At 36.5% G+C, this 144,179-nt stretch overlaps 1 protein-coding gene across 3 annotated transcripts; it reads right to left on the bottom strand.

Moving 5' to 3' along the window:
* Positions 1 to 37,290: 37,290 nt before the first annotated feature.
* LOC131075049 (enhancer of rudimentary homolog) lies at positions 37,291 to 98,848 on the bottom strand. Of its 3 annotated transcripts, XM_058011837.2 has the most exons (5): positions 98,552 to 98,844; positions 79,873 to 80,028; positions 78,448 to 78,541; positions 37,912 to 38,032; positions 37,291 to 37,804 (listed from the first exon to the last, which is right to left on the bottom strand). In XM_058011837.2, the coding sequence occupies exons 3-5, from the start codon at positions 78,515 to 78,517 to the stop codon at positions 37,672 to 37,674; spliced, it is 324 nt and encodes a 107-aa protein (XP_057867820.1). In that variant the 5' UTR covers positions 78,518 to 78,541; positions 79,873 to 80,028; positions 98,552 to 98,844; the 3' UTR covers positions 37,291 to 37,671. The 3 variants fall into 3 exon arrangements, with proteins under 3 accessions (XP_057867820.1, XP_057867821.1, XP_057867819.1); XM_058011838.2 differs by lacking the exon at positions 78,448 to 78,541 and having other exon boundaries at positions 98,552 to 98,848; XM_058011836.2 differs by lacking the exon at positions 79,873 to 80,028 and having other exon boundaries at positions 98,552 to 98,842.
* Between the last annotated feature and the right edge of the window lie 45,331 nt (positions 98,849 to 144,179).

Below are 144,179 nucleotides of genomic sequence, written 5' to 3'. Positions count from 1 at the left end.
TCTTTAACAATTCGAAGTGGTAAACATGATACCATGTTTCAACTCACTAAAATTAGCAAGCCGAAACTGGGGGGGGCATATAGCTACCCTCAAATTTTCATCACCTTCCTTAGTAAGCATTAGGCGATTTTGTGATCTAACATGTGGTTTTGTAGGTTGTGGTTCCTAACTGAGTACTGCAGATACCGCTGGGGGCTTCGTTCGAAAAACTTATGGATATATCCTTTTTCAAATAATGTTTACTTTTCTGTACTTTAGCTTGCATATGCACGTAGTGTTCATATGACCGCTAAAGTGGGGGCTAAATGTAGCATCGTAAATTGTACGCACTTGCTAGGGTGGTACAATTTCACACCTAGTTTAGCACCCGCCTTGGCGCATTTTGCATTTTGCATTGCATTTCCCCTTTAGCACTTAATTAATTAAATTAATTAGGTCTAAGGTTCTATTTAATCATCTTCCACATCATAAAGTTGGGCCCTTTCATTAAAGTGTGCCCCTTTCATTTTATTCTTCCAATACATCATTTAATCTAAAACCCTAATTAGGTCCTATTTTGAACTTGGGGGCTTGATTTCAGGAGTCAAAACATCTCGAAATCACTTTTAACTTCGGGATTCTCTCTAAAATCATCATATCCGACGGCCCTAAAAATTTGGTGAAAATTTGTCGGGACGATGGCGCCCGGAGTGCACATGGTCCCAGACAAATTTCCCAAAATTTTAGGAGCACGATCCAATCATAAAATAAATCTTAACCCCAAGAAATTGGTGGGAGATTCAATCTCTAGGTCGGCCAAAAGTTGAAATTAAGACCTAGGGTTTCATATATAAGAGCTCTCTTTCTTCATTTGACAGCATAGGAGAATTTTTGGTTTCAAGGACTTTCTATGCAGCGAAAGAGCAAATCTTTGAAGACTTCAATAACATTCAACATCCATCCATCAAGCATTCATCAATTTCATTCATCCATTTAGGGCTTTGAAGGCATTGAAGAGCAATAAGGGATCACCGACTGAAGATTGGCTTGTACCCCTCCCTTGGGGTTGGGTATGATTTCATGTTGTTTTCATGACTTTGCATAAGCCTCATTATATCATTTGTATTCATGCTTTAGATCACTTTGCATCTTGATTTGGAGCATTTACATTATCATTTACAAGCAATTAGGGTTTACTTTCTAGGTTGCTCTAGTTTGCTTACTTGCATTTTAGGATCTTTCACACACACTACTTTTACAATACAACTTGGCTATTCGTGGAGGTGGAAATCACCAAAGCGGGGGTTTGACTAAGGCAAAACCCTATATAGCCGCCCACCATACCTTTTCAGATATAAGTGCAGATTTCTGAATTTGAAGGATGCCGCAAGTTGCAAATCCGACGAAAGCAGACCGAGACAGAACTTCACACCAAGTTTCAGAGCAAAAGACCAGGACAAGGGCGTGGGGTGCCCTGGTCCTACCAAGACAGGGGCACCGGGTGCCCTGGTCCCTGGGACAGTGGCGTTGGGCGCCCTGGTCCCTCTATCAGACAGCAAGTTTTTGACAACTCTTCAGGTTGCAAAACAGCAGTTTCCGGAGCAGTTTCAGGGGCAGAATCAGGACAGTGGCACCCGCGCCCCCGTCCCGAACATTTTCACTCAGATTTTAACTTGGGTACGCATCTGCATTCTTGTCTTGTCCTTGTGTTTATAGCTTTCCATTGTTTAATCTCAATTCTGCAATCTTGTTATTAGTTCATACTTGCACTTTAGGGTTAATAGTTGAACTTGCATCATTCTATCTATCATTTGCGGCAAAGGAATAGAATCCTAATAGGTAGCCCGTGGCTCTCTCTTCCACAAAAAGAAGTAGCCAATTGTGTGATACCTCTAGGCTCTTTCGTATTCCACAAGTGTGTAAGTGAAAGTGAGATTAGGGCATGTTTGCTTAGTGTCACTTTTTCTCCCACACACTTTCAATTTATCATTGTCAAAGAACCCATCAAACTCATTTCGAATGAACTTATCTCCAAGTTCTTCGAGCTTGCAATGAATTTAGGAGTGAATATATTCTACCAAAAATACACCAGAGGGCACAGATGATAAAGCACTGGTCTTGTTGATTTCACTGACTTTCATCGGGTGCAGCTTGAACTTGGGTTGGGGTTCCTTGATAGCTTCAACCAACACAGGAGTCGATATCGGTGCTGCCATGATGACCTTCAAACAATATTTTCTTAGACGTGGTTGAAAACCCTTTCCTAAGGAATACCAAACACCACTATCGCGCTGCTTGAATTTTCCGCACAAACAAAGCTTGGCAAATTTCAAATCGCCTTTGATCGCATAGGAGCTCAAGAAATTTCACAAGTAATTGGTGTAAATTAAAATGTGCTAACATTTCCTTATTTACCTATGGAGATTTACCGATGCTAGTATCCAACGGTTAGATTTGAAACTCACAACTTAATGTACACCGATTTGACTTTACCGGTTATTTGTTGTCGATACCGGTACACAAATAAATAACTCATAGGACAAACTTCAATTAAGAACTTTTAGACCAGCTTTTATGCATCAAATTATGCAGATAAACACATCCTTATATTTGTCGAGGACATTCAAGAATAATTTTTCCAGATTTGCTCCCCCCTAGGCATCGATATGCCTAGTTAGAAGAGGAACTATCATCACCAATGGATGATGATTTTGTTTCAGAATGTCCTTGTCCTTCTTTTCCTTCATCCTTCTTGATCCATGACTTTTTAATTTCATTTCTTATTTCTTCAGTTGTCTTCTTTCCTTTCAGGTCATTTTGCTCTTTCTTCTTGCTAAACTAGTTCTTGTCTATAAACCGATTGTAGGATCAGCTCCTGCATTCTCTGGCTAAGTGGTCAATCTTATGGTAGTTAAAGAATGTCATACCAGTTGTCCTCCATGGTCCTGAATTATTTCTCTGACCCATTCTCATTTTGCAGTTTCCTACAACATGACCAAGATTACCACACGTGAAACAAGTGGCATTCAATTGATTACACCTTTTGTTAGGACTAACCGGTTTGAATGATGATCTTGATACATTTGTCTTGAACCTGCATTCTTTAGATCTGTGTCCAAATTTATTGCATGTGAAGCAATGTCCAATAAATCTTCTTCCATTTGACATACTGTTAGATTGAGATCTACAATCATAAGCAGTGTGGCCATACTTATGACAATTGTGGCAATAACCATCAAAGGTGAAAGTCTTCTTTTGACTAACCGGTTTGTTTCTATAGTCATTGGTCTTATGACCCGACTTACCACAATGATTACAAGAGAATTTGGAAGACTTCATACCTTTTGCTTCTAGATGGTTTCTTTTATCATCCTTCATCTTTTTGGATTTAGATGATTCTCCAGTTCCATAGGACCTGAACCGGGATAACCAAGGCCAGTTGTATCCTTTGTTCTTCTTTAAGCTTTCAACTGTTTATCTACCTTTTCAGAGCTTTCATTGAACTTTCTTAGCTTCTCATTTCTCTTATTCTCAGTTTTCAACTCACTCTTGAGTTGTTCAATCTCTTTCATCAACTTCTCCTTTTCTTTTGCATTTCCATATAGATGTTTGTGTATACATTCATTCTCTTGAGTTAGAACTCAGATTTCTTCATCTTTCTCAATCATGATTGCATCATTTTCTCTCAGGACATCTTCAACAAACCTTCTGGCTCTTTCAGCTTTTGACAGTTATTCTTCTGCCTCCCTTTTTCTTTCATCAACACTTTTGTTGGCTTCCAGTATCTCAATCATTCTTAGGTCCTGACCTTCTTGTTCTCTTTTTAGATGAGTAATTTCTTCGGTCAACTTCTTGTTCTTTTCCATAAGTTTTGAGACTACTTCTTCAACTTCTTCAAATCCACTCTGTTAAGAGAGTTGATCTATGATATCCTGACTCTCATTTAGCTATTGAGCTAATTCCATCCTTTTTGCAAGAGATTTTCTCAGTCTCTCTTTCAGTTGAGCAATGATTTCATTGGCTTCATCAATCTGCTTCTAATACCGGTACTCTTCCACGATCTTTATCCTCAATTCGTCAAGCTTGAATTCAGAGGAATTGGGCTCTGATACCAATTGTTAGTCCCAACCGGTACTAAGAGGGGAGGGGTGAATCATTACATTACCATTTTTAACCAATTGAAACTTTTACTTTAAGTTTGAACTAATTTACCATTCACCAATGTAAACATTTACTACAGAAGATTAAGCATACATGAAAAGATATACAAAGACACAGATTTATCTCATGGAAACCTAATAGGGAGAAAACCACGGTGTGAGTAGGAACTCACAAAATTTGTACTCTTCTGGAGTACGCTCGATTAAGAGCCATCCCTATAAGGAGATTACAAAGACATCGTTAGGTTCCACCCAGTTAAGGGATTTTGAACAAGGTCGATTAGTGCCTTTACCTTGTTAAAGGTAGCCTGGTTAAAGACTTAGAACATCAAACAAGATGTCACCCGATTAAGGGATTTTTACAATGGGACCTGTTAAAGTAAACCCAGTTAAGGGATTTAAGTTGCAGTTGTTAAAAAGCAACAAATGGATGATCTGCTAAAATTGCTACTCATTAGCCTGGTCAGATCACACTAGATCTACATCAGTTGTGTCTATTCTACACAACTTTGATCTCCTGGATGCACTATCAACTCTGCCTTGTGCCGATTTGTTGATCCTTGAATATCACACTGTCGGTCCTATGTCACTTGAGTTACCACTCTTTAAAACACCACTCTACCAGTCTTCTGTCATTCAGCTCTGCAGTCTCTTAAACTCCCCCTATGTCCACTTTCACATTATCTTCATTCACCTTGACAACAACCATCTCAAGAATGAGATACGTGTATTTATAGACCTTTTAGTCTATCGCCAACTTTCCCTCCAAAACATACCTTTCAAAATTTCGTTGACAGACCTTAAATTACACCTCTAAAATCATGCAGGAATTTTTGTCAATATAGTTGAATATACCGACAAGTTCGTTGGTTGACTGGAGAAGACTCCTGATTTAGCTAGTTGTAACTGAACGTTACCAGTCTGTCGGTTACCGCCTCTTCCGGTGTATTGATCAAAACCTGTCTAGCCGATTTCCTCTTGTATACCGGTATGTTCTTTGCTTAGCCTGTGAACCTCTTCTGTGCCGATCTACTCACCGCTACCTGTTCTTCTTACTATTAACTGGTCTACTCACTGTCGATGAACTGTGAAGACTAAGGAGATGATGTTGCCAACAATGACAACCATACCATTTACCGGTCATAAAAAATAGTATCAGAATGCCAACAACATAGCCTTGTATTCTGCTTGGTTCCTTTTGTCATCTGAAATAATCTATAACTTTGCACAAACTTTTTAATATCTTGCAACAATTGTGACAAATAATAATGCTCACTGACAAGAACAATGGTCTTATCTATTAGGACTCGGAGGCAACTAAGAGGGGGGGGTGAATCAGTTGTCTATTAATTTCAACCCAAATATAACTTAATCAAACTTAATGCATAATACCGGTAAAGCAAATTTAATGTCGGTTGATAGTTTAATAGTTAACAACAGTACCAGTAAAGTTTAATGCATGAAACAAAAAGACAAATAACATCCACAACACATACACATATATTTGTATGTGGAAACCCTGTAAGGGGAAAAACCACGGTGGGAAACCTTACCCACAATCAGATGATACTGCTGCAAATAGTATGTGTGTACAAATGGGGTCTGCACATGCAGAAAGGCCAATTGCCTAGAGCTCACTGCTCAATCACAAAATGGGAGTCACACTGACTACACTTGGATGGTTAAATCCAATGATAATGTACTACTCAAAATAGCATCTTCATATGCTAGATTCAGTACCGGTTAAGCTCTGATTATCTTCTTCATACCTTCCTTGAACCTTCAAATGATGTATGCATGTATAGATCTGCTTATATTCGCATATACCGAATATCACAACCTTGTAATACCTATTGCATTCCCTATCTCATTCCTTAATCTCACAAATGAGATCTTACATATATACCAAAACCTACGACCAAATGTGTAGGTCGGCTCACTAAGAATATTACAATTAAATTAATCAATATGTGATGCATCATGTTGACTTAATGCATTTACAATAATAACCAATCAATAAATCATCTCCATAACTTGTCGTGTTGATTTGGAATAGATAACGCTTGTCGGTCTATAACCTAGACCAATTTGCCGGTAACAACAAATATGCAAACTCAATTAGACCAATAGCCAAATCACCAAAACCAAGTGTCCAAACCATGTCTTCGACATAACCAAGTAATCTCCAGATGATAACAAGTCATCCTCAGTGCCGGTGAACAATATAACTTATCGGTGAACCAAATACCGGTGAGTGTGCATAAGTCACTGAACATGCCAGTGCTGATAAGTGTTGACATCAATGACAAAACCAATGCAATGCATCCATAATACCAACAATCTCCCCCTTTGGCATTGATGTCAACACAATATGGAAAAACCATCTAAGTGCCAAAGCAGAAATGCCAAAAACCAAAAACCAATAATCTCCGAGAATAAAAATACATAATATCTCTCCTCCAATGAATAATCTCTCCCCAAAAGATAATGTATTTTTTCATAGATATCACTCCCCCTTTGACATCAAATTCCAAAGCAATACAAAAACTAGATACAACCAGTTCATAGAACTAATTACAAATACCAATTGTTATAACCAACTACTCCCCTTGAGAAGTAGCTCTCCTTCATCAAAGCCGGAAAAAGATTTCTCTGTTAATTCTTGTCTGTTTGATGCCATGCTCCAACTATCTAAGTCTCTACCAGTGAGGGTATAACCCCAAGCTACTCTTTGAGATATTCAAAAGTTTACTTAGGCAAAGGCTTAGTAAAGATATCTGCAATTTGCTCTTTAGTATTCACATAAACCAATTTCACTTCTTTTTCTTCAACATTCTCTTTCAGAAAATTGAATTTGATAGAAAAATGTTTAGTTTTAGAGTGAAATACTAGATTCTTGGATATATCTATTGCTTCCATATTATCATAGTAAATGATTATAGGTTCTTTGCATTTTACCTTTATGTCCTTCAACATTTGCCTAATCCATAATACTTGAGTACAATTAGTTGTTGCTGCAACATATTCTAATTTTGTTGTTGATAATGATGTACAACTTTGTTTCTTGCTCAACCATAAAATCAATCTGCTACCAAGAAAGAATGCTCCATCGGTGGTGCTCTTTCTGTCATCTACATCTCCTACCCAATTTGCATCTGTGTATGCACATAAATCAAAATTTTCATCTTTAGGATACCATAAACCAAGATTTTTTGTGCCTTATAGATACCGGAAAAACCTTTTCACTCCTGATTCATGATTTTCCTTAGGATTACTCTGAAATCGTGAAACAATACATACTGCATTCATATTATCAGGTCTTGTTTGTGTCAAATACAGTAAACCTCCAATCATAGATTTATATCTTGTCGAATTAACAGGTGTTGATTCATCCTTCAATGATAGTTTATCAATTGTAGTCATAGGAGTACTTATCGGTTTAGAGTTTTCCATACCAAATTTCTTTAGTAATTCCTTCAAGTACTTAGATTGACATATGAATATACCTTTATCAGTTTGTGAAATCTGCAATCCTAAAAAGAATTTTATCTCCCCAATCATAGCCATTTCAAATTCTTCCTGCATCTTATCAGAAAAGTCTTACACAATCCATCTTCTCCTCCAAAAATTATATCATCAACAAAAACTTCAATAACCAAGATGTCATCATTAGTCACTTTGAAATATAAGTTGTTGTCAACATTACCTTTAGTGTAACCAAGCTTCAAAAGATATTTGTCCAATCTAGCATACCAAGCTCTAGGAGCTTACTTTAATCCATATAAAGCTTTCCTTAACCTGCAAACCATATCTTTGTTATTTGTCAAAGAAAATCCATTAGGTTGTTCAATGTAAACTTCCTCTTCAAGATCACCATTCAGAAATGCACATTATCCATTTGATATACTTTATAGTTCTTGTGTGCTGCAAATGCTAGAAATAGTATGACTGCCTCAATTCTAGCTACCGGTGCAAAGGTTTCATTGTAATCAATTCCCTCTTTCTGTGAATATCCCTTACACACTAATCTTGCTTTGTTTCTGATTACCTTACCATCTTCATTAAGTTTATTTCTGAATACCCATTTAGTTCCAATTACATTTTTGTTTTTAGGTCGGGGAACCAGTGTCCATGTGTTAGTCTTTTCAATTTGTTTTAATTCATCTTCCATAGCTTTAATCCAATGTTTATCTTCACATGCCTCATTAACTTATGCTAGTTCAATTTGAGAAGTTAGACATACCTCTTCATTTGCCATTCTTCCTCTAGTCATTACACCTTGATACTTATTCCCAATTATCTGACTTTCAGAGTGATTCAATCTTACATAACTGGGTGTATTCACTTGTTGTTGTTCTTCAGTCACTGTGGAATTCTCAGATGATGCCGATGTGACTGGATCAACATTCTGTACTGGTGCATTCTATATAGGTTCATTTGTGATTATCTCAACTGTCGGTTCAGAGTCCATAGACCTTGAATTACCTCTAAACTGTTCATCAATCTTCACATTTGCACTCTCAATGATTTTCTGCAATCTTTTATTAAAACATCTATATGCCTTTATGTTAGATGAATAACCAAGAAATATTCCTTCATCACTTTTAGGATCAAATTTACCAATATAATCCTCTCTCCTAATATAACATTTGCTTCCAAATATTCTAAAATATTTAAGAGTAGGAGTATTACCAAATCATAGTTCATGAGGGGTCTTACCAGTTTCACCTTTGATGTGAACTTTGTTGAATGTGTAAACCATTGTATTTACTGCTTCTCTCCAATATACATGAGGTAGGTTTGCTTCTGATATCATGCTTCTAGCTACATCCAAAATAGTTTTGTTCTTCCTTTCCACAACCCCATTCTGCTAGGGTGTCTGAGGTGCCGATAACTGTCTTCTGATTACATTTACTTCACAGAATGTATTAAATTCCTTAGATGCGAATTTACCTCCTTGATCTGATCTTAAACATTTGATTTTCTTACCGGTTTCATTCTCTACCATTGCCTTGAATAGTTTGAATTTCCCAAAATCTTTTGATTTCTCCCTGAGAAAAGTAACCCGACACATTCTAGAATAATCATCAATGATTAGCATAAAATATCTCTCCTTGTAAACTTCTAGTTCTTGTCGGACCACATAAATCAGTATGAATTAAATCAAGAACATTATTGGATTTTTCTGGAATACTCTTAAAAGTTTCTCTAATTTGCTTTCCAAATTGACATTCCTTACATACTAGATTGTGAGGTTTTACAATCTTAGGTAAATCCCTTTCTGCCTTAGTTGTCCTGATCTTCACAATGCAATCAAAATTTACATGACAAAGTCTATTATGTCATAACCAACTTTCATCAATATGTGCAATTAAGCATGTCTTCTCATTGTTATTCAAGTGAAATATATTACCTCTAGTCTGATTACCGGTTGCTTTCCAAACCAGTTCTATTCATGACTTTGCATTTACCATTCTTGAATTGTAACTGAAATCCCTTTTCAACTAATTGACCAACACTTAAAAGATTATACTTCAAACCTTCAACATAATAAATGTTGTCAGTATTGTGCTTAGAATCAAAAGATATAGTGCCTTTTCCTCTGATCAAACAAGCTTTATCATCCCCAAATCTTACTAGACCTCCATTGTATTCCTGAAAGGTTAAGAATTTACTTCTATCACTAGTCATATGATGTGAACATCTGGAATCAATGATCCATTCATCTTTTTCTTCAATTTTAGCTGCCAAGGCTTGTTCTACCGATTGTATAGTAGGTGTCAGTTGATCTTCTGTTATTGCAACAAAATCCCATCCATTGTCTGTCAGTTCCTCATCAGAATCATCAGTAATTCCTTCATCAGCATAGTAACATGATTTGTCTCTATTCTTCATAAATCTTTATCTCTGATATTCAGGGTTAGGCTTGTATGTTCTTTTAACTTCTTTCAATCTTGCATGTCTATTAGGACACCTAGATGCCATATGACCAATTTTATTGCAATTAAAACATTTAAACGGTGCTTTACCTTCATACTTACTTCCAACTAGACCTTTAGGCATTTTCCTTGCAAATAGTGCTTCAAGCTCTTCCAATTCTTCATTCTCTCTCTTGATGCCTTCAAGTTCTCTTGCATAAAGTGCTTTCCAATCAGATTTCCCAGATGATGATGATGATGTTGCAGATGATGATGCTTTGAAGGCTAAATCTATTTTAATTGTAGCAACAGGACCAAATTCCTCAAGTTCAAAGGCTGGAAGTTTTCCAACCAAGGTATCTTTAGATATTGATGTATTAGGCATTGTTCTTAATTCATTAATAGCAGTTACTTTCATTTTGTATGTCAGTGGCAATTCTCTTAAAACTTTAGATACAATTTCATCTTCACTTAAGGATCCTCCACAACATTGTATACCCAAAACAATTTCTTTAACTCTTTCCATAAAAGCAAAAATCCTTTCATCTTCTTCCATTTTCAGATTTTCATACCCAACCCAGAAGCATTCCAATTTTGCAATTTTGATAGTGGTATCACCTTCATTCAATGTCTCCAATTTGTCCCAAATAGCTTTAGCAGTAGATCTGTCTGATAATCCCATGATTTGTTGATCTGACAATGCGCTCAAAAGTGCTTCTCTTGCTTTGCAATCATTCTCCTGATCTTTAGCCAAGTTTGGTGGATTAGGTTTACTTTGTGTAGGACCAATATAGCCATTCTTTGTAACAACCCATATGTCTCTTCTAATGCAATTCAGATGTGTCTCCATTTTGATCTTCCATATACCATAGTTAGTTGCATCAAGCTTCAGATTGTCCTTCCTGAAATAGTTAGTTGCCATGGAATCTCCTCAAGCTATTAAACTTCTGCAAAAAGAAGACCTGGCTTTGATACCAATTGTTAGGACCTGGAGGCAACTGAGGGGGGGTGTGAATAACTTAATCAAACTTAATACATAATACCGATAAAGCAAACTTAATGTCGGTTGACAGTTTAACAATTAACAACAGTATCGGTAAAGTTTAATGCATGAAACAAAAAGACAAATAACATCCACAACACATACACAGATATTTGTACGTGGAAACCTTGTAAGGGGAAAAACCACTGTGGGAAACCTTATCCACAATCAAATGATACTACTGCAGATAGTATGTGTGTACAAATGGGGTCTGCACATGTAGAAAGGCCAACTACCTAGAGCTCACCGCTCAATCACAAAATGGGTCACACTGACTACAATTGGATGGTTAAATCCAATGATAATGTACTGCTCAAAATAGAATCTTCATATGCTGGATTCAGTACCAGTTAAGCTCTGATTATCTTCTTCATACCTTCCTTGAACCTTCAAATGATGTCTATGTGTATAGTTATGCTTATATTCGCATATATCAAATATCACAACCTTGTAATACCTATTATATTCCCTATCTCATTCCTTGCTTAATCTCACAAATGAGATCTTACATATATACCAAAACCTAAGACCAAATGTGTAGGTCGGCTCACTAAGAATATTACAATTAAATCAATCAATATGTGATGCATCATGTCGGCTTAATGCATTTACAATAATAACCAATCAATAAATCATCTCCATAATGTGTCATGCTGATCTGGAATAGGTAACGCTTGCTGGTCCATAACCTACACCAATTTGTCGATAATAGCAAATATGCAAAATCGATTAGACCAATAACCAAGTCACCAAAACCAAGTGTCCAAACCATGTCTTCGACATAACCAAGTAATCTCCAGATGATAACGGGTCATCCTCAATGTCAGTGAATAATATAACCTATCGGTGAACCAAATATCGGTGAGTGTGCATAAGTCATTGAACAAGTCGGTGAACATAACCAAAGATATCCAGTGTTGACAAGTGTTGACATCAATGATAAAACCAATGCAACACATTCATAATACCAACATTATCTCAACCAATGTGTCTAGAAAACCCTCCAATATGCTTCTCCTTATTCAGGTTCTCCCCCATGGAACTCTTTGGAATCCAGAAATGGCTTCCTCTTAATAACATCTCACCTTGGATTAAAAAATCCAACCACTTGGTCCTATCTAAAGTAGCAAGCTCCATGCAATCTCTCCAAGCCTCTCCAAAATTAGGATCCTTTAGATACAAACTCTTGAGTTTATGGAACCAAACAACTTTGACTTGCATCTATATCAACAAATTTTCCCTTCTACTCAAGGCATCTGCAACTCTGTTAGAATTTCCTCTCCTATGCTTCAAAACAAAGGTGTAACTTTTCAAAAACTCAACCCATTTTAAATGCGTTTGATTCAAATTTCCTTGACTATTCAAACACTATAAAGCTTGATGATCAGTATACAAAACAAACTCTTTTGGCAATAGATAATGTCTTCACTTATTCAATGCCTAAAATATAGCATAAAACTCCTAATCATAAACAAAATATTTTCTCTTGGCATCATTCAAATTTTCACTAAATTAAGCAATCAGTTTACCTTCTTGACTCAAAATGGCTCCAATGGCATTGCCACTAGCTTCACAATCTACTTGAAATACTTTATTAAAATCAAGATGTGCCAAAATGGGTTGCTTTGTAACTATTAATTTCAAAAAATCAAAACTCTTTGATGCTCCTATAGTCTACTTAATCTCTTTTTCATCCCCTCTCTCATTGTTTCAATCATGGGTCCAAAAATACTATTGCAATTCTCAATAAAATTTCTGTAAAAAATAGCCAAATCATAAAATATCTCACCTCAGTAACACTCCTTGGAGTATGCCATTCAATGATAGCTTTTACTTTCTTTGGGTCCATTTTAAGACCATCTACTGAGGCAACAAATCTCAGGCACACTAACTCTTCTTCACAAAATTGCACTTCTACGGGTTAATCTATAACCTTTCTTCTGTTAACTTCTCAAAGACCTTGTGAATATGCATTATATGATCCTTCAATGTTTTACTAAATAATAGAATATCATCTAATTAAACAATAACAAACTTACCCAAATACTCTTTTAATACCTAATTCATGAGCTGCATAAATGTGCTCGGTGCATTTGTTATCCCAAAAGGCATGACTAATCACTCATACAAGCCCTGCTTTGTTTTGAATGTTATTTTCCATTCATCTCCTTCTCTAATTCAGATTTGGTAATATCCACTCTTGAAATCTATCTTTGTGAAGTACTTAGCGCAACTCAAACAATCCATAATGTCATCCATCCTCGACAAGGGAAATCTATACTTGATAGTAATCTTATTGATAGCTCTGGACTTTGTACACATCCTCCATTATCCATTTTTCTTCAGTGCTAGTAGTGTAGGTACCACACATGGACTTAAACACTCTTGAATCAACCCTTTCTGCAACAACTCTTTCACTTGTCTATCCAACTATTTACTCTATGTTGGACTCATTTTATGGACCACATTACTTGGCAAACTGGCTATAGGAATTAGGTCCATTTGATGACAAATCTTTCTCATTGGCGTAAGTTGTTGTAAAGCGGAAAATCGAACCCTAGTTGTTCTCCCCTCCCCAACTCCAAGGAGAGGGAAAGGAGGTCACTAGGGTTGACGGTTTTCACTTAGGGAAGACTTTACATTCAAAAGAGGGGTTGAAACCCACAAGATCCAATCCCACACAATGCAAGATTGGATTCTAAATGAGTTTCAAGGGTTAAGACAGCAAAGTTACCCTCTTTTGTAAAGAATGTAGATAGAAGGATTAAGCTAAGAATGCATGAAAAGTGAGAAAGATTCGCTTATAAACAGAGATAGGAATATAGGATGAAGCTGCGGACCTGGAATTAGCAGTAAAATGTCGAGACGGAGCTGTCCTGCAAATTTGAGCAAAAGTTGACGGGACGATGGCGCCTGGCGTGCACACGGTCCTCCGAAAAATCCGCGAAACGAAGGGGGATCTGTTCGTCTCTGCACAAGGATTCCAGATCTTCAATTACAGGCATGTACCTGCAACCTACACATAGAAAAGTGAAGACAATTGGGGGGTTAGGGATTAGGGGTTTGCCCTTAGGTCAAACCCCGGTTTTGGAATTAACCAAGAAATGAGAAATTGTTGTAAATGTGAATGATTGTAATGTAAAACAAGTACTAATACCTTGTTGTAAGAATGTTTGTATTCTTACATGCGAAGGTGTAGATGTTGTTGTATGTTGTATGTTGTATGTGATCTCCTCTTCAATGGTTAAATCCTTGTCTTGAATGCAACACTTAGCCTTGAATGGAGACTTAGAATGATCAATTGCTTGAAGGAATGCTTGAATGCTTGAATGCTTGAATTCTTGAGTATCGCTTCCGCGTCTTGTACACATATGTCCTTCCTTTTTCCATCTACCAAAATGGGAGAGGAAAAGTAGTTTATATACTTGCCAATTAGGGTTGATAGACTGATTTTCCCGACCTTAGGCCGACCAGGAAAGGTTATTTTCCAATTTACAAACATAAAGACCCGAGACCCAAAAGAGACCGGGCCCAAAAATAGGGCCAGGGACTAGGGCGCTGGGCGCCATGGTCCTGGGGGACCAGGGTGCTGGGTGAGCTAGTCCTGGAGGACCAGGGCGCTAGGCGCCATGGTCCCACCTCCAGGGACAGTGGGGTGCAAGGAGGATCAGGCCAAGGTGCTGAAAAAATGCAGTTTTTGGTGTCATGAACAAGTTTCGGGGTCTCCATTCAGGTTCCGTGTTGCATCGCCATCGTGAAGACCCAAATGCAGTCGAAATTGCAAGTGTCACAATTTTAGGACGCTACATTTAGCCCCCACTTTAGCGGGAGTATAAGCATACACTCATACTTCCGGTAAAGTACAAGGAAACAATATTGAAAGACTTTCACCACGTCAAGGAGGCAAGATACACCAAGCCCCCAGTGGACTAAGGATCTTACGACTTCGATTGACAAAGTAAAAGGGAAGATCACGAGGGAGAACCATGACTGTCAGTAGTAAGGTTCCCTCACTATGAGTCATGCAAGAGAAATACCAAAAAATTTCAAGGCAAAGCTAAGTTCGCCAAGAAATTTTCAAGTATCCTGAAGGGATAGACGGGGTGTATGCCCCCCTACGTTAAAGCAATCGCACATGCCTCAACGGGGGTGATTGCTTTAAGGTAGTGATACACATAAGAAATGAGAAGGGAAAGGAGCAGGTTATCACAAAGATTTAGCCCCCAAGTGTGAGATAAACCCAAGGATAATAGACACAAAACACAAAGCACAAGGTGACTTCGCTTTCCTCGGGGTCAGTATGCTGTATGATAATTCATGTATATCATATGTATGTATGCATAATTGTTCTTCATTCCCCAATCAAGGAAGGTCACCTAGAAGAAGGGAACACATGTGTCTTTTGAGTCAACATGAGAGAGACCAAAAGAGATCTCAATGCTTTGCATCGTCCTCAAGTAGACAACGCTAAGGACAACAAATAGAAGAATGAGAATAACACATGGAAGAAGCAACAAAAGAGAGGAGGAGAGAATCTTCTATGCTAATGAAACTAGTCTAGCACGTCATCTACCCCCCAATCTTGCTGATCAATGTTTCGGGAAGGTAGGGAGCACGCTAGAGGAGGAACATCCAACACAGCAGATGGAGCTATCACAAGATCCAAACAAGGGCTATGTTCATGTTCCAAGCCACGTTGTTCTTGTCTAGGAGCTAGGATAAGTGCTTTAGAAAATTCGTTACATAAATGGTTATCAACATCAACATATTCATATTCACTATTAGAAGCAAGAGAAGTAACATTTTCATCATGAATAACATTTTCATCTATATCATCATCAAGATTTATAAAAATAGGATCTTTAACTCGCATAGGATCAAGACCATCATGCATCTTATGTTTAGGAGATTTTGGAGAAAATGGAATAATGCTCGTTGAAGGTGTTTTTGGGGATTGCAAAGTTTGAGAAGCAGCTGCTTGAGCTCTAAGACGACGCTTTCGTCGACGTTCACGCGCAAAACGATTTCATCTAGTCTTAGTAGGAAGTGGAGAAGATTGAGGAGGAGGAATGTTCTCATCCTTATCACTTGGGTGTTTAGGTTGTGCTCTCTTAGGCTGGATAATAGGAGAAGAGGAAGGTCTCTTCTCTCCATAAGAGGAAGGAGGAGGAACTGCTCCATATAAAGGAGGAATATTTGGTTTAGGAAAGAGACCAAGTCCATCATGACGAGGAGGTATAGGTCTACTTTTAGGAAGTTTATTAGGCATAGACATAGTCACATCCATAGGAATGGGTTGGGAATCTTCTTGAGGAAAGACATTAGTTTTATCTTTCAAAGGAAGAACTTCCTTCTCAAGAATGATAGGAATATCAAGTTTGGGTGTTCTAGGTTCACTTAGAGATAGGATCATATCTGTTTTCCACTTTTGATAAGATTTGAAAAGATGATCACTTCGCGGTGGAAGAGATTGGAATTGTTTATGCCAAAAATAATCAATAGGAACACTAGAAGTTCTTTCAGCTGGTTTAAAGAGACTATGATTGACAGTAACAACTTCACCATTATGGGGAAATTTCAAACATTTGTGAATAGGAGAAGCAATAGCTTTCATGGAAGATAGCCAAGGATAGCCAAGCTTCACACGAAATTGTTCGAAAGATGGAATAATAGCAAAGTTCACATCAAGGGATTTGTTACGGACCTCAATAGGTAATGTAATAGAACCAATTGCAAGAGAAGAAAATGCATCAAATAATTTCACAACCACATCTATTTTGTCATAGATCACTTGATTCAATTGCAAAGTAAAAAGAAATTCTTCAGTAATAACATTAACCATGCACGAAGGATCAATAAGCACTCCACGGCAAGGTGTATTGTTGACTTTTGCAACTATGTATAAAGGACCATCAGGTGCCTTGATAGTTTCACTAGAATCAAATGTGACGGAAGGTTCTTTAGGGTTTTCTTGCTGCTCTAATAAGTTAATCACATTCGGAGTCATAGACACAAGACCATCAGATGAGAAAGAGGAATCATTAGTCTCAATCACATTAGAGGTGTGAGAAGGTAATGGATCGGTGAAAATCTGAAGATTTTGGTTAGGAGGAGATACAGATGTGTTGCCTTTATCATTCACTCCTGAAACAGAGATAGTATTAGTATCAATCAGATCTTGAATTTTACCCTTTAAAGAAAAACATTTTTCAGTATCATGCCCAGGTTGACGATGAAATTGACAAAAAGATTTGTTATCAAAATAGGGTGAATTAATCTTTGCAGGATCTATTTGCTTTACAGGAGGGAGAGTAAGCACATTTTGTTCCAATAACTTATTCATAATACTATGCAATGATTCATTCAAAGGAGTAAACTTTCTTTCTTTCTTGAAAAACTTAGAAATAGGAGGCACACCTGATGTTGCATTCACATTGTTGTTGATGATGTTTTCATTGAATTTAACGGGCTCTCTATTCGGTTTAAACTTTCCAAATGGTTGTTGACTACTATCACCCTTATCACTCGGAGCCATAGGACTTGCTTGTTCCATTTGACTCACAGTCAGTTGATAATTGTGAAGAGTTGCACACAACTGTTGGAAAGAAGTAAACTCAGAAAACAGAAGTTTATCTCGAATATCTTTTTGTAAATTAGAAATAAAGATTCTTTGAATATCATTGTTAGGCACTGGAAAAGAAATTTGAGCATACAAATGCTTATATCTACCAATGAAATCAGTCACTTTTTCTTTAACACCTTGTTTACAATGCATTAAATCAATCAAAGTAACTTTAGGACTTATATTGTTTTGAAATTGTTGAATGAAAGCATTTGCAAGTTGTTTGAAAGAAGTAATAGAATAAGAAGGCAACGAGCAATACCATTGTAGGGCTTTATCTCTTAATGTTCTAGTAAACAGTTTTGCAAGCAACCTTTGGTCATAAGAAAAATCAGTACATATTGTTTGAAAAGTCTTAACATGTGTTAGAGGATCACCTTTACCATTATAAAGCTCCAAATGTAGAATTTCAACGTGCTTAGGAGGGATAACTCGAACAATGTCAAGAGAAAGTGGGCTCGCAACATCAAATGTGGGCACACTAAACTTAGATTGATTCATAGAGGCAATTTGTTGCTGTAAAGAAGAGACAGTTTGTGCAAGATTATTAATGGTCGCTTCAGTCGAAGAATTCATATTAGATGTGTTAGATTGTGATGGAGGTATTATGTTATTGAAAGAAGGTATTGATTGAGAGTAAGGTGGCGGGACACTATGATAGGTAGTCATAGGAGAGGATTGGAAAAGAGGAGCACTACAAGGAGGAATGGAATGGTTAAATGAATTGCCCCCTTGCGTCATGTTCATTTGTGGAGATGTAATAGGGACACTCATTGAAGGAATGAATGAAGAAGTCGGATTGAATAAAGGAAGAGGGTTAATTGAAGAGGAAGGATTGCCCCCATGACTAGTGATCATAGGCGGAATATCTTGTATAGAAGTAGCCATTATGTTTGATGTAAAAGTAGGTATGCTAGCAATAGGAGTTGTCAAAGGAATAGAATGATTAACTTGAGTGGGAGGTTGTGTATAACCTAAAGTTTCAGCACAACTCTTCATAGGCATCACATTCGAATCCACAATGTGTGCAATACCACACAAAATATCAATTCCATTCTTATCGCTTTGAACCATACGTTTTAGACCCTCAATTAATGAAAGAGCTTGACTATTAGGATACTCTTGAGACATCCATTGCTGAAAATCATCAAATTGGTTATCCAATTTCGAAAGTTGTTCCACAGAAACCTCATGGAGAGCTTCTTCATCATTAGGAGGATTAGAGGAATTACCCGTGTCCTCGTTAAAAAGGCTATTCAAATTAGGTTCCATTTCCTCGGTAATTAAACCTCAGAAAGACTTAATTCTAAGGCTTCGTCTAACGGGAATAGTGTAAGTAGGGCTTATTGTTGTAAAACTCATGCACTAGAGAGAGAAAGAAGATTTTGAATTTAGAGGTAGCAAACTTCAGTAAAGTCAGCCAATCTCCTAGATTTAAGCTGTTAAATGCAGTCACGACAATCTCCCGAAATTTCAGAAAAAATGTCAGGGACCGTGGCACTCGGGGTGCACACGGTCCTCGCAACTTTTTTCGAAATTTTCAGAGATGAAAGTTATGATGATTTTAAAGCTAATCTGAAAAAAATTGAGTGATTTTATGATCTGTAGATAGGCCAAATTAAAGTTGCAATCTCAAAATTGAACCCTACCAAGATTGTTGAAAAATGCAAAATTTGAATTTTGAAAAAGAGAGGGAAACTAAAATTTTGAATTTTATGATTTTAGAGGGAATACTAAGAGCAATGCAAATTTTGAATTTTAAAAGTTGACTCAATTTCACGCAAAATTCAATTTTGAAAGCAGAAATCAAAGTTGTTGTAATTAAGCACTTAATTTCAAAAGTCACAAATTGCAAGAATTTGAATAAAGCACTGAAATTTCGAATGAATGCCGACACACTTTTTAGATTTAGGATAGTAAGAACACAATTTTGACACAAAATTTCAATTTCACCAATTTTTGAATGATTAGAAGCCTTAATCCAAGCAATCACTAGACCAACTTTGACCTTAATTTTGAAAGTGTTGTAATTGATAAAATCAGCCAAAATTCTGGATTTTAGCAGAAAAATACAATAAGATCTAGCTCCCGAAATTTTGGAAAAAATGTCGGGGACGATGGCGCTCGAAGTGCACACGGTCCTCACAACTTTTTTCCAAATTTTCAGGGATGAAAGATATTACGATTTTGTTGCGGAATCCAAAGTTACAGCTGATTTGGAGATGTTTTGATCAGTGAATTTATCAGTCAAAGGTTGAATCAAGAGGGCTTTAAAAATTAGGGTTTTGACAATTAACCACTTAATTTTCAGAATTAAAGCACAAATATGAATTGACAATTTGCAATAGAAGGGTAGATCTGAAACAAGCATTAACCATTAAACATTTCACAAGCTCAATTAAAAAAGAAAATTTTAGGGTTTTTATGCAATTAACCTCTAAAATTTGTAAAAGATCAAACATGGAAATGTAATTAAGGAAGCAAATTTTCAGATTTAACCATGAATAATCAAAAAGATGTTCATGTCGGGTTCACCAAAATGTAAAGCGGAAAATCAAACCCTAGTTGTTCTCCCCTCCCCAACTCCAAGGAGAGGGAAAGGAGGTCACTAGGGTTGACAGTTTTCACTTAGGGGAGACTTTACATTCAAAAGAGGGGTTGAAACCCACAAGATCCAATCCCACACAATGCAAGATTGGATTCTAAATGAGTTTCAAGGGTTAAGACAGCAAAGTTACCCTCTTTTGTAAAGAATGTAGATAGAAGGATTAAGCTAGGAATGCATGAAAAGTGAGAAAGATTCGCTTATAAACAGAGATAGGAATATAGGATGAAGCTACGGACCTGGAATTAGCAGTAAAATGTCGAGACGGAGCTGTCCTGCAAATTTGAGCAAAATTTGATGGGACGATGGCGCCCGGCGTGCACACGGTCCTCCGAAAAATCCGCGAAACAAAGGGGGATCTGTTCGTCTCTGCACAAGGATTCCAGATCTTCAATTACAGCCGCATACCTGCAACCTACACACAGAAAAGCGAAGACGATTGGGGGGTTAGGGATTAGGGGTTTTCCCTTAGGTCAAACCCCGGTTTGGAATTAACCAAGAAATGAGAAATTGTTGTAAATGTGAATGATTGTAATGTAAAACAAGTACTAGTACCTTGTTGTAAGAATGTTTGTATTCTTACATGCGAAGGTGTAGATGTTGTTGTATGTGATCTCCTCTTCAATGGTTGAATCCTTGTCTTGAATGCAACACTTAGCCTTGAATGGAGACTTAGAATGATCAATTGCTTGAAGGAATGCTTGAATGCTTGAATGCTTGAGTATCGCTTCCACGTCTTGTACACATATGTCCTTCCTTTTTCCATCTACCAAAATGGGAGAGGAAAAGTAGTTTATATACTTGCCAATTAGGGTTGATAGACTGATTTTCCCGACCTTAGGCCGACCAGGAAAGGTTATTTTCCAATTTAAAAACATAAAGACCCGAGACCCAAAAGAGATCGGGCCCAAAAATAGGGCCAGGGACCAGGGCGCTGGGTGCCATGGTCCCACCTCCAGGGACAGTGGGGTGCAAGGAGGATCAGGCCAGGGTGCTGAAAAAATGCAGTTTTTGGTGTCATGAACAAGTTTCGGGGTCTCCATTCAGGTTCCGTGTTGCATCACCATCGTGAAGACCCAAATGCAGTCGAAATTGCAAGTGTCGCAATTTTAGGATGCTACAGTTGTCAAGTACATTATCATATGTAATATCCTGAAACTCATCCAACAAATTTGTGAATTCCACATGTATATCTTCTACTTCTTCTTTGTTAGCTTTAGGAATTAAAGAAAAACACAAATTCTCATGCTTCATACCATATAGAAATCTTATTCCATCAACTAATCATATTCTTACATTACTCCATACCTTTTCTTTTGTCTCCTTCAATGGCTTCAACTTGTGTCGAACTCCACCCTTTGTCAAAGAATAGGTGTTTGCATATCCATCATGTACCACATGACAATCAAATTTCCATGGTCTCCCTAACAACATATGACAAACATCCATGGGCATAATATCACATAATACCCCATCATGATAGTTTCCAAGAATAAATCACCTAAATCCCTTTCAAATTTCTTGGTTGCAAAAGGACCATGTTCCTAACAATCAAATGGACAAAACAATTTGATAAGGATTTGGGTGCCTGGTTCTTTCTAACTTCAATTTACTAACCATTTTCTCTAAAACAAGGTTATTAGTACTACCACTGTCTATAATAACATTGCAAACTTTTCCATTACACTTACATCTTGTGTGAAACAAATTCTTCCTAAGAGTTGGTTCTTTCTCATCATTCCGCAAGGCTCTTCTAGTAACAAGAACCTCCCCTCTCTCTACATCTTCAAAATGTGAATACTCGGCATCTTCATCTATGAGAGAAACCCGTGCATTGCCCTCAAGCCTTCTATTTGTCCTCCCTTGATTTTGGAAACACTCATAGGCTATATGTCCTTCATATTGGAAACATGTTCCATGAAAGTCTCCTCTTCTTAGTCCTTGTCCTCTTCCTCTTCCTCTTTGATCTCCATTATTTTGATTACGGGGATGGTAGAAATTATTTCCTTTCTAATTCTAACTACTGGTATATTCTTCATTCTTCTTCTAGTCTTCGTTTCAATCTCCATAAGACCATCCACTAGTCTTCCCACCATGACCTCTTCCATTTTTCTCTCTCAAATCTTCTATTTAACTTCTCTTCTACCTTCAAAGCAAATTGATATGCATTTTCAATGGTATAAATTCAATAATTGGCTTAAACCCATTTATTTAATGGGAAACTTTCTCCTTTTTTGCCTCATAATGGCATGTTATAATCAGGACTCGATGGAACTCTTCTATATACTCTTTAACAGATTTTCTTACTTGCTTCAACCCTTGCATCTTTTTCAACAAATCAAGCTCATAGTCAACAAGCTTGAATTGTCTCTTCAATTTGTCCACCATGTGATCCCATCTTGTTATTTTCTCTTTTCATCTTCTATATCTCTTTAACTAAACTTCTTTCCACCAAATACTTCCATGTCCCTTTAGCTCAGTCTTCACAAACTTGACCCTTTTAGGATCACCCACTTCTTCATTTTGAAAATATTCTTCCATAACATTGATCCAATCAATCAACTCTTCTAGATAAAGATTTACAAAAAAATGTGAAAACTTCAATCTTTGATATTTTTTTCAATACTGGAAATGTCCCTTAAAAACCTAGCCTCATTGGGATCTTTGGCTACTTCATTTTCTTCTTCAAATTCTTCCTCACTTTCATCTCTTGCCCTAATATCAACTCCTTTATGCAGCTCATCTTTCAATGCTTGAACTTGTCTTTAGAGGGCTCTAAAATCATCTTTTGTCACACTAGCATTTCTTCCAACATGGTTTCTTCGCGGAGGCATTTTTCTCACTTTTTCCATAGACCCACGACCACAGACTTGGTGCAAACTACCTTGCGTTCGACGATCTATTTACACACTTAGGAACTTCTACTCTAATACCACTTGATGAAGGGTACTCTCCTTACAAGATCAAACACACAACAAAAACAAAGAAATGAATAGGAAATGCAAGAAAGGAAACACTTGCTTTCTAATAACTTAATAACCACATGGGCTTTGTCATTGCAATGATCTACAAGCCAAAGCGACAATCTGCAATTCTAGAACTATCTTTTTTTCCCCCCATTCACCTTCTTTATATGGAATGTATAACTGTCATAGAAATTTTTAGATGGGATCCCCTATTTTTGGATGTCAAAACCCTAATAGACCAACTTTCAACTTAAGTAAATATTTCATTAAATTTTTAGTACATGAAGCTCTAGAGGGCATAACTTCCAAATCGATTGTCAAATCTTCAATCATCATAAATCATTGGAAAGCTTGTGAGAAGACCTACAGTAGTGCAGTGTGCGTCAACACATTTTGGTCAACTTTTGAGCCTATCTGGAGCCTTTCAAACCCTCAAAACTGCATCTAAAATTTTATTGGAGAAATTTCCTAAAAAAGTTGAGTATCTCTAGAAGGCCACAAGATATTGGGATAATTCCTTCACCATTGGCTTCATATCACCATTAGGAAGTCTATGTAAGATTTAATGCAAAATTGACAACTTACTAAAAATAGTAACCCTGTCATTATTAGCCCTTATTGAAAAAATAAACAATATTTTTGGGTGATGTAAGATTGGTCTTACACCCTGGATACCCTTGCATCAAGTTTTCTTCACTATCATTGAAAACCATTTATAAATCTATGCCCAAATGGTCAACAACATTTTCTAGGAAGGAAAAACATTTTTAGGTGGTCATTACATCAAATTAGATCTTAAATGACATTTTGTATATGAAAGGGGGGTAGGTGGGACTATATAGAGAACAATGTGGGAGTTTCATACTATCAAAGGTTATAGATCGAGAATACCTTGTAACTCATATTAGTCAAAAAGTCAAAGTATTAGAGATTGAGGGTGATGAGAAAGTCATGCAAATGGAGGGAAGTCTAAACAAATAGTATTAGTAGGATGAGAGTGTCAGAACTTTGGGGATAAGGGTTCAAAGATGACTTATACCTAGTACCACTTTGAAAGAAAACCTACATCTCTAACTCTAATAGAAAAATAACAAAAGTTGTTGGGCAGTGAAGTTTCAAAGATGCGTGAGGAGGATTATCGAGGTAAAGGGACAGGTGAAAATCTAACTCTAACAATTTGTTGTGATGGGAAACAAGTACCTGGATAGAGATAATGCTACAACTTTGACCCCAATAGAGTACTAGGCATAAAAAATTAAGGATTTGTGGATTTAGAAAGGTTCATGTGAGGTACCTAGATTAGGGACAGTATGAAACTTTCAAAAAAAATCTAATGGAAAAAGACTAGGAGTTTGAGGTTGGGGATGACATGTGAAGTATAATTAATTAGAGAAATAAAAATTTAACAGTCTATTAGGAAAAGAGTGAAAGGCATGATAAGATATGAGACATAAAAGTCTAAAAGTTTAGAGCAAATGGAAGATTTTAGTGCAAAATTCTGGGGATCAAAGTTTGAGGATGCCAATAAAATGGTATATAGAGAAGCACAAGTCCAAAACTCTAGTGCTCAAAATTCTCTAAGGCATCAGGTTAGGATTTCAAAGCTTGGGGGTTTCAAGGAAATGATACTCTAGTATAGGGATGTCCAAAACTCTGACATTGAAAGGAACTCAATTTAAAGGATCAAGTTTACAAGGTTTAGGTTAAAAGTATGCAGATAAGGGGGAGGCCAATAGTCTGACAATTATAGAGAAATGCTACAAGTCTAGGGACCAAATTATCTAACCTAGGTGGAAAGTTATGCTAGGAGGAGTAATTCTAACCCAATAAGGACAAATGGAAGGTGAAGATTGATGGGATGGTATATCGAGATAGACAACCTCAAAATTTTAAAACTGACAACTTCCAAAAACTTGAGTAAATGACCCAAACAGAGCCAACACTTAAAACCTTTTTGATTTTTTGTAGACTTCAAACATAATGAGCACACAAGGTGCAACACAAGGAAAACTTTAAGCAACATTTTGACTATGGAAAATCCATTTATAGTATATTTAGATCAGTTATAAAAGGTGGGATAACACAAACCAATAACATATGGGAAAATATAGTCTAAACTACAAATTGAGTCCTACAAAGTTGGGCTCTAACCTCTTCATCAAGATGTGTAATGCACACTACAAGAAATTTTGGTTGCTCACCTTATTGAAATTTTCTCCAAGCAATTCCTAGCATGTACTTTCCATTAGCAATTCATATACTCACATCATACATCTATTTTATATTATATCATCTTAACAACATGATTAACTATTGATCCATCACCAATGTTTGTCATCAAAAAACCATGTGTCAAAATAATCAATGCATACACATAAGAATCTAATCATAACATAAACAACCATAAACATCCATAAGGAATCCATTACAAATAGTAGATAATGTGTTGCACTAACAAATGGGTCTCCATATATATAAACATCAAAATGTATGTGCGTTGTGTCTCAAAAATACATCAAAATACAAATGGCACATAGCCTAATCATAAATCCATTGTGATCAATCCACCAAAAAACCATCCACCTTTCCATCCCTGTCGCAACTATGGATCCATGTCCCCTACTAATCTTTATGGTGGTGATGGTGGCCTCCTCATAGGTGGTTCACTGCTACTAACTTGGAAGTTGAACCTAGCATCCAAGAGTTGGTCTGGTCTAAGTACACCTTTTCCCTATGCTCCACTAGTATGTCATACTCATAAAGAATCATTTACTATTACACCTCTCAAAATTCCCTCATGGCTCTCTACAAATTAGAAAAATCCTCCCTCATCCCCTATGGCCCCAATAGAGATCTAATTGTGTGAAGGATGAAAATGTGAATCAATATAAAATAAGAACAATGCAATGCAAATATCAAATTCACATCCACACTCACTCAATAAAGCCTAAAATCTATGGATAAAACAAGATAATAATCAATAATTATACCATAGAAAAGACCTTAGATTGCTCCATTGTTTCTTTGATATTTTCGTGAATGCTTGGAATGTGAGTTGCTCTTCAAAGTGGCATAACCATGATGGCACAATGATAGGATGATAGATTGATACTTGATAGATGTTCAAAGATAGTAGATAGATATGGAAGCTTGCTTACTTGTGTAGATGGGTAGCTAGACAATTATACTCTTACTTGTAGATAATTATTGATAATAATGCTAGCTCTAGGGGAAAAGAGTTGATGGGGGGTTTTATTTCTATGCTTCACTTTGACATTTGATCAATGATGGAAATAAATTAGAAATATCAATGAATGAGAAAAATTGAGATAGGGTAGGAGCTAAATTTAGATCATTGATTAATGAGGTGGCTTAACTTGAAGAATTAAATAAATGAAATAATTATTTAATTCACAAGCATAGTTTTTTTTTTTTTGAATAAAAGGGTAAAAAATTTATTGAAAATCAAACACAAGAATTACAAAGAGAACCTGAGCCCTGAGGCCCCAAAAAAGAACCACCAAACCAACCCTAGATCATCCGGCTTCATAACCATCCATGTCCTCAGCAAAAATATTCTGCAAGTCTTGACAGTAATCCGCGGAGAGATGCTCCCAACCTTCAACTTTCCAATCACTACCATGTTCCGAGGCCCAGTTGGCCAAACAATCAGCTGCTCTATTCCATTCACGAGGGTTGTGGATGAAAGACACCTGCTCCATTAAATAACTAATTTGGAGAATCTGTTGAACAATCCCTGCCAACTGCCACTGAATCCCACTTACCTTTTGCTTAGTCAACAAGTTAACAACAATTTGTGAATCCAATTCACAAATTACCTTCCTTCATCCCAACTCCCAAGCACGCTCTAGGGCATAGAGAATTGCAAATCCCTCCATAAAATTATTAGACTTCCACCCTTTATGCACCGAAAAGAGGAAAACTACCTCCCCCGTGCTATTCCTGCCAACACCACCAACTCCGATAGGGCCTAGGTTACCCCTAGATGAGCCATCGGTGTTAATCTTGATAAACTCATCCTAAGGGGGTATCCACCTTCCCACCCTTTGCACCTTCTTCATAGCATGTCTACCTCTCCTGACACAAGTTGAGGCATGAGACAACTCCTGCAGACCAAACCTACTCATAATATCTACCTCATCTCTACCCAGAGGAAAATTCACCTCACAATTAGCTTCCACTGTCTCCCGGATCATAGCAATGATCCTATTCCAAACTTGTTGAACAGACAATCTGACCTCATGAAAGATCCTCTTGTTCCTCTCAGGCCAGATCTGCCACAGAATGAAGATGGGCCTAGTATACCAAATAGTCTGGAGGAAGGAGGACAATATAGGAGGTCTGCCCAAACTGCTCCAGAACTCTACCAGAGAATCCACGTGGACGCAAGGATGCTTCCATGCCCCCCACCAATAATGCCAAATAAGCATAGAGAAGGGGCATCTAAAGAACAGGTGTGAGGAATCTTCCTCCCCATTACCACACAAAACACAGATAGAAGGCCCCAAGAATCCCCACTTGCGGATATTGTCCCAAGTTAGGCATCTATTCAAAGCCAAAGTCCAAGCAAAGCAATTACACTTCGGCCAAGAAACATTATTCCACACCTGTTTCCACCAGTTCACCTCTCTTCCCTCAAGTCTTCGGTTCAACAGTTCCTGGTATCCACTAGCCACAGTAAAAACGCCCTTAGGATTTGGAGACCGAGCAAGCCCATCCCTACCTTTGAGGAAATTTGAGGTAAATAATGGTTTGAACCAAGGATGTAAGCACTACAGGCAAGAAGCCCCACTATTTCTCCAAGGTTCTCCCTAAGGTAAGGGTACTCCATTTTTAACATGGTGGAGATGAACCCATGGGGGTTTGAACCTAGGTTGTAGGCACTACAGGCAAGAAGCCCCACCATTTCACCAAAGGGTTATCCCCTAACTTTATGGTTTGAACCAAGGATGTAAGCACTACAGGCAAGAAGCCCGACTATTTCTCCAAGGTTCTCCCCAAGGTAAACATGCTCCATTGTTAACACGGTAGAGATGAACCTGTGGGGTTTGAACCTAGGTTGTAGGCACTACAAGCAAGAAGCCCCACCATTTCACCAAAGGGTCATCCCCATTCACAAGCATAGTTGAAGAATAAATAAAATATTAATTTTATTTATTTTGGAGGGAAAGAGACAATTAACTAAATTATTTCAAATTGATTTAAATGTGAGAGGAGTGTTAGCTAATTAAATAATTTAAAAAATAATAATAATTATAATGGACCAAAAGATGAATTAATTAAATAATAAAATTATTTAATTACTAATGAAAAAATTAATTATTTAATTAATATAAATATAAAGAAAATTAGGATCATTAAATACTTTAATTTTTTTAATTATTATAGATGACCAAAGAAAAATATTAGCTTAATTAAATTTTTTAATGTGGATAGAAGAATTAATGAGATCATGATGAAACGAAAAGATGAAAATGCATTAGTCATTTTTAGGTGTCTACAAGTTGTATCCCTCTCTTGTCTCAACGTCCACACATCTACCTATGCTCTTTCCAACTACACCTATAACCCATTTCTCTCACCCTACAATATCACCAACTATGCCTACAGACATCACTCTATGTGGAACCCCTCTCTTGTTATATATTGTCCCAAGTTGGATGTGGAGATTGTCATGCTCTACCTAGAATCTATCCATATCCATGTGTACCTATGATATCGCAATATCTTTGGCAGTTATCTCCCACCCAAGGCTTTCAATGACTTCCCTTCTACCCAATGACCACACATGCAATGCTCGAGCCACTCATGTATTGTGTTGACCTCTTGAACATTCATCTCCCCTATCTCCGCTACTGCCACATTTCCCTCGATATTCACCAACTTTCTTCTCTTCCCAGTACTATCATTGTTGGCACTATTGTCACTGCTACAACTATCCTCACTCAAAGAATCCTCCTCATTGGCATTATTAGTTATGTTGGCCTCAACCAATCCTACCACACCTCATACACATCTACCACTTCTACCTCCACCATATCTTCTCAATACCAATAGGCTGCTAATAACAACCATGTCCAACTCACCATTGTTATCCTCTAATCCACATATGGCCCCACTATCTAATATCTCAATACACATGGGTAAACACATGAAGCCCCATTGGAATCATCTAATGGATCCTGAACTACCTTAGGGCACTATCAAACACATATAGCAACCAAAGATTTTTGGTTTTTCATCACCCCTATTTAAGAACTTGAATCTTCTCTTTGTCATGCCTTGCTTAGAATTTTTCTAAAGTACATAATTTTTCCCCTTCATCCTCTTGTTTGTATAATCCACAAAAATCTATAAGCTAAAACCAAATCATTATATTCAACTTTACACACCATTCATTTCAAGTCACCTATTTCATATGCTTCTACTACTTTTTAAGAATCAAAATGAACTTTGCCACTCTTTATATACCTTTGGCTTGTGATTTTTTGTGGGGTTTCCTGTAAAATTTATCTTTTGAACTAAAGGGTTGTAATTTAATTGATTGAGCACAACTGATAAGGTTGCACCAATGTTCAAGAGGTGTAATAATAAAAGATTAGGTTGGGATCATGCCTTGAGCAACTTTGATAGAATCGATATATCTCAATGCTTGGCTCTCAACTAAATCGATTCTCCAAATTTACTCAAATGTATGGCTTCGTACCATTTTCGTGCTTCCCCTTATATTGTACCTATGGGTGGATCATTAGATGTGGATTGTACATAGGTAGACTAACCAACAACCTCCAAGATATTTTTTGATCCTAGAAGGTTTTTTCACACCCTAATGGCAGTCTTTCTTCTAGTTGAAGGACTCCTAAGACAGTGGTCTCATAATGGATTGCTTCTCCTATCATGGATTATTATGATCTAGAGGTTTCCTTTACCTTTTCACCCCCTAAATTGTTGTGTGATGCTTTTATGGAAATTAACAAAATCTCCATTGAAAGAATGATAGATTGGTGATGGAAGTGTTGTAAATTCAAAGATCTAGAAAGGAGGCTTGATTGCAAAAAAAATTAAAAAAATAGAATGAGTTCTTATATTAATTTCTAATCAAGGTAAAGAAACAAATTTGTGGGGAAAAAGAACACTAAAGTAGCATACTTTAACAAGAAGATTCGAAAAAATTTGGCCTTTCCTAGGCAATTTACACAATTTGATTTCACAACTTAGTAAACCTTTGGTGAAGGAAAGTAATGATAACTTTGTTGGCATTTGCATGAAGATTGCATTAATGATATGTTATGTTGTCATTGATGTCAATTGAACCGGTAATGATGTTGTTGATATTGTTGCTATTGTTGATATTGTCTTGTAACCGGTAGGAAGAGCTTTGTGAAGGTTATTGTAAACCGGTGTGTAAGTTTGTGAGTTGAACCGGTAGTCGGAGTAAAAGGTTGAACCCTTTCTATGTTATGTAACAGGTAAACCCTACCAGTTGTTTTTGTTAAACCCTAACCGATTAAGGTTGTTGAATTGGTTATGTTGGTTGAGCGGTAATGATGGTGACACGTAAGGTCATTGTATGAAGACAAGTTCAAAATGTTTTGGTGTGTTTGTTTGTCTAGGGAATGAGAAAAATGTATTGCATCTAATGCAAAACATGTGATGAGTTACTGAGCTCGATGAAGCCGTAATCAAGGAAAGTTTGAGGTTTTCTTGATTGATGTGTAGAGATTGCTATGAAATCCAACGGTCATGCTTATACCGACTTGTTTGTAATCTCGATGAGAGGATTAGAATATTTTTGTGTTACCGACCTAATTGATTTGTATTTAAGGTCGATGAAGTTGTTTTGTTTAGTGTTGGCAAGAGTTGGCAGAAATCAGTTGAGTGTGTGATCACCAAACCGGAGAATGAGTCTACAGTTTGAGTAAAGGAAGATAGAAGCGTAAATGGATCTAATCAAGCAAATGTAGTGCTATTCAGACATATCAAGAAACTCTTGTTGTTTTCTAACAATTACAGCATAATTGAAATCCCCTAACCGGGTAAGCTCTAACAAGCTTGGTTACTTATTAAATCCTCTTACAAGGTGGTCCATTAGATTGGATTTTTAAATCCTCTACTAAGGTTACTTCTTACAGGGTATTTGCTTCTAACAAGGCATTCGTAGTCAATCCCTTAACCGGGTGATTCCTAACAGGATCAATTCTTAATATGACTTTTGTAAAAGCTTTAACAGGCTTGGCTCCTAACAAGGAAAACTTCAAAAGAGTTAAGATATTAATTTGTGAGTCTCATCTCACCATGGTTTTTACCTATTTGGGTTTTCCACGTATAAATACTTGTGTCATGTGGTGAATATTTTTGTGGTTATGATCTTATGATTGGTTTGATTAACTATTTCTGATAAGGCATGATAACCAGAAGCATTGAGAAGTGAAGTATTGACTTATGATAAAGCATTTTGATGATTACAAGTTAAATGATGTTTATTGTTAAGTTGTTGTAACAGTCAACCGGTATTCTTATGAGTATTGATCTTGACAGGGGTATTTCATTGATAAGATTACTTTGCATGTTTGAGTTTGGGAAGTTTGTATCAGTTTTTCTAGTTACTGATTCACCCCCCCCCTCTCGGTAATCTACCGGATACTTATTTTGTCATCATACCATCAAACTTTGCATGTACTCAAGAGTTCTTTATTGTGGAATTTATCTTCTAATGGCAAGAAGGCTATTCTTAATTATAGGCCATGCTTGTTGGAGGTATACATCAAAAGCCTTAAATCATAGTCCTCATGTCCGTCTCCTATCATTTCTATCATCTTCTAAATGATATGTTCTCCTTTGTACCTATTTGAGTGTGCTTGTCTTATTTGCCATTACAATATTGATTTCCTTAATTATAAAGCTATCCAAAACTCTTTTGCAAATATTTAAATGTTGCCCAATTGTACTTAAATAAAAGGTTGCCTAAAGAAATTAGTATAAAAAATGGTGATAAAAATTAGAATATGTTAATAATTGTTTCCATTCCCATTTCTAATATGAGCATGTTCATTTGGCTTCTCGTTGACCAAAGAAGATTTCTAATTCTCTTGAGACTTGAAGTTCTCCTCTTCCTACATCATGGAAGGGAGCTAAATCTTATCATCTCATTACATTTCCAAGGCAAGAGAATAAGCTATTTGGGTTGAAAAGCAAAATTTAGATTGGCAAGAGATTCTAGTAGCCTTTTCAAATAAGGAGATGCATAGTGAGACACCTGTGTTATCAATAAGTTTTAGTTCTAAGAGTTGTGTAACAAAATAATAGTATTGTATGCAGAATGAGGAGACCATTAACCACCTGCTCTTTCATTGTCCCTTCTCTGCTGATATCTGGGGAAGATGTCTAGATCACTTTAATATCAGTTGGAGTTTCCCAGAATCAGTTCAAGAGGTTTTTAATTCTTGGCAGCACCCCTCAAGGAATAAGTCTACAATTATGTTATGGAAATTGGCCTTACCCCATATATGTTGGGGAATATGGAAAGAGAGAAATGAAAGAGTGTTCAAAGAGAAGGTGTCTAAGGCTCAAATTGTGTTTGAGAAAATAAAATGAAACATATTGGAAAATATTAATATCATAGGTGGTATTGCTAACCCTCAAGACAAGGATGATCAAATTATCTTCAAGAATTGGAGATTAAAAGGACGAGATTACTTTCAGACTAATCCTAGAGAGGGTGTGAAATGGGAATGTCCTCCCAATGGTTGGATGAAAAACAAATTTGATGGCGCTTCTAAGGGTAACCCTAGTAATGCGGGATGTGGTGTGGTCCTAAGGGACGAATGGGGAAAATGCAAAATCATTAAATGCATACCTATAAGAAATCAAACTAATCATGTTGTTGAGGCTATGACAGCATATCATGGGATGGTCCTAGCAAAGGAAGCCAACTGCACCAAAGTCTGCTGTGAAGGAGACTCTTTGAATATAATAAACTGTTTGAACAAGGAGTTCCCACCATCTTGGTCAATAAACAATGCAATTAAAGCAGCAAAGAAAATAAGTGACACATTTGATATGTGTGTTTTCACACGTGTACAGGGAAGCTAATTCGTGTGCTAACTGGGCCGCCAGCTTGGCCTGTCGAACGGAGGAAATCATTACTATTAATGGTGAGAGTGAACTTGCATGTGAAGCGAAATCCTTGTTCGATTTGGACCGTATCCAAATGAGGCAACGTGGCATCATCAACAATAATTTCTAAATGCTTCTTCCACTTATTTCAATGAAGGCTTACAACGGCGGTGATGATCATTTATTTAAGTGTCTTATCATAATAACTTGGCACGGATTCAGGGCTGTATTTCAAGGCAACAATAGAAACCAGAGAAGAAGAATCAGAGCCGAGAGCAAGAAATTCAGTGATTGCGAAGGAAAAATGGGAGGGAACAAAAAAAGGTTTGAACCAACCTCTTGTTCAGAATGGAAGAAGAACAGAGAGGTTTGGGATATTCTACAGGAGGGAGGTTTAAGTGTGTTTATGAAGAGGCTTAATGGGAAAGATCCAATGGTCACTAAGCACTTTATCAAGAATTGGAAGAATGGCAGAGTTTTGGTGGGGACACAGATGATGACTGTGGATGAGGAGATTATTGCAGAAGCTACGGGGATGGTGACAAAGGGCATGAAATTCTATAGAGATCGTAGTATCTCTGATAAGGTAGCGGACAAATTTCCTGTCACAGATGGTGAGAAGAAGAAAATGGTGAAGGTCGACAACTCCTATCACTCCCCAAAACGTATATGCAGGCCATGGAGGTTTGTTTTGTTTGCTACAATTACCTATATAACGTTGGACGGTAGATTTACGAGAGCTTACAGGCACCATTTTGTGTTGCTAAACCATTTCTGCCATGGTGAGAAGGTAAGCCTGCCATATTATCTTGCATGTTCCATGGACCATACAATCAAAGAGATACAGGAAGACCCCAAGGACGACCATGCTCTTCATCAGGGTCTTATGGCTCTTGTGTATAAATTGCTGAAAGGGAAATGCATTGATAAACCAATTAGAGGTAAAAATGCAAGGGATGAGGACACAGAGTGAGGTTAGTGGTTTTAACTTTGACTCGAAAATTGAAGGCGAGTCGGAGGAGCTAAGCAAAAAGGGGAGGAACAAGGGAAAGAGGAAGAGGTAAGTGGTGGATTCTGATATCTCGGAGTCTAAGGATGAGTCCTTCAAAGGTAAATTCATCAAAAGCAAGAAAGGTAAAGGTACCGGAAAGCAAACCCAGAGGAAGAAGAACATTAGCAAGGGAGGTAACAAAGATATCAATCAAAATTTGATTGATTCTGATGAGGAGGCAGAGGAGGATAAAAATGATAATGGACAGGTAAGGAGGGGGATGATATCCCGGTTGTGGGAAGCAATGAGGATTTGAATACTCAAGGTCTATAGAAAGAGGACCAAGAGGACAAAAGGGGTAAAACTGGTGATTGTGTTGGAGGTAACGAGAGTATTAAGGGTTTATGTGATACCGTTAGCATAATGGTGAAAGACATAGGTAGCTTGAAAAAGGATATGAATGTTGTCAAAAAGAGTCACGATAGGCAACAAACCTCTGTCTGAAAATGTCAAAGAATTGGCGGTGGCAATTAATAATGTTGAAGCCATTGAAAACATGGTGGGTAAAATATTTGAAACTGAAAAGAACGTTAAGGAGATGGAAGGAAATAAAGATGTGAAAGGGATGGAAATTGCTATGAATAATCTGGGCAACAGAGTTGACAGGATGGAACTTACAGTGAAGAAGATAGCAGAACAGAACTTTTAGATTCTCAAAGCCTCGATGGACAATATGAACATTTTGATTAACAGATAACATCAAAGATAAAGGCGGCGACAAGGATCAGTTGGATAACAAAGGTCATGAGAAGAGGACTAGAGCCAACACTAGGAATAAAGGCAACATCAAGGGTCGAGAGCTGGATGATTTAAAGACCTCTGCGAACAACATGAAGCAGATGGTGGTCCATGCTGAGGATATTATGAAAAATATCTAACTCTTTGTCTCGGTCTTTGTCTCTATCTTAGTCTTTGTGCTGTCCTTTTGCTTTCCTTTAGTTGTCTTTTTATGGTTCTTTATGATATGTGTGTTGAGATCCCTTTTTGTTCAGATGGGATCAGTTTTTGTTGTTGGAGTGATCAGGCACGACTCTTTCAAGCTCTAATGCTCCCCTGATTTGTAAAAAGTTTGAGTTCCTTTCAAAAACCTGTTTTTACTTAATCAAAACAAAATAATAGTAGATACAAATGCATATTCAATAATAGAGGTTTTAAAGGGTACAATTATCCATACTACAAATTTTGATCTAGATGTTGAAATACAAGTTGCTCACTCCCCTCAGCATTAATAAACAATGTTTTACTAAACAATGAAGAAACACTAGCTAGGAAAGAACAACCATCAAATGATTCTTAAACCTTCCAAGAATTTTAGTAGGAATTCACTAAGGCTTGAAGGCCCTTAAGGCAATATGGTTTGTTTTTTTGGGAAGATAATATAGCTTTTCTAAGATTCAAATGAATCATATAGTCATTTGAATCTAAGACTACATATCATCTTTTGTAGGCTATGAGCCCCTTATCCAAGTTATTATTAGATAAAAAAATAAAAATAAAGGAGAGAGAAAGAAAGAAAGAGAGAGAGTATGTCACATGTATTAATTAAGGATTCTACCAAATTGTTGAATTATGTAACAAAATAATACTCAATTTTTGGTGTGTCGTATATGCATGCAAAACTAGTCAATTTGGCTGGCTATAAGCTATAAGGTTCCATATGTCATTTGTAATCAAAGCATGCACAACTTATGAGAATGACACTTTCATGTATGGTATTTGAGAATTTTGCCTATCTTGCAATTTTAAACTCCAACGTTATTTTCATCTTAAATAAGTTTGAAAGGTTCATATATCACTAATGATCCACATTGTCTCTTATGATTCCATCATCCATTTGTACAATTAGAGTTCATAAGCTAATAAATCAAATTTATCATACATTTGATCCATTAAAATTCAAAATGTTATATATGAATTTTTCGAAATTACATATTTTCCAGCATATTCCATTTATTGTGATTTGGTTTGGTTCATTGTTCTATATTATGGCTCCATGCTGTAAGCTTTTCGAGGGTGCTTAGATCAACTCTTCTTCAATATCGAAAAAACTTATAATAAAAAGAAGAAAGAAAAGAAACATATAAAGAAAAAAAAAATGACATCAAAAAATCGACTTCACAAAATGTGTGTTTTTGTTATCGTTCATTCCCCATCAACGACCGATAAACTTAATTCCATCCTGGAGAATTAGACTCTAGCACCTTAATTATAATTTTTGCCTGGAACTTGGAACGAACAAAAACCCATGACCATATTTATGCCCAATGACAATACAAAAGAAGGAAGTCACAATGTAAGTGAAACACATTAAAATCAAAATAAATTGTCATTACTTGCCCAATCATGTGAAAAGGTGGCGAATGCATTTAACCTAACGTTAAATGATGCAACTTTTATCAAGAAACCAAAGTTTTATTTTTTATAGCTCATACTCAAAAAGTTTCATATCTTTTACGAGTCAATGCAAGTATTACTTATATTTCAGTAAATAGAAAGGAACAAGATATATCAATTTTGTTGTGCTTTAGAAGCAGTGACACTGACAACTATTAAAGTCACTAAGACAAAAAAAAAACTACTCACGACACTTCTTAAAAATCAAACTCACAATGCTTTTGCTCTATTACCTCTTACAAAGAAAAAAGGAAAAAAATCCAAAATCCAAAATCCATTCTCAATACATTTCAGATCAATTTTTTTGTACCATTAAATTGAGAAAGATAATGTGAATGGGTACAGAGACACAAACCATCGACATCTTCTTCACAGTTTCATAAACCCTTTAACTCCTCCACTATCGAAGTATAATGTTAACAAATTTTGGAGAGCCTACCTTTGTATTTACTCGTGATTATGTTGTTTTTCAAATGTTTGAATATATAATTTCAATGTTCCATCACATTAAGGATTTGGTTCAGCTCAAATAGCTAATTATTAGTTTACATACAGAGGCACACTAGCTATCACGTCAAGCATACACACTAACTACAGAGCCTGCAATTTTGATACTGAAGAATACCTAGCAAAATCTGAACACATCTCGGAACACTGCCGAAATAAGGCTAGAGTTGAAGGATGTGAAACTCTAGTGTAAATGAATTTCATGACACTCCCCCAATAAGATTACAATTAACTAGATACTAACTCAACTCTCTTAGTCATATGGAACCTTATCTTTGTACATATTCAATTTACCACTTATTCCAGTCGTTGACTCTACTGCTATTCCAATCACTGACAGCAAGTTTCTTCAAGTGCTTCAAAAGCTGCTGTTTTATCCACTTTCGATCATTTGGCAGATAAGCATGTAGTGAGTGATCCAACCTATAAAGCCAATGGTTTTCCATGTATAAGAACCATATTAAATTCAGGAATATACTTGTAACATATAAAAGTTTCAACATGTAACTCTGATATATTATATAACATACACAAGTGCACTCAGATCTGCTAAACCATCGATGAAGCTGTAGATATCTTCGATATCATATGTAATGTTCTGTATAGCAGGGTTCAATTCCTTCAATTTCCGTTCATATAATCCACATATACCTACACAATTCAGAGATAATGAGACATTATATACTACCTAAAAAGTCATCATTGATCTGATGCACTGTGGTGCTTTTCTGCATGTTCAAACACTTCCATTATAAAATACAAAAGAACAAGCACCTCCGAAAATGATCTGACACATCAACTTTATTGTAACTTCAATTTGTGAAACTGTGGATGGAATGGAGCAGTACGAAATAAAAATGCTATTTCAATATTCAAACATATATTTTTCTCAATTTAAAGACTAAACAGGACGCACTGGGACCTGGACTAAGCAGAACTCTTATCTAATGATCAGACAAAAAAAGTTTTGTCTCCGTCCAATTTGTTTTTACTTATTTTGCATGAAACTGTATTTGATTTTACATCTACACAAGCCAGTTGCAATTTAACTCATGCAAAGAAAAGACAGATAGTTCCTTGCAAAGACAAACAAAGATTCGTTTACTTGTTAAGTTTGTCAATGTCATACATAGCACTCTGCTGTCAGAAATTTGTTTGCATAAATTCACAGAGCTCACAATCACGTGAAAAAAAGAGCTCATAAATTCACACAGCTCACAATCACATGAAAAAAAAGAGCTTTCAAACATTTGACGTTCATGCAATTGTTATCATTTGAAATTTTTTATAGCACAAATGCTTCTCTATCAAGTTTCCTTCTCTGTTACAATACAGGAATCGGAAATGGAATTTGCTCATCCTCAACGGATCAGCCAGAGATGCAAATAAATAATATCTATTCTATTATTGTGGCATCCACGACTTCTTCAAGATCCCAAACCATCCAGAGATCCTTGAGATCTACATTGTAAATTTTCTGGTTTACACTAAGAGAGAATCACTTGTATAGTTTTGCAAACAGGTTCTCCGGAATGTTGGCAATCCTTAAATAACAAAATATTTAGGCTTCAATGGCTACAATCACACTGCTGTTAATATTGGTCAACTGTATGAAATGATAATTTGATTTTGTTATTAATTAAGGAGAGGAATACTCCTTATAAAAGAAAATTACAAAACGATATTTCCATAATGGAAACAATCGAGAATAGAAAACGAAAGACAGAAAGGAAACTTCCTAAAACTAACTTAAAATGAAAGACATAAATGGAAGTATCTAAATACTAACTAAATGACTGAGATGACCATTATATCAATATTACAATATTATTTTAATACCCCCTCTTAATAGTCATTCTACTAACTACCCTGCAGAAGATGTGACACAATCTACAGGTCATTTGGCCATGAATGCAAAGAAGGCTGCCCCCTTCTCCTCAGAACGCTCTGTAATATTAACCATCTGCTAAGACCCTCCCTGGTTCTACATAACTTTTGGATATGACCAAGTTTACCATAATCCTTATACCACAATCCTTCCAACATGATGTTGGGTAACAAAGCCGTCCCTCCCTTTATCCAGAGACACCAAGATCAGCTTCTCAAAAAACCCATCATGATCTTTTTTGGGAAAAAATCAAAAAACCCAAAAAGCAACAACCTTTATGATTTTTTGTGGAAAAAATCTGAAAACCTTCCAACAGAGAAAGAACCCATGATTTTTGTGTGAAAAAATAGTGCAAAAAAACAAATAAAGAAATCACGATTTTTCAAGAGAAAATAGTACAAAACCCTCTGATTTTTTGTGGAGAAAAATCAAAAAACCCATCCACGATTTTTGAGGAGAAAATCGTACAAAACCCCTCAATCTATTCAAAATCTTCACTCGCGGCCATCATGAGTAGTAAACAAAAATAAAAAACTCCCTGATTTTTATGGAAAAATTCAAGCAAAATCCTTCGATGATTTTTTGTGGAAAAAAATCAGAAAACCCATGAATTTTTTACTAAAAGAATTCGCTAAAAAAGAACCTAAGCTTTGATACCATGAAATGATTCAATGTTGTTATTAATTAAGAAAAGGAATACTCCTTATATAGAAAATCACAGGACAATATTTCCATAACGGAAACAATCGAGAATAGAAACACGAAAGACAGAAAGGAAACTTCCTAAAACTAACTAAAGACGAAAGATATAAATGAAGTTTCTAAATACTATCAAAATGACTAAAATGACCATTATATCAATATTACAATATTATTTTAATACTGTAAAGTCATCTACTACCATGACACGCACAAATGATTACTTATTTCCAATAGTTTAGAGATCAGAATCTGCATCTCTGATTCTTACATGCAAACATTCCAAATAAGGCACTAGTTTTGTGTTCCGGAGGCACTGAACCATTCAAGCTGGCTGGTTAAATATTTTTGGCTTCCTAAAACACACTCTGCAAAATTCCATCCAAACCATTTTTCACTTCTACTGCCTTCTTACAACTCAATTCTTCATCCACTTGCCATTTCATTGGATGTGTCAAAATTTCAATAACCATATTCAACAATTAATTGTGGTGTTTTGATCAAAATCGTAATATTTGCCTAACCCATAGTATTTTACAATTAGTCAATTCTTTAAATGTGAAATTTCCTTTAAAAGATGCAAGTGTGGAGACACCTATGAAACTCATCTTTCTATCTAAAGGATTGTAATTGCTTTGTCTCTGATTCATATTGTTGGGGACATTTGCCAGCTTTCTTCCTCACAGTTTAAGTATCATTACAAACCAACTATGCGAAACAAAGATAAGAGTCTAAAAACATCCTTAACAAAAAGTAAAGAAAAAGTAACAACGTAAATATAAGAGATGTCTAATAAGAAAGGTAAGCCTAGAAACCCTAATAATCATGAAACTGCAACATAAAATTTAGGCAAGAACTACCTAGACGATTTGCTCACAATAATAGTCATGAGTGTAATAGGAATTGTATCTCAACAGAACGCACGAGAGTTGACATTTGTCCATTTTGTCCAAAGACCCTAATAACCAAGAAATTACAAAATAAAATCTAGGCAAGAAGAGCCTAGAGGATTCACACATAATACTAGTCATGACTGTTTGCAGCAGCATGAGAGTCTATTGTTATCATCAACCACTGAAATGTTTCCAGTACAGAGTACTAGAATATCATCAAGGGCAAACCCATAATTTGATATAAAACTCAATAGAACTCAATAGGATGAACAAGAGTAAGCAGTTGTCCATTCTGCTCAGCTGTTTCTCAATGTTGAGAATTCTGATTTGTTGAACCAGAAATTTGAGGAGATCTTCAACTCAAAGTGCAGCAAGAAAATCCTTGGTTTGTAGTAAAAATTTTCACTTGATGAGAGAACATTGTTTCTCTGTGACTGAAGATTGTCCATACACTTATTTAAATCCTTCAATTCCCAAAAATTCCTGTCCATTAAGATACGCCATATAAGTTGCCTGATGATGCAGACAAGTATCAACACTTCATTCATCTGTCATCGTGTCAAATCTCCGAGTGATACATATACCACAAAAGGTTCATGAGAACTGGAGGGCTTCATTGCTCCTCTTAACACTATGATTCAGAGAGAGAGAGAGTGCAGAGCAAAAATTGTATTTGGTTTGTTGTTGTTTCACATTAGCAAGAATATCCACTTGCTAAAACAAACCAGACAACTGCAAAAAACTGAAAAGGCGGCAAACTTGGCAAGAAATGGACACTATAAATGCAAAAATGCAACTCAGCAAAAATAGCTGAAAATTTGCAACTGAAGCCACTGAAACTGAATTTCTACTCACACGACTGTGAAGAGTGTGGAAATATATGAAATTTAAAAAAAAAATTGTAAATAAAGAAGTCCGCACAAATCATGACCTATGCAAGTTTGGTCTCCAAGTAGATCTTTGGAAAGCAAAATAAGCTGTTGGATCTATTCAGATGATTTGGAATCTCCAGCAGTTTTCAATCATATGACCACTAGCAAAATAAAGTGGGGTTCACTTTAAAAGGAATAAATAATGATTTAATAAAAAACAGGAAAGGGAAGATTTTGTCTGGGAAGGTAGTTTTAATAAAACATTTGTTGAAATATCATAATGCTACACTTTGGGATTTCTATTACTACATTTTATGGCTGGGCTTCTTTGCAACACCTTCCTCAGCCAACCAAAGCATCCTGAAAAAACTTAGGAATGGAATATGCAAAGATCTCTGCAAAATACTGCCACCCTCCATAGCCAAGTCCTCCTGTCCCTGACTCCCATGCAGCCCTGCACCTCAAACCTTGCTCGCTGCCTGCAAATCAGCAATATCACCACCTGAGCATTTGCAACTTCAAACACAACCCAAACACTTGACTTGCAAAACAAAATAAAAAAAATCCACTGCTTCCACAGGGCTTCAAACTCAAATGTGCAGTTCCAATAGCAAAAACTCTGCAAACAAAACTTCACGATGGCCCAAACCTCAAACAACCTGCACACTATTTGAAGAATATTTGAATTTTTTTAAAGTTGCACTGCTGGCCTTCCAAGCACACCTCTACACCAGGTGCCCTCAAGCTCCCATCACATGCCACGCAAACCTTTCATGGGCCCTCAAAAAATTGGATTTACATGATGTCTCCCTTAAAGACAAACATGTTGCTGGTTTCAAATCTTTTCCACATGTACCATATCACTATCACATGCATTCTGGAAGCAACAAATCCTCACAAGTCATACACCTCTGAAAATGCAAAAAATGCAAAAAAACATGCAGATCAGAGCCTAGGCAACTGTAGATCTGAAATAAAAGGTGTAGATCCACTCTATGCAAACAGCTGTAACAAATCTGAAAACTCACAATAAAGTGCAGATATTCCATCTTTTGCTTCCCTTTTGAGGAGTATTTTTTTAGAACTTTCAAACCAGAAACTCCATGCAGTGAAAAAGGGAATCACACTCCCCTGCCGTGATTCAATTTTCTTTACTTCTTGCATATTATTTTGCCACCGATGTTTGCCAAGATCTTGTAATAATATTACCTAACTCATTTATTTGAGATGACCAGGCAGTTGACTAACTTAAGATCATTCTCTCAAAAGAATGAAATATGTTAAAATAAATTACACGTGGAGGTCACAAAAACACTATGACTAATGCACCAGTCAAGTTGCTATCTGCTTATTGTCTAGTTCTGCTCTTAAATTCTAGCAGTCATGAGTAATAATTGCATTCAAGCATCTGCTTTATCATTTATGGCATAAAGGACTTGAGCTAAGCAAAGAATGCAACATACAGCTAGCAGTATTAGTGTGAAAGACACCGAACTAGAATAAACCTTTGGCAGCAATGGGAGCTCCTTCAGGCATTTCAACACAAGCAAGATGATGGAAAATACCGTAGATGAAAAACTCTGCAGGTTTTTCACAGACTCATGAGTAGTCGTGAGCCCTAGTTGGCTGCAAGTCACTCACAGGTAAACTCGGCAACGAGTTTTTAAAAAACACAGTGATTTAAAGCCTAAAAAATCACCAAAAAATCACTGCAAATTGCAGAAAAACTCAGCAGTAAAAAAAAAGTTTTAATTCGTCGGAAACCTTCATTTTTACGTATTTTGTCTTTTGCCGCCGCGACGAGGTGTATTTGCGACACCAGCGACGCGAATAGGGCGCGATAACAGGAAGAAAAAGCCTGACACACAAAGTTTTCAGGTTTTAATCGATTTTCAGTATATTTCAAACAAAAATTTATTAATACAGTTTACAATGATGACCGATTTTCAGTATATTTCAAACAAAATTTTATTAATACAGTTATAAAACAAGTTTAATGCCCAGAAACATTGCGATATCAAATATAGTTATACAACAATGAACAATATATATTCTTTTTAATAATAGTGAGCAATGTAAAAAAAATTAATATATTGGTGTATTTTACATTTATATATAAAGAACAATCTATTGAAAAGAATTGAGATTAAATGAAAAGAGCAATTTATATTAAAAAATATGTAAATTAAATTAAATATATATGTTGTAAAAATAATAAAAATTTATGATAATCCTGATTTCTAATAATGTGCGTTTTTGAAGAATTTTTTTTTTTAAATGTATTTTCAAATGTTCGATAAAGTTGCTGAGTTATTGCCAAGTTTTTCCCCGAGTTTTCGCGAGTCCCAAATTTTTTAAAAATTTTGGGCTTGCTGAGTCATTGCCGAGTCCGAGTTTTTCAACTATGGAAAATACAACTATGCTATGATCTGTCTTTGTGTTGACATCTCTAAACCCTTGCACCATTCTATGAGCATTTTTCCAGCAGAAAAGTACTAACATGATTTTCCTTTTTGAAGTTAAAATTAGATTTTGGAAGAGGATAATTCGCTGTTTCAGGACATTAGGGAGGAAGAGACGGACCAATTAATTTGCACATAATTTTAAAAAGTTCTCAGAGAGCCATAAATTCAAAGCAAATTATGGGCCCAAAGGAAAGCATGGGCATAAGTCTGGATTGGAGAGAATGGAAAGAAAAATTTTGCTGGAAGAGGTTGCAAACAATTTGTCAAGGGATGCCTGTATGAAGGTGGATACGAGGACAACAGCTCATACATTATGCAAATTGTGAAGGTAAAAGTCTCCTGCCTAAATGCTTCCTTCAACTTAGGATTTGTATGTTTGTGTAGGGAGTTCTCCTCTAGAGATTCAAGAGACCATCACCACCGTGTCAGTGGTAAAGAAGCAAAGAGCAATAAATTCTGAATCAGGAAGGCTGAGGTTGGAAGCTTGAGAGTCAAATGGTGATGGATTACAGTGGACTATGGAGGCTCTTTTGGGAAGAAGGTTGATTGCAACAAGAGGTTAATCCAGCTCCTTGATGCAGAGCAAAGCTAATCAACTTCTAACTAACCCAAACAAGCCTTCAAAGTAGGATTTGATGCAGAGCAAGGTGGTTGTCTTCTAACCAACTCAAACAACACTTTGCCAAAATCTTAACACTTATTTGAAGTGATTTTCTTCACAATTTGACACTAGGCCTTGTAAGATAGCAAACAATGTTTTTCAGGCATAATTTCCCAATCAAGTCTCAAATCCAGAATCTGATCACCATTTAGGATACCCTTTTTGGCATTTGACAACATATCTTGAAATAGATAGGGGTTACTTTGGAGAGAAGGGCTAAAACATTGACTGTCCTATTTCTCCACTAGGCCTAATTAGGACAGCAAAATGGGTTTTTCGGCCATAATTTTCAGTGCAGGCACGACATAAAAAATGTAAACATAGTTTCAGACACCCATTTGGACCTTATACAACTTATCTCAGAACCAAGGTAGGTTACTTTGTACGGAATGCTTCAAAACTTGACTGTTCCACTTCTTGATTAGACTTAATTAGACAAATATGCATGCAATAGAAAAGAACAGTTACCTATAGCTTTCACAAATCAAAGAATTAGGCGAATCACTCCGGTGAGACTGAAAGGGACCTTATTACAGACCTTTCCTCAAATTCTTATCAAAATCCAACGGTGGAAATAAGAGTTATGCCTTTTTTTCCCAAACTGGTAACCCTAGGTAGAATTCCAGGCAGTCTGCACTAAAATTGCCATAACTTTATCCAAACTTAATGAAATTCAACCAAACCAAAACCAAATGAAAGACAACTCATTTATCTTTCCAACCATACCACATTCAGGTCGTACAAATTCCATACATATCTGTACCCATCAAGCAAAGAAACATTCAGAAAGTGCAGGAAAATAGAATTTAATTGCTTCCAATCTTTACAAAACATCAAAAAAACCCTGTTTTCGACCATACAAGACCTTTTTAAACCTTTCTCAACAGATCCTCAACAGTCACTAACTACCTTTCAAATTACCACCATTCAATTTCCCACATTTACAACTTATGACTCTTCATATTCCATGTTTTGCAATTTTACAACATTTGCAACATTGACACTTTTAATAACAACTAGACACTTCCACTCACCTAATGACCTAACTTAGACTCCTACACAGATAACATGGTTTTAAATGACCTTATTACATGGAAGAACATCAAACAAAACCAACATGCTAATTTCGAACCTACTAAACCTAGGGTGCTCCTGCACCACTCCTCCCTCTCTTGGAGGGCTAGTGGAATTATTTTTGGGAAAGCTTTTGTCTCTCTTGTATGTTTTATTTGTTTTTAAAACAGTGTTGTCTCTTGGGCATTAAGTCTCCATATCTCTTTCATACAAGATTGGTTGAACTACAACATTATTTTGCTACTTTGTCTTCTTAGTTATATCAAAGTCTTTTTTGTCATATGGGTGAGGACCCCAATAGACTCTCACTCTTTACCTATCAAAAAATAAATATATGTAAACAAATATTAAAAATATTAATACTATAGTATTATTAACTATAATAAAAATTAAAATATTTATTATTATCATGTATATAATACATTGGTAATATTAAATATTATATATTAAAAATTTAAAACTTAAATATTATATTATAATTATGTTTACCCTATGCCTAGAGATTAGATGGGAATTGAACCCGAAATTCCTTCTATGAAGGAGGTAACCAGCTAATCTACCAATACCTAATCTTGCTTTTTCTGGAATCTGCTTGTTTGAGTTGGATGGGTGCACTTATGAAATTGAGGAAGCAACTATGCACAAAAAAATGAACCTATGCAGCAAGACCAAATAAACCCCTTCTAAAGGGAGTATTGAATAGACCGAGGTAATTATCTCTCCTCCCAACCAACTCCCTAATCCAATCCTACCTTCTACCTAACCCTGAAATCGAGATAGAATCATCCTTTCCCAACTCCCTGACTCAATCCTATGGCCAATTGAGAATAGTTAGATGCATACCTATCTTTAGACGAATATAGGTGAAGTACGCTAGCAATGTCATATTGTTCATTAATTCACTTTAAAAAATATTATATTAATATATTTCTATTAAATTATTGACCAAAGCAAAAAATCTATTAAGACTACATTATCATATTATCATATCATTATATTTTTATTTTATATTCATTCTTATCCTTATCGTTGAGAAAAAAGTAGACTTTATGTAGGGACACTTTCAATCCCTCATTAATTAATAATAGTATTTCTAATCTATTATTATACTACTATTTTATTGAATATCTGATGTCAATCAATGGTGAAGATTTGATGAGAAGATTCGATGAGATAAATTGATTGAGATAATTACGAAGTTAACTAAATTCATGATGGAGATAGACAAAATTGATTAATTAGTTAAACTCAAAGTGAGTGGGAGTTGAAAAGTAAAAGTGAAAATAAAATAATATAAAATTAAAATAACAATATTTTTTTATAAAAATTTTCATGCATTTAAGTGTCACAAACATGTTAAATTAAATGCTTCTAGTTTTTATTGCTAGACGTCTTTGCATCATGTTGACGTGTATTTTGTACACAATCATACACAGAATAAAATACCCAAGGGTACCTTATCCTCTCTTGAATAAAGCCTCTGATTGCTGAAGATGTCGCAAAAAAGGATCAATCAGGGTGACTCCAATGTTCTTTTATGTAGGGTCTCTACGTGTGGATAAGCACCAGTGGTCGTTGTGAATGCTGTTTCATCAAGGGGCCTTACGTCATCCGAACTGCAAGAACAAGATTTCTCTAAACTAACAAGTTCTCAAAAAAGATCAAAAGGTAGAGTTTGCAAGAGATAAATTCTAATCTAATCCTAAGAATGACTAAATGTAGGCTAGACTTGGTAAGATTCTACCAATTTCAATATTGCCATGAAATAACAACTCAACTGAAATTGATGCGCTCTTCTAAGGTAACAAATGATCTTTCAATTCATCAAGGATCATAGACACTACCACAAAGGCACATATCCAAAGTTCAATGACGATTGAAGGTTTAAGTAATTCAAGTCTCTCCAGTTGACCACACAAGGCGTTCCTACAATCAGTAAGAAGCTAGTGGTTTGGAACGTGAATCTCACCAAAGATCAAGCCCAACACTTAGTCCTTCAAACTTAAATACTACTTCGACTGAGAATGATTCAAGAAAGTAAACAACCATGAAGATAGCCACGAGAATTGCAATAAAACACCATAACTTCAATATTTTATTGATCTCAAAGCCAAAATAGACAACAATTGCTTGAAATTCTTTCTTCAAAGCTCAATCTTGCTACAAAATAACTTTCTTCTCTCCAAAAGCTCTAGACTTCTAACTATTTCTTATTGCTAACTGTTTCTAATGACAAAATGAAAATGAGTGAGGGTATTGTTGTAATGTTTTCACACATCGCCCCATTGCAAATGGGGACCCTTGCTTTTTTGCTTTTTAGGGTTTGTTTTTTAGGTTTTTTAGGGTTTTGTCAGTTAGCCTTTGCATTTTGAGTGTCGCCCGAGGGATCACATGGATAAGCAAGTCCGGCTTGAGTGAGGTCCTGATCCTGAAATTTGGCTAAGTCTGGAATGTCCTGAAATTTGGCTAAGTCTAGAATGTCCTGAAATTTGGCTAAGTCTGAAGTCCTGATCCTGAAATTTGGCTAAGTCTGGAATGTCCTGATCCTGAAATTTGACTAAGTCTGGAAACTGAAAAACCTCAAAAAACTAGATTTTGCAATATAACTCCTGGAGGTCTGAAACCACTCTCAAACATCCTGAAAGTATATATGGAATATAACTTAAAGTATAAGCACTTATACTTAAATGTTATATTCCATAAAAATTAACCTGATAGAGGGTTCAAAAAGTCAAATTTCGCTCCTGTCCTTCACTGAGGATCCAGAGTGAATTTCGCTCCTGTCCCTCTCCAAGGGACCAAGGCAAAGCGCTCCTGTCCCTCACCAAGGGACCAGGGCGAAAATACTTATTTGAGCCATTCCTGGCCTTGTTTGGTTAAATTGAGACATCAAAAGCATGGTGAAGGACGAAATGAGCATGATAGAGCATCCAGACTTGATCAAAAACAATGAAATGATGAAGTTTTTGCCTAGAAGGTCAAATTCGCTCCTGTCCCTCACTGAAGGACCAGAGCGCTTTTCTTTATATGCACAATTTTAAACCTTTTTTGGACATTAACTTTTATTCATAGCATGAAGTAAGATGATATCTTCCTTAGCCAAGACATTTTTTGATGAAAATTGTAACGATTTGGCCTAGAGAGCAAAATTCGCTCCTGTCCCTCACTGAAGGACCGAAGCTTGAATCTCAAATTTGCATTATCCTCACAAGACTTAAATAATTTTGCGATTGGAAGAGGCCAAGGGGAGTGTGCTCTGTCCGTTGAATATAATTTAAGTGGGCCACAAAGGAGAAAACCAACCTAAATGACAAGTTCGCTCCTGTCCCTCACCCAGGGACCAGGGCTATTTTCAAAGGGCGCTCTTGTCCCTCTCCAAGGGACCAGAGCGATTTTCCCTCAAGGCAAGTTTTTGGCAAAAGGAAAGCAAGTTTCGCGTTTGAGGTGGGTGGAGGAAGACACAATCGATCCGTTGAAGATAATTTTCGAAGCTAGCAAAGGACGAATTGGCTTGTAATTGCAAAAGTGCTCCCGTCCCTCACTGAAGGACCGGAGCTTGAATTTCAAATTTGCACTGTTCTTGCAGGATCAAGACAATTTTATGATTTGAAGAGACCAAGGAAAACATGATTTATCCATTGAATATAATTTGGAAGGCTAACAAAGGACGGATAAGCTTGGATTTGCAAAATAGCTCCTGTCCCTCTCCAAGGGACCAGGGCGAAAAACCTAATATCCAGTCCTTCTCGCCAAGTTTGGACGAATCTAGGCCAAAGCACAAGTTTGGAATGATACTTAAAGTGCTTCGGGGTGGAATGGAGTTGCAAGGACCACAAATTTCGATGACAATTGGCAAAAGCGCTCCTGTCCCTCTCCAAGGGACCAGAGCGAAGTTATCAACATTCGTTATTTTTTGCCTTATTTTAGCAAATCGCATTAGATGCCAAATTCGTTAAAAACTTCAAAATATTTTTAAAAATTTCAATTAAATTGGCATTTAATAAAGGCGCATGGCATTTAATAAATTAATGTTTGAACCTTAAAATCGAAATTTTTAATTATAAAGGCATTTAAAATTAATTTTTATTAAATTAAAATTAAAAGATGAAGCGCTTGAGGTATTATTTTTATTCATTTTATCAAGTCGGCCTCTTCCTTTTTTAATTTTATTTATTTTTTGCCTTTACTTGCAAGGTCGGCCTCATGGGTAAGTGGAAGGTGAGCGCTCTATATATTGGAGGTGTTTTTTTTTTCACAATTCAAATCATTCTTGCATTATCTCTCATGCGAACTTGAAGAGCAATTTAAGGAAGGCGAAATTCACCTTGAAGGCTATTGGAGAGGTGTATTTCTTGCTAGATTGGAGGATAAATTCTAGATGTTTTGAAGGTATTTGAAGGCGAATTTCCAGATTTTTGAAGAGGAAGGTGGAGTTCTTTTCCAAGCTAAAGGAGGTGCATTGTATCCAAGGGAGAGCTTTGATCTACACTTTGCCTAGCAAAATTCATCTATTTTTACATCATTTCTTAGAGTTAATTCTCAAGAAGAGGTATGGCAAAATCATTTTGACACCCTTATTCAAGGTTTGATTTTTTTAGACATTTTTTAGAAAAGTCTAAGTATTGCATGGTTAATTAGGAAATGATAACTCAAGATTTATCATGAAGTTTCCTAATTAAAATCTTGAATCTTCCTTTTAAAGTTTAATTTTTAGATTTCAAGATATATTACTAATTTTGAAATGTTGTGTAGGTATCAAGATGGCGACTCCCAAGCTCGAAGGATCTACAAGTCGGAAGGTTCTCCTCAAGGAAAATCAAGCCAGATCAAGGACGGTCTCCTCAAGGATGATCAAGAAAGGACAAGGGTGGCCTCCTCCAGTCTAGCATTCCAAGGCGAGGTACATCATCATCCTGCAAATCAAGGACACAAGAAGTCAGAGCAAGGGTTCGTTGAAGAAGCAGATAGTTCCAGAAGAATTAATTAAAGCTAGCTTCTCAACAACATCAAGTTGAATATTTACCAAGTTACAAGTGTCAAACGAGGTGGCATCCTAGTCATCACTTCTCCAGTTAGTGTGGTCCACCTCAACATGTCCAGATTCAATGTACCTAACTCATGCAAGGTGGCACAAACTCCGATGTACCTACCCCGGCTATCCATTGGTCGATTTTTCTAGAGAGGACATGTGTCCAAGCAATACAATTTTATCATTGGTCAAGCATTAAATGTTATGTAATGGTTGTAACAAACCCTAATTAGGGTTTTCATTGTTGAATCTTGGCCATTGATCTCGAATTGATCTAAGCCATCGAATTGTATTGAGGGCACTATATAAGCCCTGGCATTTCATTTTGTAAAGGCAGTTAGAAAGGAGTTGGAAAGCGGTTAGAAGACAAATAGAGAGTAGTTAGCTAGTTGATAGAATAGTAATTAGAGTAGAGTAGAGAGAGAAGGCAAAGATTGTTGCCAAGATGTTGTTGTAAAAGACTTGTAACTTCATTGAAGAAATGGTGAAATTTATGGGTCGATTCGACAATTTGCATGGTCTTTATACTTCTCATATTTGATTTCATGTTATTAGATGAGTGGAAGAAATATGCTTGATTGATGGTGAAATTCGCATATCCATACTACTAGCAGTTTGTTGATTGCAAACTTGCCTTGTGTAGTCAACTGGAATCGTTCAGCTTAAGCTTAACTTCAATTGTCGCTTCTTCATTGATATGCATCAACCTGATGGTGTCTATGCCTGCAGTGATGATTTGAACATCATAAAGCTTCCCTTCGAAGATCGCACTAGCCTTGTGGAGATGGTCCTGCGATGTCAAAACAAGACCTAGTTAGAGTTTCATCAAAGATCAATCATTGCTCCTACATTCTTAGTATTAGGATTAGATCCTCTCTTCGCCCTCATCTTTTTTCCATTTTTCAAATCTAAGGCAGTAAGATCCTATGTTCCAGCAATATTCAAAGGCAAATCAGAAGTTCAATCATCAAATGTAAGTCCCCTTGTGATTCCAGCAAATCACATCATACCACAGAGAGCTTATCCACACGTAGAGATCCTATATACAAGAACCTTGAAGTTTCTCCGATTGATCCTTTTCGCGATATCTTCAGCATTCGAAAACTTTATTCAAGAGAGGATAAGGTACCCTTGGGTATTTTATTCTGTGTTAGGCTGTGTACAAAATACACGTCAACAGGTATATATAGCATCCTCAATTACAATGAACGGCCCAAATCAAAAGAAGATCAACGGTTGAGATTCTGACACCTAAACCCTAATTAGGGTTTTATTACAAAAGTTCCCCTTTTTATTGAACAATATTAAATGCATAGCCAAATATTTAATTGGCACAAAAATCTAGGAAACATAGACCAATGATAATTAAGGTGCCATGTCATCTATAACAACCTCTCTTCTAGAACCTTATTCCCTTTCCAATGCTCTTTCTTAGCATATGCAATGAATCTAGACACGATTCCTTCAATCTCAACAATTGGAATCTCGAGAAGATTCCTCATTCGTTCCTCCAAGTGGATGACCTGATCGAAAGCCTTGAGAAGAGCCGCATCCCATCCAGGTTCAAGTTCTTTGATCTTCTCAATCAAGAGCATGGTAGCAAACATTTGATCCCGTTGCTCATCTGTGATAACATTCTCATCTTTGCAAAAGATGACCTTGACTCTTTCTTCTAATTCTTGAAGATCCACATCTGTCTCAACCTCGATCCTCCTGCCGAGAATAGTACACAACACTTCAAACACCTTATCCTGGATAGGATGGACGATCTCCTCAACTTGATTGCATTTGTTACTGATGTCCTCAAAAAGAACTTCCTTCATCTGGAGTAAAGTTGACCATTGGAGTAAACTATGGGATCCTCCATCCATTATCTTCTCTTGTGCTAGGATCTTCCTTGATGTTTGTCTGATTACTTGCAGGACAGGAATGATAACATCTCTAGTATGAGCAAAAGCAGCTACAGTTATCATTAGGTTGTGGATGATCTCAAGAACCTGGATAGCTCGGTGGATGGTCTGCATCATTCTTGTTGCAAATTCAACAGCAGCTGTATGGGATTTGTCAATCCAAGAGCTCATAAGCTGGACCAAACTCTTGACTCTTTCTGCCTCACCAACTGATTCAATGGGAAGTGCCTGCACAGGAGATATTGCTGGATCCTGACGCCCCAAAGGCTGATTGAGATGGCTAAAGTAGCCTCTCCATGCACTGACCTCTCTCTCAAGCTTTCTATTTTTCTCCATTTCTTCCCTAAGCTTATCTTTTAGTGCTTCAAACAAATCGGTTGCCTCATCCAACGTTTGCTCAGCAGTGAGTGGACCAAGCTCAAATGTTTCTACATCATATTCTTCTGCGAGGATTTCACCTTCATACTTGTCCACCGCTGGTGTAGCTATCTACAACTTCCTGGATCCTGTCTCATCTCTAATCATTTTGGACATCTTAGTGGCCTTCCTCTTTTCTGTCACTTCCTGAGAATTTCCAACAAGGCTTTCTAAATCAATCACATTATCTTCGTCCTCAATCACAATCACCCTTGTTAGTCTCTCCTTCAACCAATCTGGAATGGCAGACCTCGTCTCCCTAACTTGTATTTCTTTAGGCAATGTCTCTTCTTCTCGGAGGGGAGATGTCACTTCGTCATCATTCTTGTCTTCATGTAGCTCATTGACTTGGAGAGATCGACTTGATGAACGTTGAGGTGCCTGTCCTTCTTCATGTTTGTCGTTCTGTACCATTGATTCCATAGATTCCTCGACTTCAAGTGTCCTCTTCTCTTGTCGAGAAGATGTGCCGGATGAACGATCTCGATTGGCTTCTTGCTTCTTCTTGGAGGATTCTCTTTTCTCAGGTCTCTCTTTCCTCTTTGAGTCTCTAGGATGGGGATTACCTTCACTTGTGCTTCGAAGGTTACCTTCACTTGTGTTTCTGGGATGAGGATTGCCTTCACTTACACTGGTTCCTCCTTCCCCTGGCCTTTCTTCCAAAGTAAAAGTCATAGATATGTTCTGTTCTCTCAACTTTTGATGTTGCACATCAACCCATCTACGAGTACAAGACAAAACTGGAGCCATCAAAGCATCTAGATCCAAAACCTCAGGTTCGTTCCAATCTATCCTCACTGCTTTGTTTTCTAGGTCATAAGATGATTGGAGATGTCTGCCACTGTCCTGAGCTTGATCGGCCACTCTGTAAATTTTGCATTTCCTGATGAAATCTAAAGGCAATCTGGAATGCATCTTTCTTTTTACTTCAAAATCATTTGAGAGATTCATCCAAAAATCTTCTACCTGAGATTCATGTTTGTATTTTCTACCGACTGTCTCCTCTATATACCCATAAGGATCAAAACTCTCTCTTAAGGCAAAGAATGAAAATGAATATAAGGCCAACTCCCTCTCTGCATCATCCATGGCTAGAACATTAGGACATACCTCAACTGAATTTCCTAGTATGATAGGCACAGGAATTCCATTTCCATGCCGGTGTCTGAATGCCTTCGCATAAGCTGCCAATTGTCTAGTCACCTCAAGTAACACTATTCTGTCTGTCGGATATCTCGGCAACATGTAGGGAGGTGAAGGACATCCATGAACTCTAATGTATGTAAATTTCTGAAATTGGATGAACCAAGCACCATACCTCTTTACAAACTCTTGTGCGTCTTGAGATAGCCGATTGTGAATCCCGCCTTGCAATGTCCTGGTGATGTTCATCATGAAGGTATCATTGACTAACTTGTAGTCACTTCCCGGTGGATGATGCAAATGAACATAGGAATCACAAACTCTGACTTCCTCGGGCCCTCTTCCAATCACTCCTCTGTGAGGTAGTCCTGCATATTCAAAACTCCTGATCAAGGCATATATGATGTATGAACTCATGTGGAAGGACTTGGTAGCCTTCAATCTTCTTAATTGCACGTCCAAGCAATGGCTAATCATTCTAGCCCAATGAATTGTTCCTTTTCCCTGAACTATTACTTGGATGAAGTAGAACATCCACTTCTCAAAATAGAAGGCTTGAGGAGCTCCTGTGACTCGGTTGAGCAAGGTTATCAAATCTCTATACTCCTCCTGGAAGTCGATCCTATGTGGTGTGTTTGGAATCTTGCTCAGGCGAGGACGACTCTTGAGTAACCAATTCTTGTTGATGATGCTCAAGCAAGTGTCTGGATCATCTTCGTACATGGACCTGGCTCCTTCTAAGCTTTTGTAAATCATATCTCTGTGCTCCGGAAGATGGAGAGCCTCACTTATAGCCTCCTCTGAAAGGTAAGCCAAAGTGTTTCCCTCCTTGGACACAATCGATCTTGACTGTGGGTCGTAATGGCGGGCACACTCGATCATCAGCTCATGGCACTGGATTGCTGGAGGGAAGCCGACCGCCTTGATAATGCCACTTTCAATTATTCTCCTTGCGACAGGTGATGGCTTTCCAATGTAAGGGACCTCTCGAAACTTCTTCACACTGAAGTTTCCCAAGTTGGTATCTCCAATGTTGCTCCACTTCGACACGATCTTGGTCTCCAATTCTTCATTCTTCTGATCTTCCTTCATAAGGGCTGGACGACTGGTGGATGCTCCTGTCTTTGGGGTAGCCATCGTGACACCTACACAACATTTCATAATGAGCAATAGATTTTGTAATTTAAATATTTAGGAAACTTCATGATAAATCTTTGAATTATCATTTCCTAAATGTAGCTATGCAATTTGGAATTCAAAATTCATAATTTGGACAAGGGAGATCTCGCCATACCTCTCTTTGAGAACTAGTTTTAAGAAATGATGCAAAAATTAAGAAATTTGCTAGGCAAAAATGAAGATCGAAGTCCTCTAGCAAATGCGCCTCCTTCATCAACTTCACCACCCTTTGGGGTCTTCAACGCCTTGAGGAAAACTCGCTCCACCTCTAACCTAGTTCGCACTCCTTCTTGGATCAAAATTCGCACTTCTCCTTGGATGAGATTTCGCTCCTTTATTACTTCTGCAAAATCGCATTTGAACAAATGATTGAATGATGGATTAACATGCTCAACACACCTCCACTATATAGGCGCTCATCTTGGCAATTGCCCATAGGCCAACTTGGAAAATAGGCCAAAAAATAGACAAAAATTAAATAAAAGGAGAGGCCGACTTTGCAAAAAACATTAAATAATACCCCAAGCGCACCTTTTTTAAATTTAATTTAATAATAATTAATTTAAATGCCTTTGTAATTAAAAACTTCGATTTTTTAAAGGCTTAAATTAATTATTAAATGCCCATGCGTTCTTATTAAATGCCAACTTAATTAAATATTTCAAATTTTTAGCGATTTTGGCATTTAATGTAATTTGAAGGATATTTGGCGCCCAATCATGAAAAAATAATGGCAATTAACAATATCGCTCTGGTCCCTGGGAGAGGGATGGGAGCGCCCCTTCATTTTGGCCTTATATTTCTCGCTTCTCACGTTCAAAGTCTCATCTTGGACATCCAAAATAGCATTCTTGCTTGGCATTTGGAGTTTAATTTATTTCATCTTTGGAAGGAACTTGTTTTAAAGCAATTTCGCCCTAGTCCTTGACTGAAGGACAGGAGCGATTTTATCATTTTGTCCTTGTTCTTCGTTTTCCAAATTGTCAATTTATGATGTGAGGCAATCAATGATCTCTATTGTTCGCTCAATGCATGTTCAATTCGCCCTCTCAAGACAAAACGAGCCCTTCTAAGGATTTTCGCCCTGGTCCTCCAGTGAAGGACAGGAGCGATTTTTGCATTTTAGCCAAAAATTGTTGAGTCTTGGGGTCAATTCCTTGTTTATCATCTTCGAAAGGCATTCCTCACTTTGCACAATTCTTGCCTAGACATGGTTTTAAAAGGAAATGACCGCTTTAGTGAATATCGCCTTGGTCCTTGACTGAAGGACAGGAGCGATTTTTAGTTTTTTGCACAATCCTCCAACCACATTGACACCTAATTTCTTTCAAGGCGTAAAACATTGTTCCTTATTCCATCTTGAGTCTTGCAAACGGGAGTAGCACTCCAAAATGTTAGGCAATCAGGCAAATTTGAAGATTTCGCTCTGGTCCCTTGGTGAGGGACAGGAGCGCCTTAGCCATTTACATCAAGTTTTTGTGGTTTTTGCAACCTCGTTCTTCTTAGAGGCATTCAAAATATCATTTTGACCTTGTGTCTTGACTTAGACTCGTCCAAATTTGGAAGGGAAGACTTGATAATGCATTTTTCGCCCTGGTCCCTGGGTGAGGGACAGGAGCGCCTTGGCCAATATAGGCTTCACTTGTGTTTCGCCAACTTTCAAAATTATCTTCAACGGGGTGATCAAGCCTTCCTTCCTTTATCTCAAACTTAAAACTCGCTTTTCCTTTGCCAAAAACTTGTCTCTTGAGAAAATCGCTCTGGTCCCTTGGAGAGGGACAGGAGCTTCATTTGAAAATCGCCCTAGTCCCTTGGTGAGGGACAAGAGCGAACTTGTATCTTGGGTCGATTTTCTCCTTCGTGGTCCATTCAAGTTATATTCAACGAGCAAAACATACTTTCCTTGTCTTCCTCAAATCGCGAAATCATTCAAATCTTGTGAGGACAATGCAAATTTGGAATTCAAGCTCTGGTCCTTCAATGAGGGACAGGAGCAATTTTGCAAACCCAAGCTTATCCGTCCTTTGTCAGCCTTCCAAATTATATTCAATGGATAAATCATGCTTTCCTTGGTCTCTTCAAATCATAAAATCGTCTTGATCTTGCAAGGACAGTGCAATTTTGAAGATCAAGCTCCGGTCCTTCAGTGAGGGACAGGAGCGATTTTTTTTTTTTCTCAAGGTCAAATCTCCACAATTTTCATCTCAAATTTCCTTTGCTAGGGAAGATACCATCATTTTGCAAGCTATGAACAAAAGTCAAAATCCAAAAAATGTCCAAGAAGGTGTGTTTGAAGGAAATCGCTTTGGTCCCTGGGTGAGGGACAGGAGCGAACTTGTCTTGCTAGGCCAAAAGTTCAACCTTTCATTGCCAACGACTAAGTCTGGATACTCCATTATGCTCGTTTCATCCTTCATTGCGTCCTTGATGCTTCAGTTTGATCAACTAAGGCCAAAAATGATCTAGGTAAGCTATTTCGCCCTGGTCCTTCAGTGAAGGACAGGAGCGATTTGGTCTTAATCCTTAAAAACTTGCCATTTTTGAGTCTTCAAAATCTTCAAAACCTTCAATTTACGTCTAATTGCATCCCTTGGCGACCCTGCACAAAACAATTAAAACAAGTCAATAACCAAAAATGCATCAAAAATCACTTTCGCCCTAGTCCCTGAGAGAGGGACAGGAGCGATTTTGCCCTTATAAGCCAAAATATCAAAAATTTAGGTCTCCAGATCACTTCATCATGCGGGGTTAGGTCGCCTTCAAGTCCAGGAATCAGTTACCTTTCTTCAAAATTTAAAGTTAAAGTTTGCCGAGACAAAACGTATAATTTAATCACTGAAATGCTAACACTTAGACCTAACTTGAATTTACCCTCGAAACCTTAACTGGACCCATCCTGAGACACACTTGACTTCCTGGCAGGCTCATCTTATTTCAAAATTGCAACCTTCGGGAGGAGGCTTAATATTCTTTCAAAATTTGACTGGACTTCAGCTTGAAAATATCAAAAGGAAAATCCTAAGGCTTAACCCTAGTCCAGACAACTCACTCACTTACTCAAAACCCTAAAAGCAGATAGAAGAACAGGCAAAACAAAAGCAAAAAAAAAGGGGGTCCCCATTCTAATGGGGCGATGTGTGAAATGGTCACAACACATCTATATGTGAATATAATATGCCTTTGGCGTAATTAAAGTTTAATTTCTTTTACTATTATTTATAATTAACTTTTTAGATATTATAATTATATGTTACATGTTTCGCTATCCCCCAAAACCTGTCCTTGTATCCCCTTATCCCACCGTTCCAAACTATGTGGAACATAGAAAAAAAGGAAGTTCAAACCCTCCTTATACATGATCTAGGAGTTTGATCCTAGTGCACCATCTAATTACCTCATCAAACTTCATGTACCATACATCATTGATTCATCATGTTTTCAACTACCAATAATTAAAACTAGATGACCTAGTCCTCAAGATGACACACCACCATAAAAATCAAAAAGGTAAAATTTGGAAGATAACTGACAATGATGAAAAGTTGCTCTTCTTGCAACCATTTAGCTTCATCCTCTTCTACTACTATTGTAAAAATGTGGCATAGATATTCATTAAGGAGGCTTCTAGTTTTGGAATCTGTTCCAATTTTGTTTGCAAAAAAACATGTAACCTTAGATTTGATACAAAGCTTGTCAATTTATTTTAGACAGCAAGAATTGGGTAGCCCCTCTATAAATTGCAATGTGTCGGGTAAACTTTTTTAACATGACCAATGACGCTAGTGGAACACGCCCCTTGATACCATGTGGGTTGGGGGGAGACTAGACTTCGTGACCTTGCATCTTCCACAGGAAGCTCTCGCCAATCAAGCTAGGCCCAAGCCCATAAAGCTTGTTGATTTATGAATTAATACAATCTGTCATTATAATTTTAATATCTTGTTTGGTGGTTTCCTTGTATGTTTGTTCTATTTGTCATGGTAAAATAATAACCATTTTAGAAGAAGTCAACGAAATTGTTTCTGCTTGTATGACCACTCATTTTGTGTGTTGTTCCTTGAGTACCCCATGAGCTCTCAATCACCTCCCATCCTGTACATAGATTTGAATGGAGTTTGATCTGAATATGGAGCATTTATATGACAATCTACTCAAATATATAAACAAGGTCTATAAAGACAATAACATAACCCAATAAACTTTCAGATGAAAAATGAGTAGAGAATATGGCCATGTAGACACCTCTTCCCCTAAAAACTTAAAGTCCCAAAAAGAAAATTGGAAGAATTTAAGACCCAACAAAACAAAAAGCAAGACGAAATTTGGATGAAAAATAATAGATCCTTTTAAATCAAAAATAGAAAAGAACGAATGCATTGGAACCAACAAGAGAAGATATTTCCCATGCTACCTATCTGAAAAGAAGCTTACACAAGATGATGTTAAACTAGAAACGATCTGAAAGTTGAATCAAATTGTAAAACTGTCATAATTGTTCAGAAGAAGTTAAAAATTGTTTCTATTTGCCATCAATTCTCATTTGGTGTGTTGTCCCTTGCATCCCCCTATGAGCTTCAAATCACCTCCCAGTCTCTGCATAGATTTAAATGGAGTTTGATTTGAATTTCGACTATTTATATGACAATCCACTCAAAATATACAAACAAGGCCTAGAAAGACACCAAATATGCAAATACAATTTTCTAAAGAAAAATGAATAGAGAATTAGGCCACACAAATATCTCTTCCCTAAAAATCGAAATCGCAAAGAGAAAAGAGGAAATATTTAAGACCCAACAAAACAAAAGCAAGACCAACCTTGCATAAAAATGATAGATCCTTTCAAGTCAAAAACAAGAAAAAGAACAAATGTGTTCAACCAACCCAAGAAGAGGTTGTCAATGCCACCTACATGAAAAGAAACTTATACTGATTTATTGAATATGGTTTTTACTAAGTTGCAGGGTTAAACTAGAAGCATACAGAAAGTTGAATGAAGTTGTTAAACGTGTATGTTCTAGTACAATTCTGCTTCAATGATTCCATAAAAGAGATTAAAGTTGGCAATAGAACCATCAATGAGGAACCTATTGGAGTTAAATGTTTATCTTGGATTAAGGATACAAGTACATCTCAAGACCAAGAATTCTTTTGACGTAAGCTACTCACCAAAAAATCTTAGTATAAGCATGAAGCCACATTTGTAAGAGAAGTAAAAACAAAATATGAGAGATGATGATGAGGTTAATGTAATACAGTGGTCAGAATAAAAGGATAATAGAGATAATATTCAAATGATTGAGAGAATTTTTTTTAGCTACTTGCATTGTTAAGAATGAGATTTAAGTTTATTTTAGGAAATTTGAGTAAACAAAGCCATGCAAAGGGTATAGATAGATTTGTTATGGGATTTTTTAGACTGTTTTGTGATCGAGCAAACATTATTTATTTGTACTCTCTTTTTGATAGAGCAAAACTTGGTTAGTTCAAAATTGATTCCTAAAGAAGCAAAGGCTATTTGTCTATCAATATGGCAAGAAATATTGTATAGGGATCGTTATTGGGAACAAAATTACGCAATTTCCAGCTTAATCAAAGAATGGTTATTTTCAATATTGGGAGTGACTCTCCTCTAAGCTTGAGCAGGTATGATTAATGGATGTAATCAGATCAGAGTTTTCTTGCTTAGTTCCATAAAAAGGTGCTTTTTAATTTTGGTTCTTTTCACATCTCAACTATTAAATATTTCAGAAATTTTATAGTCAGGTTTTTCTTCCAAAATTTTAGGCTTTCAGTTTAAATTTCCAAAACATCAAGTTTTAGAATGTATCTAGACTAAAGAGTTAAATTTGAAGCATATTGATAGTTGAAATAGAAATTTATACTAATTTCTTTAGTAGACTCTAATAATAAGGTCAAACTACGAGCTAACATGTTCAGTAATTCTGCCTAAATTATTCAGTAGAGGAAATTATAGTTAGACTATGTAACCACCCATGAGGTCCAATGGACTTGAATATTTAGCTTGGGTCAAAGATAAAAGTAGATCTCAAGACCATGAAATATTTCTAAGAAAAGCTAATCAACCAATAAAATATCTTTATATGCGTAGTAGCCATTTTTGTTAAAAAAGTAAAAGCAGACAAGAGGTGAAAAGAATCACTCTTGTAAATTAAAATGATAATAATTTTTGTAAATATCAATATCATTGTCAATATCTCACATGCATGCTTCTCCCCGGTCACTAGAGTTCCCTAACTGCATCTCAATTAGACTAAGAGAGGTGTCCATGCACATGAAAGGTGTTAGAGTTATCTTGTATTAGCTAATAATTATTTATTTAATTATTAGTCTATTAAACTCTACGCTTAAGCTAAACTTAGGCATTTAATAAATATTGTAGGTATTTAATAATTATTCTAATTATTAAATACACATTATCCCTTTAGGGTTTATTTAGGGTTGCACACCTTTAGGGTTGCTATTATCCTTTTATAAGGATTGTATTGTACTTTTTCATCAATTGATTCCCTTTCTGAATGATAATCTTCTTCTTCAGAGCATTTATGCTTTTTTGCTTTATGTGCCTCCATTCTTCTCTTGTGATAGGTATTTGCATGCAGGTGTTCTTGGGATCTCAGAAGTTGTATTTCCTCAACTTCTTCAAAAGGTTCACTAACTGCACATAGTTAGCAATGTGTGTTCAGTGTTGTCATTGATGCCAACCTAATATGTGTGGATTGTTGCCTAGTAGGTAAAGGTCTGGAAATGAGTATTCAAATGTTGTTATGCTGCTTGGTGGTGATATTGACTATGTGGTGTTTCCAAAAGGTTACAGTAGTGGAAGCTGAAACATGCAAGAAAGAGTATTTCAAGTCTTTATGGGAGAGTGCTCTACATTCCTCCACTTTTGCAGATGATGGCTTGATGTTCTAGATTTATTGTCTATGTTTTGTGGATGTTGCACTATTATGTTTTCCGGTCCTCAACAGTTCAGGTGTTAAACTCAGTTGTTGCAATTTGCTAACAGTGAGGTTGTCTGTTAGGACTGGTCCGAAGAATGCTCCACATTGTTGTTTCATGTGTTGCAGCTTGGAGGATACGTTCATGCAGTGTCCCTATTTAGAATTCAAGTATTGGTTTGCTCCACAAGTAAAGTTATGTTGCTTTATTGTTCGGCGTTATCATTTGTGTTGGTTTCTAGCCGACTCAGTTGATTCATCGTATTTGGATCATATTCTTTTGGTCCAGATATGCATTGGAGGTTGAGTTAAAGTGTTGTTATGGGTCTTACACAGCATGAGAAGATCTGCATTAAGTAATTTGCATTGGATAATGTTTTTGAGCCCTATAATTAATGTCCCCTTGTTTATCTACACTTTTCATTTGATGTCGACTTTGGAGGATGTGTTGTTGTGTGCAATTCGTTGGAATTGACTTAGAAAGACATCTTGTGACGTATTTGGGTCCTTATCTCCTGGAGTGGACCGTATTTAGTGCACTTGCTCATGGTGGCCGACTTGGTGTAATTTATGTTTATTTTGTTTGTGGCTGACCTAGTTGATAGTTTTGGTGAATAAGGTGATATAAATAGATGTGCGTATTCAAGGAGAGTGTTGTGGAGGCATATGTGGGAAGCAAAGTGCGAATATCAGTTTGTGACGAGCTTTTATTATCATATCTTTCAGCATGAGAGAATTTTGAGGCAGTGAATGTGTGGGTTGTATTTGCCATGATATTGGTCGCTTGAATTGGAGGTTTAAGGATAGTTTCATGATCAAGAGATCTTGTTCATTTCAAATCATCATTCCTCTGTACCCACTGGAAGACAGTGGATCCTTTTCGCAGTTTGGGCAGATTTGTATCTTGCCCCAAGATCGTGTGTCTCAACTTGCAAGTCTATTGTATCTTAACCTAAAGTTGTGTGCCTTAGCTTGCAATTCCAAATCAGGAGCAGTGAGCTTCCTTGGCCTTGTGCCTAAAATATTGTATTCAATTATTCATATAGACAGTTTAATTCTCATCGTGGTTTTCAATGTAAAATTTCGGTGTTCATGTGTTTGGTGTTTGTTGTTTCATTGTTCATTGGTGTTTAGTTGGTTAAAGATAATTGATAAGTGTTTGTGATTGGAAAAGCTTAAGGATTTGCTCAAGACTATTCGCACCCCCCCCCTCTCAGTCTTGTAGTGTGTTCAACAATGGACTATTTGAGGTTAAAAATAAATGCTCAATTCAAAGGCAATTTACATCCCTTAAAGTGTTTCTGAGTTTCAGGGGATGAGGCACACAAGCACAGCTACTTGTTTTCCACATTTTAAATACAGTAGGAGACGGCTACAGAATAATATATAAGAATTACCATTTGAATTTTTAAAATACAAATAAATTACAAATGTCCAATAGTAACATAGACAAACTAAAAGAGGCTGAAATTTTAGAGACATGAACATTCAAATATATCTACCAAAAATATAAACATAAGCCCACACAATGTCAGTCTGAAACAGATTCAATTAGAACATTGGTGAATTTAACTAACTCGGTGTCAGTTTGTCTAGTCTCGAAGGCACATAGAAGACACTTTTTAACAAACTATCAAGTTTGAATGGTTCAATGTACATTGCATTTTCTCTTGATAGCAGAAGATAAGCATCTCTTCTTGTGGGCAGCATCCCATGCTTTGATAGTTTAACAGTCACTCAACCTCCATTTAGAACAAGGCTGTTAGCTGGCAATCATATAAAACCTTTGGCCACCACCAATAAGGTGAGATCATTAGTATGCTTTCCACGGAACAGGTCCCCAACTTTTATTAATAGCTATGTGATTTATGATGCATTCCTTGCTTCCAACCAGCCATGCCTGAGTTGCTGTTAATCATATTGTTTGTGACTGCATTTTGGTTCAGCTTGAACTTGTCAAAGGAACATGTCTTTCTAGTTCCCATGAGAATGGACTGGACTAAAATGTGACAAATTCCAGCAGGTGAGTGCTACCACTTTAGCTTTGCTAAATCAGGAAGGCTACCTAGAATCCTCACTCTGCTCTCTACTTGATCTCAGTTACAACAAGCTCAAGGGAACCCTTCCACATTTTTTTTCTGTTAAAAAAGGTGCAGGCATCGGAAGAAGCCTTTACATCCCCAAGATGCCAAGTAATCCCCACATTTAAGAAAAAATATGGGGATGTCTCTCAGGCATCCCTATTTTTAGGGGACATCCCATTTTCATTTAAAGATTTTAGAAGGCAAATGTGAACACCCATCCCTGTCCATCTGTCCCCAACAGTTGTCTAGACCCCAGGGATGCTGAATTAAACTCATCATTGTAAATCTATCTAGTGAAGAGAGTAGATGAACAGTTCTATGCAGCTATCACTTCAATTCTCTGCTATCTTATGTACATCCTCATTAGTTTTTGCTGCCATTTATTTACAGCAATTTGTTATATGAATATTAATTGATATCAAGCCTAGTGTAAATTTACACTAGAAGGTAGATCTAAGCATGTAGATCATTCTGCTTGCCACTGCAAAACCAAATTCCACCTCTATACAATTTTTTTTACAACCTTGGGAGACATCAAAACCAAATTGTCTACTTTACAATTTTACCAATAGGAAGAACCCACTACAAATTTATCTTTCTCTTTAATAGGATGTTCAGACTATGCTTCCATATGAATCTTTTTTCTAGTCTCGTAATGTTGTGATGTATTCACACATCGCCCCATTGCAAATGGGGACCCCTGCCTTTTTTTTGCTTTCTAGGGTTTGCTTTCTAGGTCTTTTAGGGTTTTGTCTGTTAGCCTTTGCAGGATGAGTGTTGTCGAGGGGATCGTTGGATTGCAAGCTTTGCTTGAGCCAAGGTGAATCCACCATGCTCTAGAATTAGGGTTTCTTTGAGAGTCTTCCTTAGGGCCTAGTTTCGCTCTTGTTGCTAATTGTGTCTTGCTTGGTGAGTATCATTCTTGAAGGTCCAAGAAAGGTCAAGTTGGTGAGTGATGAAGTCTGGAATGTCCTGATCCTGAAATTTGGCTGAGTCTGGAATGTCCTGATCCTGAAATTTGACTAAGTCTGGAAAACTGATGAATCCTCCAAAAACTAGATTTTGCAATATAACTCCTGGAGGTCCGAAACCACTCTCACACATCCTAGAAGTATATATGGAATATAACTTAAAGTATAAGAAAGAAGAAAGATATAAGGAAATGGAAATGTGAATACTTAAATGTTATATTCCATAAAATGATCTTGACGGAGAGTTCAAAAAGTCAAATTTCGCTCCTGACCCTTCCAAAGGGTCCAGAGCGAAATTCTTGAAAGCTCTCATTTTTCCTTTAGCAAGAATCAGGACCAAGGTGGAGATGCATGAGGAAGGATCTTTGTTTGCTTCTCAAGGAGATTTGGAGTTCAAAAGGTCAAGAATTAAGCTCAAAACTTGATTTTCGCTCCTGAACCTTCCAAAGTGTCCAGAGCGAAAATCTTTGTAGACCACATTCCCTTCCCAATTTTGGCTAAGTTTTGGAATGTTTGAGGATGAATTGATATGTTCTTGCCTGGAGATGGAGAAATGTGAAAATGAAGTTAGGATTTTGGCCAAGATTAGGAATTTCGCTCCTGACCCTTCCAAAGGATCCAGAGCGAAATTCATCATAAACTTCATTTGCTACCTTGTTTGACCTTGAAATCTTGTTCCTAACCTGGAAAATGACCTAACTTTGCCTTGTGAGGTGGTTTGAAACTTGAAAGCTGAGCAATTTAGCCAGGAATGAGATTTTCGCTCCTGACCCTTCCAAAGGGTCCAAAGCAAAAATCTTCCCAAAGCACATTTCATCTTAAGTTTGGCTAATTTGTGATTTGCAGGGTACCTTGGAAGGAAGCTTGGACATTCTTATTGCCTTTGAAAGCTTGAAAAGCATTGAAAATGAAGGATTTTGGACCAAAAAGGGAAATTTCGCTCCTGACCCTTCCAAAGGGTCTAGAGCGAAATTCCTAAATGCTCTTAATTTTGCAGTAAAGGAAATCAAGTTTTGATTTGTTATGGCATGGATGGAAAGAAAATGACTTACTTTTGCCTCTTGAGGTTGTTTTGGAAAGTGGAAATGAAAGATTTAGCCCAAGAAGGGATTTTCGCTCCTGACCCTTCCAAAGGGTCCAGAGCGAAAATCTCTCTAAGACACGCTTCTTGCCTTATTTGGCCAAAATTTGATGTCCAAGGCATGATGAGATGAAGTATGAACATGTTGAAATCCTTGGAGATGATTAGAAGAATGTGGAAATGAAGAATTCTAGCCAGGAAAGGAAATTTTGCTCCTGACCCTTCCAAAGGGTCCAGGGCGAAATTCCTTATAAACCTACCTTTTGACCTTTCTTGGACATGAAATCTTATTCCGAGGGTGATGAAGGACGAAATCCTACCTTGCAAAGAAGTTTCAAGTTTAGAAAATGATGATTTTGGGTCAAAAATGAAAATTTCGCTCCTGACCCTTCCAAAGGGTCCAGAGCGAATTTTCTCAAAACCTCTTTTGCTATCAAGTTTTTTGCTAGGTCAAGTGTGGGATGAGGCAAAATCAAGAAGAGCATGCCCTTAAGAATGACTTTAAGTTGTTGAAGACCATGAATGATGAAGGAATTGAGCCTAGACAAGATTTTCGCTCCTAACCCTTCCAAAGGGTCCAGAGCGAAAATCCTTGAAAACATTGTTTTTTCAAAATTTTGGGCAAGGCCAAGCTAAGACAAGGGTGTGAGAAGGCATTGGGATTGCCTTAGAATGAATTTTGGTTGCTAAGAATACAAAATTGAAAGCCTAATGAAAATTTCGCTCCTGACCCTTCCAAAGGGTCCAAGGCGAAATTGTGCAAAACCTATCTTTTCCCTTAGTTTCATGCCAAATCTAGTGTAGATCATGATTAAAGAAGTCCTTAGGCATGTCCTTGAGTGGTCAATAATTATCAAGTTTGAAGGATTTGAGCCAAAATGAGAATTTCGCTCTTGACCCTTCCAAAGGGTCCAGAGCGAAAATCTTAAAGCCACCTATTTTCCTTGCAAGTCTAGTCAAGCATTAGATTTTCATGGCTTGGATGGGTGCGAGGAGACATGTTCTTGCCTTTTTGAAGTTAGTTGGTTTTGAAAAATGATGGAAATTGGCCCAAACCAAGGATTTCGCTCCTAACCGTTCCAAAGGGTCCAGAGCGAAAATCCTAGGATCACCTACTTTCTTTGCAAGACAAGTTAACATTTTGATTTTTATGGCCTAGATAAGAGTGAGGCAATGTCTCCCTAGTCTTGAAGGAGAGTTCAAGTTGAAATGATGAAGGAATGAGCCTAAAACAAGATTTTCGCTCCTGACCCTTCCAAACGGTCTAGAGCGAAAATCCTAAAACCCATCATTCTCTCCAAAATTTGTGCCAAGCCAAGCCTAGACCAAGGTAAAAGATGCCCTTGTGATTGCCCTTGAGTTGGTGGTTGTCTCCAAAAATGATGATTTTAGGCCAGAGGAGGAAAATCGCTCCTGACCCTTCCAAAGGGTCCAAGGCGAAAATCCTTCAATCACCTATTTTGCCTTGCAAAATCAAGATAAACTTGGGTTGGATGGGAGAAGAAAAGCGTTTCCTTGCCTTGTGAGGTGGATTGAAGTTGAAATGATGAAAAATGAGCTACAAGCAAAGAAATTCGCTCCTGACCCTTCCAAAGGATCCAGAGCGAAAAACACTAAAACCATCCTTTTCCCCAAATTTTGTGCTAAGTCAGGCCTAGACTAGGGTGAGAAAAACTATTTGGAATGCCTTGGAAAGATGTTTGACCTTCAAAAATGTGAATTTTGAGCTAAAGTTGAAATTTTGCTCCTGACACTTCCAAAGGGTCCAGGGCAAAATTCTTGTAGGATCTGTTCCTGGAGGAAATCTTGGGCAAGTTTCATGTTAATATCTCTTTGTTGATGATTTGAGTTGAAAATGCTATGTTGAAATGAACTTATCATATGTCCTTAATCATCTTTTGGTTTGTTTTGGCAGATGAAAGAAGACCAGGTCAAGACAAGGACGACCTTCTCCAGCCCAGCATCAACAAGGACGACCTTCCCCAGCCCAGCCTTATCAACAACGACCTCTTCCAGTCCAACATTTGAAAGAAAAACAAGGTGGCATCCCAGTCATCACTCCTCTAGTTGGATTGGTCCACCTCAACGTGTCCAAGTTCAATGTACCTGACTTATCAAGATGGCACAAACTTCAATGTACTTACCCCAGCTATCCATTGGTCGAATATTCCAGAGAAGACATGTGTCCAAATAATGCAATTATTTCATTGGTCAGAATTAAATTTGTGGTAACAAACCCTAATTAGGGTTTTCATTGTAAAATCTCGGCCATTGATCTCAAGTTGATCTAAGCCATTGAATTGTATTGTGGGTGCTATATAAGCCCTAGCTCCTCATTTGTAAAGGCTAATAGTTAGTCAGTAGTTAGAGGGAGAATAGTTAGAAATAGTGAATAGTCAGTTGATAGAATAGCAATTAAAGTAGAATAGAGAGAGAAGGCAAAGATTGTTGCCAAGATGTTGTTGTAAAAGACTTGTAAAACTTCATTGAAGAAATGGTGAAATTTATGGGTCGATTCAACAATTTGCATGGTCTCTATACTTCTCATATTTGATTTCATGCTATTAGACGAGTGGAAGAAATGTGTTTGATTGATGGTGAAATTCGTATATCCATACTACTAGCAGTTTGTTGATTGTAGACTTGCCTTGTATAGTCAACTGGAATCATTCAGCTTAAGCTTAACTTCAATTGTCGCTTCTTCATTGATATGCATCAGCCTGATGGTGTCTATGCCTGTAGCGATGATCTGAACATCATAAAGTTTTCCTCCGAAGATCGCACTAACCTTGTGGAGATGGTCCTGGGATGTCAAAACAAGACTTAGTTAGAATTTCATCAAAAATCATTCATTGCTCCTACATTCTTAGTGTCAGAATTAGATCCTTCCCTCGCCCTCATCCTTTTCCTTTTTTTTAAAAAATCTAGGCTAGTGAAATCCTGTGTTCCAGCAATGTTCAAAGCAAATCAGACGTTTAGTCATCAAGTGTAAGTCCCCTTGTGATTCCAACAAAATCACATCATACCACAAAGAGCTTATCCACGAATAGAGATCCTAAAAAACAGAACCTTGGAGCTTCTTCGATTGATCCTTCTACGATATCTTCAGCATTCGGAAGCTTTACTCAAGAGAGGATAAGGTACCTTTAGGTATTTTATTTTGTGTTCGCATGTGCATAAAAAGCACATCAACACGTAACTTGTAAAAGTACTACTTTTTTGGGTGATGCTGAGCAATTGCTCAACATAAATCTCTACAGATTTTCAGTATTTCTATCTTCTCGTTCTATAAATAAATGAAAATAAACTAGGGCAAAAAAAAAATTGGAAAAAAGGTCATCCACATCATGTAGTATTTTGCTTTTGGTAATTAAAAGAAAACAAAACCAAGAAAAAGAAAACTTAAGGACCTTTTTGGTTCAGCCTATCACACAAAAGCCACATGTCCATTGACAGAAACAAAACAAGTTTCAACTCAAGCTTATCAAAAATATCATAAGCACGTTCCAACAATCAACTAAATATTGGCACAACCAAATTGCATCTCCACTATGATTCCTCTCCCAATGATACAACTTAATTCAATTGACATGACTATTCTAGTGAAAATGTAGATCCACATAGCAATTTGGATTCATTTGCAAGCATATTGTCCTCATTTCCTATAATCATCAAGGAAATTGATGATTCTCCTTCCCAACAATCTCAACAAAATCCTTGCTGTCCCAGCCACAAGGCACCAAACTAGCCACACAGCCCACAGCAAACATATTGTTTCTAAGAATACATCTCATCTACAAGAGGTTACTTTTGTGAGTGAATCTTTTGACTAACACCTCTTCACCATGCATTATCCTCTTATGGTTATAAACTAATGCCCATAGGACAACACCTTTGCACCACATCAACCATGTTTCTACCTCTCCAACTTCAACCACTATTCTTCCTGAGGAGAATCAACAATCAAACAAACTAATGATGAAGTAAATGCATCTCTTATTGCCCATTCCCCTTCCCTGGTGAAGGCAAGAATTGATCTTGAACAAGCTTCCCTGTAACTCCATGATGGACATGTCACAACTTCAGCTTTGTAATCTTATGATCCTCCTTCACTTCCTTGTAATCTCATTGATTGTTCACTAATACCAAAAACTTTGTTGTATTTATGCAACTCCCAATCCACTCAATCCATTTGTTTCCAAACCCAAATTTTCTCAATACACTTAATAAAAGTTGCCTAAATGAAGTGAACAATGAATCGTAAATTTGGGTTTGGAAGCAAATGGATTGAGAGGATTGGGAGTTGCATAAATACAACAATTTTTTTGGTATTAGTGAACATATCAGCACCAGCTTCACATTCAATGAGTCCTTTGTATATGACAAAAATTTATGCTTTCAATCCAACCCTCACACAACTCTTCAACTATTTCCTCAGTATGGAGATCTTCTTCCATGCAAGTTATCAATTTATAGAGCTTAAATCTTCATTTGATGTTCTTTTTGGCATCAAGAATAAATTCAGTCACCAACATATTTCATTCCCAAGTTTTCCAAGTTCTCTCATTTGACCTTTGAATTCTATACATCTTGGGGCTAACCATCGTTTGTGGTCTACTTGCACTCCATAATCTGCCAACTTCTATTTCCTCTCAGTTCACTTTGGCAGGTACATCATTCATAATGATCTCCTCTAAGCTGGGAGGAAATGATGAAAATTGCTCTCATAGTGATACTTTCTTGTATGCATTTCACATGCACACTTGGTCCATTGGAGTCCCACTTACTGCATGTAAGTTAAGACTAACTCAAAACTATTCCAGTTCACTAGAGTTTATGAACTGCATGTCAGACTATATGAAATTCCATGCACATTTACAGTTTACCAACAGAAAACAAGTTGGACTGAGGATTCTATCATCTATGCATGTTCAGTTCAAAATAATTTTTCACCGCAGTCAATTGTAAATGTATTTTTTCTACATTGATGAAGTGTGTACACAATCAATTTTAGGTTGTTATTGTTGTTTGTAACTAGGGCTATATAGGGTTCGGATTGCCTTAAGGCAACATCCGAACCCTTTTAGGTCTGGGCCCTAAAGGGTAACATGACCCCAAGTCTACACCCAGCCCTATCTCTCACGCTATCCTAAATACTCACGCCAAAACCTAAAGGAGGCCGACTTGGAAATAAAGGTTAAAAGTGCATATAAATAAAGGACATTTTACAAGTCAAACACATCAATTCAATCTCAAGCAAAGGCGAATTAGCTCTGCTGCTAAGGTGCGAATTCTCAAGGAAGGGTGCGAACTTATCTAGACTTGTGCGAAATTGTCCAAGAGGACATAGGGTATTTTGATGCAGTCTTGAAGCATGCAAAGGGACAGATCTGATATGTGAAGATCAGATTCAAGCTAAGTATTGTACTTATGATTCAGAGAAGAATATATAATCTGACCTGTGGGTCTTTCATGCTGGGTTTTTCCTCCTTGGAGGTTTTCCCAGGGTATGTGTGTTTGTCTCCTATTTTTCATTTCTGATTTTACTGAATGTTGGCTTATTAAAATACTACAAATCTGATTACAATCTAGGGCATAATCAAACATATAAATCTGATTAACGAACCTAGGGTATAAAATTACATGGTATCAGAGCTAAGGTGTCAATAACTTCTGATTTTAGCAAATCAATTGTTGCATATAGCTGCTGTTTGTTTTCAGATTAAAAAATGTCAGGTTTGAAGGCTGAAGATAGACTTGAGGGAGCCATTGATTTTGCTGCTTGGAAAGTTCGTATTCTATTGATCCTTGAAGAGAATGATCTACTGAAATTTGTAGAAGAAGAAAGGCTGTCTCCTCCAGAAGATGCTGAAGAGCTGAAACTGTTGTCAAAAAAGATTCCCTCAAGGCTAGAAGGATCATAATTGAGTCTGTCAAGAATCATCTTGTCACTGTCATATCAAAGTTTGTATCTGCCAGAGAAATGATCAAACACTTGGAAGGGATGTATGAAGTCAACAATCTCAGCAGGGCCCTTGCTCTAAGACAGCAGCTTCTTCACATGAAAATGAAAGAAGAAGACTCAATCATAGCCTACTTCATGAAGATCAATGAACTAAAGGACAAGCTAAGCACTCTTGATTGCCAAATCTCAGATAAAGATCTTGTTATGATTGCATTAAATGGTCTACCTGATGAATGGGAACCATTCATTCATAGCATTGGTGGAAGAGCCGATCGTCCCAACTTTGAGCGTCTTCAATCTAATTGCATCGAAGAGGAATCTCGAATTGAGGTAAGAGGAAAACTCAAGAACTCTCTCAAAGATAATCATGTTCTCCTAACTAAATCTAGGAAAGGTGGTCATTGGAAGAAAGAGAAGAGAAGCAAAGATTTTAGATCCTCCTCCTATGATCCAAGGAAAAAGTCAAGAGATTCCTCTCACATTCGTTACTTCAGATGTGATAAGTATGGTCACTATGCCAGAGATTGTCAGAATGACCCAAAGGAAAGGGAAGCCAATTTAAATGAAGTTGCCGAACAAAGTGAAGATTACCTTCTTATCTCTGCTCTATCCAGCAATGTTCCTACGGACAGCAATACGTTTATACTTGACAGTGGTGCCTCCAGACACATCTCAGGATTTCGTGAGCATCTCTCAGATCTGATTGAAAAAGACACCAATCTTCATGTAGTAATCGGCGGTGATGCTCGATACTCGGTAAAAGGTTCTGGCACTACCTCTTTAAAACGAAGATTCTGGTATTTCCTTGCAACTCTGTGATATTCTCTTTGTACCTAGTATTAAAAGAAATCTTATTTCCATTCCTACCTTAGAAGATAAGGGTTTGCAAATAGCATTTTCTGAAGGTAAAGTACTCGCTTGGCCTAAGAAATCTAATTTCAAATTTGCTCATATTATTGGAAATAGATGTGATAGTTTATATAAGCTTGCAGCTAATCCAATTCAAGCTCTCATTCATGAGACCCCTGAATCATGCAAGCTATGGCATAGAAGATTGGGTCACCTTCACTTTCAAGCTCTTCCCACTCTCGGTAAAATGGTTAAAGGTATGCCAAAACTCAGTTTATCTCATGATGATGCTTGTAAAGGTTGTGCAATGGGTAAGAATGTAAAGAATCCTTTTCATAAAAGCGATAGTAGGGCTAAAGAAAGGTTAAAGCTTATTCATTCAGATTTATGTGGTCCCATGTCTGTAGCATCTCCTAACGGTTTCCTATATTATGTTATCTTCATAGATGATTTCTCTAGGAAAACATGGATCTATTTTCTTAAATCTAAAGAGTCTGAAGAAGTCCTAAACAGATTTAAAGAATTCAAAGCCTTAGTTGAAAATACTATAGGAAATCGAATTAAATGTTTGAGGTCTGACAATGGAGGTGAATACACCTCAGGTAGTTTCTATGACTTTTGTGTTAACGCAAGAATTAAGAGGGAGTTCAGTGTCCCCTACAATCCTCAGCAAAATGGAGTTGTTGAAAGAAAGAACAGGACCATTGTTGAAGCTGCAAGAGCCATGATACATGATCAAGACTTGCAACCTTTTCTATGGGCGGAAGCATCCAAAACCGCAGTTTATATTCAAAATAGATGTCCTCATCGCGCCCTAAAGGATGTGACGCCTGAAGAAGCCTTTTTAGGAATCAAACCTGACATCAGTCACCTAAGGATATTCAGAAGCCCTGTGTATGTTCATGTGCCTAAAGAAAAACGAACCAAGTTGGATCCATCTGAAAAGAAAGGCATCTTAGTAGGATACAGCGAATCTTCCAAAGCCTTCAAGATCTACATTCCAGGTCAAAGGTATGTTGAGGTAAGTAGAGATGTAACTTTTGAAGAAGATATTGCTTTCAAAGGATCTAAAGGTTCATTAACCAACAATAATGATATGGTGATTGAAAATCAAGATTCAATAGTTGATGCTAACCCTGAGATACAGGAGGAGTCTACTGACCTTCCAGATTAGGAAGTTCAGAATGACCCATCAGAACCTATGCACTCTACCGATATACCTCAGGATATTGTGGTCTGCAAGAAGAGACCACTTTGGGTTAGAAACACGATTCAAGATGCTGAAGGGTTTGCTGCTCCCAGAGGAACCTTTAGAGATAGCAAGAGATTCCAAAATCATGCCAACTACATTTCTATGATGTGCAATATCATTGAGTCTGAACCTCACAATATCGAAGAAGCTATGTCCCATCATGCTTGGAAATTAGCCATGGATGAAGAGTATGGGTCTATCATCAAGAATGATGTCTGGGACATTGTACCCAGACCCAAAGGTAAGTCTGTTGTTTCCTCTAAATGGTTGTTTAAAATTAAACATGATGCTGATGGTAGTATTGAAAAATATAAAGCTAGGTTTGTAGCACGTGGCTTTTCTCAAAAGGAATAGATTATGAAGAAACCTTTGCCCCTGTTGCTAGATATACTTCTATTAGGTCTATAATAGCTATTGCTGCAGCGAAAGGTTGGGAGCTGCATCAAATGGACGTTAAAACAGCCTTCCTCAATGGTGTCATTGAGGACGAAGTCTATATTGAGCAACCAGAAGGTTATGTAATCCATAAAAGAGATTCTCATGTTTGCAGGTTGAAGAAAGCCTTATATGGGCTCAAACAAGCTCCTTGTGCCTAGTATGAAAGAATTGATAAGTACTTACTAAGTTTAGGATTTTCCAAGAATGATGCTGATGCTAACATTTACTTGAAAGTTTATAATGATAAGATGCTTATTTTAGTTTTGTATGTGGATGATTTATTTCTCACTGGTGAAAGCAAATTAATCATAAGATGTAAAAAGGAATTAGCCTCAGAATTTGAAATGAAGGACTTAGGTCTAATGCATTACTTCCTAGGGTTAGAAGTATGGCAAAGATTTAGAATGATAGATTGTAAACCTATGCATACCCCTATGGAATCTAACTTAAAGAAGTTAACTATTTCTACAACTAACTCTAATTTTGCAGATCCCTCTGAGTACAGGCAGTTGATTGGCTCCCTGATGTACCTAGTCAATACTAGGCCAGATATCTGCTATGCTGTGAATGCTCTCAGTCAAGTCATGAGCTTACCTAAACTTGTTCACCTGGTTGCTGCCAAGCACATTCTAAGATACCTGCGTGGCACGATTGGTTATGGGCTGAAGTATTCACTTAATACCCCAATCCTCTTGGAAGGCTACTCAGATTCAGATTGGGCACGAAGTGTCAAGGACAGGAAAAGTACTTCACGTGTCTGCTTCAACTTGGGCTCTGCAATGATCTCTTGGGCATGTAGAAAGCAATCTTTGGTAGCATTAAGCACTGCAAAAGCTGAGTACATTGTCGCATTTGTTGCATCCAGAGAAGCACTATGGCTTCGTAAGCTCCTTGTTGGATTATTTGGTCAAGCTAGTGATCCTACCACCATTCATTGTGATAATCAAAGCTGTATAAAGATGTCAATAAATCCTGTATTCCATGATTGGTCAAACATGTGGAAACACACTATCATTTCATTCGGGACATGGTGCAAAGAGGTGCCATTCATTTAAAGTACATTAGCACAAATGAATAGATTGCGGACATCCTTACCAAACCTTTATCCAGAGTGAAGTTCGAATACTTCAGAGATAGACTTGGTGTTGTGGAAAACGGGACCCTGATTGAGAGGGAGTTGCAATCTCAGTGACTCTATCTGCAGCACTTTGAATCATCCTTTGCTTGTGTGCATGAATGAATTATGTCCAATCTATGCTTGTGTGCTAGATGGATGATTGTAATTATGTAAAGACCCACTTGTGCATTACACTTTCTATGCTTGTGTGCTAGAACCATCCTATGCTTGTGTGCTAGGTGGAAGATGTAATTCTATGCTTGTGTGCTAGATGGAACTCTAAAGGTTCAGATTATGTATTCTCCTCTTCCCTAGTTAAGAGGGAGTGTTGTTTGTAACTAGGGCTATATAGGATTCGGATTGCCTTAAGGCAACATCCGAACCCTTTTAGGTATGGGCCCTAAAGGGTAACGTGACCCCAAGTCTAGGCCCAGCCCTATCTCTCACGCTATCCTAAATACTCACGCCATAATAATATTGGCGCCAAAACCTAAAGGAGGCCGACTTGGAAATAAAGGTTAAAAGTGCATATAAATAAAGGGCATTTTACAAGTCAAACACATCAATTCAATCTCAAGCAAAAGCAAATTAGCTCTGCTGCTAAGGTGCGAATTCTCAAGGAAGGGTGCGAACTTATCTAGACTTGTGCGAAATTGTCCAAGAGGACATAGGGTATTTTGATGCAGTCTTGAAGCATGCAAAGGGACAGATCTGATATGTGAAGATCAGATTCGAGCTAAGTATTGTACTTATGATTTAGAGAAGAATATATAATCTGACCTGTGGGTCTTTCATGCTGGGTTTTTCCTCCTTGGAGGTTTTCCCAGGGTATGCGTGTTTGTCTCCTGTTTTTCATTTCTGATTTTACTGAATGTTGGCTTATTAAAATACTACAAATCTGATTACAATCTAGGGCATAATCAAACGTATAAATCTGATTAACGAACCTAGGGTATAAAATTACAGTTATCACCTGTAATCTCCACTGCCTTCTGTATGTCCATTTTAGTTTATGCTGTCATTTATCTTTTGCAATTTTGGGGGTTCAAAACATTTTGAAAAAAAAAAGGGAAAATGAGAATTGAAAAAAAAACATATTGAATTCTTTCTAATGTTAGAGAGAATAGCTCAAAGTTGATCAACTTACAAAAATCAGTGGTTTTCTATATTATTGCCCACAGCAATTGGTGCCAAATTGAGCAAAGCTCTTTCCTACTGCTGTAGGGATGAATGCTCTGGTCATCAAGAAAAACGAGGATGTGAGTAAGGGGCTCACATTGATGAGGAAGCACTTCAGTTGAGTGACAGCCTTGGTGATCATGAACATAAAGCAGCTGGAGGAGTGATTTCCCAGCCATGCTCAATCCAAGTTTCTTTCCAGTGCTAATCACATTGTGTGGCCAAAAGAATAGAAAACATGGCCTTTTTCTTTAATTTGGAAATTTTTCATTACTATACTAGGAAACATAGAAGAGAAAAAATTAAAGCTCAAATGAAAAAGACAAGAAGTTTGGGTTGATAAAAAATTTCAATATTTTCACATTTCAAATCTTAAGGAATCTTTAATTCTTTCAGAAACACAACATTTTGTCCACATTAATTTACTTCTTCTAGTTAACAATATACAGTTATGCCATTAGGATTTTCATATTTCACTTTATCGGTAAAAGCATCCTGTATCTATTTCAGCTCTCTTCTGGTCATGTTTTGCAAAATAAGTGCATTATTGTATACCCAAATGCAGCCGTTTGATAAAATCTATGTACACAACTCTTTTTAGCTTAAGCTCATATCTCATGTAAGGTGTTATAGTTCTAATAGAATAAACAGTATGCCATCATAATGAGGCGCTAACCCTCAAACATGCATCTTTCTAGAAGTCATGGGCAGATAAGTTCATTGTATTTATCCAATGTTCTTTCGTAGGCAGCTGGTGTGTGAAGCTACCCATTTTGTTATTAATAAGGGTTTACCTCATTCTATGTAATTAATCTATTCCTATAAAATACAACTATATGTGATTTTTTCACATCTTTTGAAGAAATATAATCTACTGTATATGAAATGTTTTCCTGAGAGTGTGAAATAGCATGAAAAAACCAACTGGTTTTCCATACCATCCATAGCTAGACTGACTGAATCAAAATCCATGAATGTCCGAGTTGCACGGTTTTGACCTGTTTGCATCAAAATAATGGTGTGCCTGTTAGCCTGCAAAAAAGCAAACATGAGACGCGCTGTAAGTGTCTTTAGAGTTCACAAAATAAGTAGATTATTTTATAGCATTATTTTAATTGTGAACAAATTCAGTGCATCCTTGTGGTATAGTAAGAAAAATAAAAGTGCAGTCTAGGTGCACATTTTGAGCTTGATAACTTAGCAAGATTTGATTTAGCTTGTAAATATTTTCATACAGAATGAAGGAACAAAGACTTAGTCATCACAGTTAACCTTAAGCATGATTCCAATAAATGTAAGGAATTTCTCACTACCACTTGAATCCCAATGAAAATAGGGATACACTGAAGCACATAACAACGAGAAACATGGATAATGAGCTTGAAGCAAATCGTAGCAGTTTAAGACACAATTATTGTCTCCCAAACACACATCTTTGGGATGTGCTGAAAAAGATTTGGCTTTGGGTGTGCTTTCTTTAATACAAACAATCAGACATGTCGATGCTGTAGTCCTTGGGATCAAAATTTGACCCTCTTCAGGACAATTAAAAAATTGATCCAAGCCGAGCATCCCTAGATCTATCTGCCATTAAAGAGTTGGTCTTCAATAATTCCTTGAAATCTAAGAACCAAAATACAATATTCATAATCGACCATTGCCTTACTTAAATACAAATTTTAATCTTTGTTGTAGCAAGGATAATTAAACAGTAGAGGTCAGAAAAAGAAATGAAACATGTATACCATAACCATTAAAGAGGGATCAGCCCACAATTCCAAAAAATGAACAAAATGAAAAGAAAGAATTTGCTAACAGTAATATAAATTGACAATTAACAAATTAAATGCCATATTTGTGCATGTATAACAACATGTAAATGCCTTGTGGGAATTCCCACATACACCCAGAGCAGAAATAAATCCAAGAGAAGATACTTCTGATTGTTTGAATGGGCAGAGGTGATGTACTTGATCTACATCCTACGCATTCTCATATACAGAATACAAGGAAACTGCTGTAATGTATATAATGATTGATGTGGTCCATTGCATAATACACATGCAATACAAGATCCTCTCCTGACAAAGTTAACCTGATTGCATATTCATTTGAGGCAGGGTTGTTCTAGAATTCTGACGGTTTACAACTTGACTCTCCAGATTTGACAAGTTACTAAAGAAATAATTAGAATTGCAACTAGATTTAGAGATCTGGAAAATAAGCCTCAAGGGATCTGCCACTTGGTTTTCATCCCAACGTGCAAAAGCTGGAACAGAGGGGTATGGAAGGTTAACAAATAAAATTGAAACACATATAGACAAGAGGATATACAAACAAAATGGACAATACTAAGCAATTACCAGTCAAAAGGATCTCGGAGAATGGCATCTCTTCACAATTTGTAGGCAGCTTCTCCATCATGTTTGTAAACCATTACACTCTTCCATGAGTACAATTGAATGCTAGGTTGGAAGTAACTTTAAACTTGACTGTGTCGAAAAGATTTTCCATATGTCCTGCTCAAATAGCAAAGGTTGTTCTATGCATTAACCATGTGTGCTGCAGCAAGGAACTCTAATTCATTTAATCCCAAGGAAAATATTATTTTCCTCATGCGCATGCCGAAAAATATTAATTAAATAAGGCATAGGCATGTAATTTTTATGTCTCATCCATTAAATATCCTCTTTTAATTGTTTTCTCTTTATATCTTCTTTGATCAATCACATTAAACGTGATTCCAAAGAAGACTGGCTGTTTCTCATCTTACATTAATTTTAATAACAGGTGGCTTATAAAGTAAAATCCCTATGAAAAGCAATAAAATATTTTCATAAAATTTCCTATATTTATTTTCTTCCTTCTCTTTCAAAAGTCTCCTCTTTTCAACCTTTGAAAATAAAGAATCTCTTACAACTGAGTTTAGGCATGTGCAAATAAGAACTGATTAAGTGATTGTAATATAAAATAATTGTGTCCACCAGAAGGCTCACAACTATCCCAAAATTGGCTCCTATCATGACCAACTCTACAATGATAACAATACAAAGTTTGGTACGATCTCTGATTCTCTGCTCATAGGCTATTGCGAACACCTTTGACAAACTTTTATCCTTACCACCATGGTAATGTTGAGCAGTTTAATGATGATATTGTTGTTTAGGATACAGAAAGGATATTTTAGTTTTGAGCCTTGGTGTTTGCAGTTTTTTTACAACCAAGTGCCCTGTACATTGGTCTCAAATCAATTTATGGAAAAAACCAGTCCTTGTTTGTCATGTCCCCTCCTTGATCATTATATATATAACCTAAATAAAGTAATTATTATTAATTCATATGATAATTATCAAACAAAAGATTATTTGAAATTATTAAATATTATTTTTTTAATTAATATATTTATTAATATTTATTATTAACGTGATGAACCTTATAGTGTATTTTTATGTTATAATATTACATCTTAATGTTCTAGATTTCTTCCATTATCAAAGAGACAAGTCGTAAGGAAAGAGACTGCAGTATGTTAAGGATTACAACCAGAAGGGAAGCACGAATATGAAAAGATAACTATGATATCGAAGGTAGTGATGCATATTTTGGCACTAATCTAGCAATGAGTGGCAAAAACAATATTGGTGTTATTTAGTATTAGTCATCCATTAAGTTTGAGAAGTACTAGGTGGATGGTATGAAAGATTTAGCAATCCTTTTTGTCCTACATCGATGCATAGTCTCCAAGGAAGTGCTAAGACAATCAACAAAACTCATCAAATAATTACGGACAGAGAATCAAACTATATGGTCACACTATTATTAACAACTCAGGTGTCATCAAAGGAGTGTTCAAAATCAGTGATCAGCACCAATATCATCCAGCAAGTATCAGGAAGACATCGACATTATATATATATATATATATATATATATATATATATATATATATATATATATATATATATATATATATATATATATATATATATCAGAAACGGAAAGCGCCTGGAATCGCCCAAACTCAGCAAGTCTGAGTCCAAGTAACCCCCCACGAGTTCAGTAAACTCGGACCCGGACTCGGCCGAGTCCAGGGGCAAACTCACCCAACTCGCCAACTCGGCGATTTTGGGGCAAAATCACCCAAACTTGCGAGTCCCATCGTGCAAACTCGGCCGGCGCTAGACATGAAAAAAGGCATTCAAAAAACACATTTTTAAAAGTTTTTTTAAGTTGTTTTTTTTGCTTTATTATCCTATACCCCTAAAAGTGAACTTCATTTCATTCATTTGGCAAAATAGGAGGAGAAAAGTGAGTTGTGAAGAGAAACCAGGGTTCATTGAAGAAAAACCAGCAAGGAGGAAGCTCAAGATTTCATCCATTCATCACATTGGGGCTGCATTATACTTTGATTTGGTGCATCAAGGGTTTGCAGCTCATTTCAAGCTTGTTGTAAGAGGTAAGATTGATTTTTTGAGCTTTTTTTGTTTCTTGTATGCAAAAATTTCATTTTCTATTCATTTCTTTTGAAAGTTTTAAATTTTTTTCCAAAATCTTTTGTATATTACTATGTAGGGTTTGTAAAAAAAAAAATTAAAAAGGTAGGGTTTGAAATTTTGATCAAACCCTGCACTTTTTTTTTTTTTAAATTACAAACCCTACCTTAGATTTTTTGAAAAAAATGTACAATGAGAATGAATGAACAACAACGAATGAATGTATTAATTTTTTGTATTTGTAATGTCTTATTGCAGCAACCTTCACTTTCTTATTTGCCTCAAGTTTCAAAAAACTATCATACAATGTCTTCTTCTAGACCCCCAATTAGAAAGGACCTGCTGTAACCTTTTTCACACATTGCCCCATTGCAAATGGGAACCCTCTCCTTTCCTGCTTTCTAGGGTTTTGTGACCTTCAGGCATCAGTATTGCCAAGATTGTTAGTTTTGAATGGCCTGAATTTTGAACGGTTTGAGTCTTGAGGATTGAAAGTTAGTTTTTGCAAGCCTAGACACCGTCAAAGTGCCCAGAAACGCCAAAGGACAAAGAACGCAATTGATTTGAGCGAATTCAGACAACTTTCTATTTTTTGGAAAGATTTTTTTTTTTGCGTTTTCCCATTTTTTAGGAAGTTTTGTTTTTGGCATTTTTAGCTCAATCCCTAGGATGGCTATTTTCAGAAAGTTTTCCCTATTTTTAGGGATGTCTGCTTTTTTCTTTTTCGGAGTGGGGATCTAGGGTTTGCACTGGTACCACTAGCTTGCATCAATTGCAATCAAAAAATTTCAAGTTTTGACCCAAAAAGCTAAGTTCCTACATTTTAGGGGTCATGGCGCTTCAGATGGGTTACCTAAGTATGGATTTCGAATATCATGTTAATCTGGCTAAAATTAAAGAAGTTATCAAATTTTGAAGTTTTTTGAGTATTTCTCCAAGTTTGGCTAATCATGTTTGGTGGTGAATGTTATGTCAGGAGCTTCACAAAGTCCGCCCTCATGGAAGGGAAGCGTGGTTATGACCTTCCAAAAGTCCACCCTACTACAAATGAAAGGTTCTCAAATATTAGAAAGTCCGCCGAAGCATTGGAACATGAGCCAAGAAGTCCACCCTCCAAAGTGCCCATGTTTGACTAAGTCCACCCTACTCTTGATAGCATTGGATCATGAATCAGAAAAAGTCCGCCCTACTTTGCAATCAGCAGCACCTAAGATGGAAAAAGTCCGCCCTCCTAAGATCATGGATCAAATAAGGTCCACCTTGCAATGAAAGATTAAGGTTTCTCAAGTTTCTCAAAGTCCGCCCTAGGGGTGAGTCCAAAGCAAAAGCATAATCATGTTCCTCTTGAAGTCCGCCTTGAGGCAAAGTGTCATCAACCCCTCCAAAGTCCGCCCTAAGGCAAGATAAGAAGCAAGTAAAAAGTGCATAAGTCTCACAAAGTCTGCCTAAGGAGATGCTAAGTGATGTGTGAACATGAGAAAGTCCGCCCTCCTACAAAGACCAAGTGCATAAGGCAAGGAAAGTCCGCCCCATGATGGAGAACAAGACTCACAAAGTCCGCCATGTGCAAGAAGGAGAGAAGCCATTCAAGTCCGCCCTTGGTCAACGAATATGGTGCATAAGAGGAACAAAGTCCGCCTTGAAGGTGATGGCAATGGGTCATGAAGAGATGAACAAAGTCCGCCCTCCTTGGTTCTTGGAGTTAAGAAAGTCCGCCTAACCTGCATAAAGTTCCTATACATCATAAAGTCTGCCTTCATAGAGCTCAAGATCAATAAAGTCCGTCATGAGTAAGGTACATGCAGTTAGTAAAGTCCACCTTGGAGGTATTGAGAAAAGAATCAAGTGAAGTTTACCTTGAGGATGAGGAAATATGGCTAAGTGTATGAAGTGGTGCCAAGAATCAAATCAAGTCTGCTCAAGAAGTAAAACATATGGTGCATGACATCAAGAAAGTCCGCCTAACCTGCAAGTCTATAGTGCTTAACTTCAGCAAAGTTCGCCCTGCTGTAGATGAAAGGTTCAAAGATGACAAACTCCGCCCTCAAGCAATGAGCCATAAAGATGGATGAAGTCCGCCCAAGGTGGTGAATATAAGATGGTGCCCAACTCTCAAAAAGTCCGCCCTACATCAGCATGAATGGTGCCTAAGATGAGTAAAGTCCGTCTAACCTGCAGGTTTATGGTTCCTAAGTTGGAGAAAGTCCGCCCTATGGTTAAGACCTCAAGCATGTGATGGTTCCCAACCTTCAAAAAGTCCGCCCGAGGTGATAAATGATGGTTCCCAACCTTCAAAAATTCTGCCCAAGGTGATAAATGATGGTTCCCAACACTCAAAAGTCTAGCTTATCTTTGATAGAGGTTGAAATAAGTCCAACAAAGTCCGCCTTGGGGTATGAAGCAATAACAAGAATGGTGCACGAGTCTCCTCAACCTCGCCCAAAGAGAAGGGTCATGAATGTGGCAAAGTCCACCTTGGAGCTGTTAGGAAAGGTTTTGAAGTCTGCCCTACCTCAAGTGCAAACAGAAACAAACTTCATGAAGTCCGCCCAAGTGAATGAGAATAACATGGTATCAAGGAAGTTTGCCCTTGATCAAGGTTTTGGATGATGGTTGAACGCGATGAATGTCTGAAAAGATGAACTTTAGATCGCATCAATTCATATTTGTGAGGAGTTATCTAGAGCTTTTCACCCTCCTCTCACGCAACATAAATTGGCAGCTAAAGGCGAGATCATCACAAGAAAACACAAATGGAGTTTCAGGCCAATTTCAAAATTGAAGACAAGTCCACGAGCAAGGTTCGTCCAAGCATAAAGATGGCCAAAATTTGGGTAAGTATGGGAAGAGCTATTATGACAAAGGCTTAGAGGAATTCTTCTCCGAATTCAAGGCATCAAGAAAGAAAAGTCCTCAGACTTGATGAGAAGGATTTCAGACTTCTTGGGGAATTTCATCCTATGGAAGCGATCAAGACAACTTCTTGAAGGATTTCATCTCCTGAAGAGTCAAAAACAAGCTCCCAACCAGAATCACATGGTGACAAGAAGAATCAAATTTCCATACTTAGAAAATCTCTTCACACAAATTGGAGAATTCGGAGAAGACATCCAACACGCTGAGGTGGCGCCTCATCATCTCCAACCAATCAGATTGTTCTGAGTCAACATGTACAGGTTCAATGAACCTAACTTATCTAGAAGCTTCTAGAAGGGCACACTTCACAATGCAACAACCTTCTATTTTTATTGTTGGTTCATATTTAGCAAGAAGGACAAGTGTCCCCAAATGTAATTTTCTTATTGGTTGAGGGGTAGTTAGTTTTGGGAAACCCTAATTAGGGTTTTTATCTTTCAATCTAGGCCCTTGATCACTGTTTGATCTCGGTCGTTCATTGTTTTCTGGAAAACTATATAAGGCTACCTCCTCTCATTTGGAGAGTGTGAGGTTTTTGATATATTGTTGTGTGAAGGTCATTTTTCAAATAATACATTGCATGTGCGCTTTCTCTTAAGGCTTTGTAATCTTTGTTATTTGAGTGATTAGCATGGTTTCAATTTCCTCAACACATTAATTAGAAGTTAATTTAGATTTGCTTTCAAAGTTGTTAGAGTTGAATGAAGGATTTGATAAGTATTAATTAATGGTGTATCTCTGCTCATACTTTTGGTGAAAGGATGATTTCCATTTCACTGTGCAAAGTTAGTCTGAACCTATCCCCTGTGTATGCCAAAACTTCGATCATAAGCACAACCCATTGAAGATTGCACCCACTTTGTGTAGTTGTCCTTAGCGTGGCGAAGCAAAGTGTGGTTTCTCAAGAACACCTAGTTAATACCGTCTCCAAAATTCCTAGGTTTAGATCAGCTTTCTTAACCCTATCCCCTTTTTCCCTTTTTAAAAGTCTAAATCTCGGAAAATCAAAAAAAAAAGAAGAGAGAGAGCTTGAAATTGACTAATTTATCTAAGTCCAGAAGCTTGAAAGACATTTGTAAAGGTAAGTCCCCCTTGAGATTTTCAGCATACACTACCCAAGTAGCTATCCCACTAAAATTGTTTGTTCGCACATATAGACCTTGGAATCAGCAGTGATTTTTCAGGAGAGGATAGAATACCTTTGGGTATCTTATTCTAATGTTTGGTAGATGATAAAACAGACACCAACAGGACCCCGCTTGGAAATTTCACAAAGATTTTCCTAGGTAAAAAAAGGGGCAAACAAAATGTATGTTTTGCAAAACAATATTCCATGGAGGCATTTATAGATTGAAATACCATATTGTTGGTGTGTGTGGCCATGATGCCGACCCATGCACTGAAGCAATGACTGAGGCCATACGCGAGTGCTATGTAATGGTTGAAGCAATTGAAAACAAAAAGAAGCAAAAGGATGATCTTGCGGCCATTGGAAGTGGGACAATTTTAGGTTGTGTTGGAGGGCCTTCTTCCATGCCTCCATATCGTCCCACTCACCATGCTACTGCTGGTGCTAGCGCTTCTGCTTCTACAAGTGCCGCTACTCATGTTCCTAGCACTACCAGTGGTAGTGGGAGTGTTAGCATTGGACCTAGAATTCGTAAATCTAGGTTGGATACCTTCTTTGCGCCTCGTACTACTCCTGGGTCCCAATAGTCGCTTGAGAGCATGGGTTGGAACAAGGAGGTCCATGATGCCGCTAAAATGGTAGTTGGCAAGTTTTGGGTCTATGGCAGTGTTCCATTCTTTACAGCCGGGTGAATGTTTTATGTTTGATTGTTTTAATTTTATTACTTTGATTCTTCGTTTTATTTTTTCCCATACATACTACATAGTACATACTTAACTTATCTCATTTATTTTATTTGCGACAGGTATCCTTATCGGCAAGAAATGGTTGATGCCCTTACCATATGCGGGGCGGGGTTCAAAGCCCCTTCTGAGCCTGATTTGAGGGGATCCATTTTGATTGAATTGGTGAATGATGTGAAGAGGGAATTAGGTGAACAGCGCCAAATATGGAGCACTAAAGGTTGCACCATCATGACTGATGGTTAAACGGATAGGAGAAATAGAACTCTCCTTAATTTTCTCGTTTCTTCCGTAGGTGATTGATTAATTTTAGTTTCATTTAGTCATTAATTTTTTATTTTTCATTTAACGATTTATAATTTATTGAATGATCATTGATCTTGCTTTATTTTTTTATTTCAGGGGGCACCGTTTTCATCAAGTCCGTTGATGCCTCCGCAAATTGCAAGAATGCCACATTCCGATGTGAGAAAATAGAGGAGGTGATCGATGAGGTGGGTGAGGAGAACGTGGTGCAAGTGGTGACCGACAATGCAGCAAATTATGTTGTTGCAAGTAAACTTTTGATTACAAACTAATTTTGTTTGCAAATTAATTACTATTTTGTAACTTCATTAATTACAATACAACAAATTATGTTGTTGCAGGTAAACTATTGATGGAGAGGCACCCATCTATAGTTTGGACTCCATGTGCCGCCCATTGCATTGACCTCATGTTGGAGGATATTGGAAAACTCCCATGGGCTAAGAGATGTGTAGAAAGGGCGAGAAATGTTTGCAAATTTATATATAATTATTCATGGGTGTTGGCTCTTATGAGACAATACACAGACCAGAGGGAGTTAGCTCGTCCTGGAATCACCAGATTTGGCACAAACTTCATTACATTGCAGTCCATGCTTCGCTGTAAGGTGGCCTTGAGATGTATGGTTGTTGGTGAGGAGTGGTCTTCCTCATCCTATGCTACTACCCCTGCAAGGATAGATATGGTAGACTGCATTTTTTATGAGGGAGGCTTTTGGAACCCTTGTGATGAGATAGTGAAGGTAAATTTTTTATAAATTCTACAATTTAAATTTTTGTTTTATAAATTATTCATCATTTTCTCTTATTTGCTCATTTTTCTAAATTACACAATATTTTCAATTTTGCAGTTTGTTAAACCCTTGGTGGTTCTCTTGCGAGTTGTGGATGGAGAAAAGTCCGCAATGGGCTACATATATGAGGGCATGGATAGGGCAAAGGAGGCCTTCAAATCCATCTATGGAGGAGATGAGAGCAGGTATTGTCCCATTTGGGAGATCATTGATAGGAAATGGCATAATCAGCTTCATAGGTCCATCCATGCAGCAGCCTATTATCTGAATCCGGCATTCCATTTTAGCCCTACTTTCAAGGTTGATGAGGAGGTCCTTGATGGGTTGTACTCAATCATGGAGAAGATGGCACCTACTGGTTGTACTCAGACCCAACTTATGCGAGAGTAAACAGTTCTCAAATGCAAAAGGGGAGACCTTCTCTCATCCTATCGCCAAAGAAAGTAGGACAACTATGATGCCAGGTAAAAATACATTCTAAGGCTTAATTTTAGTTTTATTGTATATTGTTAAACGAGATTATGAGAGTCGAGGACTCAAGAGTGAGACTGATTTTATTTATTTTTCTCATTTCAAACTCAAATAATTGGTGGAACTTTTTTGGCCCAAAGACACCAAATATTCAAAAGTTGGCCATTCGCATCTTGAGCCAACCATGCAATGCATCTAGTTGTGAGCGCAATTGGAGTATGTTTGAGCACATACACTACAAGAGGCGCAATAGATTATTTGTGGAGAAGATGTATGATCTTGTCTTTGTTCACTGCAACCTCTACCTGAGAATGAGAAAGAATGAATTAGCTGACATCTCCCCTATCATTCTAGATGAAGTTGATCCTGAAGCAAAGTGGGCCACTGAAATAGAACTTGTGGCTATCTTTAGTGATGATGACACTGATTGGGTCAACCAAGTAGATATAGAGGCTGAGGCTGTATCCATGGCAGAGGAGGAGCAGAGAGCACGAGCAGAGACAGAAGAGCCAGAGGCAGATAGTGACACAGATATTCCTGATGTTGGTGAGGTTGGCATGGTGTCACAGGGAGAGGCTATGGCTACCGAATCATCCAAGACCTACCTTAGACGCCTTCGCAGGGGGTCGGGGTCGGGGGATGCAGACTCCTCTGAGCCATAGACTTGTAGTTGTATTTACCTTTGGTATTTGTATGGAACATTTGATGATGATCATATGATGACATGGATTTTTTATTCCATGAGTTTTGTAATATTGTATACATTTGACAATATTTATATATCTATGTTTGTTATTTCCTTCAGCTACAATTTTCGTTTATGCTTATGTGATTGATGTATACTTGTGTATGTAATCAAATGAGCCGAGTTTGATGATGTTATTGTGTCTTTAAGGTGAATTTAATAAAGGGTGCATGAAACGAGTTTTAAATCTTTAAAAATCTCTAAATTTCTTGAGTTTTTCACTTTGCTGAGTCTAGCCGAGTCTGACTCCGAGTCCCGAGTCCGAGTCCGAGTCCGAGTTCCGTTTCTTTGATATATATATATATATATATATAAATCATTAAGCAAATTCCAATCAGATAAGTTTAAATAGGATGATGTTATCAAACAAATATCAATTAAAACATTTAAGACATAGTTAGCAATTAATAACTTATAGTTATGATTAGACAATAACAAACATTTATTAAGAAGTATGATTAAGGGAAAGGATATTAAGTAAATTAACTAATAATATTTAGTGGAAGACATGGCTGTTAGGGAATACCATTCGTAAAAGGCATTACTCTTGGCACTGGAACTATTCAATACGTATTTAGAGAGGGAAGCAGCACGGTTATAGAGGTATGTTTAATATATGAAGTACAATAATGTTCTTATGCAGAAATTTTGATAATTATATAAATATTAATAATAATATAATAATTATAATTATTATAATAATTTTTGGAGCCTGTTCTGCAGTATTATATAATAAACCATATTATAGGTAATCAATAAATAGGTAGTTAATAAATATATAAATAATTTATAATATAATATAATTCATTAATTTGTTTATTTAAATGTTCAAATCAGACTAAAGATAATATATTTGTATATATAATAATGATGTAATATCAATAAGAACATATACAGATACATACACACATACACACACACACACATATATATATACATAATGTCTTATAGTTATGATTAGACAATAACAAACATTTATTAAGAAGTATGATTAAGGGAAAGGATATTAAGTAAATTAACTAATAATATTTAGTGGAAGACATGGCTGTTAGGGAATACCATTCGTAAAAGGCATTACTCTTGGCACTGGAACTATTCAATACGTATTTAGAGAGGGAAGATAGAATATCTGGCAGCACGGTTATAGAGGTATGTTTAATATTTGAAGTACAATAATGTTCTTATGCAGAAATTTTGATAATTATATAAATATTAATAATAATATAATAATTATAATTATTATAATAATTTTTGGAGCCTGTTCTGCAGTATTATATAATAAACCATATTATAGGTAATCAATAAATAGGTAGTTAATAAATATATAAATAATTTATAATATAATATAATTCATTAATTTGTTTATTTAAATGTTCAAATCAGACTAAAGATAATATATTTGTATATATAATAATGATGTAATATCAATAAGAACATATACAGATACATACACATATACACACACACACACATATATATATACATAATGTCTTAATCAGACAAATAACAATATTTGAGGAAGAGTTCGTTAGATAATAATGTTCTTATGCAGAAATTTTGATAATAATAATTTTTGGAGCCTGTTCTGCAGTATTATATAATAAACCAAATTATAGGTAATCAATAAATAGGTAGTTAATAAATATATAAATAATTTATAGTATAATATAATTCATTAATTTGTTTATTTAAATGTTCAAATCAAAATAAGGATAATATATTTGTATATATAATAATGATGTAATATCAATAAGAACATAGACATATACATACACACACACACACACATATATATATACAAAATGTCTTAATCAGACAAATAACAATATTTGATTGTAAATCTGGAAGAGTTCATTAGATAATAAACAGACAGAAGAATTATGAATGACAAAATTAATTCCCTAGTATAGGGAATGAACAATTTAATAATTGATAATCCAATTGGACTATGGAATATCCCTGATTTGGTTCATGTTAAGATGGAAGTGTTTCCTAATCAATCTAGTTTAAGCCATAAGTATATGGAAATAGATTACTTATGATTAAATCAGGCCTAAACTTAGTAGGGGACATTACATTGTTTATGTTTTATCAATCTTAAACTATCCTAGGGAATGCTAGCTCAATCTTAAACTATCCTATGTACCACGATTGCAAGTTTCTCATTGTGATCTTCCACCATGGACTTGCATTTTTCTAAACTTGGCCGTCACTAGTTTTAAGCCTCTACTGTGACTTTTTGACTTCAACTTAAAATTCTGTTGTGGTGTCATCAATAGTTGCTAGCTATTGACTTACTTAATCTATCTCACAATCGTTCTCTGCATGTTCTATTATAAGAATTTGTATTTCTTTACCCTTCACAGCAATTTCTTTTCTCGATGTGCCATTATCTTCACTATCTCTTGTCAACAGTCAAACTTTTCCCATGTAATTTATTCATTTTCAATATATGCTAGCTAGCCTTTTTATTGTGGCTTAAGATTCAGTCTTGTCTCCAAGAAATTCCTATTTAAATAATTTTTCTATAGTTTCATTATTTATGATTTACAACACCATTATTCGACATTACAAGATCTTTTATTATTTTGAAAATGTCATCCACACAGAAAAATTCAAAAGAGGTTGTGAATAGTGCCCTCCATTCATCTAATAAAAAGAAAGATGAAACTGCTGAATAGTGTGATACTGACTCCTCCTTGATCGTGAACATTAATATCCAATGCATTGTTCAAACTTCAAAGAGAACAGCATTACCAAAAGTATGCAACGCTAAACCCGAGTTGCAGAATCATCTCTTCCACGTAAACTATCTGACCTCAACATCATGATAATCTAGTTCTCAAGTCAATTTCTATAAGGAAATGATGCCATCGGATATGTCAAAATCTCTTGATAAGAATACGATCTCTTGTTTGCTAAATGCCAAGTAATCCCCAAACAGCCTTCTCATTTCTAAAAAGTTGTGTTGGGGAGCTTTTCCTCAGACCTTAAGTCCTTCATTATCTCCTCGAAAATAACATAACTTTATCATTTTCCTTGGCAATGCTACATAAGATGAAACAAATCAATAATCTCATATTAACCTTTTTCATCCAACTCTCATCTTTCTTCCTTGTCAATACACTTAAACAGTTTGTAGTGGTACCAATTATTTATAAAAAAATTCCATGTATATTAGTTACTCTTAAACATTTTAGCTTTTGATAATGTCTTTTCAAAAAACTTGTTCGCTTCTTACATGCATTTCCTTGTCATTTGTTTTTGTGAAAATGTTATAGACTTTTTAAGAAAGCTTATAGCAATGGATATGTCAATACGAGTTTAACTACCAACTTATACTTAAAAAAAGGATTAATAAGGTATTGTTGCAAGTCCTATATAATATCTTTCAATATTTCATAAATTTAAAACGTTCTTTCTTCTTTTGTCACAAGCCTCCATGCAGTGAAATGTAATTTCAAAGGAACCCAAATAGCATTAAAATCAATTCTAAATCACAAAATACAACAACAATTAAGATAAGGTGAAAATGGGGTCAAACCGTCATGAAATCCATCGAAAACAATGTATGTTGGTCTCCTTGTCGTGTAGATTTGCCCAACGATGTTGATTTCGATGTGTGCTCACAAGAATTTCAGCAGCATAACGGTGCTCTTAGGTTCAAAATACCATGTGATGATATATTATGAAAAAAATGGCTAAGTATTAATAGTATGAATGAGGGAAGAATGCAATGGTGGGTTGAGATTGATTGATGGAGATCAATGGTGGAGGATCAATTGGTTCTCTCAAGGTATGTGATTATATATTATGAGAAAAATGGCTGAGAGTTGATAGTATGATTGAGGGGAGAATGCAATGGAGGGTTGAGATTGATTGATGGAAATCAATGGTGGAGGATCAATTGGTTATCTCAACGCATGAAAGGTTGCCAAGTGGCAACATGGGAGAGGATGTGAGGAAGGTGGTGGCTGAAGGAGTACACTTGGAGTATGGACAAGATCTTGCCATAAAGGCATTTCTTGTCCATACACTCCAAGAGTAGGGGAGAAAAAGAATAAAAATATTTAAAATACCTTGATGTGACAACTTGGCAGAGGACCCATGGGGATTGCCTTCCCAAAAGGAAAAAGCCTTTAAGGTTGATTGGGCAAGTTAGGAAGCCATTTACAGCAAAAGTGTCACCCCTTCTTGGATTAGGAATGTGCAAATCTTTAGGGATGAATTAAGTGAGATTAAATGTGGGATTAAGGTGCAAGCGTGAAATGTTGGAGGATTTGACATTTGGAGAGAGAATGAGTGGGGAATTGAAAATTCACTTTAATTCCATTTGGAGGAAAAAAGGATAAATGAAATAAATAAAATAAATAAGAGGATTTCTTTAATTCAATAGATGAAGTGGGCTATGGGGGTATAGTCAACTAAGTAAATTAATTAAATTAATTACCTAGGGGAATAGGCTAAAAAGTAGAAGAATATCAAAAATTAATCAAATAATAACGAATTATTTAATTCATGGGATAGTGGAAATAAATGAATTAAAGGATAAATCGACCAAATGTAAATAGACAATTTTAAGTGTCTACAAAGCCAAACAAGATATCTTATTATCTTTCCATCTCTTCTTCTTTCTCTTTGATTTCAATTTTAAACTTGTCAAGCTTAATCCATACTTCTTTTGCTGGATAAATTTTCATACCCCTTCTCGAGCTAAACTCTAATGTCCATCACTACTTTCCCTCAGCCTTAATGGATAAATTTATAACACATAAGTTTCATAAGCTTTATTTAAGGCTTCAAGGAACTTATTATGTACTGCTACTTCAATTTCCATGTATAATTTCAATGACCTTATATCCTACTAGTTCAACCTAATTTGTGCTTCATTGGCGTAGTTGAATCCAATTCAAATCAACAACTCTTTTTCTAAGTTGTCGGTTCCGGTTCAAGCTCAGGTTCCAGTTCAAGATTCGGGTTCGCGGGTTTGGCCAAAAAAAATTTGGGGCTTTTGGGTTCATTCGTACAAAAACATATAAAAACAAAAAATATATACATATATGCAGCAGTAGTTAAGTTCAAAATACACCATCATATATTAAAGTTTTAGTTCAAATAACATAGCAAAACAATAAATACACCACCATTCTTGTATGAGCAAACTTCTGGAATAGATTGTGTGCGAGTTTTTGGATCAACATTTCAGATCACACTCTGATCCATCAACTCGCATACAATCTTTTCCAGAAGTTTGCTCACAGAAGAATTTTGTGGGTTGTGAAAATCTCATATCAACAAATACATCACCATATTAATGTTTTAGTTCAAAAATAATAATGTCAAGCTACAACAATCAGCCATCACTGAACAAATATCATATGGGTCATCAAAAATATCATCATCATCCTCCATCAATCTTCAAAAATCAATCTTCAATCTTCAACTCTCCTTGAGCAATGGCAAGCAAAAAACGAAGTTCAGCAATGGAGCAAAGAAGTTATGTTTTTCATTCTATTGTGCAAAAATGAAGTAGGTTTTACCTTTTCAGTGTTTTAAGACATGAAATTAGGGTTGGGGGGTCAAATTTGCCTTTTCGGCATTTAAAAAAATCAACAAAAATGTCTTTTCCGCCAAATTCCTGACAGGTTCTGCGAAATTCATTAAAATTCCTCCCAGGTTCTTTTGGGTTCGGCAGGGACGAACCCACAGGGTTTGGGTCGGACCCTATCTAGACCCAAGGAGAACCGAACCTGGACTCTGACCGGGACCTGAGGGATCCTAGTGAAGAACCCAGCAACTTAGCTCTTTTTTAATCCTTTACACCATTGAATTTTTGTCAACAGCGATTGTTTAAGCTTTTCATTTTTTGCATTTTCCTCATTCATCTGTTCAGTTATTGCTTTGAGGCATCCTTCCTTCATCACTGGTCCTTGATTCTTCTTTTGAACTATCTTAACAGATGAATCGTTGTCTACCATTCTTAAATGTCAAACTTTTTTGTAAAATTCAAGAAAATCTCCTTAATGCTTTCAACTATGAGTAACATGGCAGAGAATTGTAACAATCATTTAGTGCTGCAATATAAAATTTGGAATTCAATATAATAATGATTTTCCAGTAAATGGAATGTTTCATTCACTAATTGTACTCCTTTGAGATTTTCAGTTGGAATATGCATATGGATTTCTGGATTAGTGTCGATACAGTCATGTGTCAAGGAGACCAATAGAGACAGTAGCATTTCTACTCTGAAAAGATACAAAGTTTAATGGGAGAGATTGCTTAGCAAGAAAGATGGGGAGCTCACAAGAACATCATTTTCAGTCATATGTGTCAGCTGTCAAGTAGATTGATAGAGACAGTACTTTGAAAAGATACCCAGATTTATGGGAGAGAGTGCTTAACAAGAAAGATGAGGGGCTCACAAAGAAACTCATTTTCTCCTTTTTGGAGAATTAGTATGCATCCATTTGTCAAACTAAACAATTTCTAAGTAGTGGGACTCTCTGTAGTGTAATAATACTTCGATATTTTGTAATGTCCCCACTTTGAAATTGAATTTAATAATAAATAATAATAATAATAATAATAAAATTAAAATATAAAAGAATATAATTAAAATTAAATTGAGTTAATGAAGGGTCAAAAGACATGAAATGGAAACTTGTGACTCCCTCAACATGAGATATAAAAGGGAGAAGAGAACCTAGCATTTGGGAGGGGGATAATTTGGGAATGAGAAGTGCAGATCTGATTTAAATAAGTGCAGATTTGATTGTGAAAGGTTGTGTCCCTTTCTAAGGGCAGAAATAATGAAGAGTTGCACTCTTTCAAAGGGTGCTAATGGTGAAAGGGTGTGTCTCTTGCCAAAGGGCATACATGATGAAGAGATCTGACCCCTACCTCACATTGAGAGATATAAAGGAAAGGAAACAAAAGCATCTAGTGACAACACCATGGATCGGATCAGATCAGAACTGTTATTAAGTTACAGGCAGTAACATCCATGTTCTTGGTGGTATGCATGGGGATGTGCTTAATATATGAAGCCTGATAATGTTCTTATGCAGAATTTAATAGTAATATTAATATAGACTGCAATATGTATGACAGTCATACCTAATTTCGTGCATATTCATAATTCATGAGAATTTAGTATTCTCATAGCCTAGTTCTTGATATTTCTGCTAATTCCTATGGAGGATGGGAATGATTTGTGCAAATGGAAAGGCGGTCTAAATCCTCACAAGTCAGGCAATCCTGAGATGGGGTAAGGACAGGTATGCCAAAAACCTTGAAGAAGTAGTCCCAAGATGGGGTAAGGGCCTGCATCCGGAAACCTTGAGGGAGCCTGCTTGTTGAATGGGGTAAGGACGGGTATACCAGAAACCTTGAGGGAATAGTCCCAAGATGGTGTAAGGGCCTGCATCCGGAAACCTTGAGGGAGCCTGCTTGTTGATTGGTTAATCCCGAGATGGGGTAAAGACGGGTATACCAGAAACCTTGAGGGAATAGTCCCAAGATGGGGTAAGGGCCTGCATCTGGAAACCTTGAGGGAGCCTGCTTGTTGATTGGTCTCTAAGAGCCCTAGCACAATAATTTTTCTCTCCTCAGTTTGGGTTAGAGAAGTAACAGGGAAAAGACCTAGATATATAGGGTTATGAAATTGTATTATTAAGAAGTAAATGCCTAGTTTATAATATACAGTGATACAGATGGTTCATATTTTGACATTACTCTTCATTCGTGGTATGAGACTTACCTATTATTCCTGACGTGTAACACCAAGTGAGAATCAACTGTAAAATAAAACCTTATTACATTATCCAACTAGCTACTAACTGTGTATGTGATGGCTGAAGAAGCACAAAAAATCAGTCATTATATCTGGAAAAACTAAAAAATCTGAAAACCACCAAATCAAAAGACAAAACCACAGCTTTTGTTTTTTTGGTCATAAGCATAAAACATCTTCCCTTTTTGTCAACGTCTCTGACCTTAGTTGACTTCAAGTGTGAACTTCTATTGCCCTAAAATAAACATTCTTTATGAAGTTATTTACCACCCAATATTTAAGGATGCTAAGTAGGAAAAGAAATCTGTCATTTCTTCTCTTTTTCTCCCCAAATATCTTCACTTAAAAATATTTTTAAGTTTCTATTTTTTTATTAAACTCTCATTCTTATGCCTTTACAAACATGTCTACTATGGTTAAAATTAGGAATAGTAGAGTCATTGGTAGAATATATTGCATGCTGCTATCACAGATGAGACATAATTAGATCAATTTAAAGGTCCAATATGCCATGGTAAAGGGCGAGAAGAGCATTAATCTAGAGCAAAATCCCATCATATTATAGTATTATGCCACTGTCGTAAATGGCTTATACATTTTTAACATCAGATAAAACCCAACAGAAGCTAGAAAGGGCCCACAAGCATGAGACTGAGACCACCAAATATATTAGAACAAAAGAGCGAGGGAAAGCTAACACATCAACAGAAATTTGCACTCGACAGCCTACTTCCACATTGGCACAATGGTTGGTGGAGGTAATACCTCAGAAACCACCTATTTTAAGAGCTGTTGCCATAATGATGACCCGGGATTAAACTCAGCTAAGCTTCCTTCCCTGATAATTATCTGGCCGCTAATTAATTGAATGGACAACAGATGAAACCAGGTTGTTCTAGTAGTATTTAACTATTTTCTTAACATAAAGCAATCAATCGAAGCACAGCAAGCTACATAATGTCCGCCAATCTGAAAACAAGCTTTGAGGTGCAAGTCCTCGACATGCTATGTTACCATCCTTTGTCTATCTCAACAATACTTTCGATGTCGTTCCTTGCGGTACCCTTTAGCTTGCTGTTGTTATCTAGGTAATGTCTGTTAATTTATAAGCTATCTATAAAGAGGGCATCTTGCAAGGACAGATAATAGTCAAATTACTACTCCTTGTCCTCCCTCTGTAAGTTGGCACTGTATTACAGTTAAAACCCTTTAAACACCCAAAATTCGAACCATAGTTCAACAAAAAGCAGTTTAATTATAACCTCGACATTTAAAGTTATCTGTACAAGTGAGTGCGGTGTAGCCTTAAGTTGCCGCAGTTCGGTCACCTGAGGTGCTATATTCAAATCCCTTCGGCGATGAATCAATGCAAAAAAGCCAGTTATTTATTTTACATATGTTATTTCATAAGCATTGCAGAACATTAACAGCATTTATAAATGGCATACAATTTCTTTCTAAATTGCAGCGAAACCCAAACAGGGCTTCTGATTATCATATGCAAAATGAGAATGCTATGAGTAAAAACTGAAGTTTAAAAAAATTAAAAGTTAAAAAACGATCAAAAAGAAGTATTGAACACACAAAAACGAAAAACAAAAAAGGGTTATTTCATTGCGCAATTGAAGAGAAAAAGACGGAAAACACTTACCATATAGACAGCGGATTTGTGGCGGCTGAGAAATCGCGGTGAATCGTATCGTATAGAAAAAAATTATTCGGCTTTGATTCGTCTTGTTCAGCTTTGAAAACCCCAACGAAAAAATATGGGTGTACAATTGCAGTACAGGCGATGAATAATTAAAGCTCTTTTTAACAGACCGTTTATTAGCACCCGGTCATATGGAAGGGAGGAAAGCTGGTTGGAAAAGAAAGGAAACTACGCTGTGAAAAAGAATCTATCTGATCGTTGTTTGTGGCTGCGTGCTCCTTTGTTTGGAATAATTTGTTTTGCAACAATAAAAGTTCTTATATAAAAAATTTAATCTATGGATTCTCAAATTTCGTAGTTGCAATAATATTTTTAAATGACTTTTGGTATTGATTTATATAGTTTAATGTTATATGCTAATTTTTATTAAGAAATAAAAATTATTTTTCTTTCGAAACATAATTTAGTGAGTATTAGATATAATTTAATTTAATTAATTTAATTGAGAATTAAGGAAACAATTTCTGGATTTGATTGAGTGGTAATCCGAAATGTTGATGGTAAAAATCTTACACAATCAAATCCAAAAGTTGTTTCCTTAATTCTCAATTAAATTAATTAAATTAAATTATATCTAATACTCTCTAAATTATGTTTCCAAAGAAAAATAGATTTTATTTCTTAATAAAAATTAACATATAACACAACTATATAAATCAATACCAAAATTATTTTGATCATATTTTTAACTAGAGTTTAGAATCACTTAAATCTAGGTGTGTTAGAAGAAGATGATGAAATCTAAATTAGATCATTCTCGTAATTTATGTATGTTCAATTTCATACTCTTTTGGTGTGTTTTAGACCCATGTGGTATGGCTCTAAATTAGTGTATGTAGAGCTTTGATACTTGTAAAAAATACTCTCATAAACCCACACCTACAAATAAAAAACTTGGTGGTCTTGAAAAACATCATTGGAACATACTGTGCTAGGAGAGGAAGGTAACTAGATTCCCTTGCCTTAGTCAAGCCTTGTTGATTGATTTAATGATTTCTATAAAGTTGGAAAATGTACCAAGCAATCAGTGTAATTGACGACGGTGGAATTTAAGCTAGTGATGGGTTTGGGACTTGATTAGAAATGTAATGAATGATAGGGTGACCTAATGTGAGAACTAGGCTTTGATATTTATTGATTAATATAAAAAATAATTGATGTAGAACAAAGTTATGATAGAGACAAGAGTGATTTTAAATATTTTGGATATTGGTAGTGTAGACACCCTAAAGTTGACTGCTTGAATTTATTAAATAAACATTTTATTTAATTAATTTGAGTTCCTTCAACTCATTCTTCATACCTCAATAATTAATTAAATTATATTTAATTATCTATAAACCTTTCGTAATTAATTACATTTTAACCATTCCTCCTGAGAAGTTAATTAATTGAATTAAGTTAAATCCAACCTCAGTCTCATCCACATAAATTCTTCTATTCTCAATTAGTTAATTAATACAATGACTAGGTAACTAATGCATATTTTAATCCTCATTAACATTTTCTTCAATTTTAAATTCTTTCAAATCCCCAAACTTGTAGTCATGTGGCATGTGTCCTCCAAGCCCTCATAAATGCTTGCATGCACATGTCACTTCCACTCTGCCAACTCATCATTTGACCAATTATTTTATTGGTTTCTTGCACAAGTGTGAGAATGCTCTTCCCAATAGAGCCACCCTACACTTTCCTCTTTTCTCCATTTTTCACCTTTCCAATCCTACACCTCTTACATTTTTCCTCTTTTGTTTCAATTTGTCGTCTCCTTTACAGTGCTTCCCAAGATGTGCTCACACATGTGTGAGCACACCTTGCTCTCTTCCCCATGACAAATGCCATTCTCACATTCTTCCACCTTATGATATTTGTCACAAGGCTAAGCCTTCAACCCTCTTGCCACCTTTTCGCATTCAATCTCAACCCTTCATGTCATTTTGCATCTTAGCCCTCCATTCTTCCATTGAAAAATCTGTAAATTAAAGTTTCCTCCTTCATCCACCATCACTTGAATTCATTTCATCCTTATGCCAATATTTTAGTTATAGAATCATTAAGGTTATGTTGCTTGGAGAGCAATGCACATCTAGCTAAGTCAAGAGAAAATCAAGTGAGTTGAGTGCATCACTTTAGCTCAATCACGGAGAGTGAAGTTACAAGCATTTGAATTTGTTTTATGTTGTTTTTATTACCTTTTCATGTTTTTATCTTCATCATTTTCTCTCCTACATTTTGGCATGTCTAGTGGGACCTATGTCCCTAAATATCAATCAAAATTTTAAGTTGGTGTGTGATTTATCAAGTTTCAAGTTGTCATTTAGCATTTGCACAATATGATTGAGCACCTCCACCTATGGGGTTGGCACAATAGTGTTTGTGCTATTTAGCACTTGCACCCTACACTTTAGTGCCTCTACCTCACTCTAATCATTTATATTTTGCTTGTGTCTGTTCTATTTTTTATTGGTTTTTTGGCTAAAATAATTATTACAATTGCCTACCTTGTTTTCTTGTTGATAAAAAAATTAAGTAAATTGTAGGAAATTGATAAATGGCTTTACAGGAACCATTTTTTAGCACTTGAGACTTGTGTTGTAGAACCTCTGCTAATCTAGTGTTCTATTTTCTTTTGCTTTTGTCTTTCTATTAGTTTAGTTCCTGCACAAGATAGATTAGCACCAGTGTAGGATAGTTTAGTTCTTATGCCAATCTATTTAGTGCTTAGACCCTTTAGCATTTTCACTTTGTGATTTGGTACCTGCACTATTTTCAGCTGTCTTTCTTGATTTTCTAACCACTAATGAGTTGTGTAGTTGTATAACACCTATCAAAGAGCTTATTTGGCAACTATTAACTAATTTTGTGCAAGTTTCACTTGTCAATGTCTTTTTATTTTACTAGTTTAATTGCACTAAAATTAGAGTAGTTGGTTAATGAACTTGTTTGTCATGTTTGGAAGGTTTGCAATTGGTGTATGCTCTCCCCTTGCGCTCTATGCAAACTTGGGTGATAAAAAACCTTGCAAACTTTTATTTTATGATTAGATTAGATCTCAAGGGTCACTTATTTTGTGTGTATACCATCCCTTTGTGATAGTGTGAACTTAGGTGATAGAAAACCCCTAGTGTTGTCTCACCCATTAGGAGGCGTGCTTGGGGTTTCATCACCCCTAGGGATGACCTTAAGCACGTGTTATCGACATGCTATAAAAAGGGGTGAGAACAAAATTTGTAGCCCAATATAGTCACATCATGTCTAGAAAATTCCCAATCTTGGGTGATCACAAGATACAGATGCAAGTTTAGTCCAAGCAACTTAAGTATCATTCCTGACCCATGCTTGTGATGGACTAATATTCACGGTCGTGCCTTGTGTACATTGCATATTTAGATAACTCCCCTAGATATCTTGTAAAGCCTATCTTAAGAAATTTTGGTCATTTTTCCTTGAGGTGCACTAATACTAAGGAGATAAAGTGCTCACATTATGTCTCTACGTGATGAGATAGAGCTAAATTTGGGCAAGGTTAGTCCTCTAAGGTAACGAGTGTAAGATGGTACATGACCTTGTATTCCTTAGTTATCCATCTATGTGGTAATATTATACTAAGGGGATGGATGTTGTCATTCTACTAGAGTGAAAATGGATGTTAGCCTTGTGATTCCACAAGGATTAACAAACCCACTTGATTAATTTTAGGATTGTACAAAGTGTTTAGCATTTTTTGTGTGATAAACTAGGATGAGTCATTTATCCTTATTACCCTGAAAGATTAGAGTTAGCCATTTTGTCTTTGTGTTTGATATCTCTTGCTAAAAAACCTCAAAAAAATCACATCCACTCGGTGTCTCAAATTAGCACTTTCCCTAGTTTTTTTTAGCACTTGCACTTATCATTGGAGTCCTCTTAGTGCCTACACTATTTCAATGCCTCCAATTATTTCATAGCATCTATGCTAGTCTTTTCAACATTTGTATTGGTCCTTTTAGTGCCTACATTATTTTAGCACCTCTAGCTTGCATCTCATCACTTGCGCTAGTTTGCACCAAAAAAACCTACAAACCATACTCCAAAAAATTTGAATAGAGGTTGTTAAAATAGACCACTAGTAACCTTAGGAAAATCCATTGAAATTATCACCCCATCCCCATTTTATCCTCAATAAAATTAGACCAAACTTCCATCTATCATAGTCCTCATTTCCTAAACCTCATTAGCATCTATTAACATTTCACTATCAACAAAGATCATCCGATAACCTACATTTTGGACATAGGAAAATATGCAATCCTAAAACAATTAACTTTCATCCATCAATCAAAGTCTCAAAAATCCAAACCCAAAAAGATCAAAAAATAGCAAAAGCTTGTCTAGATCCTCAATATTTTCCATCCCTAACTTTGTGTAATAGTGCTTAATAACTTGTCTATCTTAATTACTATATTTATTTATCCCACATTAAGTTTGGATAAATTAACTTGGGACTTTGACAAATCCTAAGTTAGTGACATCCAAATATCCTAATCCAATTTTTATTGGGAACTTGACTATCCCAAGTTAGAAAGGATTAAATCCCAAAAATAAAAACTCCTTAGGGATCTAGATACCCTCAAATTTATTGTGGCCTTAGTCCATCAAAAATCCAAAAATTAAAAAAATCAAAAATCAAAATCAAGTTCATCCTCCAATCACTTTCACAAAAGTTAAAGTCCAAACATCTAGATTACAAACATCCACTTTCCAAAACCACACCAACTTCACAACACAAAATATTCCAAAACACCAACCAAAATTTCAACATCATTTATACACCAACCCTTTTAAACCTCCAACCTCCCCATGTCAACTTATAATATCAACCAACCACCAACATCAACATTATACCAATTTCAACATCCATATCAAATTCCCACATAAACCTTTCAATATTTAACATTAGGATCAACCTTGCACCAATTACCAACATCAATCTTATACCAATTCCAACATCCATATAAAATTCCCACATAAATCTTTCAATCTCCAACATTAGCATCAACCTTATACCGACCTTATCAAACATCAACTTCACATCAAACTTTATAAACCTCCAAACATAAACCCTCCACAGCCACACTAGCTTACCACATACACCTTCAATATCATTACATCAACCTCCAACCAAACACAATAGGGTTACCTTTGAATGGTATACACAAGATCTCAATACAAAAAGATCATGGAATCCAATCTCAACTAAACTACATTGGAGATTTCCTAATTGGGATGACAAAAAAATCAACCACAATCACCACATGGATAAAAACCTTTTGTAGATCAAGCCAAAGCCTCCCCTAGATTGAACACATTCATACAAGACCCCTAAAACAAAAAATTCTAGGCAAACTCATAAAGGTTAACCAAGATATCCTTTTGTTGGAACTTATCCAAAATGGGGCTAAACTTCGACAATTTTTTCACATAACACAACTCAATAATGCATCCAACATAGGAGATCCATCAAACAACCCCAACCAAACATTACAAACCTCACAAAACATAGTCAAACACATCCTTGCACAATAGCATACCCTCAAAAACCACACATATAAGTACTCATCCAACTATACCATCCACACCCTCAAATAATACAACCAATTTAATAACACAAACTTCTCTCCCACCCATAAGTACCATTCGTACTTCAAACCCATCCCGCATAGGAACATCACAACCAACATCCTACCAATACATAAACCCATCATCTTCACAAAAAACTACCACTCACCTCCAAAATATTTCAAACTAAAACATGCAACATACATCTTCATAGCAAAACATCTAACATTTACAATACATACCCCTCCATAACCAACATTATCAACACAACCAACAATCCAAAAACACATACAACATCTCAACACCAAATCAATTCCAAGATATGAGAAATATACTCCAAAACTTACAAGAATGACATCAAAAAAGAGATATTCCTTCAAGGACATATTTCCCTATCCCTTTGACAAACATATCACCATGATCCATTTTCCTCAAAATTTTGAAATACCTAAATTCGACAAGCACAAATAAAAAGGTGATCCCAAGAAAAATAAATATCAAATAATTCTACATAACATGCCAAAAAGTCTCTTATAGTGACATATGCTTAAACAAATTATTTCCTAGAAGCTTAGGAGTCCACATTTATAGACAGTTAAAAATTTGTTACATGCTTCTCATATAACATTGAACATGAAGTCTTCATGATAGATTTATGCAACACTAAAAAAAAAAATGGGGAAAGCTTCACTAATTTCCTACAAATATGGAGACAACTTGTTAGTAGATTCCCTTGGGCAATCCCCAAAAATAATTGGTAATAGTATTTATCTAAAATTTGAACTCCGGAATGGCCATCCACTTACAAATGCAATGCACTAATTATACATTTTATGAAATCTTAAAAAAGGAATAACCATAAAAAAGTGCTCATTGCTAAAGGCTTAACAACAACTCCCAATCCAATGACAAACCTCATTTTTGGGCCAAGAATAAAGACATTGTCAATGATGGTCTAAGTGATTCCAAACACATCCAAGCTATTCAAACACCATTCATACCCCAAAATAATCCAAATAAACAAACAAAATCAAAACAACATTATTATAGCACATGGACAATCTCAACAAAACAACAAACCTAAATGTGAATACACTCCCTTAGGAGAACCAATTGAGGTAATATTTTGAAAACTAGTCCAAGAAAACATGTTCAAGTATCCAATCACAAAACTATTTGATGAGAACAAACCAAAACCTACATGATATAAGAAAAACGAATATTGTGAGTACCATCACATCAAAGGACACGACATAACCAAACATGTGAAACTTGAGAACTATATTTAATACATTGTTGATAAAGGAGACATTGAATTATATGGGCATACATCAAACACATCCAATCCACAACTTAAGATATATAATGATCCTTTCCTTAAGCACGGTAAAGAAAAATCCCCATCATCTCATGCAATCATACTATATGATTATGCCAACAATATTAACCATCACGACTCATCAAGGAAAAATAATTGTTCAAAGAGAATCGTCTTCATCCACTAAACCATCGATCCAATACAATCTCCTATATCAGCTTGATAAAACTCCTATACAAATTTCCATCCTTGATTTACTTAAATCTTCACTTATTCACAAAAAAATCTTCAAAAAAGCCTTGCAAGAATCCTAAATTCCTTACATTATCAGTGCCACTCAATTTCAAGTCATGATGGGAAATATCACCACTCAACACCACTTTGTTTTTATTGATAAAGACCTAAAATCAACTAACACTTCCCATAACAAATGACCTTCATATTGAAGCCTTCATTCATATAAAATCAGACGAGTCCTTAGAGATGGTGGATTTAGATTAATCTTATGTACATTGAAGTTAATAAAGAGACTGGGATATTCTAATGAGGTTATAGATCCCTAAAATAAGATTACAATTAAAGTGTATGATGATATTGAACGAGATTCAAAAGGAACCATAAAGTTACCAGACCAAGTTGGACCGGTTGTTACGGAGACTACTTGTCAAGTTTTAGACCTTGATCTTCCTCATAACGGTACCTATTTTTGCCTTAATAAAAATCATGCTTCTCAATAGACCATGGATTCACACCATTCAAGTTATCCCTTCCACTTACCACCAATGCATTAGATTCCCCCATAATGTTAGGGAAATCACTAACCATGTTGATCCATAACCATTTCAATATTGTAAACTTCTCAAAGAAATATATAACCATCATTGTCCAAATAGTAGTTCGACATGCATTGATCTTGACAAACTTGCTTCATCCTCCAATTCCACTCAACTATAGATCAAGGCTAAAGTTGTAGACAAAGGATGTGGAGAGTATGAACTACAAAATTCACTATATATAGGACAACTCCCACCTTCTCCAAAATCTTATTAACAGCCTCAACCATTAGACACAAAAGAAAAAGTCATCATCTAGTGTAAAGACACATAATTCTAGCGTTGGGGTTCTTTAGATAAATAAAATATCGAAGATGTTACATTTTGGCTCTATAGAGAAGAAGGGGAAGAAAAAAACATAGATATACCAAAAGAAAAGCATCCTAGAGAATACCCCATTTGTGAAAATATATGAGATACCAAGGAAAAGGTCTCAAAGCTAATGAACATGAAATCAGAGAACCAATCCTCAATCAAATCCTAACTATCAAGAGCCTTGGTATGGTTCACTTGTGATTCCAACCTCAAAATTTGAATTAATTCTTGTGAAATTTGCAAAAAAAATTCTCAATATCAATAGCACCAACAAGATACACATGAATATTATTTCACACACATCACTGGACTTTTCCATTCCTCAAACATTTGCACCGTTACATCATCCAACCCTACTAAATTACCACTTGTATACCCAAAATTAATTGATTGGAATTAACAAGGACCTCCTACACTAGACATTTGTGAAAATAATGAAGCAATAATGGAAATTCTAGAAAATAGAGAACACGTACCATGGAGATCACAAAGCAGGATTTGAGATACACTTGAATGAGGCAACATACTTTGGATCACAAGTCAACTCCCTTAGTCCAAAAATTTAAAAACTCATATAAAAATAAAAAAGACCCCTAGTGAAAACTTCAATAAGGTGTTATCAAACAAAGAAAAAGTAAAAACAAAAGGCGTATCTTCTAGCAAAAACCTAGATAAGGCACTAAAATATGAGGAAATCAACTTACCTGTAATAGTACTAGGTGAACATGAAAAATATACAATCTTAGTTGAAGAAACACAAGACATCAACTTGTGCACTACATGCGAGCCTAAGATAACATCTATTGTAGCATCTCTTATTGACTAGGAAAAAAAAATATGACCACATTTCTACAAAGAACACAAAAGAACTTTGCATGGTCATATGTTGATATGTAAGAACTTGATCCAAAATTGATGGTCCATCATCTTGTAGTGCATCCTAATGCAAAACTGGTTTAATAAAATTTAAGAAAAATGCATCCACAAACAACTATACTTTTCAAAGCAAAACTACAAAAACTACTTGTTGTGGGTATCGCACACCCCATTGACTATCCAAAATGGATCTATAGAATAGTTCTGGTTGGAAAACCTAGTGGGGCCATTAGAGTTCGTATAGGCTTCACTTAGACCTAAATAAAATATGTCCAAAAAATAATTTTCCATTACCAAGTATTGATATAATAATTGATCTCACAATAGGACATGAGATGATTTCATTAATGGATGGATTTTCCAACTGTAACCAAATCAAAATCACACATGAGGACCAATATAAAATTACTTTTTTCATGCCATGGGGTATCTTCTACCATCAAACTTAATGCCTTTTTTATTGAAAAATATTGGAGAAACATATCAAAGAGCAATGTATGCAACATGATCTCCTTCGGAACATGATGGAAGACTATGTAGATGACCTATTGAGAAAAAAGAAAAGAAAAAAGAGGACACATTCAAGTACTTGAGAAAATCTTTGACAAACTTGCACAATATCAAGTACACCATAATCCAAAGAAATGTGTCTTCAAGGTCACTTTAGGAAAAAAATTGGGCTTCATCATGTCAAGAAGTGGTGGGTTCATCATGTCAAGAAGAGGTATAGAGGTGGATCTCACAAAAGTAAAAGCTATAATTGACATGTCACCTCTAAATACACTATGGTAATTACACACTGTACAAGGCAAGCTTCAGGCTATCTATTAGTTTATTTTACAATTGGGCGATAAATGTCAACCATTCTCACACCTGCTATGCAAAGATACAATATATCATTGGGACAATCTACGTCATAAAGATTTTGACAAACTCAAGGAATATCTAGCATCACCACTAGTGCTCATGCCACCTATTTAAGGATAAACACTTATTTTGTACATGTCTACAATAATAATTGTCTTGGGGGCAATCCTAGCATAATTCAATGAACATGGAAAGGAAAGACCTATTTACTACATTAGTCATACTTATGGAAGCCATGAAATAAATTACACACCCATAGAATGAGCATGCTTGGCAGTTGTCTTTAACACTCAAAAGCTTAAACATTACATGCTCAATCATAAGACAAATATCATATTTAAAATAAACCCTCTTAAGTAATCACTATCTGTAGCATCATAAACTACAATGATACAATTCACACCTCATGTTTGTGCTCCCACTTTAGTGTGTCATATCCCCATCCCCTCTCTAGGTTCGATTTGACCCTATTATCTAGCTTTGATGTCATGTACACCCTTTGGTGGGCCAATCATGGGGATCCCCTCCCTCATTTATCTTTGTGTTTGGTCCTACTTGTTGGATGAAAAGGGCGTGTAATTCTCTAGTCTAGATAAGGGTGCCCCAAAGCACCATGTTCCCCCTCAAACAAGCCCTAATTTGAAATGGGGCAGGTCGTATATCTCCTCGATGACTTTTGGTCCCTATGGCTACACATGACCATTGGAGGTTGGCCTAATCAGTAATTTATGTAGGGAACCCTATATAAAGACATCCTATCAATTCATTTTGACATCTATTATCTATCCATAATATTTGTGCATTTGTGAAGTGTTCATCATTAGGCATTTTCAAAGATTCAAGGCTGCATTTCATCCTTCAAGCATTATGAAGCAAATATACATCAATCTTCATGCAAGCATGTGTATGTCATTAGTGTTTCATGTTCATGTGTTTGTCATGCCATTGCATTCAACATTTGTGATTACATTCAAAAAACATTGCATCACCAATATCAATCATTGCAGATCTAAGGTATATCTCCTTAACATTTATTTCAATATTTGCATTATTTCATTCAAGGTTAATTCCTAAACTGTAGTTTGACTTAGGAAAACCCCTATCCACAACATATTTCCCTCTCTTTTTGTGTGTAGGAAACAAGTGCAGAGCTATACTCGGGAATTTTGGCAAAGTCGACAATGACAACTAGGTTTATCTTTTGACAAAGGAAAATTCGGAGGACCAAGGGAAATTTGTGCTACCTAGCCCCTAAAAATCATGTTGAACTTCTTAGATCGGGTTTTGAATCTATTCTTTTGCCCAAATCCTAGTTTGTGGCTCAATGGGATATCTGTAGCACTGTGTATTCGTCAATTCACTTCAATAATCACCTATTTTACCATAATTTCACAACTTACAATCCCTTTCAACTTAGAAAGAGGGAACCAAACCTTAACTCATGAATCTACTCAGAATTTCAGCCCTTTCCTTATTTGGATTGAGGCTAGATCAATTAGGTTCACCGCTCTTTCAATGTATGGTTAAAATTTAGGATTGTTTGTGGTTTTATTATCTTAATTGAAATCCTAATTCCAAATTACACCATTACACTATCAATAGAATCTCTTTTAGGAGGAATGACAAAATGTGTTATGATCTTGAGAAAATTTGACATAGATTGTGTACACAAAAAATCAATCAAGGTACAAATAATAGTAGATTAGCTAGTTGAAGCACCCATACAAGAAGATCATCCAATCATTGTAGAGTTTCCAAATGATGCAATATTATCTATTGCATAAACATGTCAATGGAAATTATACTTTAATGGATCTTACACTCAACATGGATCAAAGGTAGGTATTCTATCCATCACACCACAAGGTGATTACATTCTAAAAAAATACAAGCTTTCATTCTAATGTACAAATAACATATTAAAATATGAAGCTATCATTACATGACTGCACATAGATATTCAATAGAATAGTGTTAATCTATAAGTTTATGGAGATTCCTAGTTAGTCATCAAGTAAGTGAATAATGAATATAAAAAAAAAGATGACAAACTTCTTCCATACAAAAGAATGGTTGACAACTTAAAATAGTACTTCAACACAACATAGTTTGAGCAAGTACCTTGTATTAATAATGAAGTGGTAGATGCCATGGAAATAATCAAGTCCTTTTTAGAGATGTCATAAATTAGTCATAAATGTGAATTCTTAGCTAAAAATATTTTGATTCCAACATATGATGTTTCTAAATTAGAAATGGTATGCAAAATTGTTGGTCCTGATTCAACATGGTATCAAGACATATATGCTTACCTCCATAATAACACAATTCCACCTAACCTACCCAATAACCAACACAAAACCTTCATTTTTTGCTCATCTCACTTTATCATCCTAGGTGACACACTTCATCAAAATAATATTGATGGAAATCTTTTATGGTTCTTAGACATAGAAGATTCTAAAGTTGCTTTATGTGAGGTACATGAAGGTATCTATGGGGCACACTCTAGTGGCCTTATCCTTGCCAAGAAGCTTCTCATAATGGGTTATTATTGGACAACAAAGGAAAAAGATGTATATCATTTTGGGAAGAAATATTTACCATGTTGATAGCATGGTGATCTCAAACATGCATCATCTCAAGCACTACAACCGGTTACTACCCCATGGACCTTTTCACAATGGGGGCTCAATCTTATTAGAAAAATCCGTCTTTCATCCTCTAATGGTCATAAATTTATAATAATTGCAATTGAATATTTCACAAAATGGGTTGAATTTATTCCCCTCACATATATCATTGACAAACAAATCACAAAAATTATTTTAAATTACCTCATATGTCACTATGACATCTCACTTTCCTTTGTCACATGGTATACCTTTCAAGAACCAAGATTTCCACACACTTTGCTATCAATTCCACATCTAAGACCGATTCTCTACTTCATATTATCCCCAAATTAATGGTCAAGCATAGGCTTCCAATAAAATTATCCTAAAAATACTAAAGAAGACAACCAATGAAGCTAGTTGTGATTGACACCTACAACTCAATCCCACCTTATGGGCTTTCTACACCAAACACCTATAGGAGCTTCATAGGCTATTTATTATTCTTTGTCTTTGAATTCATTTTACCAATTGAGATCAAAATCCCATCATTGAGGGTATCATTACAACATATCCTCCACAAGGAAAAGTATCATGTTGCATAATTAATGTTCAAGAGTTCTTTACCTCCCATCCTTGCCATATGCCCTTGCACCCTTTTATATTTATTTACAATGGTTATTATCAAGCATTTAATCTCATCCCCACCATATCTACACCCCTCAACCACATGATCATTCACTATCTCCTCTCCCTCTCTTACATCGACCCATTTTATAAGCTCTACATAAGAGTTGTTTACTTCTCTCCCTACCATACTCCCCCTTATTCATTACATTGAACACTTTCAAGCATCAATTTAAAATCCTATCCATGTACCTAAATCTATTTATCACTATGCATTCACTGCATTACCACTCCACCTCCTTTGAGATGGTGATCATTTTCTAAACCATGGAAATGATAAGGTCTACACATCCACATATGAGTTCCACATAGCCAAAAACAATAGCTTACATCTAATGACACCAATCTTACATCTAATGACACCGATCTTACATATCAAGACACTAAGCTTACACCCATCACATTGAGCTTACTAGAATAGAAGTTATATTAAACAACACACAAAAAGACTACTTTTCATAAAATTACACTCAAGACCTTATCACAAATAATTCCCATCTACCACATTTAATGCTTATCACCCTTCCCATGATAGGAACAAAATCCAGTCTACTATCCTACTTTTGGGAACATATATGTTTGTTGCATGACTTATTTGTTATTTGGTCTAAGTTTGCATTGATTTTTATATTTTGACCCAATACCATACCTACTCAGGATCGCCTAGATCTATCTATATCTCAGTGTGTTTTGGTAGGTGTATAATGTCAGGACATAGTCTTTGTTGTTGTATGATGTGTTTGTTGGTGTAAATATTGTCATTACATAATTAGTTAGTATTAAATCACTTCCTAGGGTGACCTATTCACATTAGCTTAAGTTTAAAAATATTTGTCTCACCTCATGTGGTTGAGATATGTGTACTCATTTTGTGAGACACCTCTTTCATGCACACTTTCCACTCACTATAACACTTGTCAAGTGAGATAATTAATGTTCCTTGATTGGATGGATTGTCAGTTGGTGTTTACTACTTTCCTACCTCCACTAGCTTGCCTATATATGCAAGCCTACATTGTACATTTTACACACACTACTATTCAATCAATTGAGCTATTGTTTTTCATCTATTTGCATACTCTCTTGTTTTGTCAACTATTGTAGAGCATGCAATTGCTTGACTCCTGGAGCTCAACCAAGTGTCATCACTTGTTCGGTCGATCTTGGTTCCAACATGGATCAGAGCCTTGCTAGTTCATTCTTGGTTTGGTATTATTGCATTAGTTAATTTATTAGTGTGTCATGTAAGAAAAAAATTATTTATGAGTCAAATTTGGCAAAAGAACAAAATTTTAAGTTGTTTGAAAAAAAAATCATGAGCTTCCATTGGTGTTAAAATTTGCAAATCATTATTCCACCTCTATGTTGGAAAAGGAGACATTCTATTAGCAAAGTATTGTGTATTTGTAGGAACTAAAAGGGATCCTCTATCAACAAATCAACCTGCAAATCAAAACGCACATTGTAGAGACATTGGGGAGTTTTTCACAAGCACCATTTTCATTGTAACATTCATTCACTACCATGCATTTGGACATCTAGTCATACATATGTTCTTTTGGGATGAATATATCTACAGTTTGAACAACATTTTCACTCACAAGCCAACATAGAAAAAAATTCGGTTAATGCCAAAAATTTCCTTGTTGCTCCAGTAAACATCCTTTGCACCTATCCAACTTCATAATTTAGAGGTTTTTCTTATATTGAAGTGCGCGGAGTATTTTTTGTTGTAGCTTAGATTGGTTTTACTTCATCGACACAAATTTGGCAATGTAGAAAGAAGCTTCCAACTGTGGAAAGAAGATGTCTATGCCCTCCTTTTGGCCTCTATAGCTTTCAAAGACTCTTGCATGTATTTATTTCTTTATCGTGCAAGCTCATAACAACTAGAGCATTTAAAAGACTTGGTAAACAATTATCTCAATCTCTATTGCAAATTTAAGGGTAAAGCGATTGTAAGTGCTTACAATCTCCCCACTTGTTTTTCCAGTGCATTCAACCTCCCAACGAGCATATTTTATTTGGAATTTATTGTCAATGTTGTTTACTATAAATTGCAATAATTAATGTTGTTGGAATTAATTGTTTAGTCATTTAAAGTGCTTGTAAAGGGGGGTAATTTTTTTCCTTTTGTCATAATTTTCACTCGAAGGGGCAAAATTAGACTAACTTATAGTCATTGGAAATAATTTTTCATGTTGATTCCAAAGAGTAGTTGGAAACCTATGTCCAACCTTATATTAGGTATTTTTCAAAATTTAGTGTAGCTAAATTTAAAAATAGGCCATTTTATGAGAATTTATTTATGTAATGACTTTTGATCAGTAACTCGAAATTGAGTGTCATTTTTTGCAAAATTTAATACTTTTCAATTTCCCATGCAGTGGACTTATTCAAATTGTAAAATATAAAGAGCCAAAATATGTGGAGTCACCAAATATTGCATTAAGAGGGTGGGTGTCTTGAGTTGTGCCATTGTGCACTTCCATGAGTTGTGTCATTGAGCACTTCCATATTTTCCATTTAACAGTTTGGAAGGTGTTATTCTATGGATTCTAAGCAAATCCCTTTGATAGGTCAAATAAAAGATGCACAAGTGCATTAGTCGCTCACCCAGGGAAAAGGCTCAAGCTAAGTATTCCAGTGACATATATCCCTGCTAGTTATGACATTCTCCTAAGCATAAGTTTCTACAAAGACCTGGGAGGTGAAAAACAAATGGATTGGTCACATTCCCTTATTCCATTAGGAAGTAAGAAGGTCAAATTAGAACATGAATCCAAAGCCAAGTTTATAGTGCTTAAATTTGATGATCCTAGATCTCACATACTTTACAAGGAGATAAAGTTAGGGGATTATATGCTCTTCTCTAATAATATACTAGCCAAAGAGTCATTGGGACTTAATATTTTTTCCTAGAGCCATGGGTCCTTGAATTTGATGGTAGTTGCTTATCTTTGGGTTGTAGCACAAGAGTGGTATTGGTCTCGCTTAATGGAGAATTTTTTCCTTTATCTTACAAGCTAGAGTTTAAAAACACAAACAACACTATGGAGTATGAAGCATTGCTTCTAGGAATTGTCATAGCCAGGGAGAAAGGCATTAAGATGTTGGTAGAAAGAGGAGACATGAAGTTGATTGTGAAGCAAATAAGGAGACTTTTTTTGTTAAGAATGAAAGGCTAAAACATTAACACAATAGAGTTTGGGATGAAATTGAGGATTTTGATGCCTTTTCCATTGAAGTAGTTCATACAAAACAAATTCTAGAACCTACTCACTAGCCATATCAACATCTCGATTGCTCTCTCACCTAGATTTTTAGATAGATTCTTATAGGATTGAGATGATATATTAGCCAAATATGCTCAATATGGTATAGTCTTGGTAGGTTTTTTAAAACAACAGACATATCATATCTTTTTTGGAAAATGTTGAGGCATTTATGGAATCCTAGTTTGAGGGTAATGAATCTGATTGCAAAGAATTATGTCCAAACAAGAAGAAGGGGCTCGAAGAAGGCATAGTACAACTCCAAGGTAACAAGATCCCTAAAGGAATGGTTTTGCTGGAGCAATTATTCAATAGGGTTATGATTATATCAAAAAGAAGTTGTTTGAATCACCCAGTGCCTCCGAAGAGTATGAAACTATGAATATTGGGAACCCAAACAACCCAAAGTTGGTATGTATTGGTAAGTGTTGTATTCTTGTAGGAAAGGAAAGATTAATTAAGTTTTTAGTCAAGTATAAAGATGCATTCACCTCATGCTATGATGATATAAAGAATTTCGTAAATGGGCAATTTCAACATCATACTCCTCTTGAACTAGAAACTTCTCCCAAATGTAGAGGAATTATAATCCAAAGAACATTGATGCCATTTTTTAGAGAAATAGATAAGATGTTGAAAGCTAGAATTATCTACCCCATTCATCATTCTATATGGGTAGCCAACATCATTCTTGTATGCAAGAAGATTGGAGAAATAAGGATCTATGTAGATTTCATAAACCTAAACCAATCATCTCTAAAAGATAATTATCCTCCGCCCAACATGGATCATGTGTTATAGACTGTTGTTGGTTCAAAGATGATGTCAATGCTAGATGGATTCTTAGGGTATAACCAAATTTATGTGAATAAGACTGACCAACATTAGACAACTTTCATCACACCTTGGGGTACATTTGCATACAATTGTATGCCATTTGGCCTTATCAATGTTGGACCTACATTTCAATGAGCCATGGACCTATCCTTTGATGATCCCAAAAACAAAATCATTGTGATATATTTAAATGATTTAATTGTGTTCTTTAAGGAGAGATAAAATCACCTTTGTGACCTAGAAGTGATTTCGTAGAGGTGCAGAGAACATGGTATTTCCTTAAATCTCAAGAAATCTTTTTTTTTTGCATCACAAAGAGAAAGCTTTGCAGTTACATTGTTTCCAAGGAGGGGATTAAGATTGATCTTGGGAAAGTAAGGGCCTTCCAACAATTAAGCCTACCCTCTAGTAGAATTGGTGTCAAATCTTTCTTTGGCCAAGTAAATTCCTTGAGAAGACTGATCACTAAAAATATAATAGATATGATGAAAGAAGGACAAGGATTTAATGATAATGGTAAGCGAGCCTTTGAAGACATCAAGGAAACCATTTCACATGCTCCTATGTTAGTTGACCTAGATTTTAGTAAAGATTTCATCCTCTACTGTTATATCATCTAATCATACTTTGTCTACTATTTTATTACAAAAGAATGATCAAGATATAGAAGCCCTAATTTCTTTTATGAGTGTTCCTTTAAAGAAACATGAGTTGGACTATTCTCTATTGGATAAGTGAACATTTGTTGTGGCGAAAGTTGTTAAGCAGTTCAATTTTTACACCCTTCACTCTCATTCTATAATATATGTCCTTGATTCATCTATAAAGACTAGTCTTACTCAATAGGAGGTGGGAGGAAACAAAAGAGGGGTGTCAGTTGCTAAGGTTCAAGAGTACGATTTAGATGTTAAGTCCACGAAGTTAGTGAGGGGTCAAGGCCTATCTAAGTTGATTGTAGATAATAAAAGAGTAGAAAGATAAGAATTACCCAAAATGTTATTTGAGAGTTTGAATGATTCTTGGTTCTCTAATATTGCCCACTACCTTACTTATGGTGAATGTCTTGAACATCTATCTCCTAAAGAAAAAAGGAACTTAAAGTTGAAGGCAACAAAGTATGCAATTTGGAATGATGTTTTGTATAAAAGAGGCCTTAATGACACCTTTATGTGGTGTGTAGATAAAAAGCAACAACAAAAGCTCTTGAAAGCATTCAATGATGAAGCATGTGGAGGAAAATTATCTTCATCATTGACAACTTTTAAGATCTTAAGAGAATGCTATTATTGGCTTGGAATGTTTATACATGCATACTAATGGGTAGAAAAGTGTGACAAGTATAGGTAATTTGTTGGAAGACCTCAGTTGGTGGCTTTACCCCTCAAACCAATAATTGTTGAAGAAAATTTTCAACTGTGGAGTTTGGATTTTATAGGGCTAGTCAATCCGACCTCAAGTGTTGGACATACCCCGTGACTTTATTAAAGAGAACATAGTAGTACATTTTGGAGTACCCTTAAAAATTGTGACCGACAATGCAACTGACTTCTCTTCATCTAAATTTACTTTGTTCTCCTATGAATATGATATTTCACTCTCACACTCATTAGACTATTATCCTTGAGGTAATGGGCAAGCAAAATCAAATAATAAAAAATAAGTGCGATTATGAAGAAGTTGGTGAGCTAGAACCAAAAGGATTTGAATAAAAAAATCTATGAAGCATTTTTGGCTGATAGAACAACTGCAAAATGGGCTATAGGTATGTCACCATTTGAACTAGTTAATGGAATTGGAGATACCTTACCCTTGCCTTTGGAATTAGCCACATCAAAACTATAGATGGTAGTTGTAGATCAAGAGTTCCAAAGTTCTTTAAAGAAGAAAATTACGTATCTTTCCATAATTGAAGAACAAAGGGAAGATATGGCATATAGGATTACCCTACATCAAGCAAGGGTGATGGAATTTTTTGACCGAAAGGCTAGACCTAGAAATTTCATGGAGGGAGACATGGTCCTATTGTGGGATAAGAGAAGAGATATAAGGGGAGCACATGGAAGCTTTGATTTGTTATGGAGAGGCCCATTCAAAATACAACATACTTGTGGGAGAAACTCATTCAAATTGACATATATAGATGGCATAGTTCTACCTCTCCCTTATAATGGGTATGACCTAAAGTTGTACCAGATGTAAAGCAGGTGACCCCTGCCTTGTATTATAGTAATTTAGGTGTTGTCTATTTTTCATCTTTGGTGTGTCTTTATCTATCATCATTCCTTTTTAAATGTTTTGTCTTGTCTTGATTTTTGTGAAACTAGAGATTCTAAGTTCATGGCTTCATCCTTTCAATCTTTGTCCCCAGTCAGAGCCAGTTGTTGCCTAAATTTTACTGACTCCATCTAATTTGGGTCTTACTTTGTAACTTGATAAGTTAAGTGAAATTAATTTAAGTCATCCTTCTAAGCTTGTTAGATTTTTGAGTCAGTTCTTGAACCCCTGTTGGAGTTCAACAGGTCATTTTGGACTAGTCCAAGTCCCTTTTCCTGAAGTATCTTTTGAATCTTATTGGTCTTGGTCAAGTTTCACCTCGAATGTATCTCCTCAACATCTACTTCATCCATTTATGTCTTCTTCTTTGTTATATCATTTTTTGTCTTAGTTCCAAATGTTGTGTTGTTTGTTCCCTGACACCCTATTTTGCACTTAGTTCTAAGTTCCATCTCCTTTGTTGGACTCCAACACATTAATTTTGAACTTAACTTTGTTATATTTGTGAAGCTTTAATTTGAAGTATTAAAATCTTGTAGTTCAACATAGAGCGTTGTACTCCAATGATGGTTCTTGAACTATTGTCAGAACCCAACTGAACAAGTGGTGCCATAACACAAAATAAAGTAAAGTTTTGACACATTGAAGGCGAAGTTCAAAAAGCAAGGTTGAAACTCGATGGCATTTTAAAAGATGGTTTATGAGATGTTTTGGGCCCAAAGGTGAGTGCAAGCACCAAGTTCGCTACCTGACATAACATTAGGAACTACTCCTTTCCAAATAATGAAGAAACCAAAGAAAGAATACATGTGTGAAGTGTTGCTAAAAGTAAGTTCCTGAACTCATAACAAAGTCCAACAATATATTTGAAAACCTCATTAAGTAACATGATGGCGCCAAACTTCAAATTTTAAATTCAAAGCATTGATTGCAAGAGATGAAGTAGGCGTGGATTGATTATGCTTACAAAATATGTTATTTATCCTTGTCTTGGCCCTAAAAGAAATCATTCAAAAGCTCAATTGTGATCAAAATAAAATTTTGAAAATAAGATTAAGAATTATGCATAAATTCAACAACTTCAACGACTTTTTCTAAAAAAAAGGCAAGTAATCCAGAACTAGCAAGGTGCTTGTATTTCATTCAGGATTTGATATCAGGATTAAAGTGATATGAGGTAGTTGCAATGGGAAGTTTTTTAGTTGAATTATGTGAAACTTGTAAATTCAAGAAAAATCAAGTCCAAATACATAGGCTATGGACATTTGGATGGGTTGACTAGCTCGTTACTAGCAATAGGAGATATAAAGCTCATGCACACCAATTTAGATGAATTTTGGTAGAGAATGAGAAACTATAATGGACATGTAATCACACAAAGGTTAATGGAAACTGAATTACTTGAAGCAGATGCTTTCCCAGTTGCTACAAAATGCACCTAGCTAGTATTGGAATGTATAAATAGGTTAACCCTAGTACTAAGGAGGTGAGGACAAAAGATAACAGGGTTCTCATAACCCTCGACTATGTCACCATACATAATTATTTTCGGCTCCCAGATAGAGTAGAATACTCTCATTTGGACTTCATGTTATCACAATGCAAGTTCAATCAAAAGAATACTCATTAGAGAAATGTGATTTCAAATGAATGGTTTGTCATACCTAGAAGAGAGCAATCAAAGCTACCCAAAACCATTTGAAAGTCTTACCTAAAAGGGGAAATCGTGGACAGTATTGTCCTTCTACACAGGTTAAGAGGAGATGAAGATGATTTAAACCTAGATGAATGGATGTTCTTCTTCGTTCAAATTATCTATGCTAGAAAAATGTACCTTGATTGGGCAAGATTAATTAGTGATAGATTACAGACCATGATCACCCAATTCAAGTGGAATAAGTCTTTCTATATATTATCATATTTGTTGTATGCCCTAGCATGCACTAGATTTTGGCTGAAACTGATTTATGTGGAGGAATATGATGATAACATTCAAATCTATGATTTTTACCAAAACTTGCAAGTGGAGAAGAGCTATGTTAACTTCAGGAGGGCCAATGATGTTTTCATGATGGGTTTTGTAAGGGAGCTTCAAGGGAGTCCAAAGTAGAGGTTCTCACCAAAAGTTGCAACTTTAATCAATACATATGAGAGCTTCTTCATACAATTCTCTACCTTCCCTTACATATGGGTAGGAGGCTATACCTAAGTATGTGGGAGACAAATGGGTTCTTATTAAACTTTGTAGACTATTTTTTTAAGTGGATAAAAGGTGCACTGAGAAGAAGAAGATAGGTATTTGGTTTCCTATCACTTTAGGCCTATATTCTTGCAAGACATAATCAGATACACTTAACTGTATAAAAGGCCTAGATAAGTATACCCTAGATACTCATGATGTTTTGAGGTTGCATTGTGACAACAAGAATTTTGTTAGGGACAATTTGTATCTAGGTCCTACATTTAATCATGTACCTCAACTCAAGGATTATTGGGAAGATTATGTTGATGATATTGAAGTCAAAATAAGAGATTGGTCAAGAATGACTTTGAAGCAAATAACACCTTACCAATTCAGCTAGGATACAAAAGGTATCACAGATAAAATATATATATATATATACATACATATATACATAAATACATACATACATACATACATATATATATATACACACACAGATACATACATATACATATACATACATACATACATATACATACATACATACATACATACATACATACATACATACATACATACATACATACACACATATATACATACATATATATACATACACACACACACATACATACATACATACATACATACATACTTACATATGTATGTATGTATGTATGTGTAGCGTCCTAAAATTGCGACACTTGCAATTTCGACTGCATTTCGGTCTTCACGATGGCGACGCAACACGCAACCTGAATGGAGACCCCGAAACCTATTTTCGACATCAAAAACTGCATTTTTCAAGCACCCTGGCCTGAACCTCCTTGCACCCTGCTGTCCCGGCAGGTGGGACCAGAGCGCCCAGCGCCCTGGTCCCTGGGCCTATTTTGGGCCCGGTCTCCTATGGGGCCTCGGGTCTTTTTGTTTGCAAATTGGAAATTAACTTTCCTGGTCGGCCTAAGGTCGGGAAAATCAGTCTTTTAACCCTAATTGGCAAGTATATAAACTACATTTTCCTCTCTCATTTGGACATATACATACATGACGGAAAAAGCGTGGAAACTATACTCAAGCATTCAAGCATTCATTCCAAGTCTCCATTCAAGGCTAAGTGTTGCATTCAAGTCAAGGATTCAACCATTGAAGAGGAGATCACTTACTACATGCTACATACAACAATACAACAAACAACAACATCTATACCTTCGCACATAAGGATACAAACATCCTTACAACAAGGTATTAGTACTTGTTTTACATTACAGACATTTACATTTACAGCATTTCGCATTTCTTGGTTAATTCCAAAACCGGGGTTTGACCTAAAGGCAAACCCATAATCCCTAACCCCCCAATCGTCTTCGCTTTTCTGTGTGTAGGTTGCAGGTACGCGGCTGAAATTGAAGATCTGGAATCCTTGTGCAGAGACGAACAGATTCCCCTTCATTTTGCGGATTTTTCGGAGGACCGTGGCGCCGAGCGCCATCGTCCCGTCAACTTTTGCTCAAATTTGCAGGACAGCGCCGTATCGACATTTTATTGCTAATTCCAGGTCCGCAGCTTCATACTATATCCCTATCTCAGTTTATAAGCGAATCTTTGTCACTTTCTATGCATTCCTAGCTTAATTCTCCTATGCACATTCTTTACAAAAGAGGGTAGCCTTGCTGTCTTAACCCTTGAAACACATTTAGCATCCAATCTTGCACTGTGTGGGATTGGATCTTGTGGGTTTCAACCCCTCTTTTGAATGTAAAGTCTCCCAAGTGAAAACCATCAACCCTAGCGACCTCCCTTCTCTCTCCTTGGAGTTGGAAGAGGGGAGTGCAACTAGGGTTCGATTGTGATTTTCCGCTTTACATTTTGGTGAACCCGACGTGAACATCCTTTCTGATTATTCATGGTTAGATCTGAAAATTGATTCCTTGATTACATTTCCATGTTTGATCTTTTGCAAAATTTTAGAGGTTAATTGCATAAAAACCCTAAATTTTCTTTTTGAAAATTGAACTTGTGAAATGTTTAATTATTAATGCTTGTTTCAGATCTGCCCTTTTATTACAAATTATCAATTCATATCTGTGCTTTAATTTTGAAAATTAAGTGGTTAAGTGTCAAAACCCTAATTTTTGAAACCCTCTTGATTCAACCTTTGTCCGACAATTTCATTGATCAAAACATCTCCAAATCAGCTGTAACTTTGGATTCCGCAATAAAATCACAATATCTTTCATCCCTGAAAATTTGGAAAAAAGTTGCGAGGACCATGTGCACTCTGAGCACCATCGTCCCCGACATTTTTTCCGAAATTTTGGGAGCTAGATCTTATTGTATTTTCTTGCTAAAATCCAGAATTTTGGCTGATTTTATCAATTATAACACTTTCAAAATTACAGTCAAAGTTGGTCTTGTGATTGCTTGGTTTAGGGCTTCTAATCATTCAAAAATTGTCGAAATTGAAATTTTGTGTCAAAATTATGTTCTTACTGTCCTAAATCTGAAAAGTGTGTTTGCATTCATTCGAAATTTCAGTGCTTTATTCAAATTCTTGCAATTTGTGACTTTTGAAATTAAGTGCTTAATTACAACAACTTTGATTTCCACTTTCAAAATTGAACTTTGCGTGAAATTGAGTCAATTTTTAAATTTCAAAACTTGCATTGCTTTTGACATTCCCTCTAAAATCATAAAATTCAAAATTTCAGTTTCCCTCTCTTTTCCAAAATTCAAATTTTGCATTTTTTCGACAATCTTGATAGGGTTCAATTTTGAGATTGCAACTTTAATTTGGCCTATCTACAGATCGCAAAATCACTCAATTTTTTCAGATTAGCTTTAAAATCATCATAACTTTTATCCCTGCAAATTTCGAAAAAAGTTGCAAGGACTGTGTGCACTCCGAGCGCCATGGTCCCGGACATTTTTTCCGAAATTTTGGGAGACTGTCGTGATTGCACTTAACAGCTTAAATCTAGAAGATTGGCTGATTTTACCGAAAATTGTTACCTCTAAATTCAAAATTTTCTCTCTCTCTCTAGTGCATGAGTTTTACAACAATAAGCCCTACTTACACTATTCTCGTTAGACGAAGCTGTAGAATTAAGTCTTTCCGAGGTTTAACTACCGAGGAGATGGAACCTAATTTGAATAGCCTTTTTAACGAGGACATGGGTAATTCCTCTAATCCTCCTAATGATGAAGAAGCTCTCCATGAGGTTTCTGTAGAACAACTTTCGAAATTGGATAACCAATTTGATGATTTTCACCAATGGATGTCTCATGAGTATCCCGATAGTCAAGCTCTTCCTTTAATTAAGGGTCTAAAACGCATGCTTCAAAGTGATAAGAATGGAATTGATATCTTGCATGGTATTGCACACATTGTGGATTTGAATGTGATGCCTATGAAGAGTTGTGCCGAAACTTTAGGTTATACACAACCTCCTACACAAGTCAATCATTCTATTCCTTTGACAACTCCTATTGCTAGCATACCTACCTTTACATCAAACATAATGACTACTTCTATACAAGACATTCCTCCTATGATCACCAATCATGGGGGCAATCCTTCTTCTTCAATTAACCCTATTCCTTCATTCAATCTGACTTCTTCATTCATTCCTTCAATGAGTGTTCCTATTATATCTCCACAAATGAACATGACGCAAGGGGGCAATTCGTTCAATCATTCCATTCCTTCTTGTAGTGTTCCTCCTGTCCAATCATCTCCTATGACTAATTATCATAGAGTCCCACCACCTTACTCTTTACCTTCTTTCAATAACATAACACCTCCATCTCAATCTAACACATCTAATATGAATTCTTCGACTGAAGCGACCATTAACAATCTTGCACAAACTGTCTCTTCTTTACAGCAACAAATTGCCTCTATGAATCAATCTAAGTTTAGTGTGCCTACATTTGATGTTGCGAGCCCACTTTCTCTTGACATTGTTCGAGCTATTCCCCCTAAACATGTTGAAATCCCACATTTGGAGCTTTATAATGGTAAAAGTGATCCTCTAACACATGTTAAGACTTTTCAAACAATATGTACTGATTTTGCTTATGACCAAAGGTTGCTTGCAAAACTGTTTACTAGAACATTAAGAGATAAAGCCCTACAATGGTATTGCTCGTTGCCTTCTTATTCTATTACTTCTTTCGAACAACTTGCAAATGCTTTCATTCAACAATTTCAAAACAATATAAGTCCTAAAGTTACTTTGATTGATTTAATGCATTGTAAACAAGGTGTTAAAGAAAAAGTGACTGATTTCATTGGTAGATATAAACATTTGTATGCTCAAATTTCTTTTCCAGTGCCTGATAATGATATTCAAAGAATCTTTATTTCTAATTTGCAAAAAGATATTCGAGACAAACTTCTGTTTTCTGAGTTTACTTCTTTCCAACAGTTGTGTGCAACTCTTCACAATTATCAACTGTCTATGAGTCAAATGGAACAATCACATCCTATGGCTCCGAGTGATAAGGGTGATAGCAGTCAACAACCATTTGGGAAGTTTAAACCGAATAGAGATTCCATCAAATTTAATGAAAACATCATCAACAACAATGTGAATGCAGCATCAGGTGTGCCTCCTATTTCTAAATTTTTCAAGAAAGAAAGAAAGTATACTCCTTTGAATGAATCATTGCATAGTATTATGAATAAGTTATTGGAACAAAATGTGCTTACTCTTCCTCCTATAAGGCAAATTGATCCTGCAAAGATTACTTCACCTTATTTTGATAACAAAGCTTTTTGTCACTTTCATCGTCAGCCTGGGCATGATACTGAAAAATGTTTTTCTTTAAAGGGTAAAATTCAAGATTTGATTGATAATAATACTATCTCTGTTTCTGGAGTGAATGATAAAGGCAATACATCTGTAGCTCCTCCTAACCAAAATCTTCAGATTTTTACTAATCCATTACCTTCTCATACCTCTAATGCGATTGAGACTAATGATTCCTCTCTCTCATCTGATGGTCTTGTGTCTATGACTCCGAATGTGATTAACTTTGTAGAGCAGCAAGAAAACCCTAAAGAACCTTCCATCACATTTGATTCTAGTGAAACCATTAGAGCACCTGATGGTCCTTTATACATAGTTGCAAAAGTTAAGGATACACCTTGCCGTGGAGTGCTTATTGACCCTTCGTGCATGGTTAATGTTATTACTGAAGAATTTCTTTTTACTTTGCAATTGAATCAAGTGATCTATGACAAAACAGATGTGATTGTGAAATTATTTGATGCATTTTCTTCTCCTGCAATTGGTTCTATTACATTGCCTATTGAGGTCCATAACAAATCCCTTGATGTGAACTTTGCTATTATTCCTTCATCCGAACAATTTTGTGTGAAGCTTGGCTATCCTTGGCTATCTTCCATGAAAGCTATTGCTTCTCCTATTCATAAATGTTTGAAATTTCCCCATAATGGTGAAGTTGTTACTATCAATCATAGTCTCTTTAAACCAGCTGAAAGAACTTCTAGCGTTCCTATTGATTACTTTTGGCCTAAAGAATTCCAATCTCTTCCTCCGCGAAGTGATCATCTTTTCAAATCTTATCAAAAGTGGAAAACAGATATGATCCTATCTTTAAGTGAACCTAGAACACCTAAACTTGACATTCCTATCGTTCTTGAGAAGGAAGTTCTTCCTTTGAAAGATAAAACTAATGTCTTTCCTCAAGAAGATTCTCAACCCATCCCCATGGATGTGACTATGTCTATGCCTAATAAACCTTCTAAAAGTAGACCTATACCTCCTCGTCATGATGGACTTGGTGTTCTTCCTAAACCAAAAATTCCTCCTTTATATGGAGCAGTTCCTCCTCCTTCCTCCTATAGAGAGAAGAGACCTTCTTCTTCTCCTATTATCTAGCCTAAGAGACCACAACCTAAACACCCAAGTGATAAGGATGAGAACATTCCTCCTCCTCAATCTTCTCCACTTCCTACTAAGACTAGATGAAATCGTTCTGCACGTGAACGCCGACGAAAGCGTCATCTTAGGGCTCAAGCAGCTGCTTCTCAAACTTTACAATCTCCAAAAACACCTTCAACAAGCATTATTCCATTTTCTCCAAAATCTCCTAAACATAAGATGCATGATGGTCTTGATCCTGTGCGGGTTAAAGACCCTATTTTTATAAATCTTGATGATGCTATGGATGAAAATGTTATTCATGATGAACATGTTACTCCTCTTGCTTCTGATAGTGAATATGAACTTGTTGATGTTGATAACCATTTATCTAATGAATTTTCTAAAGCACTTATCCTAGCTCCTAGACAAGAACAACGTGGCTTGGAACATGAACATAGCCCTTGTTTGGATCTTGTGATAGCTCCATCTGCTGTGTTGGATGTTCCTCCTCTAGCGTGTTCCCTGCCTTCCCGAAACATTGATCAGCAAGATCGGGGGGTAGATGACGTGCTAGACTAGTTACATTAGCATAGCAGATTCTCTCCTCCTCTCTTTTGTTACTTCTTCTATATGTTATTCTCATTCTTCTATTTGTTGTCCTTAGTGCTGTCTACTTGAGGACGATGCAAAGCATTGAGATCTCTTTTGGTCTCTCTCATGTTGACTCAAAAGACACATGTGTTCCCTTTTACTTTGTCAATCGAAGTCGTAAGATCCTTAGTCCACTGGGGGCTTGGTGTATCTTGCCTCCTTGACGTGGTGAAAGTCTTTCAATGTTGTTTCCTTGTACTTTACCGGAAGTATGAGCATACATACTCCCGCTAAAGTGGGGGCTAAATGTAGCGTCCTAAAATTGCGACACTTGCAATTTCGACTGCATTTCGGTCTTCACGATGGCGACGCAACACGCAACCTGAATGGAGACCCCGAAACCTGTTTTCGACATCAAAAACTGCATTTTTCAAGCACCCTGGCCTGAACCTCCTTGCACCTTGCTGTCCCAAGAGGTGGGACCAGAGCGCCCAGTGCCCTGGTCCCCCAGGACCATGGCGCCCAGCGCCCTGGTCCCTGGGCCTATTTTGGGCCCGGTCTCCTATGGGGTCTCGGGTCTTTTTGTTTGCAAATTGGAAATTAACTTTCCTGGTCGGCCTAAGGTCGGGAAAATCAATCTTTTAACCCTAATTGGCAAGTATATAAACTACATTTTCCTCTCTCATTTGGACATATACATACATGACGGAAAAAGCGTGGAAACTATACTCAAGCATTCAAGCATTCAAGCATTCATTCCAAGTCTCCATTCAAGGCTAAGTGTTGCATTCAAGTCAAGGATTCAACCATTGAAGAGGAGATCACTTACTACATGCTACATACAACAATACAACAAACAACAACATCTATACCTTCACACATAAGGATACAAACATCCTTACAACAAGGTATTAGTACTTGTTTTACATTATAGACATTTACATTTACAACATTTCTCATTTCTTGGTTAATTCCAAAACCGGGGTTTGACCTAAAGGCAAACCCCTAATCCCTAACCCCCCAATCGTCTTCGCTTTTCTGTGTGTAGGTTGCAGGTACGCGGCTGAAATTGAAGATCTGGAATCCTTGTGCAGAGACGAACAGATTCCCCTTCGTTTTGCGGATTTTTCAGAGGACCGTGGCGCCGGGCGCCATCGTCCCGTCAACTTTTGCTCAAATTTGCAGGACAGCGCCATATCGACATTTTACTGCTAATTCCAGGTCCGCAGCTTCATACTATATCCCTATCTCAGTTTATAAGCGAATCTTTGTCACTTTCTATGCATTCCTAGCTTAATTCTCCTATGCACATTCTTTACAAAAGAGGGTAGCCTTGCTGTCTTAACCCTTGAAACACATTTAGCATCCAATCTTGCACTGTGTGGGATTGGATCTTGTGGGTTTCAACCCCTCTTTTGAATGTAAAGTCTCCCAAGTGAAAACCATCAACCCTAGCGACCTCCCTTCTCTCTCCTTGGAGTTGGAAGAGGGGAGTGCAACCAGGGTTCGATTGCGATTTTCCGCTTTACAGTATGTATATACAACATGTCCCATTTAGGCTATGAAAATGGGGACCCACCAAGAATTTTGCTTAGCGGGCCTTATAATTCGAGAGATAAGGAATATAGTCATCTGGAAAAGGTGATTGCGGGAATAAATGTACACTTTGGAAACAGGCTAAATGAAGAGAAAGCTCAAAGTTCCCAACAACCACTTTCCACCACAAATGAGTAATCGTGGAGAAAATCTAATTTTTCAAAAGCATTGTGGGGTGAAAAGATAAGAGTAAAAAAAGTTAAAATGTCCCTTGGCCCAATGTTCCACAACATTGAATTAGTTAACGAGAATAACTGAAAGTGCAGGTACTTTGTAAAGGTTAATCATGGCAAGTGTGAGTCCGAAGTTTAAGTGCTAGCCAAACCCTGAAGGAGAAAAGGTAAAATCACTTCACAAGAGTATAGTTAGACTAAAAGTAATAAAAGTGGGTAGAAAGCGTCATCGGAGACAAATGGTAAAAGGCCATTGGTAGGGTTGAGAAGTATTGTGGAAAGATTGCAGTGTTGGATTGTAGCGTAATAAAGGGTTCGCATAAGAACTTTCAATGGCAAGACACGTGTCAGCATCCTCAGAAGGAGGTACTCTAACCCAAGAGTGCAGAAATGCCATAATGACTGTTAGATATAGGTTTTTTTGAATTTCCCTCCAAATAGTTTTTTTCGTGTCATCAACTCACCATATGCCGAATTAAGTGTAAGAAGTGACTAATTCCTAAATAGGAAGTGAGAGTAGTGGCATAAATTATGCAACGGTACAATTTGCAATGTTATAACTTGCAGGTAATACATGAGTGGATACATGAGCAAGCACAAAGCATCCCAATGGGTAGTATACTCATATTCTTCTAGCGAGTCTATCAACGAAACAAGTAAGTACCCTAACTTAGCTCAGTGAATTTGTACTAATGTCTATCAATCAAGAATAGAGTAAGACTAAAAGGAAATCAAGTTTGAATCATTTAAATATTCAGAATATAAGATTCATAGAACTAACATAGGGAATGTAAGCAAGGAGAATGAAAAATGAGGTAATAGGTATCGGGAAGCCAAGTTAAAGAGGGAATTTCAATGGAAATTTCTGCAAATAATACCCAATACCAGGTTTTATTTGGATACCCATTTGGGAGATTGCAACCTCACTGATATCATTGATAGGATGAGGGAACCAATTGCCACAGATGAAATGAGGAATATGGGGCAAAATGGTTTAATACAGGATGCAAGGTTTCCAATCGTCGTAGATACACATGATCTAGTCAAGAAATGTATCCAACATTATGATGTGGCCAAAAGATAGGTAATTTATAATCACAAAGTATATGCAGACTTAACACCTAGAGGTTTAAAAGAACTTCTTTAGATTCCCACCCCTAAAGGATGGATAAAGAGAAGCAGAGCCCAGGCAAAAATGTAATTTCAGGAGTCAAGGTCAACACGTGAGAAAACTATACGTGAAGAGTGGTACATTAGGAAAAAAGGAAAAATACTAGAAAAGTTTCCCACTCTGGTTTTAAGGAAGGAAATGCACCCAGATGTGTATATTGAGATTACCTATCTGAGTAGGATAGTTGGATTGGATTTCAACAACGTATTTCATGAGTGGATGTTCATTTACATACAAAGTTTTAGATAAAATATTGGAACTTATGACTGGGCTCAATTCATTAATGACTCCATATACCATGCCATAAAAGAAAACCTTGGGAAACTTTTACATGTCCTCATACATGGTATATGCATGTGCAGTAAAAGAAAACATTCAAGGGTTGAACACAGTAGGTCTTCTAGGAACAGAGGTAGGCAAGAACCCAATGCATGCATATTTCCCACAGTTGGAGATGAAAGAAACAGTGTTGTATTATAAAGAGGTTAATGACTACTTTATCATGAAGCTTGCCCGATAATTAGAGGGAACACCTGGTGAAAGAGTGCTAGAGGAAGTAAGGAAAGTGATCCAGTGTTATGGAGGTTGGTATATACAATTCCCCACATGGTCATAATTGCGGGCACAGGGATTTTCAGGAAGGCCCTTCAAGTTGCCAAGGTATCCTTCAGTTTGGGCATGGTTAACTGAATTTTGCAAACTAATGGTATAATTTCACGACAATTACTTGAGTTGTCACTGTAAACTAGGTTTCAAATTCCTTGTAAAGATTGTAGAATTTGGATGTGAATCATTGCAAAATGCGAAGAAATCAGAGGAAGACCTATTGGATAGGCATCTGCAATACTTCCAATACATAAGGAAGGACTATGACCCTTTGCACAAGATAGAAAGGTATATTGCTAGAAGAGTCAAACACATCCCAGATTAGAATATTACGGGATAGATTGCAAGGATGAAATAGAAGTAAGAAAGAGAAAATATTACCAAAGGTTAACACTGACACAAATAAGGTAGTTGGGGCTTGCCAAAATAGGTATCAAAGTACCCATAGAGATAACTGAAGATGACACAAAAATCTTGTCGTCGAATTACATGACACATAATGTGGAGAAAAGACCAGTGGTAGAACCTGCACCAAATGAGCCAGAAATGGTCTCAATGGACCAAGTGAAGCAGCCTCTCCTAGAAGCAACTAAGAAATGGCTAGAGGCATATAAAGCAGAGTTGGTCCAGAAAGGAACAAAGCTCACCATAAAGAGGAAGAGGAAAAGAAAGGATATTGAGAAAATTGTTGATTTTCTGGTTCACAAAAGAAGTATAGATATGGCTAAAATCATAGAACTAGGTACGATGGAAGCAGAAGAGCTAGAACAAGAAGGGGTCGAAGTAGTCACCACTGACGCAAACTTGAATATGTTGGCTAGAAGAAAAAGGAAAGAGCTACAAGATCAGGGCAGTAAAAAAATGCAAACCCTCATGCAAGGAGAAAGAGATGAGATGCAGGAAGAAACATACCAAGAGCAGCCATTGTGGCCCATTCCCATAAATATTTCTCAATCCACTGCACATCTATTTGCATCCCCTCCGTCAATTAACAACACCTTGGTGACATAGTAAGGCTAGTTGGGGTTGAACTCGAGGAAGATCCAAGATTGTATGGTGACCTAAATCGGGTGCTGGAGAAACACCACAAGAGAAACTTAGATGAATGGCAAAAGAAGATGGAAAAAGGAAAATCACCACAAAATCCAGTGCATGGAGTGGAGGCATCGACAAGCAAAAGTATGATGGACCAAGTGATAAACTTGGAAGGCGAAGGAGAATCCGAAGAAGGCAAGATGAGGGAAAAGGATACACAATATAGAGTGGATGAGACTCCCGCTACAGAGCAAATAAGGCTAGAAGAAAATTTGGCACTTCGCAAGAAAGATCAACAAAAGACAGTGGAAGAGAATGCGGAGATGCAAGAAGTGGAGGAAAAGGAAAAACATGTAAGGTATGGTAATGAAGAAATGCAAGAAGTCCCACACCTCAAAGAAATGACACCCTCGCATCATGAAAAACCAAAAGATTTTGAAGTCCTGCTTCGAGAAGACTTGCCATCTCCGCATAAGGAAAACCCCGCTAAGGAAGGCAAAGATAGGATCTGAGGGTTAATCAAAACATTAAACATAACTGATAGCGGGGACACACAGAAAAAGGGAAAGGAACAAGATGAAGGAGAATCCCCGCAAGTGGAAACAGGGGATAACCACGATAAAAGAGAAGGTAGAGATCAGGGTTGAAAATAGTCAGAAATGAGCAAGAAAGAAGAAAAGGAGGAAACCATAAAAAAAGGGATAACATAGTAAATGTAGAAGCCGAGAATATGCTGGAATGGTTAAAACAACAGAAAGAGAATAGCAGGCCGATAGAGGCAATTCCACTGGATTTCAACATTACTATCAGGCGCACCTTGCACGAAGAAGAGAAAAGTGGTTAGAGCCCGATACACTACCCATGTCAATCCTGAAGGAGAAAAAGAATTGCATATCACATAATGTGTAATCAAAGAGGGTGAGGAAGAACCAACTAATCGAGAATACCAAATAACTACAATTCAGTTGGGAAAACCGTCAAGAGCGGAAACGACAAGAGTCACCAAAGAGGGAGTCGCCCTGATGGAATAGAGAATGCAGATCGATGAAAGAAAGATAAAAGAGGAAAAAATGCGGATAGATCAATTGGTAAGTTTATAAAAGAGATTACCAAAATGGGAGAAACTCCACAAAAAATCCCAGATCATCCGGTACTGGTGTCTCAAGAAGAAGCTGAAGCAACAGATCTGCTAAGAAGAAAGGCATAACTAATGAATGACTGGACTAAGGAGGTATTGAAACATGCCAAATCTTTACTGAAAGTAGTGATAGATAGATACAGCACTTGAGGGAAATTGATAAAGAGGATTGGTAGGGTCCAAAAGGCACATGAAGAGCTATTGGGACATGTTAAAGTAGAAACGTCATATTTCCAGATGGTGGAGGAAATGATTGCGGAAGAAATCATTAATCAAAAGATATTGACTGTGGAGCGATTTCCTCGAGTGAAGATTGGAATAGCAGTCAATACTTGGCAAATAAATAGTTTGTGAAAAGGAATAGAAAATTTGCAAGAAGCAAAAAGGGACACGGTGGATGCCCAACACCAAAATGCTAAACTCATTGAAATGCTAATGGGAAGATTAGTAGAAGAAGTAATCAAGACAGTTGAAGATGTGATATTAGAGGAGTTCGAAGATGGATGGAACAGGATAGCATCAAAGTTAGGCAGAGATATGGATTCGCGAGTCTTAGGAGACATAGGAAAAATCCAAAGCTGGGCAAGGCAATATGAAGACAATGTTTCTGAGGAAGATCAAAACATAGAGCCTGTACGGGTAAAATGTTGAGTGCAAGAATACAATTTGTCTGCTATAAAGCAATCTAAAAGCAATGAGATGGCCCAAATTTTGACAAGTCTTCAACAGTACTGGGAGCAACAACTGGAGACTTCTGAGCCGAAAGAAAAGTCAAATGTTGACCACGAGCAAGAATGACATTGAGCTGTAACTTTTTTTGTCCTTTTGCTAGAAATCTACTATAAAAGCATAATGATGTTCATTTTGAAAACAATTTGAGGTTTGTAGACTTATGAGAGGAATAACAATTTTGAGCCTCTTTTCTTGTTTATATTACAAAATAGTTATTTCAGTAGTGTCTGTTCTTTGCAAATAATAGTGATGATAAAGTCTAAGAACTTATAGTTGATAATATGTGATTGTACTTCACCATTTTTTTATGAAGTAAAATATAACTCTATGGATTTTTGGTGTGTTATATCCCTTGCTTTATTTAATTCAATGTTTCATTTATGGATCACATAGTTTTATAACATATTGAGATGATATTTCTGGTTATTTGTAAGATTGTTCTTTATCATTACTGATTATTTCATAAAGACATGTATTGAGATACTAACTTAGGATATCCGAATTCATTTCAACATTTAAATTCATTTGTTTATCTTAATTTCAAAACATTCAAAAAATTGTGAACTATAACATAAATAATCCTCGAGATAATTCTAAAGTAGGTTATCTTAAAGGAACTAATTGGAATACCCTCGTATAAAAATAGTTGATGCATGTTACTGAGAAAAACCATAGGGTCTTATAAGACGTCTCCAGCCTTGAGGTCTAGGTCTCCTATACCTTTCAAGAACATAAACTCATGGTTGAGAGCAAGAGTTTATGAATGTTGAGTGAAATCAAAACTCACATCAACATAGAAGGAGGGCCTGAAGTAATAGATCTTAAGAAACCTAGGTAGTTTAAGCTGGAGTACAAAAGAGTCACTAGGTTTAGGTCATGCGATCCTGGTGTTCAGTTTCAATAATTACCTTATAGGAGGAATAAAAGGCATAGGGCTAGTTCAGTTGGACCAAATTTAGTAGGTAATAATAGAGGACAATTACAGAATCAATTGCAATGTCCATTGCATCCACCACCACCACCTCCTCCAATGACATATTTTAATGCAAATTCACCTATCAGGTTCAACATTTACCATGATTTACCCAAAAATCCTGACAAATTGTGTCCAAAGTTTCAAATTCATGGTGATGCGGAAGTGCATCTTAAGGTTTTCAAAGATATGTATGGAAGAGCTCAAATTCAACATGAAGATGTAGTGTGTAGGTTGTTTCCATATACTCTAAGTGAAGATGCTCACGTTTGGTATATTAACTTACCTACCAGTTCAATAACAACATGGGATTTGTTAGAAACTACATTCCTATCAAGATTCAAGGCACCTATAGATTCTGCCACATTATATCACTAGTACACCTTAATTTTCCGAGAGCCAAATGAACCAATTAGTAGTTTTAATGATAGATTTCACAGAGCTTACTCAAAGCTCGAAGCTACATACACATTAGTTGATCTTGTCTCTTTGTCGATATATTATGCAGTTGTAGATCCCTTAACCTCAATGTTTGTAATGAGGAAACTCCCACAAATTGCAACCTTGTCCGGGGCATACACCAAAGCCATAAATGTTAATAAGGAAATGAGACAGGTTGGATATGGTCTAGCCACCAGACCTGCTTGTAATAACATGATAGTACCAGTAGGAAATACTGTAGCACCATCCATGCATGGGGCAAGGCCAGTCGGGTTTCCCCAACAAACCAAGTAGTTCCAGATAATAACAAAGCTATAGTAATACATCTTGGACCAGCTATCACTGAAGTGACCCTAAACAATTGAGGTTCTTTCTTCTCACAAACTCTCGAGGTAAACAACCAGGAAGATCACAATAATAAACAAGAAATTAAGGAAATATCTAACATGTTAAGGATATTAACAATGAAAGTGTCCTACTTGAGAATTCAAAATTATAATAATAGAGGTTATGAATAAGGGAATTTCAATTCACAACAAAGGTACAATTAGAGTCCACATCCGAGACCTTGGAATTATCGAACAAATAATAGAGGGATAGTCTCACCTTTAGATAATCCTCCAACCAGGGAAAAAAATTCCCCTGCTAGAATTAATTTGATAGAATGCACCTTGACTGATTGGTGCAGAATTCATAATACTGCAGGACATGCAGAGAAAGATTGCTTATAGTTCAATATAGCAACCAATATCTTCCAATCTAAAGTCATGAGCTTACAACATTCAGAAGATCCTAGTGAGGAAAATGCATGTAGGGAAATGGTCTCGACCAACTACAACATTGTTGTAGACACCTAAAATTAATTAAATCAATATTTAATTAATTTAAGCATGTCAACATAATTAATTGATTTAATTGTGTTATCCTTACTCCTCTTGGCGTTAATTAAATCTAATTTAATTAATCCTGTCACTATTGTCCAAAAATTAATTTATCAAATAAATAACTTATTTCCCTATTCTTCTAAAGAGCCTCAATAATTATTTCCTCTAAACCCACTCAGTTAATTAATTTTAATTAATTAACCTAGTCATGTGATTCCTACAAATCACTTTTCCTAATCCCCCTCAACCTAATTAATTCTTCTAGATTCTCTCATAATCTCACTTATCATTATTCTCCAAATTTAAATTCCTCCACTCATGTCACATCAATGTTGAACCTCTCAAAGAAATTCAAATTTCTTTGAATCCCCCTATGTATCCTCATTTTAAAATTTCAAATTTCTTTCCTCCCTTTTCTCAAGGAATTTTATATTCCTTTTTATTTCCCCAATGCATCCTTGATCCATGTCCACTATCTTGAATTAATCTTAACCCTTTATGATCAAATCAATCTTGACCCTTTGTTGGCCTCCTTAAATCTATAAATTGGAGCCTCTTTTCCTCACAAAGAGGTATTCCATTCTTCTATCCTTATGTTGCTAATTTCTCCTCTCATCTCCCTCTATCACATCTTTATCATTTTCACATAGTCCTCTATTAAATCCTCAATCCTCATCCATTAATAATCCATCAATCCAAATCCTATCAAATCCTAATCTTGTTGAGCAAAGGAGAGCAATCCACATCCACATCAAGCAAGGAGAAAATCAAGTGGAGCATCAAAAGGGGCGCCTTCACTTCATCAAGCTCAATTTGAAGGAGAGGTGAAAGACAAGGTATAAATTTGGTTATTTGCATTTGTATTGTGTGTAGTTTGATTTATTTGCATTCTAACCTCCTTTGTCCCTTCTCTGTCTTTTTCCCCTCTTCATTTTGGCATGCCCGGTGGGATCCACATCCCTAATTTAATGTTTTTGCAAGTCTTTTTGTCTTATGAAGTTGCAGGTTATGCTTCTAGACCGAAAGCCCGTATGAGTTGCTTTTGGGTGTGATACGATTTTTTGTTGTTCACCGAATGGATATGTGAGAATTGTCATAGAAGTTTCTGCTGCATATCATATGGTGAAGTAGGGTTTGTCGTATGGTGAAGTAAGGTTTGTCATACGAGTTGCTGCTCTTTGTTTTGTTGTATCAGGAACAACGAATGTTTTTTAGGAGTCTTCTGATATATAAGTGGCATTCCTCTTCTCTTTTCTCTTTCTTATACTTTAAGTTATATTCCATATATATTGTCAAGATGTTTGAGAGGGGTTTTGGACCTCCAAGAGTTATAATGCAAAATCTAGTTTTTTGAAGATCTTCCAAATTTCAGATAGTCAAATTTTAGGGCATTTCAGGTTCAGGAGTTTTTGGATGTTTTTGACAGCCTAACAAGTGTTTTTGCAGAATGTTAGTCCAAGTTCTCGCTTTCCAAAGACTATCTTGCTCAAACAACATGACTACTAATCCATTATTTTTACAGGTTGCCTAAAGGTAGGAGAGTATGCTCTTGTCTACATAGACAATCAAAAATCCAGACCCTTGAATCTTTTCTAGTTTGTTGCGTGCATACCCTTAGCAGGTCCACCCTCTCGATTTACCTGGCACACTGGCATAGGTATTGGTGAGAGGGGAATGACCCAAGTGAGTACAGTTAAAACCCAAGCATTCCAACTCACTATAATAAATAGGCCTTTTGAGATGAAAAACTTGGAGGACAAAGCTATTTGAGTTTATACTCATATCAAACACTTTTTAGGGCCCCTTGAGGCCTAAATCACACTTGCGTGACTACCATTATGCTTGGTACTTTATAGGGCTATAGGCCTCAATTGCGCTTGCATGACTGCAAAGGGTAGTCTTTGAACGGAAATCCTTACTAAAAACCCTAAGAATAGAAACCACCCGGTTCACCTCTGAAAGGTGGATAATCTTTATGCAAGGGAGATAGTAACTCCCCCAAGAGACTTACCATTTTGTGCCCCCATTAGTGTTTGGAGTCAGAAAATACGATGCTAAGAATCCATTGCCTGAGACTCAACGACCATATTTTGATTAGATATTGGGTGTATACTTGAGTTAGCAAACAAAGATTTTCTTCCTTAGCCAACTTCCTAGGGTAGCATGCTATGTTTGGATTCTCTATTTACATCAGTGGCCAACGTGTATTCATTGCTTGATATCTCTTGCCAAGTCCACCCTTCCTCAAACCAATCGATCTTTCCTCTTTCAATCATCAAAACAATCCCCAATCAATCTATCCAAGCAATTCTCTAATTCCCAATCCACTTTCATCCATTTGAATAATCATCCTTCCTCAACCAATATTTTTGTCCAAATCATTCATTTGACTTTGGGCAGCCTTCCCCTTTCTCCTTCATATTATCTATCCTTTCTTCTAGAATCATTCTTCTTTTAATCCAATCAAATCTCCAAAATTTCAATCCATCTTTCTAATCCAGTTATCTAATCCCCCATCATTCAATCATCTAATCATTTAATCCAATCAAATCCAATCCATCATCAGTTCCCATCTAAGTCCTAATCTAAAGGCTAAGGTGTCATACTAATCCAAATCAATCTTGTCCTCAATCAAATATAATCCAATCCAATCCAATCTAGTCAAATCAAGCCCTAATCCAAGGACCAATCCATTTAAATCAAGTCCAATCCATTCCAAATCCATTCCAAATCTAATCAAATCCAATCCATCATCATTCAAATCCAATTCCTAATCCTCATCTTCATTTAACATCATCTTCATCATCTTTCTCCTCCAAAACATATTCATCCAATTCCAATCTAATCCCTCATTCTCAACATGGCTACCCATAATTTCAAAGCTTGGTATGAGAATATTCTCATGGAAGTTCATGAACCACCTTCTGACCAAGTCAATCCCATAACATCCCATCCATCTATCATATCACCATCCATTTCATCTCAACACACTATATCCAATCCCAATCTATATCATATCTCTTACCCTTCCTCTACCTTTGACAAGGGAAATCCATCTTATTCTCCATCTATATCTCCATATTATCCCTCATCCATATATATACATACCTCCATCTCCCCTCCCATCCATATCACAATCCCCATCCTTTAACAACACATTCATTACCTCTAATACCCATCCAAATCCTTTACTCCATAATCCTCCAAGCATTAATCCTAATTCCCCAATCCATTATACCAACCCTCCATCTAATCCCAATCCTCCATCAAATCCTAATCCTCCAAAGTCCATATTATCCACATCCTCCAAGTCCATCATCCATAATCTTATCTAGGACATGCTAGCAAAGGAGACAAAATCCCCACCTCAAAAAAAATTTGCCAAATATTCTCAAGTCCTCCATCCACCTCCATCACCTCCACCTCAAAACAAATCCCAATCCCTTGCACTTCAAGATAACCCCATTCCTCCATCCACTCACATCTAAGCTTACGTATCCTCCTCCATCACACAATCCCCACAACTCCAAACATGCCAAAAGCTTTTTTCCAAAGCTTGCTAGCATAGAATCCTCTCCATATCATGATGAATCTCCCTCCACTCCATCTAATGATATCATTCCCTCCACTTCCTCTAATGATCATATGAAACCTCTATCCAACCCTCTCCCTCCATCGCATGATCCTCTCCCATCTCATGATCCAATCACCCCTTCCACTCCATCTCATGACACCCTCCCTAGTCAAGATCAAAGTATCCCTTCATCTCCATGTCATGATCCCAATCCATCTAAAGATCCTAATCCTCCTTCCACATCCCATCCCCCTCAAAATGGACTCGCATCTTGTTTCTAAAATAAAAAGGGTCCTCAAGCTGATTCTCAAGATGTTGGTACATCCTCTATTCCTCCTAAATGCAAAAATCCTTCATGCAAATCAAAATCCCATCATCCCCCATCATCCACATCCATTTTGGGACCCTCTATTCCAAAGATAAATCCTTCATTCCTTCCATCCATTTTTGGTCCTTACATCCCTCCATCCACTACCCCATCACCTCAAATAATCCCTAAGCAAGATCAAAAAAGGCACACATCATGGGATTCCTCCTAACACTCTCCTTCCATCATCCCACCATCCATAAAATCCTTAAGTCATTCATCATCATGCACCCATCCCATTGCCATTGGAAGCAATTTGGATGCCCAATCTAAATAGAATAAAGCTCAAAATCCACAAAAATCAAAGGATCAACATGTCCCCTCAAAACAACATGCTCAAAAGAAAAATATGATCTGAAATAAAGGACAATCCAAAAGGCCGCAAAGGCCCCAAAAGAAAAAATCAAAAACTATGTGGATTCCTAAAATACTTCTAGAAGCAGAACAATCAAAACTGGCATCCAAAATTGTTAATCCAGAAGCTCCATCCATTCATAAGTACTCCAATCCTCCATCTAACACTCCTCCATCTTCAAAATCCATTTTGGGTCCTTATGTCCCAAAATCCACCATCCCAACTCCATCATCCCCTTCTTCTATTTTGGGTCTTCATGTCCCAAAATCCACACTTTATCCTCCATCTAATTCAAAACCCTCTCCTCCACTACTCCACAACCCTTCAAGGTGTGTGCGAATGTTGATCTTACACAAATTTTTCAAAACCCCATCCATTATCCACCATCCAGTTTTCACAATCCCATTTCGTTAGTCCAATCCTTTGCAAATCCTTATCTTCCATCCCCTATCCATTTCATCCCCTATCCATTTCATCTCCCCAATTATTTTTACCAATATCTATGAGCATACCTCCAGTTCAAAGAAATACTAAGGGATACCATCCATGAAACTATATGCTTGAGTCCTCCCTTCCTCCTTCACGCATCCACTATCTTCCATATCCACTCATCCTCATCCTTATCCATCCAAACTATTCCAAAAAATTCAAAAAATTCAAAAAATTCAAAAAATTCAAAAAATTCAAAAAAATAAATCAGAAAAAGCAAAGAAAAATCATTTCATCGAATGGTGAAAACCACTTCTTGTGGTACTTTGGGTAAGTACCATGATGAAAACTTGGCAAATGAGTGTCATGTGTAATCCCCCCTCTTTCACTCTACACTTGGGGGCATGCTTCATCCATTTTATCCTACCATCTTCATTATCCACATCTCTTATCCTTTATCCACCTCCTGTCTGCATCCATCCTCCTTTCCTATCTTTGATCTTGACTATCCTATCCATATCCTCCATCTCATATCCCTCATCCTATCCAAATGCAATCCTCCATTCTTATCTTTGGTCTTGATCATGTTAAAGGCAAAATAATATGCATGCATGCTTTGGGAAACACAAGCCTTAAATCCTCTACCATCCATATCCATTACATATTATCCTTCAAACTCATACATCTTTATCCACCATCCTTACATCCTTAATTCCACTACCTCTACTCTAGGGCATTGCACTCCTTTGTAGCATAGTCTTTGGGTCTCCATCATCCTACCCTCCATCCTTTATTCCTCCATTTCCTATCCATATCCATCCACTTGCTCCATCTATCTAAACAATATCTTCGTCCATTCATCCATCCCTTTACAAATCCTTGGTTCTCCCTTGTCATTGGTTCCAGTCCATCTATCCTATACCCACAATCCCATTCAATCCAATCCAATCATATTCCTTATCTCATCCAACTCAATCCACTCCAATCTGATCATATCCCCATCTATCTACTTGATCCAATCCCATCATATCATATCACCCAATCCAATCCTACTCAATCGTCCATCCCCCATTTCATCCTATCTAATCATTTATCCTTTTTCCATCCTATCTCAATCCATCAAACTGTGATTTTCCCATCTACTTGAGCTTACACTGACTTATGCCTAATCCAAGCACCCATCCATACTTTGTTAATCAAAGCCAAGCAACAATCCTTTCATTTGCAAACCTAACACATCCAACTTGCCTTTTGCCAATCATCAACCTGCATCCAAATCCATCACCTGCCCATTGGGATGCATCCTTCCCTAGCCTGATAGTTTATCCAAATCCATGTCCTACTCTTGGCAAGAGATGTTAGTTGGTCATGTGCATTGTTTTTGCATGTTTGAGCTTTTCGCTTTAATGTTCATCTCGTGTCCCAGGACTATACTTGCTCATGACTACCTTGATCATCCTATATCTTGGTATGTCTTGGATGGTGTATAATGGGGCATAGTTTTCCTGGCATGGTGTGTTTGAAGGTTTTCCCTTGTACGAACTAACAACCCTATATTAATGTTTATCAACACTTGCATGATTCTGTGCAAGGCATACCTGTTTGTCTGAGCGCCAGTCCATGCCTCAAATCTTCATATCATCCTGGTTCTTATAATCAGTGGTGTAGAAAATCCATGGCAATATCAAACCTAGGTTTGCTCTCTATATTTTCTCAACAAGAAATCCCATCCATTTATCATTTCTTTATCTTATTTCATTCACAAGACTCGAATCCATTCATTTATTCCCTATTTCATCATCTTCATCCTTTCATTACCAAGTCTTCTAATCCATTTTGAGAGCACACCTGTGTTCTTCAAACCTGCATGTCCTCTCGAGGGGGCATACAACTACTTCCTCGTCATCCTTCCTCCTCGTCATTCTTCCTCATCTTACGACTGGGGAATCATGCTACTAGTCCTTATCCTTTTCTTCCACTATGTTTTATTCTTCTTTGATATAACATCACTTCATGATGCTATATCAAAGAGGGGCAAAATGTAGACACCTAAAATTAATTAAATCAATATTTAATTAATTTAAGCCTGCCAACATAATTAATTGATTTAATTGTGTTATCCTTATTCCTCTTGGCATTCATTAAATCTAATTTAATTAATCCTGTCACTATTGTCCAAAAATTAATTTATCAGATAAATAAATTATTTCCCTATTCTTCTAAAGTCCCTCAATAATTATTTCCTCTAAACCCACTCAGTTAATTAATTTTAATTAATTAACCTAGTCATGTGATTCCTACAAATCAATTTTCCTAATCCCCCTCAACCTAATTAATTCTTTTAGAATCTTTCATAACCCTCTTATAATTATTATCCAATTTTAAATTCCCCCACTCATGTCACATCAATCTTGAACCTCTCAAAAAAATTCAAATTTCTTTGAATCCCCCTATGCATCCTGATTTTGAAATTTGAAATTTCTTTCCCTCCTTTTCTCAAGGAATTTTACATTCCTTTATATTTCCCCAAAGTATCCTTGATCCTATTGGCATTATGTGAACCGATATGAGGACATAATAAAATTGTATGTTGTCATTGATGTCAATATGATGAAGAGAAGAAGAACCAGTATAACACTGTGAACCGACATTTGTGCCAAAGTGAAGCGGTGTGTTTGTTCAAGGAGAACCGACATACGGTTATGGGAACCGGCACATGGAAGGTGAATCAGCATAAGGTTATGGGAACTGGCACATGGAAGCAGTTTATGACTATCGGTTGGTGGTTTCAACTTCAGGGTTTCCAGTTGGAGTGCTTCAAGCCTGTGTGGCTCAATCGATGACTTTGTGTGATGAGTTAGCATGGTAACAATAAATAGATTGTGTTGCCACGTAATCTTTGTGCGCGTGAAGGATCTTGCATGAAGGAGATTGTTCCTATCTACCTCGGGAAGGTGCAAAGTTTGTAAACAGTGATAACGTGTGATGGGTTATCAGCCGCCATGAAATCGGTGGAAAATGAATGATGGAGAATGTTTGAGATTGGATCAAGATTGTTGCATTTAATGCAGTATGCTCAACGGTCAGGATTGAACCGTTTGAATTCCTTAACCTAACAGGTTTAGAGTTTAGGGTTTATGCTACCGACCTATCTGTTGTCCTATAAGGTCGATGTTGTGATTCTTCTAGAGGTTGTTGGCAAAAAGTTGTGTGTGTGTATCTAAGAGAAGAGATACACGATTCTTGCCAAACCAAATGAGAGAAGTCATATCTGGAGAGTGTAAGTGCAGAAGGTGAAAAAGAGCTTAAGCGGATCTGCATTGGCATTGAGTGCTATTATCAGGTCATTGATATACCTGTTGATCTTTAACCACTTCAACAGTTGTGAAATCCCTTAATAGGGTAGCCTTAACCGACTTGTTGAAAATCCTTTAACAGGGTAACTCGAAGAAAAGGAGCTTAAGCGGATCTGCATTGGCATTGAGTGCTATTATCAGGTCATTGATATACCTGTTGATCTTTAACCACTTCAACAGTTGTGAAATCCCTTAATAGGGTAGCCTTAATCGGCTTGTTGAAAATCCTTTAACAAGGTAACTCGAAGCTACTGAGTCATTGATATCCTTTAGCTATTGAGTTCTTGACATTCTCTAACAAGGTAACCTCTAACAAGGTTTAACCCTTAACTGGGTATTGTAGCCATCCCTTAACCGGGTGATCCCTAACAGGATCGGTTCCTAACAGAACCTATTGTATCTGTCTTTAACCGGACAAGGCTCCTAATAGAGAAGACTTCCAAAGAGTTCAAAAAGCAGCTTGTGGGTATTCATCCCCACCATGGGAAATCTTGTGATGCTTTGTTATTGCCTGTTAAGCATATGACAGTTTTGTGTTTTATGCCTGTCAATAAAACATGTTGAACTAGCTATTGT

This window comes from Cryptomeria japonica, chromosome 5 (assembly GCF_030272615.1).
Source record: "Cryptomeria japonica chromosome 5, Sugi_1.0, whole genome shotgun sequence".
Classification (NCBI taxonomy): Eukaryota; Viridiplantae; Streptophyta; class Pinopsida; order Cupressales; family Cupressaceae; genus Cryptomeria; species Cryptomeria japonica.
This window is presented reverse-complemented; position numbering and strand designations above follow the sequence as displayed.

What these genes read in the sequence shown, in the direction of transcription:
- LOC131075049 (XM_058011836.2), bottom strand. An exon ending in AGTCAGTCTAGCTATGGATG is followed by an intron (nt 38,033 to 78,447) that starts GTATGGAAAACC and finishes TGAATTGTGTAG; the next exon opens with GTATATGTGGATTATATGAA. An exon ending in GCAGATCTGAGTGCACTTGT is followed by an intron (nt 37,805 to 37,911) that starts GTATGTTATATA and finishes TTGGCTTTATAG; the next exon opens with GTTGGATCACTCACTACATG.